The 140,346-nt window shown below is 54.8% G+C and overlaps 4 protein-coding genes across 17 annotated transcripts in view; 3 read left to right on the top strand and 1 right to left on the bottom strand.

Moving 5' to 3' along the window:
• Positions 1-48,980: 48,980 nt before the first annotated feature.
• Positions 48,981-60,250, top strand: HS3ST2 (heparan sulfate-glucosamine 3-sulfotransferase 2). The gene is made up of 2 exons (XM_088064113.1): positions 48,981-49,417; positions 58,984-60,250. Exons 1-2 carry the CDS (start codon positions 48,981-48,983, stop codon positions 59,600-59,602), a joined length of 1,056 nt encoding a protein of 351 aa, XP_087920239.1. The 3' UTR covers positions 59,603-60,250.
• On the bottom strand, positions 60,059-105,037 carry USP31 (ubiquitin specific peptidase 31). 6 transcript variants are annotated; one of them, XR_001331473.2, is made up of 18 exons: positions 104,828-105,025; positions 94,364-94,501; positions 93,797-93,885; positions 92,812-92,904; positions 91,533-91,668; positions 90,869-91,013; positions 89,936-90,119; positions 89,323-89,434; positions 88,996-89,090; positions 88,398-88,475; positions 88,078-88,207; positions 86,723-86,842; positions 86,342-86,567; positions 85,796-85,954; positions 84,970-85,122; positions 81,901-83,961; positions 76,398-76,468; positions 75,119-76,001 (listed from the first exon to the last, which is right to left on the bottom strand). XR_001331473.2 is itself a non-coding variant. In XM_014252594.2 (17 exons), exons 1-16 carry the CDS (start codon positions 105,020-105,022, stop codon positions 82,421-82,423), a joined length of 3,594 nt encoding a protein of 1,197 aa, XP_014108069.2. In that variant the 5' UTR covers positions 105,023-105,025; the 3' UTR covers positions 60,059-60,141; positions 82,406-82,420. The 6 variants fall into 6 exon arrangements, 2 of the variants coding, with proteins under 2 accessions (XP_014108069.2, XP_005523168.2); XR_001331474.2 differs by having other exon boundaries at positions 82,406-83,961; XR_015774093.1 differs by having other exon boundaries at positions 75,119-75,998; positions 82,406-83,961.
• Positions 105,038-105,954: 917 nt separating this feature from the next.
• SCNN1G (sodium channel epithelial 1 subunit gamma) lies at positions 105,955-117,211 on the top strand. The gene is made up of 13 exons (XM_005523230.3): positions 105,955-106,018; positions 106,204-106,528; positions 107,273-107,567; positions 108,014-108,207; positions 108,599-108,702; positions 109,189-109,352; positions 112,071-112,169; positions 113,337-113,454; positions 114,175-114,253; positions 114,332-114,389; positions 114,730-114,791; positions 114,987-115,062; positions 115,464-117,211. The coding sequence occupies exons 1-13, from the start codon at positions 105,988-105,990 to the stop codon at positions 115,851-115,853; spliced, it is 1,995 nt and encodes a 664-aa protein (XP_005523287.2). The 5' UTR covers positions 105,955-105,987; the 3' UTR covers positions 115,854-117,211.
• Positions 117,212-126,482: 9,271 nt separating this feature from the next.
• SCNN1B (sodium channel epithelial 1 subunit beta) overlaps positions 126,483-140,346 on the top strand; it is a 15,903-nt gene continuing 2,039 nt past the window's right edge. Inside the window, exons 1-13 of one of the 9 annotated variants that reach the window (XM_088064340.1) lie at positions 126,483-126,533; positions 129,589-129,794; positions 130,497-130,587; positions 131,782-131,872; positions 131,988-132,100; positions 133,170-133,545; positions 135,303-135,496; positions 136,262-136,365; positions 136,789-136,952; positions 137,395-137,502; positions 139,167-139,284; positions 139,806-139,881; positions 140,068-140,125. In XM_088064340.1, coding sequence (XP_087920466.1) covers positions 132,057-132,100; positions 133,170-133,545; positions 135,303-135,496; positions 136,262-136,365; positions 136,789-136,952; positions 137,395-137,502; positions 139,167-139,284; positions 139,806-139,881; positions 140,068-140,125 — 1,242 coding nt within the window. In that variant the 5' untranslated portion in view covers positions 126,483-126,533; positions 129,589-129,794; positions 130,497-130,587; positions 131,782-131,872; positions 131,988-132,056. The other 8 variants (XM_088064333.1, XM_088064335.1, XM_088064337.1 and 5 more) reach the window with 8 other exon arrangements.

The raw sequence follows: 140,346 nt of genomic DNA, 5'->3' as shown, positions 1-140,346 counted from the left end.
GGAGAGGGAGGATGGAGCGGAGCGGAGCGGGAGGATGGAGCGGAGCGGGAGGACGGAGCGGGAGGAGCCGCTCTCGGTGGCCATCCTCTCGCCTCTGCTGGAGCCCCAGCTCGGGTTATATGAAAGAGCTCCCCCCGGCTGACAGGGACCGGTTCCGGCCACCCTGGAGCCACTCCCGCTCCTGAGGGAATTGCAGGTTTGCCGGTTTACTAACCAGGACTGAATGCAGTCCCGGGAGTGCGGCTGAGGGGCCGGGAGGGCACAGCGGATGCACCTTGGGCTCAGCCCCTGGACCCCTCTCTCCTGTGCGGCTCTGCAGGGAGGCTCCCGGCCAGGAAAGGTGAAGCACTGGCTCTGGACCAGCACGTGAAAAGAGCTCGAGTGTCCCGGGGGTTTATTGGCACCGTGGGGAATTGAGGGGGCAGGAGCAGAGTACCAGCACCGCAGAGCAGGTGCTGAGCAGAGCTGGGGCTGGACACTCCTCAGCGAGCAGGGCTGCCTGCCCACACGCTCATAAATATTCTCGATGCAGGCAAGACTGGCTGGGTTTTGATGGTGGTTTTGCTAGAGAGCTTTTGCAGGGATCTTTATCATTCAGTGTCTGTGTAAAACACTTTCCAGAGTCTAAATTCTGCTATAGAAAAACTATATATCAAATGCCCCCCTCTGCTGATACACTGGGCAGGAGTTGCCAGCCCGCACTGACAGCCAGCTCCAGGCAATATGATAGATATGTGGCTAATAATCAATCGATACTTTTGTTTAGGCCTCTGTCTATCAGTCTGGCATTGTGTGAACTAATTAGATGATAAAATGTGATGAATGTGTATTAAAGTCAGCTTCCTCCTGTTAGCACTCCAGGGACCCTTTCCATTTTCTAGCTGACCTTTTAGATCTCAGCTTTATTGTACGTGAACGCAATTAAATCAATTTGTCAGATATTTGCATTGCTCCTGCTAGTTCAGAATTCAATTAGTCAGTGTCACTTTACCGTCCTTGTCAGCCTCTGCACCAGCTCGGGGGAAAGAAACAAAAGCCCCACCCTAAAAAGCCTGTTCAAACCAAACCAAATCATACCAAAACTTGGCTCCTCTCTCTCTCTGGCTCATTCCTCCACAGCTCATGCAATTTCCTGCTGCTGCCCCGTTCGCAGCTGGTGTGTGGGGCTGTGACACCTGAGGCTCCCCTGCACCAGGGTGGAGGGGACCTAGCTGGAGCAGGCAGACTACTTGGGGTTGCTGGGGCAATTAGCAGGCACCCCTTGTTACCACTGCTCTGTGCCCAGCGAAATCTTGTCTGCCAAAATTATTCCCAGAAGCAGAATGAACCTGCAGCAGCCATCGCCACGCTACAAGGGTTTTAACAATATTCAAATGAGAGCCAACCTTGGCAATTATTTTTCTTCCTGCTGCTCTGAAGTGATGGCTCCTTTATCCATATTTTATCAGCCAGCAAGGAGCTCTGATAGTTAAGATTCTGCTGCTTGCTTAGATCCATGAGAGCACATCCTGCAAGTCTGTTTGAAATTAGCACACAGGAATGGGGCTGTGAGCCGGGGCTCGGTCTGTGCCCTCCCCACTGGAATATGGAGTTACTCCTAATAGTAGGGCTGGCAGGGGTGAGGGCTGGACCAGTGGCCCCCAGGCAGCATCCCTGGAGCTTGGCTCCTTGGCACTGTCTCCAGCCCCTTCCCCCAGCGCTGCCTCCACCCTCACCCACAGCTGGTGTGCGGCAAGACGGCCACAGCCTTCCTCTGGCTCCTCAGAGCTAAAAACTCACCATGGGGAGTGGCAGCTCCAGGCACTGCCAGAGCACTGTGTAATGCTCCTGCTCTGAGCTGGGCTCAGCCTCATCCGTGCCCAAGGTCTGACCCAGACTTCCTGCTGCAGAACAGGCTGTTCAAAACCACCCTGGATGGGCTCTGGAAGACACTTGCAAAGGGCTCTGCAGATATTTCCAGTGAGAAGCTATTGCTGGGGCCTCACAAAGTGGAGAAGTGGCATTAGGGAGAGCCCTGGTGAGGGGCTGGAACAGGGGATGGGATCTGCTGCCCTCCTGCTTTGAGCAACACCCAAGGGAGGGGAGATAAGGCTCGAGGGATCAATATTTGGATGAGAGAAGCTTTGCTTGCACAAGCTCACCTTCTTCCTCTGAGTTCTGGCTGGGATATGAATATCTGCACCATGGCAGGTATAATTAACAGATGGAACTGGCTAATTATGTCCTTTGCATGTGCACAGAAAATGCAACTGTTAATTGCTGTTTGCACATTTATTATTCTGAGCACCAAGGCCGCTGGCATTTACTGTGACATGTGGCCTGTTCAAAAACAAACACACCGTGCTCCCTCTGCTCTCTGGTAGGATTTAAGGCCTAATGAATCTCAGCTGCCCTGCTGCCCTGTGCTTTGTGAGGGTGCTGGGAGGGGGTGGCAGCCCCAGACCCAGCAGTGATGGAGCTGGGGCCTGGCTGCACAGTGGGGACAGCACTCCAGGCTGTGCAGGGGAATAGGTTCACTGGGAACCAGCCATTGTCCCACTGCCAGCATCACAGAGCTCTGCACTGAGCTCCAGAGGCCATGGAAATTCACATGGTTCCTCTGTGGATGGCTCAGGAGCCAGCACAGAAACCCTGGACATTTATGGGACTATCCTAAGGTGCCACTCAGTGTCTGCCAGCTGGAAGAGCTGAGACCAACTGCAGGTCACAAGTGGCTTCCAAAATCCCCACCATGAGTTGGAGCATCCACCATACCAAAACCTTTTCACTTCTGAGCAGGTCCCAGCCCCCGCCTCATCCCCAGCTCTGCTCCAAAATCAGCAGCAGGAGCAAAACTTCTCATCAGGGGCAGGCTCCTCTGGACCCTCTCAGCTTCGGGCAAGGGAAGGGCTGGCCTCCAGTGAGACCCCACATGCTGGCACTGCATTGGGGGCCACAGGGCCTGAGCAGGGGTCTGTCAGCACAGCCAGGGTCCTGCCTGGGCACAGAATGAGCCCTGCTGGAGCACAACCCACTAGGTATGGGCCAGAAAAGCCACCATGCCTCTCTCTGCCTCTCTAAAATATAACCAGGAAAATAACAACTATGATTTCAAAAGTAATGGTTAAATCTCAAGTCTTGAATAAATATTTGTTTGAGATCAGTGCTTGGAGCTCAGCAGCTTGTTATATAAAACATTGGAGAGGAATAGCAGAGGAATTTCTACATTTTCTGTTAAAGAGTTGAGATGTATTTCAACGGGCACACTTGCACCAAGGGGTCTGAGCTAACAATCTGCAGGTGAATGTGTTCCTTTATGAATACAGAAAGCTGTCCCTGGCATTCCCAGAGATGCAGGACATGCTGCACAAACCTCTGCTCCTCGACTTGCCAGAGGTGAGACCGATCCCCCAGCAGCACAAAGGGTCAGAAACAAGCCCAGGAGAAAGGAGGGAGCCCGAGCTCACACCCCTGGTGTCTGGGAGTGCAGGGCTTCGTGGCTCCCTGGTCAGGGCAGGCAGTCACTGCTTTCCCATGGGACTGCAGATTGTTGCCATCCACGTCCCCTCCTTCAGTGTGTGCTGCTGACATGGGAACGCTTGTGCTGAGCACCAAAATTCCTGGGAGGGTCAGAGGTCAGACCTGCCCGGATGAGACACGGTTGCCTCCTGTGGGTAGCTGGTGAGCACGTTCTGTGCTGAGCACTGATGAGTGCTGTGGTTTGGGTGTCAAGCATTAGTGCACCACACACTTAGGAAATGCCCTGCAGGAACCACGGGGACACCAGGTATGAAAAGCAATCTCTTTAACCTGACCCCACCAGCAAAATTATGGATTAGAATGTTCAAATTCTTGGAAATGCAGAAGTCAAGCTTCTAATGCTGATGTTAACTCAGGACAGATTGAATTTAACTTGTCTATTTTACATAATATGTCTTGATACACACTTTGTCATAGAACTCAAAATAGGAAGTATTTACTTGTTACAAAGATGATGAATTTGTGTTCCTGTTACAAATACATATTTTACACGCCTTTGACTGATGACTTTCAGAGCCCAGTGTAGTGTTGTGATGCGGGTTTACATTTTCAGAGCACAGAAAGGGAGGGACAACATGAGCAAGAAGGAATAAAACCCACAAATGAGCAGTGAACTCCCTCAGAGCCTGTATTCCTGCCTGTCTGCTGCATGTCCCTGTGCGTGGGTTGGCAGATCAGCAAAGCCCCTGGCCCAGGGCAAGGAAGCTGCTGGGCTGCTTGGACCCCCCTGCAGTGGTTTTGGGGGAGCTGGAGGGAGGTTCCTGGCTTGGGGCTGATCACACCCAAAGCTGGGCTCCTGCAGAAAGGGAGGGGCTGTGGAGTAGGGACCAATGAGTGCCCAGGCCATGAGCTGTGATATTCAGGCAGGAAACATTTAGTCACTTTTCAAGGCATTTAATTAAAATTTCAAGGAGGCAGCAAGTGCTCTAATAGTTTTACTTGTTTTTTTTATTATTTTTTTTGTTTGTTTGTTTCTTCATTTAAACACTCCAGAGTTGGTCCTGGGTACTTATAAGCTGCTCCAGTATCAACCTGGTGATTTGGATAAAATAATTATGGACCAAAGTGGGATCTTCTGCCCTCAGAAGGTCCCAGAGGCACAGGATCTGTGTGGAGGATTTGGGGGGTTGATGGGAATGGCAAAAGGAGAACAAGGTGAACTCCTGCATGGTGGTGCCCTCCCTCCCTCCCTCCCACACCCTGCCCTGCTCTCCATCCCAGGGGGGCACGAGAGCTGCCCGTGGGCTCCAGCCTCACCTCCTGCTCCTGCACAGGGACTGTCCACGGGTTTCATCTCCTGCCTGTCCCGTCTGTGCACAGGGAGCTATTCATTATTCCTGCTGGCCCCCCATGATAAATGTTTTCCAGAAATCAGTTCTAAATGTCCTTTTGCAGAGCCTGCTCCCATCCGTCCCTCCTGCACCACTGGGCAGAGCTCTTCGTCGTGCCAGAAGAATTACAATTCTGCACCACAGAAGGAAGAAACAGAGCTATTCATTTCCTAGCAAGTCTGCAGGGCTCTTCCAGGACGGATGCTGCGTTTAGTGAATGCTGGTGATTTCTGGATGGGAAGGGAGTGCTTGCACCTGTCAGATCCCGAGCACCACCCTACACTGCACCCATGAGGGGCCACACACACTGCACCCAGGCAAGTGAGGGGGACAAGAGGGAGAGCTGAGGCCCAGGGGAGATCCCGGGGGCAGGAGCAGGGATGGGTTACACACCTGGCAGCCAGGAACACCAGGCAGGGGAAGGGCAGAAGGCAGCGTGGGTAGAATTGTCTAAACACCCTAATTCTTATAACTGAAGCAAGCGTGAATCGTTTGAAATGCTGAAATCTTGACAGGATAATGAGTTAAACCCAAGGGTGAATTTAATTATGTCTTGAGGTGCCACTCAGCAGGAGCTGCCCCAGCACATGCCTGGAGCACCAGAGGAGCAGGGGCAGCCACCCACCAGCCCAGGAGCTTCCCACTGCCCTCGGGGGCTGTCCCCATCCGAGCAGGCTGCTGCTGCAGGGGCTGCCATGAGGCTGGTCCCCTCATGCTGTGGACAGGACAAGGCAGAGCTGCAGCTCTGCATGGCCCTGTGCAGCCAGGTGTGGTGGGCAGGGTCCCCTGAAGCCACTCAGCCCCTCACCCTCTCTCACAGGCCCTTGACTGGCCCTTGCTGGGAAGGAGGTGGTGATGGGCTGCTGGAGCCCAGCCTGTACCGGTACCCTGTGCCCATCGCTGCCAGCTGAGGAGGCGTTTCCCTCGCTGGCTGCTGCTGTGGCAGCTGGGCTGGCTGCTCCCACAGCTCCTGCCCTCTACCCTGCTGACAGGCATCCCAGTTCTGCATCCATCTCATTACTGCTGTGTGGTGGGAGCAGGGATGTGCAGGGCATCAGTCCTGCCATCAGTCATTCTGGCAAGAAATACGTTCACAGCTTTCCCTCCAGCACTGCCCCTTTAGCCCACGCACTGGCAGCAGCTCTGTGGTTGCCTTGGAGGGCTGGAATGAGAAGAGCAGGCCACCATCAGGTGTGGGTTAGCTGCAGTAGGCACATGCATCTGCCTCGGGCATCAGTGAGCACCAATGGCACCAGGCAGGGCCCACACAGAGACCTGGCAATGAGCAGCTGCTAGTGCCACCAGGACAGGGCCACACTGGGCTCTGCTGCTGCTCAGAGCCAGGAACAAAATGTGGGTGGCAGGAATGTGGCTCAGCACATTGCAGCTGCACTTCCAGGACAGAGCAGTGGGGCTGACTCTGGGGTGCCCAGTCAGTACCCAGTGAGTCCCTGTCCCTTATCTGCTGGTCCCTTGTCCCAAACCTTTGTGCCCACACAACCACATGAGGCTGTCTGCCAAGCAAGTCAGTACAAATCAATCAATGTTTGTGCCCTCTCAATAACTCTATTACACCCTCAAGGACAGATCTAAACCACCCAAATGGGCCCGAAGCAGCTGCTGTGCTGCCAGCAGAGCAGGCGCGCCAGAGACTGTAAATCACACAGCATTAATATTGTCACTGCCAATGAAAATCTCTGTATTGCCACGTCTGCCCGCCAGCGGTGGCCTTCAGATGTGCTTCATAAGCACCCACACTCCTGCATCCACAGCGGAGGGTAGGTGAGGGACACGGAGCAGGCTGGGCCACAGTGCCTTTGCCAGGCAGCCAAATGCGGGCAGCGCGTCAGGGCTGTGCAGGGTGCGTGTGGGCAGGGTTTAGGGAGCTCACCCTGCACTATCAGAGACCTGGAGGATGAGCAGTGACACTGGCATTATGCAAACAAAACCTTCTCTGACAAACCTGTCAGGGCAGAAGCCTTTATACCCATCACATGTCCTCCAGCCCCAGCTCTGCTCGGGGCTCCCAGCCCTGCCCACAACACAGGGACGGTTTTGTCCAGCCAAAATCCAGAGCAGGGCAGCGCATCCTTAAGATGTCCAGAATGTGCAGAGCAGCAGAGGCAGGAGGAGGAGGAGAGGACACAGTGGCAGCAGAGAACTGACAGGGACTTGCACTCCTGGCTCCAGCGAGGAGAACTGGGCTGATGGCCACAGCGCTGAGGCGTTGCCAGCTGGAGATGGAGCAGAGAGAGTGCAGGAGAGGCCCCAGAGCAGCAGGGCCTCCGCTTTCACATGTTATGTAAAGTGTCAAGCTGGGAGATTGATGGGACATCCGGGGACCTGCTGATGGAGGTGGCTGAGCCTGGGTTTGGAGGATGAAGAGGGAGACAAAGCACTTTGGAGCATGGCAGAGAGGAGGAGCTGACCATCAGAGAGGCTGCCTGGCCTGGAGCTCTCCCTGCCCACCAGTACAGAGAGCCAGCTGCCCTGGCCCACCGTGCCAGCACTGCTGCCTCCAACTGCTCCTCTCAGCCGGAGCAAACACAGCCTCCCGTGGCCACATCAGCCTCGTGCTGCCAGGATTCAGGCCAGGACAGCATCGCTTTTGGCATTCTTTAGATGTACAAAACACTGTTAGAGCTGGAGCTTCAGAGTCAGCCCAGCAGAACAGAAAGGTCAGAAGACATTCTGTCGCTTGTAAATAAATAATAATAAATTACCATGTTTGAGCACACTCAGGAATGCCTCTGCGTGCAGAAACATCAGGCTGGATTAGTGCACAGCAGTGACATGGGGACAGGAGGGTGCTGCCACCGCTGCCTCTCTGCCTAAGGGCATGTCCTGCCACTCGGGCAGCTGTGCTGAGCTGAGGTGTCACTGTCACCTGATGGGCAGCACCACACTGGCCCGCTCCTCCCTAGTGTGTCCAACACAGACAGCACTCAGTCCAGCAACATGCCAGCCCAAGGGAGCAGAGCTGGGCCTTGAGGAGCAGAGGTGGCTGCAGCAAGACCTGCTCACAGGGACAGGGCTGAGGGCAGTGCTCCCAAAAGGCCCCAGGGAAGACGAGAAGCTTCTCCAGCTGCATCTCCCAGGAGATGATCCCTCCACTCCTGCAAGTTACAGAGCAAACTAGAGCTCATTCTCCCCACCAGCCCACAGCTCCTCAGCCCCAGCAGCTGCTGCATCCATTGAGTGCCTGCTTGAGGTCTATATGAGCATTCATATGGAAAAGATCTACTCCTTTGAGTCATTTTTCATTAGTTGCAATACTGGTTTTGTAAATTAAAATGGGTTGCAGTTCAATACAGAATACTTCATTTGCAGCCAAGTTAAATAAGAGAATCGACATAAATATAATACAATTACTTTTGCTACTTTCGTAATGCCTTTATGAGGCAGATAACCATCCCCATGAATACATTATCCCTCAGTATCTCTGCATCATTTCTGGACTTAACTCTTTTGAGTAGTATCAGAAGAATGGATACATTTAATTAAGTATCTTATTTTAGAAGTCAATTTTACAATGATCAGGAAGCAGTATCTTTAATTTTCAGTCATAGAAGAGGCTTTATTTCTGCCTCCAGACTGTTGTAATTTTAAGAATACAGACTTTAACAGAGCCACTACACGTGTGTGTCTTGCAGGAGAAGCTGCAGAGCCTAGGTGTCCCTGTCAGGCAGGGGAGGGCTCCTGGGTCCCCACTGGCCGCTCTGGCCGCTCTGAGGTGACCCCATCCAGCGAGGAGATGGAGCAGCGTGTTCCCGGGAGGGACAATGGATGAAAGCCGGCTGCTGTGCCCGGAGCAGCAGCAGCAGAGCCCTCTGCTGAGCTGGGTGCAACATCCTCCCTTGTCTGGGTGCTCAGTGCCCAGCGCTGGCTCCTGCCGAGCTGAGGGCGCTGGGGTGCACGACAAGGCTGGGGGGCAGCACAGGAGCTGGCCCTCTGCTTTGATGATGCATTACACATAACACACGTTTTTACATTTTTGCTGCCTTTACAATTAATTCTCAGCGCTCCAGCATGACTATTACCTGCTGCACCCCAGTCCACCTTCACCAGATCCCTTCATTAGCTGGGACTTCTAATCAGCACAGAGATAATTGCAGGTTTCCTGGGAGAAAGGCAAGCTTGATAAAGCACATTTCTAAGGGGATCTTTGTATTCATGTTCCTCTCAGCAGACATTTCATGTAGGGACCACGAGAGATGTTACAGGGCAGGGAGGTGGGATGGCAATGTGGGGAGACAAAGGACAGGGAGCAAAAGGACTCAGGAGCCTGGCTCCAGCACAAGGGAAACCATGGAGCTGTTCTGGCTGGGAACAGCATTCCAGGGGCAGGTGTTCAGGGGTGAAAAGAAGTATTTTATTTTTTAAAAAATCGTTGAAAAACATAAATCTTCATTAAATTAGGAACATGTAGGTCTTACTTAAGAGTCCCAAAGGCAGCAAGCCCCAAGAAGGTCCCTGACTACCAAGAGGGACCCACTACAGACAGAGCTGGGGCCGCTCCGGGCTGCCCTGTGGCAGGCTCCGAGAGAGGAGATGCTGTGTGCATGTTAAAACCTGCCCACGTCACCCCATTTCACTTCAGTCTTAAAATACAGAGTGCAAAGAGAGAACCAAATTCCTGAAACTGGACTAAAACTCCTTTGAAATGCGCTTGGTACCAGAGCAGATGGAATCTGTCTCCTCCGGGAGGGGCCTCTGCAGGCACATTCCCTATATTTGCTTTTGCATCACTAGCTATTTTAGACTAGCAGTGCCACTTCTCCATGAGCAGACAGTAAAAATATCCTGTGGAAAGCACTGGTATCTACCTCTGCACTTGGAGCAAAGCTGCTCATCTGGAGTGCAAAGCACCAGCAGCTCTTCGTGGCATCTCCTACAGCCACAGGACAAGCCCCTGGTGCTGAGGACACCCGTGGCACCCCGCAGAAGCTGCCCAGGCACACTGTGTGTGGTCACCCCTCAGCCCCGGGGCACAGGGCTCCAGCCTGTGCACAGTGCACGAACCGGGAGAGAGCCCCGAGGGGATGGACACTGCCCAGGGGATGGACACTGCCCCAGGGGATGGACACTGCCCAGGGGATGGACACTGCCCCAGGGGATGGACACTGCCCAGGGGATGGACACTGCCCAGGAGATGGACACTGCCCAGGGGATGGACACTGTCCGGAGGGGATGGACACTGCCCCAGGGGATGGACACTGCCCAGGGGATGGACACTGCCCCAGGGGATGGACACTGCCCAGGGGATGGACACTGCCCAGGGGATGGACACTGCCCAGGGGGGATGGACACTGCCCAGGGGATGGACACTGCCCCAGGGGATGGACACTGCCCCAGGGGATGGACACTGCCCCAGGGGATGGACACTGTCCGGAGGGGATGGACACTGCCCAGGAGATGGACACTGCCCAGGGGATGGACACTGTCCGGAGGGGATGGACACTGCCCCAGGGGATGGACACTGCCCAGGGGATGGACACTGCCCCAGGGGATGGACACTGCCCAGGGGGGATGGACACTGCCCAGGGGATGGACACTGCCCAGGGGATGGACACTGTCCGGAGGGGATGGACACTGCCCAGGGGGGATGGACACTGCCCAGGGGATGGACACTGCCCAGGGGATGGACACTGTCCGGAGGGGATGGACACTGCCCAGGAGATGGACACTGCCCAGGGGATGGACACTGTCCGGAGGGGATGGACACTGCCCAGGGGGGATGGACACTGCCCAGGAGATGGACACTGCCCAGGGGGGATGGACACTGCCCAGGAGATGGACACTGCCCCAGGGGATGGACACTGCCCCAGGGGATGGACACTGCCCCAGGGGGGATGGACACTGCCCAGGAGATGGACACTGCCCAGGGAATGGACACTGCCCAGGGGATGGACACTGCCGCAGGAGATGGACACTGCCCAGGGGGGATGGACACTGCCCAGGAGATGGACACTGCCCAGGGGATGGACACTGCCCCAGGGGGTGGACATTGCCCCGAGGGGAGGAGCAGCTTTGGGACAGTGAGTCCTGCTGGCTCCGGCTCGGGAGCACTGGGGGACACGGTCCCGCACGGATCGGAAGAGAAGCGGGCTGCAGACGGGTGTGGGTCAGGCTGAGGGGGCGGGGGCGGGGGCGGGGGCGGGGGATGGGGCTGGGGATAGGGATGGGGATGGGGATGGGGATGGGGCTGGGGATGGGGATGGGATGGGGATGGGGATGGGATGGGGATGGGGATGGGGATGGGGCTGGGGATGGGGATGGGATGGGGATGGGGATGGGGCTGGGGATGGGGATGGGATGGGGATGGGGATGGGGATGGGGCTGGGGATGGGGATGGGGATGGGATGGGGATGGGGATGGGGATGGGGATGGGATGGGGCTGGGATGGGGATGGGGATGGGGATGGGGATGGGATGGGGATGGGGATGGGGATGGGGATGGGGATGGGGAGGGGGCTGGGGATGGGGATGGGGTTGGGGATGGGGATGGGGATGGGGATGGGGATGGGGATGGGGATGGGGATGGGGCTGGGGATGGGGATGGGATGGGGATGGGGATGGGGATGGGGATGGGATGGGATGGGATGGGGATGGGATGGGGATGGGGATGGGGATGGGGCTGGGGATGGGGATGGGATGGGGATGGGGATGGGGCTGGGGATGGGGATGGGATGGGGATGGGGATGGGGATGGGGCTGGGGATGGGGATGGGGATGGGATGGGGATGGGGATGGGGATGGGGATGGGATGGGGCTGGGATGGGGATGGGGATGGGGATGGGGATGGGATGGGGATGGGGATGGGGATGGGGATGGGGATGGGGATGGGGCTGGGGATGGGGATGGGGATGGGGATGGGGATGGGGATGGGGATGGGGATGGGGATGGGGATGGGGCTGGGGATGGGGATGGGATGGGGATGGGGATGGGGATGGGATGGGGATGGGGATGGGGATGGGGCTGGGGATGGGGATGGGATGGGGATGGGGCTGGGGATAGGGATGGGGATGGGGATGGGGCTGGGGCTGGGGATGGGGATGGGGATGGGGATGGGGATGGGGATGGGGATGGGGATGGGGATGGGGATGGGGATGGGGATGGGGATGGGGCTGGCTCAGCCCAGCAGCACCAGACAGCCCCGTGCCCATCTCCTGCAGTGGGAGTCGGCAGGCGCTCGCCACCTGCAGCTGCCCTCCGTGCCATTTGAATGACACAGCTTTTCATCTCCAGGCTGAGTAGCTACATTTTTAAACATGGAATATTAGGGGTTTATGACAAAATCAAACAACACTTGCTGGAGAATTGATTCTGCCTCTTGTTTCCTTCCTAGCTGCTGCCATGGTATTGCTCCTCGGCGAGCGATATATAAGCAGCACAGGGCTGGTTTTCAGGACACTCTTATGGCTGGCTTTTCAGCATGAGGAATAGCAGCCCAGCTGCAGATGGGAGGATAAAAAGCCCCTCTAAAATTCTTCCAGCAGATCCATACTCCATTTCTGGTGGTACAAAAACAACTACACAATTGATTGGCTCTTAAGCCCAAATTTGTGAGTTGCAGAAAGTTGCTGGCTCCAAAGTCACTTAAATTCCCAGCATGTCCCAGAGGGGCTGTTAGTTCTCAAGTAGCTGAAATCGTTGTGCTGACCCCCTCTCCTGCACCTCCACCAGCCTGGAAATCGCCTGACCCTCACAGAGCTCATGCAATCCGGCTGCTAGGAACGGGTCTTGCTCCACATGTGACAGCTCCTGTGTTTCGTTATGCAGGATGAGATGAAGAATCCCAATCTTCCCCTTAGTTATTCCTTCCCTACTTTCTTCCTGATTGCTCAATACAAAAGCTTCAAGCCATCTTTAAACCAAATTGCTTCACAAATGACAAATAACAAGAAAATAGGCTTCATAACCAGGAATAATGAAAGAAATCATTCACTTTGATATCAGGAGCTGGTTGGTGCTAAAGGAGCCCTTCAGCCTGAATAGCAGAAAAGCACATTGCAATTTTCATGTACTTACTGGGATAAAACATGTGACTCCATGGATGCTGCAGCTGTCATCTCGCACTGGTCTTCGCACTTTGATGCTGAATTGCACAGGTTATCTTGACACTTGCTGATAAATTTTAAATGACTTCTTTTGCTGTATGAGAGAAGGGGCAGGGAAAGCACATCTGAATACAAATGTTAATGATATTTTTTAGATCTTGCCAGAGAGTGGGAATAGTGGTGGGGATGGTTTTCAGGGCCATGTCCCCAGCTCTGGACCCTTCTGCCACCACAGAGCTCCAGAGTCCAGCTGCCAGCCCCTGCTCTGCCAGCTCTGCCCAGCTCTGCCTAGGAGGGGGCCCTGCTGCCCTCCCCACCCCCAGCTCCTCACCTAGGCACTGCTGACCAACACAATACTCTTGGTGCAATTAGGCAAATTCCTGAGCAAAACCAACCAATTTTTCCAAAGCTTTTGGAAATCTTGGCAGCTATAATAATGGCTGTAAGAAGATAATGGCTACAAATATGTGTGCCCACACCAACTGGCAATTAGAAAATCGTAACTTTGATTCCAACCTAGTTTTGTCCTCAGAGAGCTCTGCTGGGAGTTAGATTACATGGCAAACTTACTATTCAAAATATGTATAACAAGTGAGGACACTCAGAAAAACACCAGAAGCAGCCCCTGCAGAGCTCCCTGGTCAGATGTGGCACAGTGGAAGGAGGCTGATGCTGCTGGTGTCCAGCTTGGCGTTTGGGAATGTGGGGCACAGAGCTGGCAGCCAGCTGGGGGGTTCACAGCATCCCTAGGAAGCACCTAGCTTTCCAAAACCCCTTCCCCATTTTGATCTGACTGGAGCAGCCACAGGATCAGGACTTTTTTTCCACCTCCACAATGCCTTTGCCCTTCTCCCCTTTCTTCCCCAGCTAAGACAGAACACTCAGGGTTCAGAGAGGAATTTGCCCCAAGGATGTTCAAGCGTTAGGAGAATCTCCAGTGCAAATAGATTAATTAATCTAATCAGACACGTCTCTCTAGAGGAATTGGATTAGTCTTTTTGGATAAGGATTGCATTAAGCTGATAAGATAAGTAACACATGCAATGAGATGTTGATTTATTGCAAAGGGAGGATTTGAAAATTCTCACAGGTTCCTGATCTCATCCTGGGGCACCAGGTTGCTCCTGAGCAAATAAAACAGCCACATGCTCCAGAATTCCCTTTGACACTGTGGAAGCCACTGAGCCCTGCACGGCCAGGGAGTCACTTCTGCCCTGGCACTTGCTGGCAACCACTGGCACAGAGCCACTGGCCTGGTCACCTCCATCCCCAGTGCTGCTGGGAACCAGCCCTTTGGGATGCACACCCAGCACCTCCAGGCTCGGGCTGAGTGAGCATTTGGCACACTGTACCCTGCAGGCTCTGCTGGGGTGGGGACACCCTTGGGGAGGCCAACGAGGTGCTTGGAGGGGGCTGTGAAACATTTAACTATTCCATGACGTCAAATGCTCTTTCTTCCCAGTTGCAGCTCTGTTCCATGGGGGCAAGGGTTGATGCAGCAGGAAGGACAGCCAAGATTTGATTTTTTAAAGTTTTTTTGCCAGAACATGAGCATATTCAGGGGAAGATTTTATCTGAAGATAGAGAACTCTGCTCCTTGCCTAGCTCACACTTGAAGTGCCAGAACAGACTTCTCTGCTCTCATCTTGTGTGAATACAAAGCACCATCTGTTTCCTCTTGTCCCACAAGTCTTGGCATGTAAAGAGTTACCAGGTGCTGCTCTGTCTGTCTTCACTGGGACGGAAAAGTCCCCAAGACAATCAGGGCAGCACATCTTTTACAGTCTGTCCATTTAATGACTGTCCACAAGACACCAGACATCCATCCCCATTTAATCAGGTGTCAGTGGTAGTTCTACCCGCATTCAGCACGTTTAAATGCACAAGTGCAGCTCTGTGCTCCAGGGATCCCCTGCCATTCCAGTGGCTCCCCTCTACGCCAGCTGATGGCACCAGGACATGCTCTGGCATTTTGGGGATGGATGGGAATGTTTCCAAGGCTCTTGTTCCTCAGGCAGGGTAGAGCATGGGTGCACTGTGGCTGAAGGAGCTGGCTTCACAGCGTACTTGGGGCACAGCATGGTCCCAGCTGTTCCAGGGAGGAGCAGTGCATCCATGGAGATGTAGGGAAGGCACCAGGCCAAGAAGGTCAGCTTGGCAAGTAGGGCATGGAGTGGGCAAGAGCCCATCAGCAGGGCCAGGTGCCAAGCCTAGTGCCAGCTCTCGTTGGGTGCTCAGAAAGCTGTGCCACAGCAGCTTTGTCACAGCTGTTTTCCCCGCCTCCGGATTTCCCTACATAGCTATTGTTTTCCTTGCTGCAGTTTCCTCAACATCACCTCAGAAACCTGAGTGTCTCTACACAGCTACACTCGTCCTCTGCTTGCGTTTGTGCTGCCAGCACAGCAGAAATTCAGGGGAACTGCAGAGAGCAGCAGCTGCCTGGGGCCATGCTGTCGGTCACAGTCACAGGTGCTTAACAGAGTGGAATGAAGCGGCAGGCGTTGCTTTTGGAGTCCCATCTATAGCAAGGAGGGCAGGTGAATGCTGGTCCTCCTGCCCTGTTCCCTTCTGTGCTGTGGGCTGCAGCTCTCTGGGTCAGTGCACACACCCGGCTCCCCACGGGCTCAGGAAGGTGCTCTAACCTGCTGAACAGGCCCCATGGCACCCACTCCCCACCTGTCCTCTACTTCTCCGGTCACCTGGACAAAACCAGGCACCAGGGACGGCTGGCTGGACACATCTCCTCCTGATCCTGGTCTGGTCTTGTTCGTGCCACACAGAGGCAGCCTGGCTATCCCACAGGGAATGTAACAAATCCTCCCTTTCCAAGCCCCCCGGGTTCCCTCCATTCCCAGGGTGACTGTGCAGTCTGATACAAGTCTGAGGAGCCTCCAGCACCATTAAGAGCAGAGTGGATCCCTAAAACCGCTGCACTGCCAACTTGTGTGTGACAGATGTGGGCTGCCTGAGCATCGCTGGAGTTTGCAGAGTAATTCAGCTGGGAAAGCTCTTCATGAGCAGGCAGCAAACACAGCTGCTCACCACCACCCACCTCACCTGCAGCAGCTTCTCCTGCCCCAGGAAAACAGAATAAAAAGTTCACAGAGTGAATTTCTCAGCTGGAAGAAATGCAGAAACAAACACAACTTACTTGAACCCTCACAGCAGGTGCAGTGTTGCCTGCTGCTCGGGTATCAAGCAGGCAAGTGGCTGATCCGAAACACAGGCAGCTGCTCCCTAGCAGCCAGCTGGGGCATCCAGGAGAGGGGGAGCTGCCTCTGGCCCAGCACCGGCCTTTGCTTCTACCCCTTGGGCACCAGACAGGACAGGAGCATCCCACAGCCCCAGCAGACAGAAAGTTCAGACAGCCCTCAAGGTAGTCGGGCTCTTGGACAGAAGCCTTGCCAAGGCAAAGCCTCTCCTGAACAAGCAGTTCCAGCTGCGGTGCTCCTGCTGCTGCCCAGAACAGCCACGGTGGGAAAGGGAAGCTCAGCAGAGCTGGGGTCTTCAGCCGCACAGCAGCTCCCTCCCGTTGTGAGACATTGCTGCCACCCTGCCTGGGCTTTTACAGCACCTTCCCCTTGGCAGTACAGTGCCACACAAAATTAAAGAGCCTAGAACAGAGAGTTGCCTTTCTTTATGTTCCTTCGGGCAGAAGAGGTAAAAGGAGAAATGATTGCAACCCAGCCCTGCTCCAGCGGAGCTCGTTGTGCCCATGTACCAGGAGGCTGCACCTGCTCACACCTGGCCTCAGCTGGTCCCAGCAAGTGTTTGCACGTTCAGGGGAGTCAGGCTCCTCTCACAGGTAACAAGCAATAGGACAAGGAGAAGGGCTGAGCGCTTAGGCGGGATTTGAGGGAATCCTCCCAGGGCGGGCCAGGCCCGCTCCCGCCTGAGGCAGAGCAGCTCAGCCCGGGGACACGGCGCCCTCTGCTGGGGCACCGCGGGACGGCAGCTCCGGCCGGGACCGCCGCAACGCGCCCCGTGGCTATCCCCGTTGTTATCCCCGTCACTATCCCCATTGTTATCCTCGTTATCCCCGTTGTTATCCCCGTTGTTATCCCCGTTGTTATCCCCGTTGTTATCCCCGTTGTTATCCCCGTTGCTGTCCCCGCCGCTGTCCCCGCCGCTGTCCCCGTTCCCCTGCGCTCCGGGCCCGCCAGGGGTCGCTGCCGGCCGCGAGCCGTGAGGCGCCGGCAGCGCCGCCACCCCCGCAGACAAAATGGCGGCGCGGACGGGCGGGACAGGGCGGGCAGAAAGGCTTCGGGAGGCGCCGCAAATTTCAGGATAATTCGCACATCACTCTCTTATTTTCTGTGTAATAAACAAGGCCGAGAGCAGAGGTTGGAGGAGCTGGAAGGGTTGTCCGTGGTGTTTAGTGGAGAAGCAGGATGGTCGGACACTTCCCCAACAACAACTGATCCCGAGGAACAACGGCAGCCGCACTGCAACTGAGCCCGGCTGCAGCTTCCCCGGCGCTGCTACACGGTCACAGGGAGTTTTAAAACACATCCCTGAAGGTGCAGACACAAACGCCCCAGTGCCATCCGAGTCCCAGAATCCCAGAATCACTTCGTTTGGAAAAGACCCCCAAGACTATTGAGTCCAACCTTTGGCTGATCATGGCTTTGTCACCCAGACCAGGGCACTGAGTTCCACGTGCAGTCGTTCCTTGGACACCTCGAGGGATGGAAACGGGTCCCTGGGCAGCCCCTTCAGTGCCTGACCATCCTTTCCATGAAGTTCCTGCTGATGTCCAGCCAGAGCCTCCCCTGGCACAGCTCGAGGCCATTGCCACTCATGGTGTCCCTGCTTGCAGGGCCCGACCCCAGAGGCTGCTGCAGCCTCCTCTGGGGAGCTCCAGCTCATCCCTGTCCTGCGGCTGGGGCTCCCGAGGCACTGAGCCGGGCCAGCAGCACGCTTGCCTCCCTGCACCATGGCCCTGGCTTCACTCGCCACACTGTCCCACGATTTACCCCGAGCTGCTACCGAGGAGAGTGGGAGAAGCTACAAAGACAAATGGTTTTCCTCCTGCATTTCCCTCTTATGCTAAAGGCCCCGGCGCAGTGATCTCAGCGGCATTGTTTAGCCAATTACTAATTTACTAGGAATTTAGTTTAATGCATTAATAAATGTTGTAATTTTCATTACAAATTATCATAATAACGCATTTTAATGGGCTGCAAGAGTTGGAAGAATAGTGGGAAATAAATATATTTTAGCATTACTTATTCACTACACTTGTACCTAATTATATTTGCAGAATAATTACAGTGGCACTGCTTCCCCACACTGAGTTTGTGTTGGCAGCACGGGGTGATAAATCCCTGGCAGCGGTGGCAGCCCCCTGCCCTGGCAATCACAGCCCTCCATTGTGGCAGGGCAGCCCCCAGGTGACACTGTCCAGCCAGGCCCACAGCCAGCTGCTGATTTACCTGCCTCTGCTCAGAGGAACTTGTCTGGGAGATGGATTGCTGGAAGGACCCTCTCTGCTGGGCATGAATCACTCTTTAATCACAGCCTTCCTGGGCTAAAGAGCACAGAGCTGAGGCTGCACCAGGCGAGGAGCCTGGGTGGTTTCGGTGCTGCCGTGGTGAGTTGGAGGGAGCTCTGCATCCCGCCATGGTCCCCTGGCAGCCCCCGAGCGTCCCCCTGAACCTCGGGGGTCCTGCAGCTACGAGGAGATGGTGGGACAGGGTGACAGGGCCAGGTGTGCAGGCAGCTCTGGCAGTGCCTGGCCCGTGGCACCCACTGCCGCCCAAGGGATGGCTGATGGGCTCCCATCTGCTGTGCGAAGGGTGTGGAGCAGAGACTGTCTGGGCCTGGCCAGTGTGAGAGCTGCTGCTCGTGAGTGTGTCACCTTGTGTGTCACCCCATAGGGCAGGGACAGCGTGGAACAGACCAGCAGGGCTGTGGGTAGGGCACTGGCAGGGAGAACCCAGGACCACTGCTGCAGTGACAGAGATTTCAAAGAGGACAGGAGAACAGCAGGACAGACAGCAGGACATGAGGACAGCCCTCCACGTATTCACATAAAGGTCAGCACTTGGGCTGGTGGTGGCACTGCTCCATCCTGCCAATTTGTCTGGGCTCTGAAGGGTCCTGGGCAGCAGCAATGACCCACAATTATGCAAGACCTTTTGATCATAACAGATTTATTCAAAACTCATGCATAAATATTAATGTCCCTGAAGATTTTGAACAACTATTTGGCATAAGCAGAGCAAATATTTAAATGAAGCCTGACTGCTGTGCATTGCAAACAGACAGGGCAGCTCTGCACACGATGGCACCTCTGGCAAAGCCTGTCTGTGCCCTGGCATTTCTGGGAGCCCCACGGGCTGCTGTGGCATGCACGGCACGTGAAGCTGCCCTGCTGTGCCCTGCTGTCAGGGGCTTGGTTCAGCGTGGGGGTGGCACCTGGGTGGAGGGGAGTCCCAGCCTGGACCTGGGCTGTGTGTTGGGGCTGCGCCCACCCTGTGATCACCCTCCCACAGCTGGCAGCACGGTCCAGCAGCCGCTGGTGCTCGGGGGTCAGCAGGGACTGGCCACAAGTTGCAGCTCCTTTGCCCCATTTTGCCCTCCCTGAGGGCAGCACGCCGGGCACGCGTGCCTGCTGGTCCTACAGTAATGAACACAGATGTATGTGCTGTCATCAGGCAGTGAAAGGTTTTGATATTATACTCGGCTCCTTTTACCACTGATGAAGCGTGTCCACTTTGGGCAAATTGCCATTTTCTCGTTTAAAAGGATTTCAGCTGCTCTCCAGGGAGCTGCCCAGGGGCCCATGTGGGGCTGTCCCCACACCACTGCCAGCTGGAGCTCCTGCCCCACGGGACTCGGTACAAGCCTGAGGCTGATCTAAACCCTCTCTGCTCCTGCTTCTTTTCCTGCTGGGGCTCACAGGGCAGATCTACAGACCCCGATGCAAGGACAGCGTTCATCTCCCCTGCTCTGCCCTCATGGACAGGGGAAATTCCTGGTTGTGGAAATGCAGGGGTGTGGCAGGTGCAGCTCACTCCCTGATCTGGCTGTTCCCCAATGACCTGGCCCATGTGCATTGACTGTTCAAGGCCATAATTCCAGGACACTGCTGGGGAAGGGCCAGCCTCAGAGACCCAGGGTCTTGGCAGCCACAGTGGGAAGCAGAGGTAACACGATGAAGGGACCATTTGGGCTTCGTGCTGCTGCACCCGTGGCTTCTGGCTGAGTGGGGCCTCGCTCCCTCCTGGCCAGGGCTGTGCAGAGGAGCAGGAGTCATTTGGGAGATCAATTAAAGAGGAACTTCTGCTTTGAAGTACGTAGAGATTCTCTGCTCCAACAGCTCGGGGTTTGTCTCCTCGCCTCAGATACACGAGGTGGGTCAGGCTCTAGTGCAGACCTCCGGGATGGCTTTGGGCAGTTGGCAACCCCAGGGCCTGCCTCGAGCTGAGCCCAGCGCTGTGCACACAGGGCAGGACTGGCACTGCCTCTGCCCCCTCCCCAGGCACAGCCCTGCTCCCTCTTGCCCTCCTGCTCCTCCACTGCCGTCAGTCAGCAAGTGCAGGAGTAGCAAATACCTTGGGCGTGCCTGGAGCTTGTGCAGATCTGGAGCAAGATAGAAATGCCCCGAGAGGTGCTTGAGGTGTGTGATTTCACAGAATCATAGAATTCCTTGTGAGGTTTAGAGAACAGCCCCAGTTCTGTCCCTTTGAACAACAACAAACATCCTCTTATATGGGGGAAACTGGCAAATTGCAGCAATTTTCTGTGAAATGGGCTCTTTTGAGGCTACAGATGTTAGCACCAGTCTGTCTAAAATAAAAATAATTGCAGACAATTACAATAAAGTAATCTTTTCATATGAGAAACAATTATGTTTTTCAAAGCAAGTGCACGTCTTTACACCTCGTAATTATCAATTACAGAGATACCTGCTCTGTTATCTCAACAGCATCTCCAGTTGGCTTCTCAGGGCTAATTGCAGGGGATTTAATTCAGAACTCAAACACTAATGATTTTGACCTTTATCCCTGTTCCTGAGGTGTGATAACACTTTAAAGGCTGTGCAAAACTGATCTGCCTGTAGTTTGCGTTGTGCTTGCCCACCTTTTAGCATGGAGAAGCTCTCTCTGCCCTGTCTGGCCTTCCTGATATCCCTGGCCTCTGTGGGGGCTGGACAGGAGGGAACACCCCAGCCACAGTCACAGCTCTGGACCCAGACCCCAGGAATGCTCCTCACAGGGCTCCAGAGCAGTATCAGACAGGCAGAGCCCAGTGAGGAGCAAATTCAGGCACAGAGTAACTGCAAAGCAGCCAAATGTCAGGGGAAACTGTGCCACAAGTCTCAGCAGTGGATGGGCTTCCATCACACTCCTAACAGTGTCATCAACATTGAATGTTTTCTGTAGAAATGAGCTTGGAAAGTCTGGTCTCCAACACAAATTGTCCTTTTTGCTTGCAGAAGGTGGGAACCTGATCCCACAGGGCCTTTGGGGCTGGCACAGGCCCCCTTCCCTCTCCTGCTCTGTGTTACATTTGTGAGTTTTAATATTTAATTGATGTTTTTTGCTATTTTGGTCTCCTGGCACTTTGCCGCAGTTGAGAGCTGGAGGTCAGCAGTGAGAGGAGGCTGTGTATTAGTTCATCAGGCTGTTATGATTTATTTGTTATGGATGTCTCACCAGGCCTTTCCCAGAACTCTTGTCTTCTTCCCTCACCTGTTATTTATAGGATTGTCTTTCCCTCCCATTATCCCCTGTGTTTTGGCAGGCTCACTGGTGGAACCCACCTCAGGGGGCTGGGACCCCACAAACCTCCCAGACAGATGCTGAGGCAAGGAGAGGGGAGACACAGAGGGAGATGGAGGCTGGGAATGTGGGGAAAGACCTGGGAGAAAGAGTGATGCAGCACTTTAAGAACCTCCAGGTGACAACTTAGTGCCCAGGGGGATGCATCCCTGCAGCTGGAGGCATCCTGGTCTCAGCCAGCAGCCCCTGGGTAGTGGGATCATGGTGTGGCCAGGAGCAGGGTGGGGATCATGGTGTGGCCAGGGGCAGGGTGGGGATCATGGTGTGGCCAGGAGCAGAGTGGGGATCATGGTGTGGCCAGGAGCAGAGTGGGGATCATGGTGTGGCCAGGGATCAGAGTGGGATCATGGTGTGGCCAGGGGCAGGGTGGGGATCATGGTGTGGCCAGGAGCAGAGTGGGGATCATGGTGTGGCCAGGGATCAGAGTGGGATCATGGTGTGGCCAGGGGCAGGGTGGGGATCATGGTGTGGCCAGGAGCAGGGTGGGGATCATGGTGTGGCCAGGGGCAGGGTGGGGATCATGGTGTGGCCAGGGGCAGGGTGGGGATCATGGTGTGGCCAGGGGCAGGGTGGGGATCATGGTGTGGCCAGGGGCAGGGTGGGGATCATGGTGTGGCCAGGAGTTTAGCAAGGCAATGAGGGAGATGCAGGGTCCATGGACAGTGATTCACCTCACTCTTTCCTCAGCTCGAGTCTGCTCCGGAGCTGAGTTCCTTGCGCCAGCTGGCATTGTGCCTCTGTTGTCTAGGCAAAGGTTTCCATGACACTAAATAAAGTGAAATATGATTTTGCACAGCTGGATTCTGTCTTAGATGCAGGTTAGGGACAAGAAATGCACGACCAGCAGAGAGGTGTGGGTAGCAAATTATAAGGGCTGTGATCCGTGATGCCAACAAGCAGAAAAATACCAGTTTTCAGGAGTTATTCAGCTGACTCCCAAGCAGATGTTTACTTCCAAAGCTGTGTCTTGTTTGTTGGTATTGCATAATCAGCTCATGGCATGAGGACAGAAAGTGTTCAAGCCATGTCATAGAATAAATGAGTAGCTGGAGGGGATGTTTATCTGGGCCTGGGCTCCCACCCAGGGAGCTCACATCACACCTGGGATCAGCCGTGAGCCTTGGCCGTGTGCTGAGCCCCTGGACCAGTTTGGTACCAGTGGCACCTGCAGCTCCTGCTGCTGGGCAGGTGCATCTCCCCACAGAGGGCTTCGACACTGCAGCTGGTGCCGGGGTTTATTTAAATACCTTTGAGGTGCAGCATTTGATGGGATCATCTCTGTGAAGAGAGAAGCTTTACATGTCTTATTTTGGGAAATTTAATGGAATGTTATGTGATGTCAAGTATACTATGTTAATTGGTGTTAATTGGGAAGTTGTCTGAGTTCTGGAGACTCAATTAGAAGGAATTAAAATCCATTCTCGTTTATTCCTGCATACAAAATACATACTGCTTTCCACCCCTCTCTTCCCATGAGGAGCTGACAGCAGAGCCAGGCCCAGGGTGCACCCAGCTTTCTGGGGAGAAATATGTGAGCAATGCCAGACTGGGAAGGGAAACCAGAATAAAGATGCATTACAGCCTTAGGGAGGCACCTGGAAAAGAACCTTCTGCGGTCACAGCTCAACTGATTTACAACAGAACAGGAATTAAGAGCAGCTCCGGGTGCCTCCATTGCCAGGCAGGGATGGGCTGATGCAGAGGTGAGGGGAGGAAGAGAAGGCTGTGTGGGATAGCTGGCAGGGGACAGGCAGGGCTGTGGCCATGGGGTGGGAGGAACAGGAGGCTTGGCTGTCTGGGAGCAGGTGAGCAGGGCCCTTAACCTCCCCTTCCCACATATTGTGTAGACAAACATCAGAGCTTGTGGAACAATAATGTAAAAGTGAAGAAATAAATGTATATTGGGAGGAGGTAAGGAGTGGGAATGCCTGGCCAAGCAACTGCTGGCCCCTGCCTGCCCAACACTCACAGTGGCTCTACAAATTAGCCAGGAAATCGGGACATGATGGGAGCTTTGAAATAGGGAGTTCAGGGAGAGTTTGTATAGCTTTTAAAAGGCAGAAGCAACACAAAGCCTCGATTTTAATTATTGCAGTTTTAATTGGTGGAATGGTTTTTTATGCCCTGAATGGTGATATAATTGGAAATGAGAATGGAGTTTGCTTGTGGTGTAAATTACAAAGTCAGGAGAGGAGCATCCCAGTTCAAAGAGGCTCTGGGCTCTGGGAGGGAAGGGGGTGCAGGAGAGAGGAGAAGGCTGGGGGTGCAGTGGGGGCAGTACATTGGTGCTGGCCACTTGCTGGGGTGGCATGTGGGCATTGGGCCCCTGTGAGAAATGAACTTGTAAAAATTCGTAAAAATCTAAATAAATGTATATAACAATAACGAAATAAAATATAAAGTACAGTATGACACACAAGCCCTTCCCAGATCTAGCCACGAATTCCCACTCAAAGGATAACGATCCTAGCCGGCGCCCATCAACAAAAGAATAGACAGGACGCGGCCCATCAAGCTGACAGGAAAAAAAAAAAAAAAAAAACTCCTCAAACTGACAAGGACAGGCTCGGTGACCATCAACGGGGAAGAATAGGCAGGACACGAAACATCAAGCCAAAACGGAGAGGCACCGACGAGATATTCATCACCGGACCCGAACACCTCGCCTTGCGGGCTACCGTTGGGGGAAGCCATCAAGTAAACAAAAGGAAAAATCCAGCCGAAATATCCATCGGCTCCAACCCGGATCCAGCCATCCCATCCGGATGGCCTGAACCACAAGAGCCACTCAGAATTTCTTTACATATGAGGAAACTCGGTCCGGACGTCCATTCGACTCTATTCTCCAATGCCAGGAAATCAATTCATACGACAATCAAGGACTGTTGATGAATGGTGCCTGCCTGGAATTTGGCCTCAAGGCTAAAAATCCCTATAAAAACCCCGGACAGTCTACCCTCCTGCGTGGATTTGGGAACACCTATACCTTTGAGTATAGACCCCTGTCCACCCAGCGCTGCGCTGTTTGTTTTATTGTGGTTTTCCCTCATTGTTTATTTTTTTATAGAAATTGTTTTATAATAAATTGTTTTTATTTAACCCAAATCTGCCTTTGCATTTATAACAGCCCCCACCTCCTTTCTGGGGAGGTCTGCCAGCCCTGCCACTTGGCATGGGCAGCTCTGCCTGCAGCTGTTGGAGGCTGGTGGCACGTGCCACTCCTGTGGGTGCTGGCAGGGCTGCGGGGCCATGCCTCACTGCAGGAGCAGTGCGATGGGCACAATGCACTGCAGGCCACAGTTATCCCTGGGCTGCCACGTGGGTGCCCTGGCTGGACAAGGGTGAGGCACATTCCCCCAGCTCTGGTGGACTGTGTGCCCCTGGGGCAGGAAGATCCCATCCCTTCTGGGACAGGTGGGTTGCATCCCCCTGAAGCAGGTGGATCACGTCCCTCTGGGGTAGAATCTCTGCCCTCCCCAGGCAGTGCTGAGCCGTCCCACAGGCTCCCAGCTGGGAGTGGCTGTGCCCGGAGCCAGGGTGCAGTCACAGGGGTGACAGTGAGCTCTGGCTGCGGCAGGGGAGAGCAGCCTGCTGGGATGAGTAATATGGAAGTCATTTGATAGCAAGGAAGGGATATTCCTGCTCTCAGTCATGTTTAGGTAATTGGAAGTAAATAACTCCTTTCATCCTAAAAGCGGGTGACTTCATACACGAGGTAAATGGAAGAAACAAAATCCCGATTTTCGTTCGTGTTCTACGCACGTAGTAAAAATGAACCTTCGTCTGCAGCAATTCTGAGCTAATGAAAAACGAATGAGGTTTTAAATCAAGCCCAAACGCAGAGCTCTGCTGCCAGAGCCACGCGGGGCTGCTGTAGGACAGCCTCCATTTCCAAGGCTTCTCACAGAATCCTGAATAATTTTATTAGATTTTGAGCAAGGCTGTTGCCAAAACATTCATTATTGCACCCAGCAAACAGCAGGAGACCAGGAGATGCAGGGGTGTCTGTAGGGCTGATGCCATAGGCAGTCCTGGCTTTCTCTTCTCTCCCTGAATTTCCAGAGGGCTGAGGTTCATTTAGTGGTGTCTGTACATCACTCAGATGATGCAGAGTGACCAGCCCTGCCTGATCACTTCTTCTGGAAGGGTCCCTCCTGCGCAGCCTTAAATCATGTCTAAACACGTTATAATTCTCCCATGTGCCTGGTGACTTCTGTGTATTTGATCAGTTCAGATTCCATAAAAATGTAAATAATCAAAGCCCTTCTGCTGTTATTTATAATGCCTCACTCAGGGCTGTAATTTATGAATTAATTTCAGCTGCAAGTTTCTGGAGGGAGGGGAAAAAAATGAATAATCGGATGTGTGGCTGCCAGTAAAAGACACCAGCCAGGACCGCCAGTGTCTCCTCCACCGTACATCCCCCAAACCCTGCAGACCTGACTGCAGCTCCCAGGGAAGCAGGGTGGGTCCCTGCCCTGGCATCTGCCTTTGGGGTGGCACAGTGGGTCCCCACAGGTGCTGGGAGGGTCCAGGGCATGCCAGCTGGGATGTCCCGCTCGCCGTGTGGGTTCTCCTGTGCTGTGAGCCCGAGGGAGCAGGCAGGAGCCTCCAGGGCACCAGCACAGCACAGAGCAGCATGGCTTTGTGGCAGAGAATCCATTCCTTGGCATTCATCTCTGCTGTGTCACACAACCTGCCAGCTTGGAGATCAACACTCGTGATGGTCTTCAGAGCCAAAGATGCAGCCAGGAGAGGTTGGCAGAGGCAGGGCCACAAGCCCCAGGAACCAGCACAGCCCTGCCCAGCTCCAGCCAGCAGGGAGCTGCAGGCTGGCCTGGCCACGCTGGCCGTGCCCTGTCGCCCACTATTAGCTCTCTGTTAAGCATCCTATCTGATCCAGACACAGCATTATATGCATTTCTCTGTGAATAAGCTCTGCTTGACACAGTCTGTGATTGCTTTTTTAAAACCATGTGGGGAGGATCAGGTCTTTCATCCACTGATAAGGTATCAGGTGACAGAGGGATCAGCATCCACCACATAAATCTGCAACTAATCCTTTGGAATCAATATTTTTCATTAAGAACCTGTGAGAGTTGGGCCATTATAGGGAAAAATCTGTTTAGGTTGACACCTTGATGAAGTTATTCAGTTCAGGGGCTTAAGTCATTGGAAGGTAATAAAGAGCAAAGAGCACAGAAAGATTGAGGTGCCGGTTATGAGAGTTCGCGACGGGAATAGGGGCTTTATTGCAGAGAGAAATTATCATACTGATTTATTGGGGAATTATGGGAACTCTAAAAGGCTGGCAGCACTGCCCCGATGTCACTGCCGGCTGGGGACACCGCGCTGGTGTTCCTTCTTGTGCCGTGGGGTCACTTTGTCCTCCCGCAGCGCTGCGTGCCAGCTGAGAGCATCTGTGGTGCCCAAACTGCTGCTGGCAGTGCTGGGGCTGGAGGAGCTGGGCACAGGAGCTCCTGGGCATGCAGGAGCTCTGGGGGATCCCCAGGGACACCAGTGTCACAGAAAGCTGGAGGCCAAGAGCAAAGCTTTTCTTCCACCACCCTGGGCATCTCCCTTACTGTGCCCTGTGTCCTTGACGTGTGCCCAGCCCTTCAGCTGTCCACACCCTGTATCTTCAATGTTCCTTTTATCCTGGATGTTTCTCTTTTGTCTGTGCCCTGTGCTGCTGCTGTTCTCCAGGAGAGGAGGCCTCAGTGCCTTCCCACACTGCTGCTTCCCCCATGAAGCTCTTCCAGCCACAGCAGCCTTGCCTGCTGGGGCTCCCAGATGGATTTATCCCCAGCCAGCTCCCTCCCTGTCCCCAACAGGGTCAGCAGCCCCGTGACTGCAGGAGGGATGTGGGTGCCACAGGGAGTTGCAGGGTCATGGGGAGCCATGGAGCTGGGGCCCTATGGGGAGCAGCAAGGGGCTGGGCAGGAGAGCAAAGGCTTCATCCCTGAATAAACTGTAAGAGAAGGAGAGTACAAGTGTACAAGCTCATACACGCTGGGGCTGCTTCAAATGTGCAGGATGCTGCTGGCTCCTCTGTGCAGAGTGAGCAGGGCACTGCGCCTGCTGCCATTCTGCAAACCCAGCTTTAATAACTGAAGAAGTCAAACTTATCCTGAAGTTTTCTTTATAGGTTAACCGAGGTTAATTGTGCGAGCCACAAACGAAAATATCTTGCTCATAAATCCCCAAACCTCATTAAAGAGGATTAAATGATATGACTACTTTCTAAATCCTAAAATTTCATACGTACCTCTCATAAACAAACACAAGGCCCCTGACGTGCTGAGTCTTGTCTGGAGCAGGTGCTTGTTCCAGGAGCAGGAGAAACCAAGTGGTTTCTCCACCTTCGAGGGTGGGCACTGCTGGCAGGGGTGGCAGCGGGGGCCCGTGGCAGCATGCCCAGTGCTGTGTGGCCAGTGGCCACATCCTCAGCCAGGACCCACAGCACAGCACCCACAGCACCCACAGCACCCACAGCACCCACAGCACAGCACCCATGGCACCCACAGCACAGCATCCTCAGCACCCACAGCACAGCATCCTCAGCACCCACAGCACAGCACCCATGGCACCCACAGCACAGCATCCTCAGCACCCACAGCACAGCACCCACAGCACCCACAGCACAGCATCCACGGCACCCACAGCTCCCACAGCACAGCACCCACAGCACCCACAGCACCCACAGCACAGCACCCACAGCACAGCACCCATGGCACCCACAGCACCCACAGCACCCACAGCACAGCACCCACAGCACCCACAGCACCCACAGCACAGCATCCTCAGCACCCACAGCACAGCACCCACAGCACAGCACCCACAGCACCCACAGCACAGCATCCTCAGCACAGCACCCACAGCACCCACAGCACCCACAGCACCCACAGCACAGCACCCACAGCACCCACAGCACAGCACCCACAGCACAGCACCCATGGCACCCACAGCACCCACAGCACCCATGGCACCCACAGCTCCCACAGCACCCACAGCACAACACCCACGGCACCCACAGCACAGCACCCACAGCACCCACAGCACAGCACCCACAGCACAGCACCCACAGCACCCACAGCACAGCACCCACAGCACCCACAGCACCCACAGCACCCACAGCACAGCACCCATGGCACCCACAGCACAGCACCCACAGCACCCACAGCACAGCACCCACAGCACCCACAGCACCCACAGCACCCACAGCACAGCACCCACAGCACCCACAGCACAGCACCCACAGCACCCACAGCACCCACAGCACAGCACCCACAGCACCCACAGCACAGCAACCACGGCACCCACAGCTCCCACAGCACAGCACCCCCAGCACAGCACCCACAGCACCCACAGCACAGCACCCATGGCGCACAGCACCCACAGCACAGCACCCACAGCACCCACAGCACAGCACCCACAGCACCCACAGCACCCACAGCACAGCACCCACAGCACCCACAGCACCCACAGCACCCACAGCACCCACAGCACAGCATCCTCAGCACAGCAGCCACGGCACAGCGCCCAGGGAGCCCGGGGTGCGCGGTCAGGGCAGTGTGAGAGCACAGCCAGAGGGTCCTGCAGGGCACACAGCTCTGCCAGCTCCCAGCATGGGCATCCTGCTCCACCTGAGCCAGTAAACACAGGCAAATCATAATCCCTTGGATCCAGGTAATGCCAGGGAAATTCTGCAATAACCACCTTGGCTCTGAGCCATCACTGATGTTTTTTCTTCCAGAAAGATTTTGTTGTACAGTTCCTACAGGAATAATTTTTTCCCATGCTCACTGCCTATCCCCAAGCACTAAATACAGCGGGGAGGGGGAGGTACAGAACAGCTCCAGAACCAGGAGCAGCTCCCAGACAGGAGCACAGCACCCGAGGCACTGCCAGCAGCCGTGCAGCTCCCAGGAGGAATGGGGCTCACTGAAGTGGAGTTCTGGCCAGCATCATCACGGCCCTGCAGGGATGCTGCTCTTCTGCCACACAGAAAAGCCATAAAACACCCAAATCTTAATGAGCAATTAAAAGCTAATCAAAGGCAAATCTGTCAGATAAGGATTGTTGTGTATGTTTTTATTCAGCTTTGCATCTATTTGTGGAAGAAAACATATTGTCAGCGAGATTTGTAGCGCTGAGATTTGCATTGTGGTTCCTGGATCTAATTCAGCTCTGTATCGATGGATTGGGAAGGATGAGATTCTTCTGCTAACAGCAGCCTTTAGTTTAGATTTAAGCTAACTTCTACGTGCCCTGTAAATACTTGCATGTGCCAGGCACATTTCCTTAATTTATAATGGTGCTGTGAACTGCTGTCACTTCCTCTGCTCTCTCCCAGAATTCTCTTCCATCCAGCCACTGGAGCAGGGATGTCAGTGTCCCCAAGTGTCCCGTGGAACTGCATGGGGCACTGTCCCCCCACCCTCCTGCCGTGCTTCACAGGGACCTGTGCTGCCCCTTCCAGTGGGTCTCACTTTAATATCTCTTGGGGTTTTAGCTTGGATTTTCTTTTAAAAAAATCTCTAAAATTTGTAAAGAAGAAGACCAAAAGGCCTGCATACAGTGTGAGCCAGTGGTGACCCCTTGCCAGGCCCACTGCATTATGTGCAGTGAAAGGCTCGGTGGTTCTGCCCGCTCCCCTGCCCTCCAGTCACCACCAGTAATGGATCTGCCATTCCCAGTTCAGAAGATGTGTACCCACAGTGTTCTGCGGAGCGGATGCTGCTCTCTGATATCCGAACTGGAGCAGACTGTTCCGAGAATCTTCCACGTTCCTGATCTATTGATTAACCCAGGAGTGGGAATCTATCTAGAAACACTCTCCCAGTTCACTCAGTCTACAGCACTTCAGCTTCTTAACTAAATCCCTTCCAAATCCTTGCAAAAATCTAGCGGAGAGCTGGCACTTCTGGGTGGAGGAGCAGCAGCCTTACTCAGCCAGTAAATGGCGTGTGAATATGAGGGAGCCTATTGTTGCCTAACACGGTCCCATCAATAATAGATTCACAAACCTCCGAGGGAGCTAAAAATTTCTCCTTTAGGTATGAATTATGGATGCAGTTTAGTGTAATGTAGACATATCTCAGAGGTTTTTCCCAGTTTATATGCTAGTAAAAGCCAGCAATTTGCTTGTGTTCCATCTATAGGTTTTGTAAAATAAAGAAATCCTCTCTTCTCCAATAAATCCTGCTATTAATGAAGGTGAAGACAAATCTTTAACGTGCATTTTATGCACGGGAGGAGTGTGTCCAGGTGGGAGGTGTGCAGGGCTGCCAGTGGTGGTGTGAAGGCAGCAGTGCTGTGGCAGCACCCAGGCAGTGGCAGTGAGGTGTGCCCAGGGCCACAGCAGCCCCAGCCCCACAGGCCACTGCCCTCCTCCCTGGGGCAGGTGGGCCGAGGGTCTCTGCCCCAAGTAGATTTTGGGTGAGGTGGGGCAGGGGAATGGACACCAAAAGGATTTGGGCACAGCCTGCTCAGGGGGCTGCAGGAGCAGGGTGTCCCACTGCTCCACAGAGGACAAGGGGCTGCCAGCAGGGATGGCCCTCAGCACAGAGGACCAAGAAAGTGGTGCCAGTGCCTACTGCCAGAGCTTCCCACTGGCCAGCACCTGCCCCTGTCCTGATGAACAGCCCCTGGCCCCACAGATCTGTGGGACACACTTGACAAGCCCAGAGCATCTCCAGGGGTCAGAGGGCTAATGCTTTTTTAAATACTCTCTAATAATTAATACTCTATCTCTACAATGAAAAATCGTTATAAAAAGATTGGTTATAACTAAGTAGCTCCTTCTCAAGCACAGAATGAGCAGCAATCCCGAGGGCTCAGCTTCTGTCAAAAAAAAATCCATAGCTGCAGATTCATGTCAGCGTTTTGTGCAGCTCCAACAACCGCGAAGCCAGCGGTGGGAATGAAGCACTGCTGGCAATGTTGGCCCTGGCAGGAGCTGCACAGCAGAATCCCCTGCATGCCTCCTTGGGCACGAGTGAGGTGGTGTGGGGTGCTTCAGGGTGCTGTGGTTGCTGTGGTTGCCGTGCAGGACAAGCAGCAGCGCTCTCTGTCTTGGCTCTCACCTCCATCCCTGGTGGGAACCCCAGCTGGTCCCTTGTGAGCGGCTGAGGGGATTCCTTATGGAGCCAGGGCATTGCAGGACCCACTGTGGTGCCAGGGCCAGTGGCTGGCTGTCCCCACCGTGCTGGCACTGACATGAAACAGGGGACACCAGGAGTTTCGCAGCCTCCCCAGCCCCTCTGGAGTGAGCATCACTAGTCCTGTTGCTTGGGGGTGATCCCAACAGAGCCCTGCCACCTAGGATAGGGTCAGGGCATGGCTGCTCTCCTCTGTGGGAGCAAGTTCAAAGCAACTGCAGTGTTTCCACAATCTGGGGCCAGAACAGTCAGGGAAATTCCCAGTTTTCCAAAGGCATTGGCCTGAAACACAGTTTATACACAAAATCTTTGTCATTTCCCATCAGCCATAAAGAGGGTCTTTAAGCACATCTCTTGCAGACATAATGTTTCAATTTGCAAGTTTAATTTTTTCCATTTTTTCCAGAGAGGCGTTGTGAAATATGTATTTATTTTTTAAAGAAAGAACAAACTTTTATAGACCTTCTGCAAAACCTTGTAAAAATATAATCTCTCCTTGTGCCAGACAACTGGTGCCTGCTGACTCAATTGCTTTTATATATGACAAGGCTTGAAAAAAATGATTGCTACTGCCTAACTCGGAGCAGATTGGAGTGAAGTGCGGGACTCATCCATCAGAGGTGCCATGTTGGGTACGTGGAATGCAGAGCCCTGGGGCTGGGAGCATCACGATGGTTTTCTCCTAAATCTTCCCTTCAGCCCTCGCAGGGCTGAGTGCTCCTGGCTGCTGCTGGGCGGCCAGAGCAGCATCATCACAGGGTAACACCCGAGTGCGTGAGTCACACGCTGCTTCCAGCTGCTGGCAGCTGCTTGTCTGGCAGAGGAATTGCAGGCATAAACTCTCTTCAATTTAATAAATATGCAAAACAGTGTTTAACAGCCCTGAAACAAACTGTTGAGCGATGTGGCCCGTAGAGCTAATGTCATCCTCACCCCCAGCGCTGCAGCAGGGTGCGTGCATGTTTGAGGGTGTCACACGTGCTGCACCCACTGATGCATCCCTGCTCCCCAGTCCTGCACCACTGCAGGACCCCAGGCTCAGTTCAGTGGTCAGTGGGTTCCTGCCCCTGGGCTGGGACAAGGCTGGGCTCGAGGGCAGCATCCTGCTCAGACAGGAGACAGGGGGTCTCTGCTGGAGTGGGAAGAGCCAGGCTGGAGGTAGGTGTGATGGGAGTCTTGTCAGTTAATAAACTGAGGAAGTGACAGCCCAGTGCTGTGTTGAAGTGTCAGGGTGGTATTTCTTGGAAGTTCTGTGGTGCATGTGCTTAGGCAGGACCATGGATCTCAGCCCAGCCGGAGCAGCACAGGAGCCAATCGATAGGTGTGTTATTAACGGGCTGCGCTCGTACCTGCTGATGGCTCATGAATAAGTGGCCTTGGCTTGGGCCGGAGGTCAGACTGCTCTGCCATGATGGATGCCTTTTGAAATTGCTGAATTTGAGTTGTCAGTGTTTCATTCCAGTGGGTCTTGTGGCTTACCTGTCCTTTGCTTCCCACTTTTCCATCTCCCTGGCTTGGAAAATCCAGTGGGCAGAGCCACACTACTGCTGCTGCTTTCATACTCCCCTTCCCTCAGAGCAAAGTTGTGTCCCAGGAAAGTCCCCGCCTGCCCTCCAGTCACCTTTCTGCTGGTGGGGCCCTGGCTCTGACACTGTCACCAGGGGAACCCAGGGCTGAGCAGCTCTGTTGGGTGGGTCAGTGCAGGTCAGTGTGGGTTGGTGTGTCAGCACGGGGACAGAGCCCAGACCCAGGCTGCAGCCTGTCACAGCCACTGTGGCACCTTGCAGGGACTTGGTTTGATGCTGAAGCAGTGGCCCTGCAAGTTGAAATGCAACTGCATTCTTGCACTGAACCCTGGCATCAGCGAGCACTGCAGTGCCACTGGTGCCTGCTCCTCCTGCTCTGGGACCAGAGGCAGGTAAGGGTGGGAGGGGGCAAGTGAGACCACTCAGTCCATCTTTGCCACTCTCTGAGGGGGGAAGAAATTACCCCTAGAAAAGTTTCTCCCTGCTCTTGTTCCCTGTGTCCAACATTCAGTGTTAGGGAGATCTCCCTGTGCTGCAGAGCTGGTGTCAGGGCCACCGTGCCCTGAGGGGTCTGGGCAAGGTGCATCCATCCCATCAGCTGCCCCAGCCTTTGGCTCAAGCCTGCAGCAAGCACGGCACATCCCCTTGCCTGGAGTGCCCATGGGGACCCACAGCATGAGAGGGCTTGAGTTACAGCAGCCAGGCTGAATTGGGGAGTGTTTAACTGACTAATTAAGCACAGACCTTGCATGTGGGGACTTTCTGCGCAGGGAGATGCAAGAGGGATATTTCTGAATGCTCTACAGATGAAAATTAATTCTTTGAGATGTTGTGTGGATTAAAAGGCAGAGCCAGGCTGGAGCTGGTAATTAGCAGCTCTGGGATCAGGCAGTCCCAGCTAACAGAGCTGCTACTCCAGGATGGAGACCTGCCCAGAAAGGAGCTCTGTCCTGGCCAGAGGGCAGCAGGTGTGCTGGGGACACCGAGGACATTGGGGCCAGGTCTCCACCACGGATGTCAGTGCCCACGATAACCAACACACAGGACTGGAGCTGATGAAGCATAACCCCATCCCTGGAGCCGCTCGGCTCGAGCTGTCCCGGTTCGGTTCGAGCTGTCCCGGCTCGGCTCCAGGGCTGTCCCGGTTCGGCTCGAGCTGTCCCGGCTCGGCTCCAGGGCTGTCCCGGCTCGGCTCGAGCTGTCCCGTTCAGCTCGGACTGTCCCGGCTCGGCTCCAGGACTGTCCCGGTTCGGTTCGAGCTGTCCCGGCTCGGCTCGGACTGTCCCGGTTCGGTTCGAGCTGTCCCGGCTCGGCTCGGACTGTCCCGGTTCGGTTCGAGCTGTCCCGGCTCGGCTCGGACTGTCCCGGTTCGGCTCGGCTCGAGCTGTCCCGGTTCGGCTCGGACTGTCCCGGCTCGGCTCCAGGACTGTCCCGGCTCGGCTCCAGGGCTGTCCCGGCTCGGCCCCGCTCGGCCCCGCTCGGCCCCGCTCGGCCCCGCTCGGTCCCGCTCGGCCCCGTCCCGCTCTTGCAGGCGCGGCTGTGGCCCCCAAGGCGCGTCCCCCATGAGCGCGCATCCTTCAGATCAGAAGCTCTCTCCAGCAGGAGCACTTTGAACACCCCGCCTGCTATTTTTAATGGGATTGAAAAGAGAACAAAACCATTTAAGAACTTGAGGAATCAAAGCAAGTGTCCCCGCGTCACGCCCAGCGCTTGCAGCTATATCCTGATTAATGACAAGAAAGAGTGGGGAAACAATATTTAATCACACCCTGTTTATACTAGAGACAAAAATCAAAGCTCTGCATTCCTCTTTCATGAGAAAAACGAGGTGGGCATTTCCCCTTTGGTGATTAAGTTTCCTACTACAAGCACATCAATTTCCTTGATTTGGCACAGGGTCCTCGATCACGCCACAAATGAGGGCTTCCTTAGCAGCAGAATATTGCAAACCCCCAGCCAGATCCATACACAAGACATGGATGTCCATCTATCATTCTGTCTGGATTATCTCAGTACTCATCTCCCCGGGGAGAGGGACACGGGGCGGCTGCAGCGGCTCAGCCCGGGCACGGCGGGGCTGTGCTGGGCACGGCGGGGCTGTGCTGGGCACGGCGGGGCTGTGCTGGGCACGGCGGGGCTGTGCTGGGCACGGCGGGGCTGTGCTGGGCACGGCGGGGCTGTGCTGGGCACGGCGGGGCTCAGCCCAGGCACGGCGGGGCTCAGATGGGCACGGCGGGGCTGTGCTGGGCACGGCGGGGCTCAGCCCAGGCACGGCGGGGCTCAGATGGGCACGGCGGGGCTGTGCTGGGCACGGCGGGGCTCTGCTGGGCACGGCGGGGCTGTGCTGGGCACGGCGGGGCTGTGCTGGGCACGGCGGGGCTCAGCCCAGGCACGGCGGGGCTCAGATGGGCACGGCGGGGCTGTGCTGGGCACGGCGGGGCTGTGCTGGGCACGGCGGGGCTCAGCTGGGCACGGCGGGGCTGTGCTGGGCACGGCGGGGCTGTGCTGGGCACGGCGGGGCTGTGCTGGGCACGGCGGGGCACAGATGGGCACGGCGGGGCTCAGATGGGCACGGCGGGGCTGTGCTGGGCACGGCGGGGCTGTGCTGGGCACGGCGGGGCTGTGCTGGGCACGGCGGGGCTGTGCTGGGCACGGTGAGGAGCACCAACACCTCGGTGGGCTGAGGGCAGGGGCCGCAGCCTGCAGGACCCGATCGGGGCCGATGCTGCAGTTCTGCCCCTGGCCAGAGCCGCCGCAGCGCCCGGAGCCCGGCTCGCTGTGAGTCCGTGCTGAGGAGGCAGCAGAGCGCCCACAGCTCTGGCAGTGCGCAGGGGGTGACACAGGGATGATGTTGGGGCTGCTGTGGAGACCTCAGCTCTGCTCCCAGCCCAGAAAAGTGGGTCAGGGAGCACATCACCTCTGCAACACCCACTCCCTCCACCCCCTCACTCCCCCCCGCCTATATTGATTTGCTCGGGATTCCTTGATTAATTAATGTCAGAGAAATGCAAGGTCTGTTAATTACCTCTGATTAATTAGGGTGAACTTTTAATTGTATCCCTAAGCTGAGATATGCTGTTCAATAGACTCCATAATTAGTGACCCAGCAATCTCTGTTAAACCCATTAGTCCAGTGTAACAAGTGTAAGGAGCTGGGGCTGCCCAGTGGGCAGGGTGCTCCAGCAGCCTCACACAGGGCCCCCAGTGCCATCTGTGCAGGGCTGTCCCCCTCCTGTGTGTCCCACATCCACGGGAAATGCCAGCTGGCCACGGTGGGCTGCCCTCAGGTGCAGAGGTGCCAGGGGCTGAAGTGACCTGCGCTGTCTGGGACTGCCCCATGCTCTCTGCAGGGACCTCAGGGGGTTCCTGGGAAGGCTGTGAGGTAACTGGTTAAAAACAGCCCAGCCTCCATCCAGCGGTCAGCCTGTTACCTGGCTCACACTTCTCCATGATGTCCGTCCTTCCCACCTTCCTTCTATCCTTCCATCCCTCTGCCCGGCCCTTGCTCACTTGAGCAAAAGGCTCTGGCAGGCACAAGAAAACTTTCTTCCCACCGACATATTTAATCATCTGCTCCAGTTCAATATCCAGGTCAGGAAGCAGATGGCGAGTAGCCTGGCTGTCCTGGCAAGCAGGGACGGAAGCGGCTGTTCCCCAGCGTTTGTTTACCTGCTCCAAGAACTGTGCCAGCAGCACCAGCCCTCGCCCACTCCCTCTCCTGCTCTCCCCTCCAGGCTGGGCCACAGGGAGGGACACTGGCAGCACGTGTTGGGTCACAGGCTGCCCCAGGAGCAAAATCCCTCGGGGAAATGGGTGCGGTGCCCACTCCTCCCAGGGCAGCAGAGTCCAGCCCCGACGAGTCTCCAGCTCGAGATCCTCCTGGGCTGGGGGGCCACATCTCAATATCGATAAGCAGGAGCTCCAGTTTAGGGGCTGCACTCTTCCCCAGCTCTGCCAGACTTGCAGTGGCACAGCTCTGTGGCACACAGCCCCCAGCGGGGACCAGGCTGTGGCCTCTGGCTCCACACACTTGTCCCACAGCCTGCAGGTGAATGAATGGTCCCCTGCGCTTGCCTGGTGCCACCGGCAGTGCTGCTGTCACAGGGGACTCCTGTCAGAACCACCCAGGCCCCAGGAAGTCATTAGTAATTAATTTGGTTTCTAATCTTCTAATCCAGCTGCTCCTTGATTTGATAAGCGAAAAATCTGCTTTGGCCACATGGTCGCTGTTCCATGTGCTGTGTCCCCACAGTGACACTGGCAAGGACAGTGCCACCCTGAGCCCGAGGGCCAGACCCTGCACTGCCTTTCCTGTGGCAGAAGATTCTGGATCCTGCCCAGCTGTGCCATGCCATGCTGTGCTGTCCCTGACAGCCCTGAATGAAGGGGCTCAGGGTTCACATGCCCCACCTTGCTCCTTCTGGAGCCGGAGCTGAGACAAGACAGTTTACACTTCTGTTTGAGGCTGGGATGCCCCTCAGGGTTCCAGGAGAGGAGCCTTGCTGTCCCCAGTCCCACAGCCCATGGTCTCACCGTCCCACTGGGTGGGCAGGGTCACTGTCTGTCCGTGCTTCAGAGGCAGTGGCTGTGACCCACCCCTGGCCAGCGGGCTGTGGCTCCATCCTGCAGCGTGCTCGGTGTCCTGGTCCCTGGCTGTCCCCCAGGGCAGCACGCTGATGCAGGGCAGGTGTGCTCGGTGTCCTGGTCCCTGGCTGTCCCCCAGGGCAGCACGCTGATGCAGGGCAGGTGTGCTCGGTGTCCTGGTCCCTGGCTGTCCCCCAGGGCAGCACGCTGATGCAGGGCAGGTGTGCCCGGTTGGGTGCCCCAGTGGCACCGTGCCCACGGGGCCAGCAGCTGAAAGCCGTGTGGCAAAGCCGGGTCCACAGCACACGACAGGATGAGGGAACATCACAGATGAGAGCCCAAATCCTTCATTAAATCCCACATTAATCTCTAAGAACAGCGATGTCAAAAATCTTAGCAGCAAAATTAAATTGTGTAGCTATATTTCAGCTGCACAAAATCAATATTAATTATGGTGGGACAGACATTGCTGAGAGGGGGTCTGACCCAGTATTTACTGCTGCAATCCAACTCCAGCTTGGCAACTTGTTTATATAAAACAACAGCACGTGTTTTTGTGGCAAACAGCCTCAATCCGCTGGGTTTGGGGCTGAATACAGATGTGCAGGGACAGAAACGCCCCTGCAGAGAGGACAGGAGGGACACTCTGGGAAGGCTGTGCACAGCTGAGCAGGAAAGGGGGAAGGTGGCCATGGTCCCTGAAAAGGGGTCTGCGGGTGGGCTCTGGCCTGGCAACACCAGGTCCTGCTGGCATTTCCACCCCTGGCTCTGGCCAGCTCCCCCACTTTCTGCACCGGTGCTGTGTGCCCTCTGCCCTGGGCTCTGCTTCCTGGGGATTTACTCTCAGCTAGAACGAAGCTCATGTCAGAGGGCTAAATCCCATGTTTAAACGTATTTTTCTCTTAGTTACATTAAAACTGAGTCTGAGCAGGCCAAAAGTCCGTGTGGGACCTGTCAAGTTCAGCAGTCCCTGGGAGGACCCTTGCCTTCCTTCAGAAAGCCTGTTTTCCCCTGGTTTACCCACCCTGCTCCAGTGAGCTCTAACCAGAGACAAGTTAAATGTGCTCTGCAGCTGAGCCTGCCTGCCCACCCTGTTTGCCCTGCCTGCAAGGAGGTGGGATGGTTTTAAGGAAAGGAATTTGATTGGAATGGCTCCTATCCAGTGTGGGATTTGGGGGCAGAGGGAAATCGTTGCAACTTAGTCATTGAAATGTGATTTCTTGGTACAGGGGAAGCTGTGCAGGAATACTCCAGGTCAGGCCATTGCAAATTAATGCCTGCCAAAAATCCAGACCTTGGGCTTCCAAGGAATTGGGTTGTGGTCTGAGTGTCCCCATGGGCACAAGTGGACAGCAGTCAGGGGCACAGTAGGACATGCCTTTGGCTGGAGCAGGGCCAGGGGCCCATCTGCTTGGGCTGGGTCACATCTGGCCGGGGCAGAGGCCCTGCTGACCACAGGCAGCCTGGAGGAACAGGGGAGCCAGCGGTGTCCCCCCATGCCCCGAGCCTGGGCTCTGTGCTCGATGGCAACAGAGCTGGCCAGCTGGGCGTGGGGCATCCCTGGTGCCTGTCTCAGGCACTTAGTGTCACATTATGAGATGAACAGGGGCTTTGGGGCAAAGGAATTAAAATGGGAGGGAGAGTTTTAATTAGAGAAAGAAGTCAGAGTCCGTAATCAGCTGGGTGAGTGACTGCCCGCTGTGGGGAATTCTCCATATGTCAAATGGCATCAATCAAAATGCCACTTCTTATACAACAGCCTGCAGGAGGAAGGGCTGCTGGCCCTGTGCTCAGGGCATTGCTCTGCCTCAGGCAGGACATTCCCCCAGTGCAGTCCCTGGGTTCAGGACCAGCCTGTCCCATGCCCAGACTCCTGCACTGGCTTCGGTGGCAGTGTCATGGGGGGTCTGTCTGTGCCCTTCCCCAGCCCCCAAGCCTACTCCAGGCATGAGGAACAGAATGGCTTCTTGGGGGCCATTGCCAGCCCCTGGGCCTCTCTCCAGGCTCATCACAGGTAACATGTGTTGCTGCAATCCTTTGGAATGGTCAGCAGTACAAGGGGAGCAGGTGTGCTGGGGCAGGAGAGGGTGTCCAGTCAGCAGGAGGCTGGTATGTGGATCCCTTTGGTGCTGTGTCCACCCACAGCTCCAGAGACCCCAGGTGATGCCTGCCAGCAGCAGGGCCTGGCTGAGCCCAGCCTGACAGTCAGAGCCCAGGAGTGCCAAGGCACGGGAGATTCCTGACACCAGCAGGGCCCAAGGCTGGCCTTGTCCTTGTCCTTGTCCTTGTCCTTGTCCTTGTCCTTGTCCTTGTCCTTGTCCCGTCCTTCCAGCTGCAGCTCGCACTCCTGGCAGAGTCCCCCATCCGTGCTGGGCTGTGTCCAGTGAACATCTGTGGCTGTTCCTTTAGAAACGTGTTTCACACACCGATAGTTCAACAGTGCAGAGGTGAAAGGGTTCATGCTCTACATTTCTCCAGGAGGAGAGTGGCTTTCCTGAAGATGGAGAGTGGGAGGAGGAGCACTGCCATGCCGGGACTGAGCTGTGCAGGACGTGTGGATGTGACACGGGGCCGGGGCAGCCCCATGGGGAAGGGTCCCCCTGTGGCACAGGACACTTTGGCCACTGAGGTGCCACATCTCCCAGGGTCTCCCCTCCCTGCTGCCCGAGGATGTGCTCCCAATATGTCATGAGGGGCTGCCCCCGGGGCTCCCTGCCCTCTGCCCCCACTCAGGGTGTCTCACTGTGCCAGCAGCTGAGCTCAACACTTTTGACTCTATTTATTACTAAAAAATTATGCAACTGGGTCGCATTCCTGCTATTTTTTATGCATGAGCCAAGCAGCAAATTCCATTATTTTAAAAAAACCTGTTTTAGCTAGTGATGCACTAGACCACGCAAGTAAATGCCCAAAATAATTCCAGCTGACACCTTTATGAAGGCAGAGTGAAGCTTAAAGTCTACACAAGCCTTTCATTTGCAATTTCCCATCCCTCCTAACCGGCACCTGGGAACTGTGCTGCCATCTGGTTCATGGATCCCCTTTTCTGGCTGTGCCTGTGGAGGGTGCAGCCCCCTCATCTCCTGTCCTGAAGGGCAGGAGACTCTGCTGTGACAGCAAACAACATCTGCAAACATCTACAAACAGGGTGTAGGACAAGGGACAGAATAGGAAGATCTTTAAGGGTAGAAATCATGCAAAGAGGTGTGGAGAGTTGAGCTCCCCAGGCAGGGGGATCCCAGAGGAAGCTCCTGGACTTTTCCTGCAGCTCTCTGGGTGCCCTCTCAGCCCTGCAGGGCACACAGGGGACCCTGGGAGCCTCTCCAGGGAGGAGCAGCACCCAGTGAGGGACAGAGACAGGGTAAGAAACACAGCAACTCCCTCTCCTTGCTCTGCCTATTGATGGGTGGTTTTTGGAGTTGCCTCTGCCTGTGGTTGCTGGCTGGTGCTTTGTGCCCTGAAGGCTGGCTGTGCTGGAGGCTCACTCTGAGTGGCAGTGAGGCTGGAGTTAATCACACCAACCTGATTATTTTCAGCTCAATTCCAGCCTTTGGCCTGACCTTGCTGCCTTAATGAAGAGGATGCTGAGGTTTTTCTTACAGTAAAAAATTTTGGTTGACCCCAAAAGTAAAAGACGACAAACAAACTGATATAAATAACCTGGCCTCTGTGGAAAGCATCAAAGGTAACTCACCAATTAGCCCTTCTCTCACTGATAAATCATCACACTGTGGCACCTGACCCTGGCATGGCAGACAATTCTATAACCCATTTGCCACTGTTCATGTATCAAATAGCTTTCAGTCACCCTAAATTTGGAGATTCTAATCTCCTATATTAAGTCAGTGATTCTTAGTAATTCTTAGTGATTTTATTTTTATTGGCTTTGTAAATCAGAGTTATCCATGTCAGTGCCCATGGTCAGGGAGAGAAGCGTTTGTCTGTGAAATTGGGCTGACACAGCCCATTGAGTGTGATGATAAGAGGTGATTTGCAGGGCTGGCTGGACAAGCCATTTACACCCAGCAGATTTTTGTATCACAATATGGAAGTTTTGTTATTGGAAGAGCAGTGTCTGCTCTGGCTGCGAGCCTGGGGCAAGCAGTGACACTGATGCACAGTTCCAGTGACACTGATGCACAGTTCCAGTGACACTGATGCACAGTTCCAGTGGTGCTGATGCACAGTTCCAGTGACACTGATGCACAGTTCAGTTCCAGTGACACTGATGCACAGTTCAGTTCCAGTGGCACTGATGCACAGTTCCAGTGGCACTGATGCACAGTTCCAGTGGCACTGATTCACAGTTCCAGTGGCGCTGATGCACAGTTCCAGTGGTGCTGATGCACAGTTCCAGTGGTGCTGATGCACAGTTCCAGTGACACTGATGCACAGTTCCAGTGACACTGATGCACAGTTCAGTTCCAGTGACACTGATGCACAGTTCAGTTCCAGTGACACTGATGCACAGTTCCAGTGACACTGATGCACAGTTCAGTTCCAGTGGCACTGATGCACAGTTCCAGTGACACTGATGCACAGTTCCAGTGACACTGATGCACAGTTCAGTTCCAGTGACACTGATGCACAGTTCCAGTGACACTGATGCACAGTTCAGTTCCAGTGGCACTGATGCACAGTTCAGTTCCAGTGACACTGATGCACAGTTCCAGTGGCACTGATGCACAGTTCAGTTCCAGTGACACTGATGCACAGTTCAGTTCCAGTGACACTGATGCACAGTTCCAGTGGCACTGATGCACAGTTCCAGTGACACTGATGCACAGTTCCAGTGGCACTGATGCACAGTTCCAGTGACACTGATGCACAGTTCAGTTCCAGTGGCACTGATGCACAGTTCAGTTCCAGTGACACTGATGCACTGTTCCAGTGGCACTGATGCACAGTTCCAGTGGCACTGATGCACAGTTCAGTTCCAGTGACACTGATGCACAGTTCAGTTCCAGTGACACTGATGCACAGTTCCAGTGACACTGATGCACAGTTCCAGTGACACTGATGCACAGTTCAGTTCCAGTGGCACTGATGCACAGTTCCAGTGACACTGATGCACAGTTCCAGTGACACTGATGCACAGTTCCAGTGACACTGATGCACAGTTCCAGTGGCACTGATGCACAGTTCCAGTGACACTGATGCTGCCCAGCAGCGCTGTGCTTCCTGCTGGTGCTGCCCGTAAATCTGGGGCTGAGTGGGAGCCGGAGAGGCGGCAGAGAGCAGAGATTAACAGCGAATGAAGGATGTCAGGAGCCTCGGCCAGCTCTGCTGGGAGCCCTCAGTGAGGCTGTTGAGGCTGAGATTTACACGTGGGGCTGGTGATAACTGCCTCATCTCCTCACGCTTTTGGGATGTGTTCCAGAGGGTGCTCCGTGGATCAGGAGGGATAAGGCCAGGAGCTGGCAGCAACTCAGCTTGGGTTGGGAGCAGCAGCACTGGGATGAGTCTGATGGACCTCGGGGAATCCCAGCTGGGCTGGGCTGTGCAGGGCTGAGGTCCCAAACCAGTCAGTGCTGGGGAATTGAGCCACTGAGCCCCACAGGCAGCTGCAGCCTGGGAGCAGGCAGGAATGGCACGTGGAGGGGGACCCTCAGTGAAGTGAGGAAGAAGAGGGCAGCCCTTCCTCCACCCAGCAATGGTGCCAGAGAGGGCAGCAGTGTTGGGAACAAGAGTGAGCTACCCAGTCCTGTCCCTTCAGTGGGAGCAGGGCAGCTCACTTCTGATTTTCTGCCATCAAGTTTATGTAAGGCAAGGACGGGGTTACAGAGCTGTGGAAGAGCTGGGCTGAACATGAGGTGACACTGAAAACAAGCTTCAAAAAAAAATTGCCAGCTTGTGTTTGAGTACAGATTCCTCATTTGCAGTTAAATATAATTGTGAAGGTCTGTGAGCCAGAGAGATATTTCTAGTTATTGGAGAACTAGCTCCTGCCCCTGTGATCCCCGAGGAATGATAATGAGATTTACCCTAAGCAGGCGCTGTGGAGAGCCTGGGAGAGCTCTGGGAGTGTGGTGATGGTGTATGATGAGAGCAGAGATGGTTACAGGGTCCCTGCAGCACACAGATAAACCCTGCAACTGCGTCCTTTTCAGTGCCGTTCACCCCGTGCCTGGCAGACCCAGAACAGCCGCCCGGAGCCCTCCGGCACCCGGGAGGTGGCACTGGCTCCTTTCGGGGCAGGAGGGATGCTCGTGGGGGAGAGGGGGGATCCAGCCACCCTGGGGAAACAGGACATAGGGAACCCGTGGGTCCCCCTTGACCTGCCTGCACTGCCTCGTCCCAGAGCCCTTCCCTCCTTTTCTTCAGCTTCTGGTGCATTTCCAGCCCAGCACATCCCAGTCCCACGGACAAGATTCGGCCCAAAGTCCCACAGCAGCTGCCTTCCCTGCCCAGGTGGTGATGGCTGGGATGGAGGGTCAGCCTGACCTGACATCCTCCTCGTCAGAAGGCAGCTCCGGGGTCAGTGCCTGCTCCCAGCAGGAGCATCAGAGCTGTAACGTGGCCCTGCTAGGAGGGGCAGGAGCTCGGAGGGGGCCGGCACCCCCCTGCCCACCTCGGTTATGGTCTTTGCAGCGTCAGTGACAGATATGTAAGGATTAAATTGCAGTAATCTCTGTAATCTACTCAGTGAGATTAAAACCTCTCCCCCGCCCTCAGACTTTATCCCTTTCATTCCAGGACTCTTGAGCAGTGATTACAGCCGGGGGAAGCCATTTAGCTTTTAAGCACCACTCCATCCTGCTTAAAAATGCATTTCAGAATCAAATGAGTTTGTGTAGCACAGCCAGGGCTGGCTGCTCCGGCTGGGCAGGAGGCTCTGAATTAGGACCAAAGTAGCTTGAGTCAGAGTCAAAATTAAATTTATTGTTTCTGACCTTATTGAGAATACAGTGCATTTACAACTGATTAATGAGGCTTAACCGGAGTTCAGACCCAATACAAGGCAGTTCCACGGCCTGCACTTCCATCCTGCTGTCTGACAGGTACTTTGAGACTCCACTGCCCTTAGGAGACCCCAAAGTGCAGAGCTGGGAGATGTGCCAGGCAGTGCTGGGTCGGGTGTGAATGAGCCAAGGGGCTGTGCGAGCCAGGATCAGCCCTCAGAAGCAGCTCTGGGGCCAGGGCAGCTGAGGTGCCGTTAGCTGATGGGACTGAGCACCTCTTCCATCCTCTGCAGCACCGAGCCTGTGGCTCTCACCAGGCCAGGATGGTGCCAGGGCTACACCAAGGGGGAGAAAACCACTCCAATGCTGACGGCTGCCACCGTGACCCTGGAGACCTCGGGAGTGAGGATGCAGTCCCAGCGTGCTTGCAGTGCTTGGGAATGGCTGAGTCCTGCTGGCCTGTGCCCCACACAGTGTCCACGGTACCCTGGGGATGTGCAGCAGATCTCTGAGCACCATCAGCTGGGATCCCCATCCTTGGTCCTCCTGGCCCCTCAGTGCTGCCCATGGATCTGGCTCAACTGCATCCCCCTGCTCCTCTGCCCAACTCCCAAATGCCAAAATGTCCTTTGAGCAGCTCCAGGTTTCCTGCCAGGACAAGGAGAAGGGGAGGCATTGAGGACCAGGCCTGGTGTCTGTTTCAGGACCTCAGCAGGGCCGTGAGGCTGGAGCAACTGAGCTCTGACTTCCCTGCAGCACTGAGGACCTCGCTGTGCATGCACACGCACTGCTCAGCCCCTGATTCCCAACACAAGGGTAGGTGCCCGTTTGTCAGCCCAGAACCAAAAGGTTCTTTATGTCATCAATATTAGACACAGAAAACTGGATTAACAGTGGCACTTTGTGCTGAGTACTTTCTTTGGCACTGGAAATAAATTCTAAACTTGTTCTGTTCTGCCTTCAACATGGAGACATAACAGGCAGGACACCACTTTTAGTCTTATTTGCTATTTCTAGTGTGCACTTTATTGCTTCCCTATTCTTTTAGGTTTCATGAGCTCCTGGCACAAACTTTATGTATTTCTGTAATAATCTCCTGATCCCTACACTTGGGCAGCTTTTTTTCTCTGCCTGCCTGGCAGCTGTCTGTGCTTGGGATGAGCCCTGGACCAGGTCCTCCCTGAAAAACACAGAGCCACGAGCTCCCAGCAGTGGTTCCTGCTGCTGCCAGCCTGTGGTACGGTGAGATCAGCTTCTCAGAGGGGAAACAAGGCAGAAGAACTGGCCTGAGGCCTGAAGACAGGCTCCAAACCCCTTCCATGGTGTTTGTGCCATGAGCACTGTTTGGCCACAGCCCCACAGTCCCGTGAGCCAAGTGCTGCTCTGAGCAGGAGAGGCTGCAGGGCCATGCTGGAGAAACCACCCTGGGCAAACCAGCATTGAGGAGCTGCAAGTGGCCTGGGAGGGACAGGATGCTGGGGATCCTTCAGGGTTAATGTCAGACAAGGCAGTGGGGTTTCTTGCTGCTTCGCTAAATCCCAGTACAGCAGGAGATTGGAGAGCAGTGAAGGAGGCAAGATGGGAAAGATCTGCTTGGGAACAGAGCCAGGCACCCAAGAGAGATGGGGAGGAGAGGGAGCACTGGTGGCACCCTGAAAAGTGGTTAAGGGAGGTGGGGAAGAGAAGATAAGGAGAGGATGGTGTAAGACTACAGCACCGGCTCCAAAAAGGAACGGGTGAGGGGGGCAGAAGGAGGCAGGAAGTTTTTCAGAGCTCACAGTTCTTCCTCCAGGCCCCATGCTGCACAGCACTGGCTGAGAGGGAATGTTCTGCAGTGATCCAGTGGGCTCTCTCCTCCTGCAGTGCCAGTGCCTGGCACCCCACACCAGGGATCCCACTGGGGCTGGCTCCTGGGGCTCTGTTAGCACAGGCAGCAGGGCCGGGAGTGTGCTGATGGCACCAAAAAGCTGTTGTTTACGTGGAGTGGGGTGTAAACAGCAAACATGTCATGGGAAAGACATGCCCTGCACAGATACAAAGACGGGAAGCAAAATTGTCAGCTTTACAAAACATTCCTCCCTTGCAAGTACAGAAACCTGGAGGTGTTGAGGCATCCGCAGCAGCTTTATTTATCCAGACGCCTCTAATGTTCATGCTTAGGCAATGTGTCTGCTGCTGGGGCTGGATCACCACATGGAGGTGGTGATCTAAAATGGAAAAAGCAACTTTTCCACAGATTTGGCAGTTTGTCATGGAGAGGAACTAAGTGATGGATACTTTCCACCGTCGAAAGCAGAGCCTGCCAATGCCTGGCCCCTCAGGTACCTCCACCCATGCTGCTGTTGCCCGGGCAGGGCAGTGGCCTCGGAGAGGAGGTTGAAGCCCTGTGGGCTCTGTCAGTGCCAGGGCCCTGCACTGGCTCTGGTGCAGCATTTGAGTGGTGGGAGAAGCAGCCCTGGGTGCACTCACATGGGTCAGGCATCGCCCAGCTCTGTCCTCCGGGCTGGTGTGTGCACGTGGCTCCATCCCCTGCTTTGACCCACACGGAGGGGCTGGGGCTCAGCCCTGCCTGGCACAACCTGCGGCCACACAGAGCCGTGGACACGGTACCCAATGGCCCAAAAGGAAAAACCCGTGGGTCACTGAGGATGACGAGGTTTGTCTCCACAAGGACTCAGCCCATCCTCTAGATCCAGAGCTCTCCTGAGGCAACAGGATACTTCTTGCTGGGAACTCCATTCCTGCTCCCAGGGAGGAGCAGTGTCACTGCTCCCACACCAACCCAGGTGAGAGGCTGCAGGCAGCGCTGCTTTTCATTTTTTCTCCATTGTTTCTTTTGACTGCACCGAGTTCTGGGTGTTGCACAGGAGGAAACCTGGTCCCCGCCCCGGACTGCCGGGAGCCTGCGGCATCCTCGTTTTTGTCGCGCTGGCACTTCTTGCCTGTCTCTCCCTGTCATCATCCTTCTTCCCAAGGAACAAGACAAGTAGTTTTCCGCAGCCGATCAAGCTTCTAGTGCTGAGGAAGCAGGAGCGATGGCTGCTAATGCCTAAGCGGTGCCGCACGCAGCACTTTGGCTCAGCAGGAGCAGCCAAGCGGAAGCCTGGGATGTCGGGGTGCAAGAGGAAACAAAAGGGGAGCCGGGGATGGGGCTGGAGCAGTCCGCATTCAGACTCTGCCACAGCCGGTGGGCTTCCCGGGCCAGCCTGCATGTGGGGCATCAGAGCCGGGACCGGCGGGGCTGAGCAGCCCCAGCCCGACAGTGAAATTTAATTCATGCGTCACTTTAGAGCTTTTCCCTCCTACTTACCGGCGGCACCGCGGCGGCCGATGGCTGCTCCTCCTGCCCTTGCCGAGGACAGAAGCGACTGCTGCCGTGGGGCGGTCCCGCCGCGCTCCCCTCGGGGGGCTGATGGTTCGGGCATCCCGGGGACCGGCCGTGACTCTCGCAGCCCCGAGCCCCGGCTGCCGCTCCCGGGCGAGGGCTGCTCGCACCGTTCTGCTGCTGCTCCCCGCTCCAGGGCGGGGGTTGCGCGGCTGCGGGGGCGCCGCTCCCGGCCCAGCTGCGGGGATGCAGGCGGGTGTCCCCGGCTCCGCACCGCCGCTTCCAGCGGCTCAGGGCTGGATGTGGGCTCGGAGCGGGGCAGGGCCGGGCAGGACAGCGCGCCCGGGGACGGGACGATCGCACCGGGGCCGGGGCCGGGCAGGGCAGGACTCGGCGGGCGGCGGGGCAGCCCCAGCCCCGCGGCCCCCGGTCCCGGGAGGAAGGGCTCTGCTCGGCGGTACCCCCGGCCCGGCCCGGGGGAGGCACCGGCCACGGAGCGGCCGCGGGGGCTCCGGGGGGCGCTGACGTCAGGCGGCCCCTTAAATAGCGACGCAGCCGCCGCTGCCCCCACCCTTTCCCCGGGGGCAGCGCGGAGCCGCCGCCGCCCGATCGCGGGCATGGCCGGGCCGGGGCGGCGGGCGCAGGGGGGCCGGGGTGGGCGCAGCCCCCTCGGGCGGCCCGGCCGCTCCGGCGCGTAGCCGCGGGAGATGCCGGAGCGGCCGCGCCGGGGCCGGGGCGCCGGGCCGGGGCCCGCCGTGCCCGGCGGCGCGGCCCCATGGAGCCATGGCGCGTAGGGCGCCGAGCGGGCGGGCCCCGGCCGTGGCTCCGGCTCCGTCCCGGCGGCTGGCAGGGAGGGTCCTCGTCCTCTTCACGCTGTCGCTGTCCTGCTCGTACCTGTGCTACAGCCTCCTGTGCTGCTGCGGGCGCCCCGCCGCGCCCCGCGCCCGCTGCCCGCCCGCCCGCGCCGCCGCCGCCGCCAAGAAACTTCTGCAGCAGTCGCGGCCGTGCGGGCGGGCGGCCCCAGCCCCGCCGGCCGGCAGCGCCCCGGGGCCCGCCCGCCCGGGCACCAAGCGCCTGCCGCGGGCCATCGTGGTGGGCGTCAAGAAGGGCGGCACCCGCGCCGTGCTGGAGTTCATCCGGGTGCACCCCGAGGTGCGCGCCCTGGGCACCGAGCCCCACTTCTTCGACAGGAACTACCACCGCGGGCTGGAGTGGTACAGGTGAGGGCGGGGGGCTGCGGGACCGGCCCCCGCCCGCCCCGGGCACCCCTTGTCCCCGGCCGTCCCCCATGCCGGAGCGTCCCCGTCCCTACACAGCGGGCGCTCGCCTCTCCCGGCGCTCTCGGTGCGGACTCGGCTCCGCGTTCCTCGGTCAATCGATGGAGCCGGCGGGGCGGCAGCGGCCGGAGCGGTCCCGGCGGGCGGCGGAGGCTGTCCCCCGGCCGCTCTCGGGGAGCTTTCCTTAATCTCCTTTCGCTATAGCCGAGCTCGGTCCTGCCCCTTCTCCGGGGCTCTCGGCAGTATAGCCCCCCGAGCCGGTAGGCACCCAGGAGCCGGGACGATGCCAGGGCATCCATTCCATCCCGTCTGAGGAAACATTTGCCTGGGTGAACGGTTCTCCAAAAAGCGGGAGTGCCTGTGCACGGGACGCACGGCTGTCCCCCCCCGCTCCCCTGCTCCGTGCACCCCAGCACGCTTCTACCGGGCTTGATCGCTGGCTCCGGAGAGGTGCGGGATCATCCCGTCTCTCTGGACCCGAGTAACTGTGGATCTATATGGAATCTTTAACAGTTTGCAAAGGTCAGCGAGTGTGTCTCCAGCAGGAGATGGTGGGATTTTAATTTCCGTAAGGGCTTTTGTGAGGTGCTGTGAGAGCTCTGGGAGAGGCAGCAGGCGCTGCTGTTAAGCAGGTCACAGCGCCCGTGGGCTCACCGGTGCTGCCAGCGCTCCAGCCCCTGCTCCCTGTGCTTCCCACCCAGGGTACCGCGGGTGTTTGCTGTGCTGTTCTGGAGTGCTGGGGCAAGGCCGTGGGGCTTCTGCTGGGCATCAGCCCTGGAAAGCAGAGGGGGGCTTGGCCTGGCCCCGCTGCCTGGAGCTCACAGCAGGGGAAAGGGCTCTGTCATTGCCAGGAGCATCATGGTGGGTGAGAGGCAGCCTGTGGGGCCACACCAAGCTCTCTTGCCCTCCATCAAAGATGTCCCGGTTCCAAAGCAGGTTAGTGCAAGCAGTGGGAAGTCAGTGTGACATAGTGCTCCCAGCTCTGCTCAGGTCCTGGGAGCTCAAGCACTGCATGGAGAGAACAGTCTGCAGTGCTGCTGCCCTGTGTCCTGCTCAGGTCAGAGCAGACCCTGCAGCCAGGAATGTTCGGATCCTTTGGATCCTTTGGTGCCAGTACTGGTGCCAGATGACAGGAAAGCTAAGACAGGCACAGGTGAAGCTCACTGAAGTCGTTTCCCTCTCCTGAGGCTGTCCTGCAGCATGCACTGTTCATCCTGCTCTTCAGAGAGTAGCTACAGCAATATCCTTCACCTGCTTTTGCCTCTCACGCCCAGAGTGGCAGGATGGGTGATAGAGCAGATCATGGGTCCTGGCTGAGCCTCTCGCTCAGAGGGGAGCTGCATGGGCTCAGCACCTAGCTGGGAAGCAACCCCCCCAAATCCTGAGCTGGGATCCTCCCTTGCATCCTCGTGTCTGAAACTGATCCGGGCTGTTTGCTTTCCCTGCGTGCTGTCAGCGTGGGAAATGCGGGGCTGGGAGCCTCATGGGCAGTGCAGGACTGAACCTGACACTACACCTTTACAAGGTTTGGGACACGGAGCCTGCCCTGAATGAAGGGACAGACCCTGCCTGGGGCATGCGGAAGGATGTGTGGACACCAGGAGTGGTGCTGATGCAGGAGGCAGGAGCTCTATCCTCTCCCCTCACACTGTGGCACTGAGGGGCTGCAGCAGTGTGCAGCCTCCCACCCTGATCCATCGCTCAGCCTGGGATCTCCATGTGGAGAGACTCTTGTCCCTGACAGGAGGGATGCAGCCTGTGGCGGTGGCAGGGTGGTTGTGGGGCGAGGTGGGAGCGTGGCCAGGTGAGCAGCACTGCCCTGGGGCCCGGCTCTGTCTGGATCGATAGAGAGATCACACCGGAGCAGCAGAGCCTCCAAATTAGTTCAGCTAAAACAATTAAATGACACTTCCTTGGTTTTATTACTTTCCTTTTTTTTTAAACTGACAAATGTGCCAAAACTTAAGCACAGAGGCTGCTAAAGTATAAAATGTGGAATTGATTTTCCTCCTTGCAGCTGGAGCAATTAAATGTGGAGCAGGTCTAACCCACAGCAGGATAAGCTCCTGTTGCTCTGCCAAGAGCTGGGGAGAAGGGTCCTGCCAGCGGCCAGGAGGGACAGACGGGCTGGGGGCAGCAGATGTGGGGGCTGGGAGGGATTGCAGGGGCTGCCTGCCAGGACCCCAGAGAGGGGGGCTGTGCCTGGCTGGGCTGGGGGAGAGTAGGTGCTGTCGTGCATGCCGTGGTGGAGGGTGGTGTCTGCAGGCTGCTTGGAGCACAGAGCCCTTGGAAAGGCCAAGGTAAAAGCATTCCCTGATGTGAGTAGAGACTTTGCCTGCAGGAGCCTCTGGCTCAGCTGTGTCTTTCCCTCCTGCCCCAGTGGGGACCCAGGTGGAGAGATCAAGGTGGTCTCTGGTGCAGTTGCAAGTAGCATGAGAACCGGAGCCCTTTGGTGCTCCAGAAACGTTGGTTACCATTTTCTCATGTTTTCCCCTGCCCTGGCATTTGTCTGACGCAGGGGTGGCAGAGCTAGCACGAGGGGACACCTCCTGATCTGCCCATCCTTGCCTCTCCAAATGTCATGCTTGTTCCCAGCTGCTCTCGTGGTGCTGCCATGGCCCAGAGCAGCCCCGGCTCCCCTGTGCAGGGGGATGAGCACGGGGCAGAGCCAGAGCCCTGGGCTCCCCCGTGTGGGACCGCTGCCCAGGAGCTGCCCACTCACTGGCTCCAGACCCCGAGCCCCCGTGCTGCTCCAGTTCCCATCAGTGTCTAATCCACCTCATTAGCTACAGATGCACTACAGGAAAGATATTTTTAGCAAGGTCTGTTTTAAGACAGCTGAAACCAAACAGCAGCTACTGGGGAATATCGATTCATTACCAATCCTGCACTAAATGTTCAATATTGAGCTTTTTCCTGCTGCAAGTAGTGTGGGCCAATAACCTTCAATATTTTCCAGAACACGGGGAAGGTGGTGTGATTTAAATTGCTGTTAACTTTGAGTAGCGCCTCTAACTGCAGCATCTCGGGGTGCAGTTTTCCTCCTTGGGATTCCTGAGTGATCCTGTCCGATGCTCCAGGGTTATTTTCACAGAGAGGGGCTTTTCCTTGTGGCTGCAGCAGCAGGCTGAGCCCGGCTGCCACCCGTGCTCTGGCTGCCACAGCCGAGCCCGGAGGCGGCGTTGGCACAGGGCAGAGCCCGTCTGCTTCTGCTGGGAGCCACCTGCCTGGGTCCCCTGGTCCCAGGGCTGGCACTTGGGCCAGGCTTGGCTTCCCCACGTGCTGCTGTGACAGGTCCGTGGCACTGCTGGCCTTCTGCCCCCCGTCCCTGCCCTGCGCTGCTGTTGGGTGGCCCGGGGGCTGCAGCAGCACAGGGAAGGAGCCCGGGCAGCGGGAGCATGGCTGTGTCCCCTCTGTGTCCCCTCTGTGTCCCCAGGGTCCCCTCTGTGTCCCTGCTGTGTCCCTGCTGTGTCCCCACTGTGTCCCCAGGGTCCCCACTGTGTCCCCTCTGTGTCCCCTCTGTGTCCCCTCTGTGTCCCCTCTGTGTCCCCTCTGTGTCCCTGCTGTGTCCCCAGTGTCCCCAGTGTCCGTGCACAGGAAAGGAGCGTGCAGAGCTGCTGCAGACGCTAATTGCTCCCTGCTAATGGCCGGGCTGGCGCACACACAAATGGGAGCCCATTAGGCTTCGCCCTGCGACATGTTTGTGGGCTTTACTGACAGTGCATTTGGGTGAAGTTAATTAGGGAGAAGAGAGGAAGGCGGCAGCTTCAAGGATGCTTTGAAATTTCCTTGACTTCAGAGCGTGCCTTGGCTCTGGGAATGGGCACGGAAGCCGTGGCAGAGTCTGCTGCATGAGGCCATGCCCGTGGACAGCATCCCTGCTGTCCTGCCCCTGGCGTGGGCCAGCTGCTGCCAACACCCTCACTTGGGCCAGCAGAGCTTCCCTCTGAGGAGCTGGGAGACGCTGGGGATGAGCTCGTGTGCCCAGCCTTCGGCGTTAAAGGTGTGTATTCTAGCTGTGTTCCTTCACCTTGTTTGCAAATGCTGCAGTTTGCTCTCACCTTTGCTTTGGAAGCACCAAACTCAGCTGGTGACCTGGCACACCGTGGGCTTGGCTGCCCTGTGAGGCTGGCAAGAAAAGGACACCAGGTCCTGGTGACCCTGGGTGTCCGTGGTGGGGCCAGGCCCTGGCCACAGCGTGAGCCCAGAGATAGCTGGGGCCAGGGAGCAAGGGCCAGAGCTGGCCCACAGGGCCTCTGAGTGACGGGGAGTGTCCAGGACCATGACTGGCTTGGTGGGGTTTGTGCTTGGCTGTAATGTCCATTTGCCATTTGCACTCAGCTGCTGCAGGGAGGTCACCAAGTGGCCACGGTGGCTCTGACACAGGCCACTGACTGGGAACTGCTGCAGCTGCTGGGGCACATGCAGTGGTTTTAAAAATGAGTGTTCTGTTTTGAAGTTTCACCTGTGGAAGGAGCTGCCTTGGAAGTGGGAAAGGGGGAGACTCCAGCCTGTGTCCCTGAGCAGAGAGCAGCAGCCAGCAGGGCTGAGAGCTGGGCTCTGTGCTAGCTGTGCAGGGAGCCCTTGCCTCCTGCTCCTTCCCAGCCCCCCTGGCCTCAGAGCTGACCTTGGCCTTTGCCAGACCCTCCATCAGTGCTGAGTGATTATTAAGGAAGGTGAGAGTCACACACAGGTGTGTGTCTGTGAAGTGTGCCCTTTGGAAAAGAATCTCTTGATTTAAAGGACACTGCAAATCTCTGGAGCATTTAAATGATTAAAAATGAATCAGCAACAAAGTTAATTACTGTGTTCGCTCTGCTTTTATGCATGGAAATGTCCCTCATTAGCTGTCTTCAAGCACTGGTGTAAATTCTTTGAACATAAACATTTATTAAAGGGAGTTGCTCCACCATTAAATCCTGGCTGCTGTAGTGTGGGCTGGAGGCAGCGAGGCCGTGGGGCCCAGGCAGCAGCTGCTGTTTGTGGCTGTGGCCATGGTGCTGTCCCTGGGGCTGGGGCTGTGGCCAGTGTGTCCTGCCCACTGTCCCACGCTGGTGCCAGCCTGCAGTGCTGCCAGCGAGGGGCTCGGAGCTGCTGGGGGTCCCTGGCTGCCCTCAGCCCCTCGCAGCCCTCGGCCAGGGCATCACTGTGTCCTCCGGGACCCGTGGTGTCTCTCAGCCAGAGATTTTTGTTTTCCTCACACCTCGGTTTCTCACAGGTTTAACCAATATTGCTTAAACTTCCCGAAACTACCAGAAGTAGCTTTGCTGCAGCTTTCATCCAGCACTGCTGCCCACTGTCCTGCTGTCCTGCTGTCCTGCTGTCCTGCTGTCCTGCTGTCCTGCTGGGCAGAGGTGCCAGGCAGAGGCTGCTGCTGCTGTCAGCTGTGTGTGCACCTGTGGCACAGCACGGCACAGAGCAGCACAGAACAGAACAGCACAGAGCGGCACAGAATGGCACAGAACAGCACAGAACAGCTCAGCACAGCTCAGAACAGCTCAGAACAGAACAGAACAGCTCAGAACAGAACAGAACAGCTCAGAACAGAACAGAACAGCTCAGAACAGCTCAGAACAGCTCAGAACAGAACAGAACAGCTCAGAACAGCTCAGAACAGAACAGAACAGCTCAGAACAGCTCAGAACAGCTCAGAACAGCTCAGAACAGCTCAGAACAGAACAGAACAGCTCAGAACAGAACAGCTCAGAACAGCTCAGAACAGCTCAGAACAGCTCAGAACAGCTCAGAACAGAACAGAACAGCTCAGAACAGCTCAGAACAGAACAGAACAGCTCAGAACAGCTCAGAACAGCTCAGAACAGCTCAGAACAGAACAGAACAGCTCAGAACAGCTCAGAACAGCTCAGAACAGAACAGAACAGCTCAGAACAGCTCAGAACAGCTCAGAACAGAACAGAACAGCTCAGAACAGCTCAGAACAGAACAGAACAGCTCAGAACAGCCCAGCACAGCTCAGCACAGCTCAGCACAGAACAGAACAGCCCAGCACAGCTCAGCACAGCTCAGCACAGAACAGAACAGCTCAGCACAGAACAGAACAGCCCAGCACAGCTCAGCACAGAACAGAACAGAACAGAACAGAACAGAACAGCTCAGAACAGAACAGAACAGCTCAGAACAGCTCAGAACAGCTCAGAACAGAACAGAACAGCTCAGAACAGAACAGAACAGCTCAGAACAGAACAGAACAGCTCAGAACAGCTCAGAACAGCTCAGAACAGAACAGAACAGCTCAGAACAGCTCAGAACAGCTCAGAACAGCTCAGAACAGCTCAGAACAGCTCAGAACAGAACAGAACAGCTCAGAACAGAACAGAACAGCTCAGAACAGCTCAGAACAGAACAGAACAGCCCAGCACAGCTCAGCACAGCTCAGCACAGAACAGAACAGAACAGAACAGCTCAGAACAGCCCAGCACAGCTCAGCACAGAACAGAACAGAACAGAACAGCTCAGCACAGCACAGAACAGCCCAGCACAGCTCAGTACAGAACAGAACAGCTCGTCACAGCCCTGCTGGCAGCACCGCTGACTCCCGTGCTTCATATCCCAACACATCAAGCTGCAGCTGCAGACACGCTGACAGCCCCACCGTTCTCTGCTGGTGACATCAGCTGGGAGAGGGGCAGCTCAGAGCCCTCACCACAGGAGCTGGCACTTGGGATTTTTTTGCCAAATGAAGCAGTTTGTTTTTATGCCGCTGAGCAGATGGAGCCCAGGATGGCACACGCCAACCTCTGCACACAGCGGCTGCAGCAGGCAGGGGCTGACCCCGAGCTGCTCCGGGGCCGGGGCTGTGATGGGATTATCGGTGGGCACTGCCCTCCCCACTCTTATCTGCAATATCTCAATTGTTTGATGGGGTTTTGTACAAATTCCTCCCTGGGAGAGTGTTTCACGCATGTTCGACATCAAAGCAGCTCAGCCAGTGAGGGAGCACATGTTTCTTTAATGTGGGAGTGTTGTAGGGGCCGCAGGGTGCCCAAAGGCAGATTATAACAAAATTAATAATTCAGGGCTTGGAAAGGTGCTGGTGAGGAGTTAACCCCTTCAGGGCGAGTCGCTGCCTTCATGCTGCCACAGCCAGGTCAGGCTCTGCATTGCTGCTGCCCAGCATCTCTGGGGTGCTGGGCTTGTGGGGGCTGTGCTGGCTCCCAGGGACTGCAGGGCACGGCAGGGCACAGCAGCTCCCCTGGGCTGTACCCACAGTGTCCCCATGTCACTAACATGGGCAAACGCAGCCCTAAACCTGGGCTGAAGGGACTCTTCGTGCCCATACCAATGGCACTAAAGGCCTTTAAGAATCGGGCAGCTCTAGTGCAAGTAATCTCTAATTCAGGAGGAATTCATGCTGTCCCTGCAGCCAGAGCCATCCTCCCCCCGCCAGTGTCACTCGTACATCACTGTCCCCGTGCTGGCAGCAGCTGGCTCAGCAGTGCCAGCAGCCAGTGCCAAGGCCAGCTGGGGACATCACTGCAGCCAGGGGACATGTCCAGAGAGCAGCAGGAGCAGCTCCTGGTGCAGCCCTGGCCACGCAGCTGTGGCACTGGGGGCCAGCACCAAGAACCTTCACACCTACGCATGCAAGCCGGGGCCTTAAAGCCGTGTGACATGCTATTTGTATGCAAATAACCCTGTGAATGCAGAAGTCCAAAAATATTACTTTAAAGTCTGGTGTAATTAAGTTTGCCATGCATTTCCCTGCTCCTGCAGCCCTGGGGATCCTGCTGTTAGCGGGAAAATGAATGCCTGGGTGACATCTCTCCCCCTTGCATGGCTTCACTGGTGATTTATTTATCTGCCCGTGCTGTGTTTTGTTGTCTCAGCAGTCTCTGCTGCTCAGGAGCGGCAAACACTGGGAGTCCATTTAAAAAAACAACTCTTGTCTCATTTCAGTAATTTACTATGCAGAGGTTTTGTGTTTTACATAATGGATTAGAACCTGTAATTTTGTATTTTGAATGCACGGACCTAATAACTCAAGTAATGAAAGTCTAACAGGCTTGAGGATGAGCCATTAATGAAACAGCAGTTTTATGATTCTCCACAATATATTGCAATAGTGGATCACTTACAGAGCTGTCCTGTGCTGATTTATGATGAAACTTGTTTGTGATGTGGAGATAGAGCCATGTGCCTGCACTGAATTAGCGCTTCCTGGCCGTCATTAACCAATGGGAATCGTAATTGGTATTTATGGAGTTTGAAGCTGAGCGCTGGGAAAGGCCAATTAAGCACCATCCATGCTCAGGTACCTCAGTGAACCAGCCCTGCTAATTTATGCTGACTAATTATTAAAAATTAGTTTGTTTTCTCTCAAGTTAGGAAGCTGGTGAAGAGGGTGTATGGGATGGTGCCCTCGGCGTGTGCCACCACTCCCCATCGTGTCCTGGGTTCTTCCACCTCTGTCCTCTTGTCACTCAGGGTGTTGTGGGCTGCTCTTGGATCTCCTCCCAGTTTCATCAGCCCAACACCTCTGGCTGTGGGCTGTGTTTCAGGGGTGCCAGAGGTGCCAGGCCCTGGTCCCTTAACCACCCTCACTCGGTGCCTGCAGTGGGACGGGATGCTGTCAGAAATCCTGCAGCCAGGGATGGTGTTTGCTTTCCCTGGCTGCTGCTGGTCTCAAAGCCACAAAGCCTCTGCCTGGGGATGTGCCTTGTGGGGCCACAGGGAGCTCCACAAGCTGAATTCGGGCTGTGCCTGCTCACACCGCAGCAGCTGCTGGTGCCACAGGGCGCTGCGGGGCAGTGGATGCAGCAGAAGAGTGCTGGCCTCATCCTGGCCACCACAACTCCCTGTCCACTCCAGCCTGGCATTCCCTGCCTGCTCCCCACCTGCTCCCTGCCGGGAGCCAGGGTACCTCCAGTGCCATGAATCTGGCTGCAGTGGATTTGATAGTTTACTCTAGTAACACAAGACCAATTTATAAATCTTTCCATCCCATTAGTTTTTATTTGATTTGGATGTTCAGATGTCAAAGCAAATGATTTAATTAGTGCTAAGCTGGGCTGCAGGGATGCTGCATTTCCCCCAGGCTGGTGCTCCTTGCCTGGCCTGCAGCCCAGCTCCCAGTGCCAGAAGCAGATGGGTGTACCCAGGAGCCCATGTGGAGCTGGTCAGGCCCTGGTGGGGTGGCTGATGCCCTGCTGGGCACAAGCCCCACAGCCCCCTGGGGCCTGTCCATTGCTCCCCAAGGCTCCTTGTGGCGGTGGTGTGGCACAGCCATCACATCCTGCATCCTGGCACTGGACAAACGCTCGCTACTGTGTGTGGGGCTGCCGGTGCCCCCGTCCTCTGCCCAGGCTCCCTGGGACCGGGATGGACCTGGAAGTCGTCCATGGCCAAGGTCCTCCACAGTGCTGCAGGAGGGATCTGTGCCTGCTTTGTCCCACTGGGAGGGGACATGTCCCCAGCCCCGTGGCACAGCCACCACCTCCTGGTGCCTGTCCCGGCTCCTTCCTTACCATCACCTTCTGCTTGGCTTGCAGGAGCCTGATGCCACGAACACTTGACAGCCAGATCACAGTGGAGAAGACCCCCAGCTACTTTGTCACCAAGGAGGCCCCGCGGCGCATCTTCAACATGTCCCGGGACACGAAGCTGATCGTGGTGGTGCGGAACCCGGTCACCCGCGCCATCTCGGACTACACGCAGACGCTGTCCAAGAAGCCGGACATCCCCACCTTCGAGGGGCTGACCTTCCGCAACCGCAGCCTGGGGCTGGTGGACACCTCCTGGAACGCCATCCGCATCGGGATGTACGCCGTGCACCTGCAGAGCTGGCTCCAGTACTTCCCTCTCTCGCAGATTCACTTTGTCAGCGGCGAGAAGCTGATCACGGACCCAGCGGGGGAGATGGCCAAAGTGCAGGACTTCCTGGGCATCAAACGGGTCATCACAGACAAGCACTTCTACTTCAACAAGACAAAAGGCTTCCCGTGCCTGAAGAAGTCGGAGAGCAGCGGCTTGCCTCGCTGCCTTGGCAAGTCCAAGGGCAGGACTCACGTGCAGATAGACCCCGAGGTGATCGAGCAGCTTCGGGACTTTTATAGACCTTATAATATCAAATTCTATGAAACAGTCGGGCAGGACTTCAGGTGGGAGTAAGTGTCCGGGAGCAGAGCTGCAGTGACGTGGAGCTGCAGTCTTCTGTGAGGAGGGCCCGAGGGGCTGGAGCCAGGACCCCCCTCAGCCCATGGAGAATTGTGAGCAGAGGCAGGCAAGGCCTTTCCCCGTGGCTCAGGAGTCTGCAGCGCTCCGGAGAGCACCAAGATCAGGAAGACTCAGTCCTGCTGCAGCCAGCAAGCCGAGGGATGAGTGCCCAGCAGCACTGCCTGTCCCAGCGGGTCAGCAGAGACGTGGTTTCCTCCGTGGGGTCCTGTGTGCCCTTAGCACCACGTGGTCCCCAGGGTCACAGACAGCCCCAGCCTGTGTCCAGGCTGCTGCAAAGCACATCCCTCTGTGTCCCAGAGCAGATGGGTGCTCCTGCACGGTGGGACTGTCCCTGCCAGCCCCGTCCTGGGCGGGCACAGCTGCAGCCACTCCACTCTGCCTTTGTCACTTGCCGCCATGTGTACCCAGGAGGACAGAGAGATGTATCTGCTTGACAAAGAAGTCTATGGAAAATGTTGTACTGATATTTTGTCCTGTGAATAAAGCACAGAATCCTGCTGTTACGGGTACTTTAGTGGCACTAGTTTCCTTGTTCAGCTTGTGATCCCTTCATGTAAATAAAGTGGCTTCCACCAGTCCGTATGCATGGGCTGTTCTTAGGGCAGGGCTGGGCAGCCCCCGGACAGAGCTGGGGGGCCACGGGGAGCCCCCAGAGCCGCAGGCAGGAGAGGGAACGGGCAGGGGCTCGGGCAGGACGGGGGGTCAGCCCGACACAACCGAGGGGACCTGAGGCACAGCCCTGCCTGGGGCTCCCCAGGCTCGTCCTCTGGCCCAGGGCTGGGGATGTCTCAGAACGATGCAGTGGCCGTGTAGGGATGCAACACACCATGGAGCAGTTTGCAAGGTCTTACTGTGAGTGATTAGTAACCAGTGAGCTCTAACAGGAAAAAATTGGAGTTAATTAGTGGACACCTAGGAGACACCCATCTGCATCTCTGCCACTGCCAGCCACAGGGGAAGACACAGCAGCGAGGGGACCCAGAGGCAGTTATGGACAGGTGGAGGGAGAGACGGGAATTAATGGCCATTGACAGGAAAATGGGATATTTGCTTGTATGATTTTTCCTTTAAAGGGGAAAAACATTCACAGCGAGACTCGCAAATCCCAGCCTCGCAGTAGAAAAGCCATTTCCAATCCACTCCAAGGAGGCAGAAGGTGCCAGGTTAGATTGATCCTCCTGACAATACTGTATTAGTGGGAAATTAGAGCTGGAGCCTGAGGAAACTGCTGCGATATCAAACAATTACTTTACATTTGTCCTTACAAATGGAGGGAGCAGAAATGTGCTTAAACCAAGTATTAGCTTTCCAAAGGGTGAGCAAATGAGGGCTCAGACGGGGCAGCACTGAAAATATTCAGTGAGCATATTAGGAGCTCTTAAAAATGGCTTTAAAAGCCCCAAGCAGGCAATCTGCACGCCCTGGAGGCAGGGCAGGGGTTTGATGAGGATGGAAGGGTTTGCTGAGGACGTGGAGTGCTGATGGTTTGGTGACCTGATGCCAGCTAGAGGGGCTGCCAGAGGAAGCCCCCCTGCTCGCCCAGCCTGGGTTCTCCCCACCCAGGGGACAGAGGCTCTGCCCTCAGGGCTCTCACGCTGTTTCCAGCCATGCCTGGAGCAGCTCGGCCCCGGCTGCCCCCTCTGCACGGCCGGCGCCGTTGTGTGCGCCGTGTTTTGATGGGTTCACTCAGGCCTGAACCCCAGAGAGCAGCTGCTTAATATTTATCAGCTCATAAATAGTTAAACGTAATGAATGAGACTGAAGTGGTCCCTGATCCTACTTGTGCTGAAGAGCTCTTGAGACGAGCTGGGCCAAGGGAACCCTTCACTGGCCCGTTCTCATCACTGGCAGTGCCCACGGGGAGCAGAGCCACTGGCACATCCTCGGGAGCTGCAGCAGCGCTCCTGCCCACCAGCAGCCTCTCCAGAACAGCCCCCTCCCACTGGGACTGTCCCAGGACCTCCCAGTCAAGGATGTTATCCTTGCCAGTGTCCCCATTAGCTACCCACCCTGCCTGTCTCCTGATGAGGACACCTTGAGCCCGGTGGGAGCTGCCCTGGGAGCACCACGACTCCAGGGTCCCCCATGTGTGAGCCCGAGCTGCACCGCTGGAGCAGCTCGTAAATTCACTCCTGGTGTTTCCAGGTGCACAAGGAGCATTGTTATCCCTCTGACTGAGGCAGGATCACAGCGCTGTGAGCACCGAGAAAATTTGATTAACTTCGTATTACGTTAATCTGATTCAATTTCACTGCTGGCTCCATGTTTACTGGCAGAGTCCTGGGAGTGGCTGCGGGGGACTCCCAGCCCTGTCCCCTCACTGCAGTGCTCGGCAGCGTGCCCCTAGCACACCTCCTTCCACACACACATAAATACATAAATCCAGGCATTTTCACAGAAAGCTCCAGCCCCTCGGAGATGATGGATGCTCTGGGGCAGCTGGGATTCAGATACATCCACGTAGGTCAAGTTTCCTCCTGTTATTTCATCAGGCTGCAGCAAGGAACAGGGACACGGGGCCGGTGTGCTCGGGGCTCTGTCCCTGTAGAGCCGGGTGGGTACAGCTGGATGTCACCAGCGATGCCAGCACCCGCCTGCCCGGGCAGCACAGACACAGAGGGGCTGTCCCTGGTGCCAGCTGCCCCCGGAGCTGCGGGCTCCCGTGCAGAGCACAGCTCACCAGCAGCTCTGGGGGCTGCTCCCACTGCCAGCCCTCCCCTTCCCCACGGGAACCTGTCCCGGAAAGTCATCCCGGGACCCCCGAGAGCAGCCGGGCTGCCCTTCCCTCCTGCGGTCCGGGGCACGGGACTGGGGCGGGCACAGAGCGGGGAACGCGAGCCCTGCCGAGGAGGAGCTGCCCCGATGCTCTCGGGGCATTAACACATCGCATTTGCTCTCAGAGTTCCCCACGTTCCTCTCCGAGCCCTGCCCAGGGTTCCACGAGAGGACCTGACGGCATCAGTGCTGCGCAAAGTCCAGGCATCGCTGCATAATTCATTACCTGGCAGCTAATTACCGGGCTGATCCAATTAGCGACTCCTGTACAGCCAGGGCTGCGGGGCAGGCAGCAGGGACCGGCACTGACAGCAGGGGGGAGGCTGGGGGCTGGCACCTGCCAGTGGCCACGGGGCTGGCACTTGTCAGTGGCCACGGGGCTGGCACTTGTCAGTGGCCACGGGGCTGGCACTTGCCAGTGGCTGAGGGCTGGCACTTGCCAGTGGACCCAGTGCCAAGAGAGCCAGTGTGTGCTGCACCCCGGGGCGCTGCAGCAGCTCCTGCCAAAGGCTCGTTATCCCTGGCTGGGCTCAGGGAGCTGCAGGAACACTCATCCCGCTGTGGCTGGCCCTGGGATCGCTGCTCCCGGAGGGAACGGGAGGAGCTCACACACGGGATGCTGAGTCCGGGCCAGCCCCGAGCCGCGGCGTGAGGCCAGGTCAGAGAGGGTCCCCTGTTGTGAATGTTTGAAGATTTTAAGGGACCTTACCACGCTCATTGCAGAGATCCCCGCTCCCCGCAGCTGGCTCCTGCAGCCGTGTGAGGACAGCAAACCTCCGGCACGCTCCAGTGGCTGCAGATAAGGACAGCTTAGGGATAAATATTTACCCAGCCACTGAATGGATTCAACTGAGTTCATTCCTATTAGAGAATCTGTTAGTAATTATCTGAAGACTCGTTATTACCTGGGGACCTATAATCTCCCAGAGTAATGAGTTCAAGTGGCTCCTGTGGCATATCAAGCAGGGAAGGGAAGGTGGGAAGGGGCCGCTGCCACTGCAGCAAGGGCAGGGCAGGGCTCAAGGACAATGGCTCGGCTTTGGGCAGCTGCCACTGTAGCACCATGGCCGTGGGGCACAGAGCTACCACTTTGCCTCCCTGCAGCGGCTCAGGGGCAAGCCCTGGGCAGAGCTCAGGTGCAGGCACAGCTCAGAGAGCACAGGGAGGCAAAGGCTGAGGCTTGAATGGAGCTGCTGCATCCCCAGCCAGGCGTGGCTGCCAGGGATGTGCTTCAGGACATGGTCCCTGTGCCAGGCATGGGTGAATCCCAGCTGCAGGGACAGCCCCAGTGCTGGGCTTTGTGTCCCACAGACACAAAGACTGGACTGTGTCTGTGGCTCAGCAGCTTTGTCCCAGTCCTGCCACCCATAGGGACTAATTCTGCAAACCTGAACCCGTTTCGTATGATTCAACTAAAATAAAGTAACTGAAGAGGGGGATGCAAGGCAGGGCAGACATTGACAGGCAGGAAAACCCCTCCTGGGCCACATGTCCAGGGTTGCTGTGTGTTAGCAGAGGATGGTCCCCACTGCTGCTGCCATTCAGGGCACAAACACTGCAGGGCACAGCAGCTCTGTGCCACAAGTGTGTGCATGCCTGGAGCAGCAACACAGGAGGGAGAGTGCCCAGGAGGGACTGAGATGAGTTACTCTGCTGCTAATCCTATGAAGGATCCAAACTGACAGCCAAAACCATCCATCCCTCGTTGTCACACGCCACAGAGCCCTGGCTGGGCATGGTGATGGTGGCAGCCAGGCAGCTGGTGCCCGGGCTCACACCAGGCTCTGTGCTCCCTCTTCTTTGCTCTTTCCCTCTCCACCTTCCCTGAGTGTTGGCAGGTCCTGGTGGATTTGTATGTTTTAAATAAATTTCTTTCTTTGTTTGGAATACACTAATTTTATTTAAAACACCCAAAAAGGCTAATGCTCCCAGCCCCAGCTCTGCCTGCCACAGAGCTGCCATGTGACAGTGCTGTCTTTAGTCACAGCACTATTACGAGACCAATCCATTCATTCAGCTCTAATCTCTAAAACAAAGATAAAATTACGTGATTAAGATCTAATTAAAGTCTAACTACCAGCACCATGAATCACTTCAGCATAACTTTAATGGATGCCTTTCTAAGCCATCATGCATTTGGTTTCCTTCTGTGGCCAGTGATTTCCCTGCAGGGACTGGGTCTGCTCAGGCTGATGTTTGCTCTCACTGGTTCTGATTTGGCTGGGGACCACTAAAAATGTTTACATGTGAGCGAGGAGCTCGAAAATCCATTTCTAACCAGACAGAAAATTTCATTTGACAAGCTCATTCAGATGTGCTGTGTCTCTGCAGAACGGAGTGGAGCGGGGGGGCACCTCACCAGCCCCAGCCAGGGACAATCACCTCAGCACTGGCACGTGCTTGCTGTGGCACACAGGGTGCCCCAGTGGCTCAGGGCCTGGCTGCCTGGTGGCCAGAGCTGCACTAAGTGCCATTAGCTCTCCTTGAAGAGAAAAAGCAAATTAAAGTCTTTCTCACAGCTCTTGGGTTGTCTACCCTGAGGAACAGCCCTATAATAATGTTGATGGAGAATATTGTCATTTCCCTCTTTCCCAGCAAATCACTGCCTGTCGTTGTCCCAGCGCTGTCCCTGCCACATCAGCACAAGCATTTTAATGCCCTTGTTCCTGCGCTTGCAGCTTGTCAAGGCAGAGACTCTGCCAAGGGCTGCCCCCACCAAAGGGCTGCCTCCCTGGAGCCAGCAGCCCTGGCAAGATTGCAAGTCCAAGCTATTAATGCAATAGCAACCCCACAGGCATTTTATCTGGGGGAGCAGCCGAGGGATCCCCTCCTGCAGCCTCACAGCTCCATGGGATCAGCCAAGGGATCCCTCTCCTGCAGCCTCACAGCTCCATGGGATCAGCCAAGGGATCCCCTCCTGCAGCCTCACAGCTCCATGGGATCAGCCAAGGGATCCCCTCCTGCAGCCTCACAGCTCCATGGGATCCCCTCCTGCAGCCTCACAGCTCCAAGGGATCCCCTCCTGCAGCCTCACAGCTCCATGGGATCCCCTCCTGCAGCCTCACAGCTCCATGGGATCCCCTCCTGCAGCCTCGCAGCCCTGCAGAGCAGTGGTTGCATGTGATGCCAGCAGAGCTGCTGGGGTGGTTCTTTCCCTCAGACCAGCTGAGCACCGTGCCAGCTGTCCCCAGGGGCCCTGCAGGGATTGTCACCGTGCAGGGCAGGATGCCACCCCGGCCACAGCACTGCCGGCACTGCACAGCCCCAGCAGCGCCAGCCACTCTGTGGGTTCATCACAGCCACAGCAATGTTTAAGGGGAGGACAGACCAGTATTTCCCTTGGGGAGAGCACATCAAAACAGCTGCTTCCCAAGTGGGAGAGGTGGAAATGGGTGTTGCGGGAAACAAGACAAAGAATACTTACAGCCCCGTTTAGGTTTGTTCTATGTCTTTTTCCTGCAGAAGGATGTGTAGTTTTCCTGACAGTGGCACATTAAGTGCACACGCAGCCTCTGGGGATGGCAGCTCTGCAACAGGTACCTGAGAGGCTCAATGGGAGCGAAGATTATCATCATTAATCACCACTGGGAAACAAGGCACTTTCTCCAAACTGCAGCCCTGTATAATGGTGATTGTATACACATGGAGAAACACGTCAGGGAAATGATCCCTGCATGACTCAGCCAACCAGAGCAGATAGAGGAATTGAAATTCAGGAGTGCTGCTGGTTTATATCTTCAGAGGGATGAGCTTCCTGAAAACACTCATTCCAGCACAGCAGGGCTCAGAACTGGGTCCTTCCTCTCACGAGCCGGACAAGCACACCTGCTTGGCTTTGGGAAATACAGAAGAGCAGCAGGACAAGCCCAGGGGACTTGTCCAGGTGGGCTCAGGGTGCCCAGGGAGCTGCCACGGGGGCTCTTGGCGCCAGTGGCTCCCCTCACCCCTGTGCCAGGCCACAGGGGCTCACTCATGGCCACTAAGAAGCTGTGGCTGCTACAGCAACCTGCTTAAATTACCTTGGGCCAGCCTGCAAACACACAGCTTAGCTCAGAGTCCAGGGTGGCCTTGTCCCATCTGCTCAGGCTCTGCCCTGGCTGCAGAGCTGGGATCCGTGTGTGGCATTGAGCAATGTTGCAGTGACCAGTGCCAATCCTGTGGGTTCCTCTGCCTGCAGGTGACTGGGTAGTTATGGGAAGCACTGCAGGTTTACACCTGGCTAGGCCAGGGGTTGATGAGGGGAAAGGATGGGAAGAATATTGGCATTGGTGGTGTGGGGCAGAGCAGCACCAAACCCCACCCTGCCAGCTCCAACAGACCACGGCTCACCTCCATGCCAGGACAAGGGCTGCCAGGGCAAACTTCAAAAGGGGGAGAAATGCTATTTCTCAGAGTTAACATTCCCTTGTGGATCTTATTCTGCTCATTATTCTGGTCGTTACTTAAGCAGCAGCTGCTCGTCACTCGTGGTTCGGTGGTGAGAAGGGCTGAGTGCAAGAGGCTAATTTATTTTCTTTTAGTGCTTCTCATCCATGGCAGCCCCTGGCTGCTCCTCACCACTGGAAACCGGAGGCATTTCAGATATTTCTAATGTATGACAGCAACTGGGAAACAGAAATTACCCTCTCTGAAGTAATTCCTGAGACAGATTTCTTTTGGCACTTAGCAATGGAGATGCAGAGGAAACACGAGCTGCATGTACTGATTTGCTTTTCCTGGGCAATTTATTAGCCCCACCATCTGGTTGGACCTTGTTCCTGTCCCAGACAAACACACCTGATGGGAGGGATAGCACCTGGAGGCACCTGGGAGCACAGGGGAGACACGAGGGGCTTCCTGCCCTGTGTGTCCTCAGTGCTGCAGCAGCCCCAGCACTGCCACCGCTGGCACTTTCTGCCACCTGGGGCTTTGCTGAGCCAGGCTCTGGCCTTGATGGCGCTCCAGTGACACTGGGGGAGTGTGGTGGCCCCATAGGAAGGGCCAGTGGGTCCTGCCCCGGAGGCCAGCCCTGAGCAGGGCTCAGTCCCCTCCTGCCAGCTGGTCCCTGTTCCATCCCTGAGGAGCTGCGTGGTGTCGTGTGATGGGTCCCTGCCGAGACCCAGAGCAGGAGACAAATGATCTGCTCAGGATGTGCTGCCTCCGCTCCACCTGCTCAGCTCAAATGAAATTAAAATATTGACAGAAACAATTTCCAGAGGGAGATTGGAAGCGTTAGTGGCGGTGCTGGAGCCGAGCGGTTCCTGCTGCCCGTCACCGTCCCCAGCAGTGTGGGACAGCAGCATCCTCCAGCTGGGAGCCCAGGCACAGGGCCCGAGTGCTCTGGCCGTGACACGTGTGCCACCTGCACCCTGGCATCTCCTGCCAGGGCATCAGAGATTGGGGCACGGCTTCTGCTGCTTTCACGACACTCAGAATCATTTTCATGTGATAGTTTGAATAAAGCAAACTTGACATTTTGTGCACACACACGTTTTCCCCAGAGAGCCAGTGCTGTGGGGAGGGGAGTTCTTGCTCCCACGCCATCCAGGTGATTGCCTGCCCTGGAGCAGCAGGAGCAGCACTCGTGTCTCTCCCCCACTCACACTGCCCAAGCACCGGGTGTTCCTGCCCCCAGCAGCGCTGGTCTCACACCTGGGGCGGGACACAGCTCCCCAGGAAAACACTGCCATTGCCACCCAGCTGCAGAACAAGACTTGCCCTCCCAGTTCCTCAGTCCTGCATTCTAATCCATTTTCATCACTTATTCCCCAGGGCATTGTGGCACTGAGGGAAACACAGGCCATTTCTGTGCCTCCACCAAACTCAGAACCTCATCAAAGAAAGAAATCAGGTCGGTTTGACAGGACCTACTTCTGCTCAGCCACTCTGACAGGCATGAATTTATATTCCCAGGCTCTAATTCTCCCATTAATTGAATTTTGCAGTGATTTTTCCACATGTTTGCCCAGGATTAATGTCAGGCTAATTGGATGCAGTTGTCCAAACCATCTCACTCACTCACTTCGCTGTCTCTTCATATATGTTCTCCTCCCACCCAACACGAGGCTCCAGCTCTTCAGGATCAAGAGGGGAGCTCCAAAGGAAGCTGCTTCTGACCCCGGCTGAAACCTCTCTCTTAGGGCCAGGCTGTCCAGGACCCTGCAGGAGCACCCAGCACCCACCCAGCTCATGCCCTCAGCCTGGCACAGCTCAGACCTGGCACAGCTCAGACCTGGCACAGCTCAGACCTGGCACAGCTCAGACCTGGCACTGCCCTCCACCCTCAGCAGCCTGCACAGCGTGGGCAGAGGGCAACGCTGCCAGGGCCAGATGGGGCAGGGAAGGAGGGGACAGCCAGTACCTGTGGCCACACTGATGGAGCAGTCCCTGAAAATCCCCTGTGACCTCAGGATCCTGCAGCACTCACTGGACACGGCTGCCTGCTTGGGGCCACCCCGGACCCGGGGGTGTGGGACAGCCGTGTCCCCACGGCCTCAAGGACAGACCCATGTGGCATAACTGGCACGTGTGGCACAGCCCACCCCACTGCTCTGCACACCACAGTCCTGGAGGGCTTGAAGAGCTGCTGCTTTCCTTGTGCTTTTCTTTCCCACCTGAAACCTTCTTCTCGAGCATTTAGTAGTTAATTTGCATCTTGCAGATGAATTTTTTAAAAACCTTTTTAATGGAGGTGCTTGGCTGTGCACATACCTGCGTGTGCCACCCATCCCAGCCCTCACCATATAAACCACTGCTACTTGTGGAGAAGCTAATTAAAGGTTAGTCCTCATTTACATAAGTTACACAGAGAAATTTCCTAACCTTTGATCCTGGCCATCACAGTCCTTGGGACCTCTCTGCACACTTAGTTCAAAGGCAGGAGCACATCTCGAGCCCTGCACAAGCCAACCCCTGAGCTCTGCTCTCGGCCACAGAAGAGCTGGGGCTGGGCTGGCACGGGGCATGGGCACGGCCAGGGACTGTCCTGCAACACGGGCACATGGGCATCGTGCTGTCAGCACATCCCCCCTGCCCTGAGCATGCCCTGCCTGCCCTGCACCACAGCACATCCTGGAGCACACAGGACCTGACCCTGCCCTGGCACCCCTTGTCCCAGGGGCTGTCACCTCTGTCACCCCTGCCTGACACGAGGCTTTGCCCCTGGCCCCACCCCAACTGTCCAGCAGCGAGAGCAGCACTGCCGGGGAGAGGAAAGACCAAAAAATGCCACTGGGGAACACCAAGTTTCTGTTCCCTGCACATTTCCATCATCTCCAGCACCAGCCTCATCATCCCATCAATAATCTGTGTTGGTGGCTACACTGGGGCTCAGCACAGCAACTGGTGACAGTGGCAGTCACACTGCCAAGGTACCCAAAAACTGCCCTGTGCCAGCACAGCTCCCTCACACCCAGCAGACCTGTGGCCTCTCACGCTCCTGGTACTGCAGCAGTGCAATTAGGACCTGTCACACCATAAAAATATTGGAGCATTAAATGTACTGGATAGAACTCCCTCTGCTATTAAAGTAGCTCACATCCTGGAAATCTGAGCAGTGAGCAGTACAGCTTCACCCAGTGATAGGACTGGATTAAGTTCTTCCCACAAAAGCCTCTTATTGTATGAAAAAGACCATTAGCAGCCATGGAAATCAATAGGGACTGGCCGCGGTGCTGCAGCACCCGGCTGGGCCGGCACTGCCGAGGGCACCGATTAAACCCCGGGCCCGGGGCTCCCGAACGGGCTCTGCGGGAAGGAGCTGGGCTGCAGCCGGCGTTGGAGCCAGCCCTGGCAGCTGCCTGGGAGGAACAAACCACGAGCCCAGGGAAGTGTTCCCAGCAGCCAGCCGGAGCTGCCGGGCGCATGCCGGGGTGATGGAACGCTGTCAGATGGGAGAGAGACTGCGGGGCCCTTCTCATCCTTCTCCCCGCTGTCTCTGGGGCTGTTCAGCTCCTTTCACTGCGAACGGGGCTGGGAGGTTTTTCCCCTCAGCCCCTGCAAGTGGCCACTCCAGAGCCCTCCGCTCCAGGAGCCAGGCTGGGAGATCAGGGGCCGCGGGGCTGGCCTTGAGATGGAATTTCCAGTGATCCTCCCACGGGTAATTCACACCCTACAACAAACAAATGCAACACACAAGTGAGAAGGAAAAGTTCCCTGGGTTTAAAAAAACCACTCAGTAACAGCAAGTGAGGGCAATACATTATTTAAAGGCCTTTCCAAGGAAAGAAAATAATTTCAGCTTAGTTAGCTTTTTAGGACATCCTAGCAGAGAGCAGGGAGCGCAGCAGGGCGGGCACTGGAGCGGGGCGATGCACGGAGCCTGCGGCAGAAGGACGCGTGGAAGCGGCAGCAGCAGCGGTGGCTCGGGCACTGCCCGGGGGTGACACGGGGCCACAGTGCCCGGCTCCCCGCAGGGGGACAGGGACACGCTGCCGGCCGCTCGGCAATGCTGCGGGGATGGAGAGCGGGCACGCTGATGAATTAGGTGTCAGTGTGTTTAATCCAGAGTCATTAGCCATGCTGAACGTTCGCATATCATTTGTTAAACTAATGGATCGCTGGAGGTCATTGGGTAATAAGAAAGGGAGAGGAGGGTTATTAGTTTTTATCAGACATTAATTGGCCAAAATCGATTGCTTGTTTGGTGTCTGCAGGGCTGCAGGGGTGTTTCCCCCAGCAGCCCCAGCCCGGCGGAGCGGCCCCGCTCAGACCCGGCAGAGCCCGGTCCTGCACAGCCCGGCCCGGCAGAACCCGGTCCTGCACAGCCCGGCCCGGCAGAACCCGGTCCTGCACAGCCCGGCCCGGCAGGGCCCGGGCCGGCAGAGCCCGGTCCTGCCCAGCCCGGCCCGGCAGAACCCGGTCCTGCACAGCCCGGCCCGGCAGAACCCGGCCCGGCAGAGCCCGGTCCTGCACAGCCCGGCCCGGCAGAACCCGGTCCTGCACAGCCCGGCCCGGCAGAACCCGGTCCTGCACAGCCCGGCCCGGCAGAACCCGGCCCGGCAGCGACTCCCCCGGCGGGACCTCGGGCCAGAACTTGGGCCAGACTCGGGCCAGAACTCGGGCCAGACTCGGGCCAGACTCGGGCCAGACCCGGGCCAGAACTCGGGCCAGACCCGGGCCAGAACTCGGGCCAGACCCGGGCCAGACCCGGGCCAGAACTCGGGCCAGACCCGGGCCAGAACTCGGGCCAGATCGCAGCCGGACCCGGGACAGACCCGGGCCAGATCCAGACCCGGGCCAGAACTCGGGCCAGATCCAGCCGGACCCGGGACAGATCCAGCCGGAGCCGGGCCAGATCCAGCCGGAGCCGGGCCAGATCCCAGCCGGAGCCGGGCCAGATCCAGCCGGACGCGGGCCAGATCCAGCCGGACCCGGGCCAGATCCAGCCGGAGCCGGGCCAGATCCAGCCGGACCCCGGCCGTTCCTCGGACCCAGCTGTTCCCTTGTGCCCGTCCCGGGCACTGAGCGCTCACGCTGAGCCCGGGGCAGCGGCAGCAGCAGCAGCGCTCCCGCAGCTCCCCGCGCTGTCCCACCCTCCAGGCTCCCCCGGCTGCGGCACCGAGAAGCAGAAATGAGCTGGGAACCACTCAGGTGATGGCACATTTATCTAACAAGTTTCTAAATGAAAACTAGCATTTGGACTTACTGCATTCAGGCTCAAAATTTGATTACATTTTTCTACAGCTGTAAATCTGCTTTCCTTTCTGCAACATTATTATTAAAGCCAGTATTGAATTGGTGGTGTGATACGTAAAATTTCAATCCTGGCTTTGACATTCCAGGAAGTTAAAAACCAATTACAGTGTGTGCTTTGCCTCAGGACAGAATGAATCATTGAACACAGCCACTTCACCGAGAGAAATTAAAGGCTGAAGCAGCAACATAGGGAAGGTATTACGCTAAAAATCAAAGGTCAATTAAAGAAAAACTTAGTCTATTTTATTTTTAATATTTTGCTTACATTTTCATTCCTTTCTGATGAACAAGGAGACAAAATAAACCTGCACTTGCGTTTATTTGCCAGGTAATAAATCCGGGCTGAAGCCGGTTTTAGGAGCCGAGAGGAAACACTGAGGTGATAAAAACTCCCAATAACCAGCATTAATCTCACTGTAAGGAAGCCAGCACAGCACAGCAAGGGGTACCCAGGGGTCAGTGTCCCAGGCACCGCCACCCTGAGCCCGCAGGACCCCTTCTGACCCGAGCTTGGCCGTGCCACACCGGGACGGGCAGCACCAAGCGCAGGAGGTGTGGAAGCGGCTCCAAGGCAGCAGCGTGGTGTGCAGAGCTCCGTGTCACACACCAGCACCTTCTGGGGACTGTGGAGCCCGCCGCGATGGATGCACGGGGCGGGGAAGCACCGCAGGTCGCGGTGGCACGGCCGGCCCTCCAACACAAACCAGGAATCAGTGAAGCACCTGCCCCTCTGAGAGCTGCACAGGCGATGTCCCAGCCCATGAACCCATCCAGCACGTTTCCCCTAAGCAGGCGTGCCAGGAGCCGAGTCCATGGGCAGGTGTTTCCCGATGTCCCCAGAGCACTGCAGGGACAGTGGGGTCCCCAGGCTGTGCCAGGAGCGCTGACCCCTCCTCTAGCACAGCAGCTCGCTTGTACTTGCCTTGCTCGGCAGCAGCCTGGCAGCGCAGATGTCTTCAACATCTCTAACAGATAATCCACACCCTGAAACGCAGTCTATCATCTGCTCGTTACCCTCCATAGATCATTCGCAAAGTACTAAAATGCTTAAAGACCGTCCTAGGGGCTCCAGGAATCGCAATGCGCACTCTTGCCTGCATTGCAAAGGGATTGACGGCGTTATTTACAGTCTGGAGCACAGAGCTGTGGAGCGGCCCCCATCACCACTGCCAGGACAATCCGACCCCAGCTCTGGAAACTCATTAAGGCTGGTAGGAAATGCACCCGTTCTCCAGGGAGCCGCTTCTGCAAGATTAAAACCGGGAGCGTTCTGCCGACTACTCCCATCCATACGGAGTGCGAGCCACAGGGAGACAGCGACCTAAAGTATTCCCAGACAATTTAGACTCATTTCAATAAAACCGCAATTAGACGGCGGCAAATGGCAGGGAGAGCAGCTGTTCCAGCGCAGGGACACCCAACACAACACGGCCCGGCGCTGCAGGCCGGCAGCAGGGGATGCTCAGGGGCTCCTCCCGGGGCTGGAGCTGGGATCTCATTCCCGGGTGCCTCCCAGCGCCAGGGACCTGCTCCCCAAGGACCCCACAGCCCCAAACCTGCAGGAACACACCTGCAGAAACCCACACCAGCCTCAATCCGCAAAGCCACCGGCATCCATCGGCAGAGGAGAGCGCCACAAGGGGCTGGGGCAGCTGCAGCAGGGACACGTGGAAGAGCTGGGGAGGCTGCCCAGCACCAGAGCCCTCCAGCCCCAGCAGTCTCCTGCCACCAGCCCAGCCTGCTGCCCACCAGCTCCTGGCACCCACAGCACTGAGACCAAGCTCCAGGCAGGAGGGGACATGTTATGGACCCGGGTCCTGTGGGGTCAGGGGATCCCAGCCAGACCCTCCACCACCATGGGAAGGGGCACGGGAGACCAGAAAGGGAACCCCCACATCTTCAAAAGCTCCTCAGGCCTTCCCTGCCCACAAGGTGGCCCAGTCCAAGGGGCTTCTAATGGTCCTCTTCCCCCAACAGCCCCTGTGCCCCTGACCTGGGGACCCACTGTAAAATGGTAAATCCACCTTGGAATCAGCCAGAGGCTGATGTCACCATTTCTTATTAAAAGCTGGGTTTTTGCTCTACAATGGACTAGTTTTATATTCCCATAAATTGCCAACAGTTAGCCAGATCCCCAGAGCCAGGATCGATACCTGGCCGAGGGGAAAAAGTGCTGAGGAAGGAAAAGCAATACTCCAATTAGAGCAAAATTTAAGAGTCCAGGGGTAGGGGTGACAGTGCCTAATGTGTTACAATTACTGATAGCCTCCCAAAGCTTGGGTTTTGTTCTGGCTCTCAGAAGCAGGCAGCTGTCAGGCAGCAGCAGGGAGCTGCACATCCACTCTATGCACCCAGTCCCGGTTGCCACAAACAGTAACCAGTCCCATGTGGTCTGGCACCTCCAGCCAAACACAGGATGTTCTTGGCTGCTCTGGTTCATCCATCAGGGAGTTCTGCTGGTGCCCCCTGAGCTGGCAGCAGCCAGCTGGGACAGGTGACAGCAGCCCCAGGCCAGGCTCTGGGGGCACAGGGACCAAGGGAACACCTGGCACTCCCCCATCAGTGCTCCTCAGGGACATACTCCCCTCCCCAGGGTGTCAGAAACCTGTGCACAGCTCTGCAGTAGTCTAATCCCAGTTAAACACAGCATAATCCCAGCCTAGGAGCACCATCTGGGAGCCCCAACCCTGGGCTCCCCTCCCAAACCCCCCTAAGCATTGCCGAGTCCCACCCTGCCCTCCCCATGCACCGAGTGCCTGCCACGGACCCTCAGAAAGTGGGAGGCAATAGAATTGATCACTCGAAGACCAAAGTTCTCAAGTGTTGTCCATGGGCACCTCACCCCCCTCCCAGATAGGCTGGAGGATGGCAGTGGGCTCTCTGTTAAACTCTGTGGCCAGAAAAACCCAGCTGGATTGGAGAAATGTTGGCAAATATAATAAACACAAGTACATTAACTCTAATTCTGCAAAGCCTTTGGCTATATTAATCTCTCTTTAATGTAATCACCTATAAATAAATGATGACCCCATGATTTAATATGACATCTGCCATCCCCATTTCCACACAAATGTGAAGCAGAGCCTCTGGTACACAGTAGGGGTGGGACTCATGTGCGTGACTGGCCAGGGCAGCAAGCAGCTCCTCAGCTCACCATTCCCAACAGGATGGATGGAAACACAGACCAAGGCTCCACAGCAGGGCCTGGCAGGGGCCAGGTGTCCCCCAGGGCCCCAGGATCCGTGTGAGCAAGGGGTGATGCAGCACTGCTGTTGATAAACACACCAACATCACCATTTCTGTAACCACTGCCAGGCAAGGGCAGGTCAGGACAGCCCATCTGGAGATTGGGGAACAAGGGGGATTCACGGACAACTTCCACCTTGGTGAGCACTGAAGGGGCATGGAGCACACACTGATAATGCTGCTCACCTGTGCAACAGTCCCCTCCTGCAAAACTATGCATAGAGGAGAAGAAAAAGAACCCTTGAGAATCAAAAATCGTGTTGAAAGGTGAGTTTGTGCAGCCCAACCCAGCCCCTGATGCACTGATCCGAGGGCTCCCTGGAGCAGGAGGATCTGAGCCTGCAGTGGAAAGGCTCTGTTTGCCCTGGGACTGGGCAGCCCAGCAGGGGCTGGTGCCTGCAGCTGGGGCAGCTGGAGCACAGCAGCTCTCCCAGGCCAGGGTGGCTCATGTGGAAACAATGCACCGAGGACAGAGATTTTCCATTCAGCACCCAGGAGCAGCGGCCTGTCCTCCTCCTGCCTTGCTCCATCCTCATCCTCGCTGGGCTGAGGCAGGTGGCAGCAGGAGCAGCCCATCCACTCTCCCATCTGGCAGCCACTCTCTCCTCCGTGTCTGGAGTCACTGCTGCACACCCTGCTAAAGGAAAAAGTCTTCAGTTAGGACAGAGCTGGAGGAGCTTCAAGCCTGCAGCACCTGGTGATGGCAGGAGCCCCTCAGGCCAGCCCTGCCCTCAATACCTCTGGCCACATCATAGGCAGGGCTGGCCCGAGGATCTCCTGGAGGTGCGGGGATCCAGCTGGGGGGCTCCTGGTCCCAAATGCCATAGGACCTGGCTCCATGTGTCCCTCCTGTCTGGAGCTTGGCCTCACTGCTGTGGGTGGCAGTGGGCATGGATGGGGCTGGGGGGAGCAGGGGACTGCTCTGGTGCTGAGAAGCCCCTTCATGTGGGGGGCTGAGGCCCAACATGAGGCACGGATGGATGCAGGAACCAGATCACATCCCCCTGCCCTGGGGCTCACGGGCCAAACTCACCAGCACATGGCTCTGGTGCAGGTCCCACAGCCACTCCTGGGACTGAGCACTGCAGGACCTGGACTGCTGGGCTGTGGAGAGAGAAGTGTCAGGAACAGCAGCAGGGAAGGAAGGAGGAGCCCGTGTCTCCCCTCCCCAGCACACAGCTCTGCCTTTGGTTTCCCCACAGGAGCCCTGGGGCACACAGGGAAGCTCTCCCAAGCCCATCCAGGGCCTGGAGCAGGCAGGGCAGGAACACGGCAAGGCTGAAGCCAGCAGCCTGGAAAGATGCTCACTCAGGCAGGATGCCTAGTAATAAATTTATTGTATTTTATTACATATTCCCCTTTTTGCACTTAATTCCAATTCCTCATATTCAAACTCTTCTTTCTGAAAGAAAATGATTTTTAACATAAAAATATAAATTCTGCATATTAAAAGTGCATACACCTCGAATAATAAAACATACAAATAAATAATAAAAGGCATTGACACAGTCTCATGCAGTTGTCCTCAAATAATTTAAAATTTATGGTACAATGTTCAACCCCAAGTAGACAGCCTGCTTTCCAATTACTGTACAGGTCAAAAACATTAAAATACAGAGGAGAATATCAAAGGTGTGGGAAAGCCCCACGTCCCTGTACCAGGTACAGTGATGTGACATGCAGTTTGAGAACTGTAGATATTCCAGTGTAAAATCTGACATTGTGTCCAGAAGAGAAACTGCATTTGCAACAGGACTTAAAATTCAATTTTAACCAATGGTGAGGCACAGGTGGTGAGCAAATCAGTACAAATTCATACTTGGAAGGCCACAGGACAATAATGGAGCCACTTGTGGCCTGGATTCCCTTGTGTTACCCTACCCAAGGCAATGTAGCACCTCCAAAGGGGTTATTGCACTCACAAATACCACACGAGCCTGAGGCTGGCCCTGCAGGGCTGAGTGAGCCGGGACTGGTGGTTACACTTAGTTTTAATCTGTGTCTTTTAAAAAACACTATTTGCAGATAAATTGAGTGCTATCACCTTTTAAAAAATAGAGTCCCTAAGCCTTTAGATCTAACACAGACATTGTACAAGTCTTCAGGTGCTTTTCTTTTACAAAATAAAGCTCTTAATAGTAACTGCTTTACAATGCTTTTGTTGAGAAAACCATGTAGGACTTTCATCTCACCACAGATTAAAACTAAATTTCAGTTCCCTCCACAGGTATCATTAGATACTGCCAAATTCTTTTGGATTAGTAGGCAAATAACAAAGATTAAAAAAAAAAAAAACCAAACCAAACTAAAATTAAAAAACAAAACAACACACAAGAGTAAAATCATCTGGAATGTTGTTTCCAAAGCCTCTCCGTGCCAGCTGACCAAGGGGAGGGCACCCAAACTGCAGGGCTGGGGAGCAGGAGGAGTGCTGGGACCTGCAGCAAGCCCTGGCCGCGTGGCACTCACGGGGACCCTGCTGGCCCACAGGACACGGCTCAGAGCCCAGCACCACAGAGGGTTCTGGAGCACACCCAGGCAGCCCAGGGGCTCCCCAGAAAGGCAGGCAAAGCCCCAGGAGCAGTCTGGGCGGCAGGAGGCGGCTGGGAACCGCTCCCCTCACAGCAGCTCCGTGTGCCCAGCTGCCCTCCTCACGTGCAAGGACAGGCTACAAGCCTGAGCAGGCTGCCCTGCCAACAAAAGGAAAAACAACACAAAATACAAGTCAGTTTGTTCTCATTTCCCTGCTCCGATCCCTCTAACCATACATTACGCTCCAGCCTCGTCAGTAACGCAGAATCCTGCAAAGGAAAGAGTCAGAGATGTGCAAAGGAAGCAGGAACCCAGGGACATGCTCCTGTGTGCCAGCAGCAGCAGCAGCAGCTCGGAGCGGTGCCGCGGTGCCGCTGGCCTAGAGGCTTGCATAGTTAGTAGGGACATGCATCGGGGACAGCACGGCCATGCAAGCTGCCTCGCACCGGGGAAAAGGGCTGGGCATGCTCAACTTTCGGCTTCAGAAAGCAAAACCCCCGCAGCAGCGGCGGAGGAGGGCACTTGCAGTGGGAGAAGTGCAGTTAAGCTGCTAGCTTTCTATCCTAAGCATCTTGTTTTTATTAATCCATATTTGATAAGTCTGAAAGGGTTAACAATTTACACACCCAAAGTGAGACACAAGTTACAGAGAACCGCAGGCACCGAATTGTCTATCAAATGTGATTAATACAAATAAAAGGTGCCTCTTCAATACACGTCATTGAAAATGTGCTTATAACTTGACTACTACTAAACACTATCCAAAAGACACAGCCCAAAAAGGGTAAAAAAAAGTCTCTAGGTGACTCCTGTAGGAATTGAGCACTGGAATGAAGGCGCTGCTCTCCTGCGCCCAGAGACCCAAGCCCAGGAGCAAGTGGCAGACTAGGGACGTGGGGTGAAATACAAGTCACACGCTGGCACAGGCCACTCCAACCCCAGACAGATTGGAAACGCTGCCTGAACGGCTGCTTTGCCTCGGAGCTCACCTGCTGGGGCCTCCCCCTTCCCAGGCACTTCCCATCACCGTGAGCCAAACATTTGCTTCCGTGGCAGGAGGGTCCCAGACCCCGCCATCCCCAGACAGGCTGGGCAGGACAGACCTGGCAGCAGCTCCCATCGCACTCAGATGCCCATATGAGATTTCCTACCTACAGTGCCACCACCCAGGGAAGGTGGAGGTCCCTGGGCAGCAGCACCTCGGGGAGAGATGGCAGAGCCCACCTCCCCATCAGCCATAAGTGCTTCAGATGGCAAACAGGAACTTTAAGACATGCCCATGTACATGTAGCTGCTTCAGAACAGCCTCAAGCCACTGCTGCATGAAGGATCCATATGCAAAGCCACAGTGGTGTTGGTATCTAGGACTTGGCATATCCCTCTCTTGAGTGTTCCCTGGTACCATGCCACATCCTGGCAGCTGGACAACACAACACCATGGACAGGAGTTCCTGCCATGAAAGGGACAAGAGATAAGTCTGCTTTAAAGCCAGGAGAGAAGACTGATGATTTTTCCCCAAATCCCTTTAAGCAGGGCCTGTAATAACCTACATTCCATTGCAGAAACATTTATCCTACTGCACTGATGAAGTCATGACTGTAACAGCAACAAGGCTTTGATTAACACTCCCAGTGAACAGTGTTTCCCAGACGCACACCCTTCAACCCTCTCCTGTGCGAGGAAGCTCATTTACTACTGAAGATGTGTGACAGCAACAAGCAGAGCTGTGGAGTGACAGGAGTGGCTGTTCCCAGGGGCCCTGAGGCAGACACGGAGCAGGGACTGAGCTCCCCCTGCACACACACACCTGGACCTTTTGTCCCACGTGAACTCGGGTGCACCCTGGTCGGTCAAACCACTTTGCCTGAGGACACCCCATGCCAAACCCTCCTGAGCAGAAAACCCAGCAGAGGAGCAGCTCACAGGCGAGGGTATGTACTGTCAGTGCAGCCCCTCCTGCCTACTGACACTCCTCTGCAGAGCAAGGAGCCTGTGCACCACCAGAGGGACAAAGAAATCCAGTCTGGCAGCATGAAGAGAGCAGACAGTGCTGGAGCTGGCAGCAATTAGCATCAGGAATTATGGAGAACGTGCAGAAAGAGAGTGAGATTGGCACCTCATGGGATTGCAGAGGTTCAACTACTTTTATCAGCTGCTGGAATTCCAGGATGTCCCATCTCCCTTCTACCCAAATGAGAGCTCCAAGGACCATTTTCTTGCTCCAGATACAAACATTGAACTGGTGTTAAGCAAAAACATGGGTTTGAACATGGCTTCGTATTCCCTTCAGTCAGGCATGCAGCACAGGAGCAAAACCACCTCAAAACCCACACACCAGCTTCAAGTTTAAACTCCTTCAGTGAGTGATGACATGAAAAAAAAATGTCATTTGATAAAAATAACCTTTCACAAATGTCCATGGCAAAATGCACAGAAAGTAGTTCTGTCTATTAAAAGATCCCAAACCGAGTCAGCATAAGCCACCGGAATTACATTCTTGCTAGAAGAGTTGTTACAAGAGAAGAGCCAACACAGTGTAAGACCTTAATACAGATAAAACCTTAAACAAATACTTCAACATCAACATTTCAGGGAGTAATTTAAGTACTGCAATGTGAAGCAAGTCTTATCTGCTCTGCTGGATATAACAGAAAATAATCCAAGAATAATCCAAGTCATACATTTCAGAAGCAAGCAATGCAATCTTTGCAATAAATGAGACTGAAACAATGCCTGGGGGAAGGAATGCGTTGAGGGGACGGTCACGTTCGGTTGGAACAGCCAGGGCATCACACGTGCAGGCTGTGGGCACTGCTGGGGCACGTGGAGGGGACACAGCAGGACATCACCAGGACACTGCAAGGGTGGCCTCATCCCCACATACTGAGCCCAGCTCGATGGCACTCCCAGCTCAGCCCCACACACGCTCCCAGGAGCCAGAACCCACAACCCTTCCCTCCCAAGCTTGCTGCAGGCGTGTGGTGAGCAGAAAACTGATCCTAGAGCAGCAAGGTGCCCAGCAGACCTGGGGACAAGCAGCACCTCAGCAAGGGAGGTGGCACAGGCCAGTTTGTTCTGCTGGGACAGAGCACACACACCCCTGGCCCCAAGCTGTGCCATGGCACTGGGCAGGCACAGACCTTGCTCAGCAGAGAGCATGCCCAGCACATTCCCAGTTTGTCACAACCTACACGACAGGCTGTGGACATAAAGGATATGCAGCACATCAATAAAAACTCATGGAATTTAAAAAAAAATCCACCTTAAGAGGGACCTTACAGAACTTGAGGAATCTCCCCTATAAGAAGGGCATGTAAACAAAGACATCAGTAGATGTAGTGTTTTGACCCTGATGGAGGCTGTCGTCCAAACAAGAAGGGGAACCTTCCACTGAGGGACATGTGGCAGCCAGACCCATGGGGAGAGCACAGGCATGCCAGAGGGAAGAACATACAGCGCTCCAGAGAACAGGAAAACTGCTCTGGGCTTTGGGTACAGCCCCTCCAACCCACACAAAGGGGTCTGTCAAAGCATGCTCAGAGAGGGCAGGGTGACACTTGATCTAAACATCACCCCTAGAGATAATGGAGGTTTAATTACACCACTATGGTAAGGGTCTGAGCACACTAGGAAATGCTTCCCAGGAGTTTGAACAGGGGCATCCTGACAGCATCATGGCCATCCAGGTGTGTGGACATAACTCTCCCATGGCACTGCTTCCACAGGACAAGCTGGCCAGCAGCTGCTGCCCAGGGATTTCTTCTGTTGTTTAGCAGAGCATTTCAGAAGAAAGTAGTTAAACACAACAGGGTAGAGGTTGCCTTAGGTATGGGCAAAGCAAAACTCTTCATAGACACAGCAACAAAAACTGCAGGTCACATTTCAAACTTTCTGCTGCTGGAATGCAAAAATTGAATCTGTGACACAGACACGCACAGAGACACACAGGTACCTTTCTGTCCGTCACTAATGCTAGTCCCTCCTATACTGGCTGAGTATATACCTGAGAAACAACATTAGTGTTGAAATATTGCCCTTTAGAAAGCTTGAAAATGGGGGGGAGCAGGGAGAAAGAGTTGAGAGCAGAAAGAAGCGACAGTCTCTCCAGTTTCCTTCGCATCCTCCACAGCTCAGAACAAGGCCATACACCAGTGTGGACACAGCCCACCCAGAACAAGACCAAAGGAATATCAGTTCACAGCTCTACAAAGCACACCAGTGTCAGTACAACTGGGGGTCACGTCCCAACCCTCAAATCTGAAGAAAGCTGTTGCACTTTCGACAGAGACTCCTGTGCAAGTGCTATGGGACAGCTGCATTCATGTTCAACAATGACTCCAGCTAGGCTACTTGCACCAGTGCTGGCTGCCTGTGGCTATTTGGTTTGATGGCAGAATCAAAGGCGCTTTAACAACTTGCAGTTAACTTCTCCTCAAAACATACATTAGGCACATGAACAAAAAACAAGAGCTCAGAATAAATTAGCTTCTCAGCAGAAGAAAAGACACCTGGATTGCAGCATTTCACTGAGGTTCCAGAGAAGGCCGTACAGACACCTGCATGCTGGAAGGTAACTTTTTCAGCGGCTTGTCAGCAGACTGCTTGCCACTGGAAGGAGGAGACTGGACTCCGGGATCTAGCTGGGAAGACTTGGACTTGCGACTGGATAGCAGAGAATGTTTGTTAGATGTGGCATCTTTTGAGACAAGTTTTTCTTTTGTAGTAATGTTGGCATTGGTTTGAGATGCTGGTGGGACACCACCTTTCTCTGGTTTGTCCTCCAGCACATTTTTACTGCCTGACTTGGAACTGACACTCCCTGTCTTTTTTGAAAGCATTGTTGTCTTCCCCAGGTCTGCCGACCTCCGTGTCTCCTTCTGCCTTAAGGCTGATTTAAAGAAAGACAAACCCTTCTCTTCTGACTTGCTGTCCCTCTTCAGCCCAGAGCGCACCCCGACGTTTGGGGAGCGCAGGTTGGCCATGGAGGAGCTGCGCACGTGCTTGCTGTCCACTGCCCTGCTGTCACTCCTGGAGTGGCTGATCCGTGGGGAGCTCGTCCTGGAGCTGCTGGTAACGCTCGTTTTATCCGACCCCAGGCTGATCTTGGAGCCCTCCCTGCTGAGGCTGCGGTCGGAAGTCCGGCTCTTCCCAGAGGAAGAGCCCTTAGTCAATGAGCCTGATGGGGCTTTCTTGGCAGCTGTGGAGGATGGAGAAGAACCTGACTTCTGCTTCTGTTGAGCTGATGGGACCGATGCCTCCAGGGGTTTCGTGCTGTGGTCCTTCCTAGCCTGAGTGGGAGCAGGAGACCCGTGTCGCCCGCTGACCCTAGAAGAGTCTGTCTTACTTCTAGACCGGGAAGCTTTCTGAGAACTCTTCAGTGGAGGAGAAGAGTGAGAGACTTTGGTCTCTTGGGTAGCTAAGACTGTCCTTCCCTTCCTCAAACTTTTGTCTGGCTCAGAAGCTCCTTTGGAGCTGTGACCCTTCTTAGGGGTGTCATGTGCCTTCTCTGCAGCCAGCCCCGTCCCAGCTGGGGCTTTCACCTCCTTCACTGGGGAGCTGTCCACAGAATCACTCTGGTCAACAAAGGCGATTTGATTGTTGTTATCAAAAGGGTCCAGAGCAGGGTGATTCCTGTCTGGCTGCACAGAGCTTTTACCATACCCATCTGAAAGGTCTGAGCTGGATGTCCTTACAACGGACTCTTCCCTGAACGCCCCTTCCATGACAGCCAAAGGAGCTCTGCGAGCCGTCCTGTGCTCTCGCCGACTGCTGTCGCAGGGCTCCAAGTAGCTGCTAGAGAGATTCCTCAGGCTGCCAAAGCACGAGGTGGAGACTTTATCATCAGCAGCTTCCCCAATCTTCTCGAGAGTGGAAGCAGAGGTATGTACTGGGGAATCTCCAGAGAAGCGTGATGGGGAGTTGGAGCGGAACTGCAGTTTTGCGGAGAGTGACCACGAGGGCCTGACACCATTTTCACTCACTGCCAGTGGGCTGGTGACAGAGGATCTGGAGGACAAGCTCTGACGCTGGACACTTCTTACAAATGGTCGAGTTGAAAATCCTCCTGCAGAGAAAGCAAGTGACAGTCTCAGTGGGAAAGGCAAGGCTGCAGCTGGTTTACCCCACCCATCCACATCTCCCCACGAGAGCCAAGCAGCCCACCCACCCCACACCACGTGTCTCTCCATGCAGGCTGCAGGCACAGCTTCTTGCACAAAAACTGAATGAGGAAACCAACAAGTGTTGTTTGCCAGGGGTCACCCAGGAGTAACTCTCTGAAGCCTCTAACTGATAACCCAGATTCTTCTCTCATCCCTGAGCAGCAGGAGATCAAACACAAGGTTTGCACCATGAAAGTCCTTGAAACTGGTAAAATCACTAGGATTGTGAATCTGTATTAAAGAATATTTCCCAGAGTATTCTGTGAAAGACAAAGTAGGATTTCTACCTCTAGATCAAGTGGTGTAACTGTATTTAGAAAAACAAAATGTAACTATTTTAGAATAGTGTGACTTCCATGACCAGACCTAACAGCTGTCACTGCTGCAGAGACACCTCCACACCAGCTTCCAAATGCTCTGACTGGCCCATGAAGTTCCACATTCTCAGAAGTTACAAGGCAATGCGTGGAGGAACCAGGCAAAGCCAGGAACTGAACAGTAACTTGTGTACATGAGTGAATTTGCACCTCCCTCCCTCCCTCCCTGGGACCATCCTGCAGCACAGTAGCAGGCAATTAGTGCCTATGCTGAATCTGTCAGCACCGTGTCAGCAACCCTAAATAGGTGATGCAGTGAGACCCAGAAGAGAACACAAGCACAAGAAACTCCTGACTGAGAGGTTTTGTTGATGGCATTTGCTGTCTTTGAAAGGCTCCTTAAGGTTCCTGCCCTGTTCTCCTCCAACCTTTCCCATGAGACAGAAGCCCACCTGTGCTCCTACCGAGCCAGCTCTTGCCTCTCACAGCTGCTCCGTACCCGTCCCTTGCAAGCACGGATTTTGCAGCTGTTTTTCAAAAAGGATCTCACAACAGAAGGACAAGGCCCCGCGTGCCCCCCAGCAATGTACACACCGTCATCTTCACTGCGTTCCCCAGCGAGCTCCACGGACTCGGAGAGCGAGGCGAGCGAGGTGCGGCGCGAGGAGGCGGCGGAGGCGACGCTGGGCTGCTTGCTGCCCGGGAGCCGGCTGACCCAGTGCTCGCACAGCGACGAGCTCGTGGAGCCTGCGGGGAGCACACGCGTCAGCAGCGCACACAGAACCCGGCCAGGGAGCCAGGTGCCACTGCTCTGCTCTGCTCTGGCACACACCTGAGCCCAGAGCTGGCCCTCACCGCCCCAGCACCCACACACTGCCGAGGGAACGGGGCTTCACTCTCATGGAGCGTTCATGGTCAGAACAAGAGCACAGAACTGCACTTGTCTCAGTGTGCTGTGAATACCAGAGTGCAGGCAGTGGCAGCATTTCAGCTGCCACACCAATATCACAAAAATCTCTTTTTTCCCAGGGGCAGGTCACCAAGCCTGCACCTGCCCACAGCTCACCCTGGATTCCACCAACACATGCACTACTGGTGCCTCCTCGGGACCGAGAGTGCTGCCACAGGGAAGGAGCAAGTCAGGATTTGATGTTCTGCACAAGGGCAGCTCCGAGCAGTCACATCTGGGGCACAGGGGCTTCCCCTTCTCCACAGCCTCCCTGCCAAAACTGCCTTAGCAGAAGAGCTGGAAAGTTCCCACAGCCTCTGACACAAAGCCACAGACTCAGACAAGCCTCGCTGAGTTCTGGGACACAAGAGTGGGGGTTTAAGCAGAGCTGGGTAGAAAATTCTCCAGAAGGACAAGCTATCCATTAAAGACCACTTGGAGCCACGCCTGGGCAGTGCCAGCAGGGCTTACCTGCCACCGAGCTGTTGGCAGACCATGAGGGGATCGCTGTGCGTCGCTGGTAGAACAAGATGTAAGCTGTCTGCTTGCACACCTCACTTTCAGAAAGTTGCTGAACTTCACTGTCATCGAAGCAATACCACTGGCCATCAACAGAATTCTTGCAATATGCTAAGAAATAATACATATTTACAATACTGTAAGACTCCCTCACTCCCACTGCTCTCAGGTTTGCTGTATGATATTTAATATCACCTTATCTGCTGTGATGGACTTGGAGGACAATGTGAAGAACAGATTTATTCTTGCATCATCTTCCAGTCTGACTGGCAAGATGGAAGCCTGAGGCTGCCAGAACATACTAAACAGCTTACATTTCAGGACTTTCTTTGTCAAACATCAACAGAACAGAACATCATTTGGGGTGGCTCCATTCACTTCACCTTCTGTAAGCTGTGACACTGCTTCCATCAGTGACTGACTTTCTTACTCCATACAGCAATATAACCGGTTTCTTTGTGAAAGGCTCCACCACAGACAGCACAGCAGGACACTTGCCTGTATAGTGTCCCCCTTGCATGGTGCCATGGTGGTTGCAGACAGCATACAGGTCATAGATGTAGTCCTCAGGATCTCTGCCGAGGCCATAAGGTTTCCTCCAAGGTGACCAGTGCGATGGCAGGCTCCAGCTGCTCTGGCTGCGTTTCACAACGTGAGGAGTCATGTCCAAGCCACTCAAGGGAAATTTAACCATGTTCTGAAGTTTCATCCTTCGGTCTCCTTCCTGTGCAGAGAGAAGAGCATGAGCTGCAGAGGCCAAGGCCAACACACCTGCGAAAACCCCAGTGAGGAACACATAGGGAAAAATGTCTGCTTCTAAAGAGGGGAGTCTACTCACATCACTCAGCAGTCCTCCAGCAACACTACAGGCATCCTCACCTGTCTAAACCTTTTGAGATGTATGATGAGAACATCAGGTAAGGTCCAGAGGCTCAGTGTGATGCTACCCTGCTGCAGCTGCTTACAGTGTGGGCATCGCCATGCATCATCTGGGGCAAGCTACAAGGAATAGGCAGAAGCGGGTATTGGTTTTCAAATTCCAAGGCAGCTTGCACCACACCACTGTTCCTCTGCTGCCCCAAGCCCAAAGTGCAGACATTGACCCCTTTGCCTCATCTCCCTCCAGCATTTTTAAGCTCACTGGAAATGCAGGGTTCCCAATGATGCTTTTCAAAGTGACAAGCAGAGATGTGTGCTTCATTCAGGAGGCGCTTCCTGCTGCAAGGCAGAATTCAGCCAGTGCTGCTGTGCAGAGGATCTTTCTGCACCTTATAAATGCCAGTGCCTTGGGAGTGGAGTAGAAGGAAAAGGAAAAACCAAGGCAAAGAGCAGGCAGGCTTGGCAGCCTGAAAATTATTCTCACATGAAAACCAGCAGTAGAAAAAAAGTAGGAAAAGATCAGAACAGAAAAAAGAAAGGTGTACTTGGGATGTCCCCTCTAACACCTCACTGCCCTCTTCCTCTGCAATCCCAACAACATAGAGTTACACACTGAAGATTCTCCCTGTCCCCCAAGCCTCCCTCCACAGCCCAGTGCTCAGAGAAGTCAGCAGCCACAGAGATTTAAGATGTCAAACTCTTCCCCCACCTGTGAAAGAAACAACAAGAGAGGCTCCCAAATTACAGCTCAGTCCTGGGTCCAAAGACTAGCTCCAGACCAGCCCTTTGTACAGCAGATTAGAGACTGCCAAAGGACTTCAGATGGCCCCCATGTGCCAGGAAAGGCACGGTCAGAGCCCTCTCTAGCCTGCCTGTGGCACACCAGTCACTCCTGTCTCTTCAGCCTCACACAACGAGCAGAGCCAGAGCAGAGGAGCAGCCACGTTCCTGCAGAACTGAGCTGTGGTCACTGTGCTGCTGTTTGAGGGGGTCCCACTCAGTGGGGGCTGCCTGAGCCCACCCCAGCCCTGCTCAAGCTTGGGAACACACAATTGCTCCAGAACTCTCCCATGAAGCCACACTGTCCTAACCCTTTATAATATTTATAATGTTTCACAGAAGGGAATTGACAAAGAGAGGATTGAATTCTTGTATCAACATCTGGGCAGCAAAGAATCCAGAAGCAGGACCTCCCATAATCTTCTCACTGCAGAGGAGCTCCGTTAGCAGCACAGATAACCAGTCTTGTGTTACAGATCTGTCACAAGGAATCAATGTCTGCAGAAAAGAGCTGCTCTGGAGTGAGCAAGTTCCTGTGGCATGTGAACAAGCCAGAGTACACAGTCTGTATCTACCTGTTCCTCTTTGGTGTACAGTTGGAAACACTGAGATAAAGTGCAGATCTGAGGTTGATGATGAAGCTCTCTCTGCTGGCGGACGCTTTCAGAGTCTGGAATATATTCCTCTTCTGTATTCACAAACAAGCTGCATCAGGGAGACACCACATTTACCAGCACATCCCCTTGCTCCCCAGGCTGTCCCTGCAGACAGGGGCTGGGCACAGGTGGAGTTTGAGTGGTCTCATGTTTGCTGAAGGATGCACAGTTCACACAAGCAAGCTGCAAGCAGCAGTTGTGAGGTGAACACAGTTTCAAGTTTTTTACTTCATACTTACTAATCTTTAGTTTCTTTGTCCCACTCTACCACTAATTTCACATGAGCGGTTCCCCCCTGTCCACATGACTTCAATGCCCTGCAGAGAGGAGCAGATAAAAGTCAGACCATCTTTCCATCCAAAGTCTACATTATCTTCTACATGCATTTCTCTCCACAAGCCCTTCATCCTTCCTCCACTCCCACAACTCAAGTTGCAAAGGAGTAAAAGGAATTCACAGGGTAAAACACTTGGCAAAGCTGGTAAATGCCTTCACTCAAGTATGTGAGTTTTGTAAGGCAAAGTACACCTGTTACAGAACAGGCATTTACCAACATTTCAAAGGCACAAGAAAATAATTTAAAATAGCAGGAGTAATATTTCCATTCTGTTTTCCATTCCCAGGGAAGACAGACTCCAGATGGCACGACACACAACTGAGGTATTCTCACACAGCTTCCTGAGGATGCTCCCTCATCTCCCTGCTCCTCAGGCCTCTGCAGTCCATTCCACACATCCCCACCAGGACTGTTCATTTCTGCATGGCTGACACTGAGCTCCCAGCTAACACACCTCTCTGCACTCCTGGGAAGCACCCAGCAGCTGAGGGCCAGCTCACCTTTCCACTGTTGGGTGGCACAGGGGTCGCTCCTCCTGAGGTAGCAAGTACGTTATGCCCACAACACTGACCACTCGCAAGCTGAACGGGCAAACCTGCACCAGAGAGAACAGAGACCAGCTCAGGGGCTCCAGCCCAGCCTGCCCACATGCAAACTGCCCTCAGCACTGGCTGACAAAGACTTTACCCTAGAACACATTTGACACGAGAAAGCAAATGTACAAGGTCTCAAATATGCCTGTGCCAATGAGCTGACAGAGGGCTGAGCAATGGGACCTGTGCACCCAACAGCTCCTCTCTGGTGACCAGACAGGACATCTGTCTTACCTGCAAGCAGGCTGCAGGCCGCAGGAAATACTGCATCTTCTCCAGTATTTCCTTCTGCAGAATATCCCAAGCAATTGTTTTTTCCAAGTGCAACACAAAGGGCAGGCCAAACCTATGGGAATGAGAAGCATTTGAGGAACAATTAAAAGATTATCCTGTTCAGAAATTGGAACCCCAGACTACAAGTGAGAACTTCATGTGAAGTTTTGTGAAGCTTCAGAGACTGAGGCAGTTCTCAGGCTCCAGCTGATACAAATGCCTTTGCCATGGTTTTCTCACTTCTCTCCCTCCCCACATTTTCACTCCAATTTAAAATGCCCACCCATAGGAGGGTCTGGTCAAACATGCTGCTCTCAAACCAGACAAAGGTGGTACATCCTCCCAACTGGACTGCATTTGTTCCTTTACAGTAATACAATACTTGAAGTTCACCAAAGTTAGAAATCTTTTTCTGCATCCATTAATGCTTCTCCACCAACATGTTCTTTAGCAGCTGATGTGAGCTAGGGATGCAAGCTACTGCTCCTTCACCTGGAGCCTGGACTACAGGAGAGTAAAATCCAGATTAGGAAGCAGCCAGAAGAGTAACTCCGACCACACTGCTGCCAGTCACCTTTTGCTCTGCTGTCCAGTGCATGCTCTGTTACACACCAGCAAGACAATCTTGTCATTTGCTGCTAGTTTAGGACAGGACTGTTCCAGTTTTCCAGACTTCCCCGTTCCTTGAGAGTAAGCTATTGTTCGGGAGTGCTCAGTGCCACATTTCAAGTTATTCAGGTTATTGTTCACATGTATTCCTGAAAAAATCAGGAGAAAGGAAACATTTCATTATGTCATTTGCATTTAGTGCCCTGATGTCCCCCTCAAGAAGCCCTCCTTGGGCTACAGAGGAGCAGGTCACTATAGAATCAGGAGCATTTTCATCACTTGTACATAGCTTCAAAGAGCAACTACCTTTCACAGTGACTGTTTCTTTAGGGAAGGACATTGCATGCAAGTGCTCCCCATCTGATTTTTCACAGCAGGTTGTACAAGCACTCTCAGCTTTTACTGCCCACAGAAAAACTCAGGTGCCAGGAACCCAACTTGTTACTTTCAATAATAAAATTTGCCTTTGATTACACTCCATCTTCCCAGGACACCATGATTCCCTTTCACTGAGGGCACAAGGAGTTTGAGCTTGGAAAGTGTTTGTTCATTCCTGAGACTGTTTATTCATCACTAGCAATCTGATTTTAAATAACACAATTTCAGTGGCTTCATCTGGTCCCTAGCAGGTCTTTAAATTAAGCCTGACAAGAGATTTCAAATTAAGCCAGCCTGGCCTGCAGCACCAGCCCCGAGAAGAGGCAGAAAGGAGTGTACAACACTGCTTGATAACCTCCCAGCTGACAACACTATTAAATCTTCTGGAATGAGCCTGGACAAAGTCAGAGCTGAAATCAATACACCAGAACATCAACAGCTTGTGGGACTCATTCTTTTCCCACACAAACCTCTCTCACTAGTCACCTGAGGTCGGCACCAAGTGGAGTTATTGACTCACCTCTCTGACTAAGGATGCCCTCAGGCCTGAAGATCTCTGGGGTCTCAAAGGCAAAAATGCAGTCGCTCTCATGGATGGTGTCCAAGTCGTCGGTGTCGCAGAAGGAACGATGGAAGCCATCGTAGTACATCTCTGTCAGCACGATCTGCAGGCAGCAAGCCAGAACCCATCAAACCACCCGTGGGTTCACCTCAGTGACCCTGTGTCTCAGCTGGGATTTTCCTGCTAAGGGATGACACTCCTCAAGAGTGTCATCACTGCCATCAGCCAGGAGCAAGGAACAGGGAAAAGGACAACCATAAACAAGAAGCTGTGGTAAAAGCAACATATGGAGAGGTTTTGTTGGAATTCAACAGCTTTCTTGAAGCTCTTCCTACAGAGGAATTTGCTGTAGGTTCCCAGTGGTTGCCTCACTGCCAGCATGCACAGATCAGCATGGGGTCAGGCAGGTCTGCACACTCCACTGAGGGCTGTTCCAACATCACCAGGATTCAAACAGCCAATGCACAGGGAAAAGCACGATCCACATTTCCACCACTGTCCTGCTCCCCTGTTCAACCACGGGCAGCGCATTTCGATTCCAACAAATCCAACAAGGGACAAAAGCCTCCACTGTCCCTTCCACTGCAGGGAGGGCACACAGGTGAGCAGCCCAGGCCATTACCTGCTCCAGGGGTATCTTGGTTTCTGAGGAGACAGCCTCCCGCAGCCTGGCCACTGTTCCGGAGATGGGCACGGCCACCCCGATGCGCATGCAGTGCGAGCACTTGCCCTGGTACACCACGGTGACGTAGAGCGGCCTGTGGAGAGTGTGGGAGCACTGCTGGGCTGGGCTGAGCACCTCTGGACACTGCCTGGAGCAGCCTCAGCCCAACCTGGGCACATCCAGGCTGCCCACCAGGCACAGGGCCCTCCTGACTGCTCAGATGCACCTCACACTGGAGTTGTGCTCAGCTGCAGCCACACAGGGTGTTTGATTTACAGACTCCTTTCTTACTAATGCCCTAGGGTTACTTGCTTCCACAAGCAGAACATGTCAAAAAAGGCCCACAAAGTTAAAACCAAAATTCTCAATGAGAAAGCAATCAGTTTTCCAACAGGGATCCTGTAAGAAAGCTTGGGCCAGTCAGTATAAGACAGCACCTTGAAGTACTTGGAGAGCTGCTGCTGGGAACAGGCTGCCTCTGAGCCCTCAATCCTGCCTCCAACAGCAGCCAGCAGCACTACTGGGGAGAGAAGAGGGAGGGGAACCTTCCCTGGATAGCCCACTCAGGCTCCATGTGGTGGTGAAGCAGGGATTTCCAGAGCAAATGTGACAGAGCAATGTTTAATCTGCCCTATCATCACTCAGTTCCTTTGCTTCTGGAGCCTACACAAATCTTCTGGATGCAAACATCAGGTGAAGGAGTCTGTTTATACCACAGGTAGTTTTCCTGTGCATCTCTACCTTCACTTTGAACATTTTATCTGGATCTTTTTTCCTCCCCTGAAGCTTTTTCTCTTTATTTGCATCAGCTGTCATTCAAAAAAGCAAAACATTTTGCAGGGAAGATTTTTATTTATTTAAGAATTTTAACCTCAATTTTGGAAATTGGAGTCATCAGTGAGGCTGTTTTTAAAAAACAAAGTGTGTTTCATCCTTTTCCCTTTTTTAATTTTCAAATGATATAAATGAAGTGAAGTGAAAAGCAAAATATTTTGGTTATGTGAAGCAAAGACTTTTTCTCCCCAAATGAATTCTATAGGAAGGATAGACCTTTCTGAAAAAAGTAAAAGGCTCAATTTTTCATTTTACCTGCAAAGCAAAACATTAAATCCCCATACAGTCCTATCTATCTTTTAAATGACTTATCAGAATGTTGCTGATACTGTCTTTCTGCTGTAGCAAAAGGAGCAACATGACATGCAAGGGAGAGAGCCAACGTTAGGCTCAGGTTCCGTACCGAGTGTGGGGCAGAGGGATCGGCAGCGAGATGCAGAGGAAAGGGTCAAAGGTGTTGCTCTGCTTCTGGCAATGAGGGCACGTCAGGGAGGACCTGGGACAAACATGGATAACAGGGCACAGTTACATCTCACTTCACTGGGAATGTAGAAACCATCAAATCCCATATTCACCAACAGCAGATCCAACGGGAAACCCTGGAAGGGTTTTGCCTTCAGAGAGAGAAGACAGGACAGGGACAGAGACAGTCAGCATTGGGGTGCACACAGCTCTTACACAGGAAAAACTCCAGACAAGAGTCTATTCTCCTTCTCTAAAACTCCATTCTCATTCAGAATCGATCTGCACCTTACAATGGCTTTGTGTCTTACACCAGGCTTAAAGTTCCCCCTTTGCAGAGGAGAAGTTGGCAAATACTGGGGAGAAAGCCCAGCAATTATAATTCTTACAGCAGTCCAGGCACAAGCCATCAAGAAACACTGGTGATTCATCTGTTCTCTTCCAATAGCTCTGAAGTTAGAAAGCTCTCTTCCCAGAAAGCAGGGAACCTCAAGGGAAAGCCCTAAAGGGGCAGTGATACTTTCAGTTCAGGATTCCCAAGTGCCAGATAACAAGCACTCTGCACACACTGGGCATCCCTAAGTCCCAGGCACCTCCAGATCCTGCCATGGGCTCTTGCCTCCGAAAGTCAGGGTGAGCCCCATAGCACAAGGCTTTCCTGAGCCTTTGCTCATGAAGCACTGACTCACCTTCACGATGCACAGGAACAGGTGTAGTGGTACATACTGCAGATTTACACAGAATATACCAAATTTGAAGCAGTGACATTCTCTTTCCTCTAGAGCAAGGTCTTAGTTCAGCAGGAATTCAGCGGGAGTTCAGCTTTTAACATAGTGACACCAGTCCCAACTGTACTGGGAGCTAATGTCAGTTTAGAATTATACTGGAGTCACCCATACATTCAACAAATTTACAAAACACCATACCTGTACTGGGCTTGAAAGAGTTCCTGCACAAAAGTGCTACTGATGGGAAAGGCTGGGCCCTCAAGCAGCACATCATCCTCCAGTGGTGGCTAAAAGAGAGGAACAAAGCCTTGAGGCACACCCAGGTGTGGGGGCTGCACCAAGCAAGTGACTCCAGTACACCAGTTAAACTTTAGCTTCCTTAGCCAAAACTACCGGAAAAATGCCACAAACATTTTTAATTACCAGGCACACTCTGCTCCAAGGGGTGGGCATGCAGGAAGGCAAGGTGGGCATGCAGGAAGGCAAGGTGGGCAGGGCAGCTCAGGAAGGGCACGGGGGCTCACACCTGGTAACACCTCCTGGCTATTGCAGAGCCTCTCAAACACATCTGCCTCAGGGAGCACTTGTCAGGGATTAGTGAAACAGCTGGTTACACTCCCAGAGCAGAAACAAACATTACTTTAACCCAAGCTTTTGTTCCATCTGAACTACTGAAGTTAAGAAGCCAATGGGGAGAACTGCTTTAAAAGGAAAGCCTGTGTGCAAAGTTAGACACCCACATTGTCTCCCAGCAGAATCCCTTACCTTGAGGGAAGGCATGCCACCGGAATTCACCACATTGTTCAAATCCTCGTGGACTCTGTCGAGGAGCCACAGCAGGAACTCCTGGGCATCGTGCTGGGCATTCCCACGGTACTGCATCGCGTTCTTGGACACGATGTTCTGCAGAGAGAAGAGACACTGCAATAACAGCTAATGCAGACCCGAGGCCATGCCATCACACCTACCCCTGCCCTCATGAAATCTTCTGTTTGTTCAAGCTGGAGCAAAACAAGAGTTTAGTCTCCTAATGCCCACACACTCTGTCTTGCTCATTGCAGCTTTGGTGAGGTCACACATTTCTCAAAACCTTGATGCAGGTGTTCAGTGCTAATCTAGGTCTCCAATTCCAGGACTCAGCCAGGATCGGGACATCTAAACCACAGATGCTTCTTCAGCCTGATCATTGTCAAGCAGGTAGAGAAAAACTATTTCCCATCAGCATTCTGTCAAGCACAGGAGTAGTACAGGTCAACATGGATTTTTTTTCCACTGGGTAGCAAGAATCCCCTACACATAACTTGCTCATCCTAAACACTGTCTTCTACCACCATCCCAGCCAGGGAGGTGCAGCTTCCCCTGCACACAAGGAGCCACAGTATGGCAGAGCAGCCAATGCAGGAGCAGCAGCAGCCCATGCTGTGCTGCACAGACATGCCTGGCACACCTGCACAGAGAAACCCTGCTCACACGGGACTGACCCACTGAGCACATCCCAAGAGGGACAGGGGCGTGAGCAGAGCCCCGACAGCACCTGCAGGGCAGGAATGGCTGGGAAGGCTGCAAAGCCTGGGCCCAGCAGGCTGCACATGCACCTCATGCCAGAGCTCCTCCACTTCTCTAATCAGACTTCGCAACAGATTTGAGAAATGAGGTTGGGTTGCTCGCTTTATCCCTCTGAAAATGGGGTCACCGGGGAGGGGGGTGGTGATGAAAGAGTCAGGAAAGGACTGACAAACATATACTCTGTCTGCTCTATAATCTGTCCACCTGTCTCAAGGCTGCAAAATAATGGAAAACAGAAATAATCTGCTCTCATTACATATGTGCAGCCCTTCTGACAGCAGATTTACTGCCCTTGCTGTGCAGGGACCAGCACCCTCCCACATAAAATCTGTGCACACAGCTTGAACCATGGGAGCGGACCCCAGCCAACACTCTGTGCCACACTGGTGTGACCCCAGCACCTCTGCTTGGTGTCCAATGTAACCTCAGCTTGGGATGCTGCTGCTAATCTTTTTATGGGGGAGTGAAATTTGAAGCAGTCTATGGGTACTTGAAGATCAATGGAGACCAAAGAGCCTTCTCTACTCCTAGTTCTTGTTAAGCAAAGCAAGATCCACTAGCAGAAATAAAATGATAAAATATTCCATAAAATGTATCCAAAAAAGTCTCTTCAGGTACCAGCCTGATACTTCTCGCCTGCCTTCAGCAGAAAGGTGAGCTGAATGCACCCAGACAATGATGCAGGGAAGACTGTAAGGCATATATGTAGAGACTTGTTTTGCAAACATTAACTTTGTTCAAAGAAACCTACACTGAACATTAAATTCAGCCTTTAAATTACTGCATCAAGTTTCAAACTGAAAATCAATCACTAATACATGAAGCAGAGATTGTAGTCCAGTCTTTAGTGGTTACCTCACTATATCTCTCCAGAAGTGCTACATTCTCCTACAGTAACACACCTGAGTTTTAACAGCTGTACCCATCCTTCCCAGCCACTGTGGCCAGCTCAGTGCCAAGGGATGATGTCCCTTACTCCCCCCAACAGCACTGCAGGTCACAACAAAGCCAAGCTCATTCTTCTTAGTGAGCTGACCACAGAGGACCAAGGGACAGAAGAGCTGAGACACCAGCCATGTCCCCAGCAGTGAGCAGCCCCTCTGTGCCATGACACGAGCAGGTGTGATGGGAGCAGGCCTGCACTGACCCTCTCCCATCAGCCAGAGCCAGTGGCCTTATCTGGTGTCCTCTGTCCCAGCCAGCTCAGCCAACAGGCACTGTCACTGCACTTCAAGGGCCTGTCTAGACACAGCGGACGATAAAAGGCTCTTGACATTGCTGGGAGGAAGCAAATCCAGTATTTCAAGTGAAAAGTGGACATGGAGGGGTTCTGTACAGAAACATAAGGACTTTGGGAATCCAGGCTAGTACTTGTTACTGCCTCTTCCCCAGAGGCACATCACTCCAGTCAGCCCAGAGCCTCCCAGGCTCTTACTGATGTGTGTCCCTGGTGATGCAGTGGCCCACAGAGAGCAGCCAGTCTGTACCAATCCCAGCACAGTGAAGCCATGGATGCACAGCAGCCACGTGCCTTGCTCTGTATCTGTGTCACTGCTCGGCTCAGAAGCACCTCCATAATTGCTCTGGTTCTCTCAACACTCATGCAGCCTGAGTGGACTAAGGATAAAGAGCTGCCTGTGGAGACACACCATAAGATGTTGGAAGTGATTCAGGAAGCACTACAAAATATCAGATGCAACTTCCTCACAAGAGGCCCCGCTAGACAAACACTGCAGCACCGGCAGCATGTTCCTGGTGTCACTCACGCTTCCTGCCAGCGCTGCCACGAGTGAGGCCACAGCTGCTTAAACCCCAGAGGCTGCTGCTCCAGGGAATGCTGTGTGTTCTCCTCCCAGCCCATTCCCCGTTCCAGGGGGCTGCAGCAGCACCCCCAGCCCTGCAGCGTGTGGAAGGGAACAATGGACACACAATCAGAACAGTCAGTGCTGAGGAACATGATTAAATCTGAGACAGAGGTGCTGACTCAAATAAACAATTTAACAATTGAGACAAGTGCCAGGAACTCCTAAAGTGCAGCCCCCCAAGCCTGATGGGTCAGCACCACACACAGCCTGGCACACCTCCCTGGTGGGCTGAGGGCAGCATGGGGAGGTTCTCACAGCCCTTGGCAATAGACAGGGCTGAACAGCAGCTGGGGGTCCCCACAGCCCCGAGCGATGGATGGGAGACTGCAGCCTCTCAGCAGCCAGACTGGCAGCTCCTGAACAGCTCCAGGAACATTTGACAGGCAAAGTAGACAAACAAGCAGTAACCTCATCTCACAGAGCTCTGACCACCCAGCACCTCTCCATATTTACTTTCTAAGTCTGCCCTTCCAGCCCAGGAGAAGGTTTCTTTGCCCTTGCCAGAACCCTAAACTTTCACTCCTCTTTTGCTCATCACTTAAAACACCTCATTCTGCTTGCCCTGCACTAAAGCAACAGCAACTGTAACTGGATTCAGATACAGAGTTAAGAAGCAAAAGCTTTAAAAACACAAAACCACCACATTTACCAACCCCCAAGAGCTGTTAATCCTCTGCCCCTAATCTGGTTCTGTGTGTAGGGTTGGCACATCTGACCAGCTTGCATCCAGCACCACAGGGTATTAAGAATGACTCCAGAACAATTCTGGTGCAGCTGTTTGAGCTATGAGGCACCAGGAGTGGGCATGGACCCTGATGCAGCCTCCCAGCACCTTCCTTGTGAGCCTGGCAGGAGGTGGCTGGATCCTCCTTTCCACCAGATGTGCTTGCAGTGGTGCACAGACAGCCTGAATGAAGTGGCTTCATCCAAAAAGATAAGGGGGAAAATCAAAATTTCCTATCAATCCCACTTACGTACCCCTAATGCAAGCACCCTGCAACTGTATCAGTCCCTGCCTGTCCATAAAGCAGATTTACAGCAAAGACACGTTATCATTTTTACCAGCTACTGAAAGTTCAATAATAATTCATCTACTGCTCCAAAAAGATGCAATAAATAGATTGAAACAGAGCTGAACTACTGGCCTTTTCTTTGCTGCTATTATTGTTCCAGATCACAAAGACAACTAGAGGAAAAAATGCCAGTCTGCTATTTTCCAGTGTGGCCCTGCTAGGAAGTGAGTCTGGAAGGATTTTGCACGTGAACAGATAAAGTCAGCTCATTAGAGATCTGACCCAATGACACACATGCACAGGAGAGAAAGGCTATTCTTTATCTTCTGTTGAACAGTTATACTCAACCATGTTATTTCTTCTTTTTAAGCCCACAACCAGAGTTTTGCGTTTGAGCAGGTTCTACAGCAGACAAACGCGTACCTGAATTACTCTCTGCTCACACACAGACAGCACCTTCCCCTCTCTGGAGATGCTCTTTTCTGGGGAGAGTGGTTCAGGCCTTGGGGATGAGGAAGGGAGCTCCTCCATCCAGGGGCAGAAGAGATTGCTGTGGACTTGGCCTTGGACAAGCACCAGACAGGGACAAGGGAGCTTTGATGACAGGAGGTCTGTCACAGCAGCCAGGACAGGACAAAACACTCCTCCCTTGCCCTGTGGGCATTCAGAGGCACCAGGGCTCTAGAGGCAGCACCCCATGGGACATGGCAGCTCCCATGGGCAGCCACAGTCCTGCTCTGTGCAATGCAGAAGGGAATAAGCACAGCCCTTACGAGAATACTTGAGGAAGCAAAGCCAAGAGGAGCACTACAGGGAGCAGCACAGCAGCACCGGAGGGATTCTGCAGCACATTCAAGCCCAGACAAGAAGCATCACCACACCAGCCCCTGCCTAACACCTCTCATGCCAGCAGCCACTCTCACTCCTCCAGGCTGAAGCCTATTAATCCTCATTAAGCACCCTCCCTCATCGCATAAGGAGAGAGTGGAGTTTGTCCCGATGATGCTGTCCAGGGCTGCTGGGTGTGCACAGACACAGCAGTGGGTTTAGGTGCTGCATTCCCCAGTGGCACGCTCCTCTCCACCCTTCCCAGGACGACAGCTCTTGCTGCCAGAGGGCACCGCCAGGACTCGGTGCTGGCTGCAGGAGAATTCACCCTTTGGAGAGCAGAAATCCCATACTGTTCAGCAAGAACTTGTTTTCCTGCTACACTAGTAGAGCAACTGGTGGGATTCAAAGGAATAAGGGATGGAGGAGCAGGAGAATGGCACAGATGTGAAGCAGTTCAGTAAAGGACTATCAGTAAATGCTGGCACAGAGGACAGATGTGAAGGCTGGGCTCGGCAGCCCAAGGAGCTCCAGCTGCACACCTGCGCCTCTCCTGCTCTCTCCAGGCTTTGCTCCAGGTCCCAAGTTGGACACAGAAACTGAGACAGGGGAATCCCATCATTATTGCTCTGAGAAGCCTCCTCTTGTACTTTAGAACAATCATTCACTTCAGTGACACAACCACATGCAAACAAGTTCATTAAGCAGTGCTTTGCACAAATGGCAGGAAGAAAGGGTTCACTCCAATCAAGTGTGGCCATGCACAAAGCACAGAGCAACACAGATCCAATTAAGCTGCCTGGGAACACGCATCCCCCTCACTGCTTCCACGGGCTGCCAGGCACGACACGGTTCTCATACTTTCACCATGTGTCATTTTGCACAAGCAGCATGGAAATAAGAACCTGGAAGCTCAGAAGACAGAAAACACATTTTGGCAGTGATGTACATCTGCCCTTCCAGCCTCACAGAGGGTGCTGCCAACCTCCAGGGCCACCTGGCACTGGAGCAGCAGAGCTGTTCCACACCGAGGCCTCTTCTCCTGCCTTGCCCAACCCTCTGCTCTGGAGAGGAGCACCCACAGCACACTTCTGCTGCCCCCTCTAGCAGAACCCCCTCAGCAAACCACATCCAACCCCTGAACTCTGCAGCTCAGCCTCGGCTCCCCAGCCTTGTGCTCAAGGATCTCAGATCAAAGCTTGAAGCATAACACAGAAATGCCCAGAAAGCATTTGGATTTCACAGGTAAGGTAGATGCTGCCTTAAGGCAGATGTGCTGCAGGAAACCCCTCCCAGGGGGTTTAGGAGTATGCGTGCAGAAAGTGAGTAAAGCGATTGTAAGGAAAAATAGGAAAATAAGCAAAACAAAACAAACCATACATGCAACAGTGCACTTACATCTTATTGATAATGAACATTAAAAAAAAAAAAGGTGTAAAGTGGCAAGACTGCCAGGCCTTTGTGATCCCAGTGAACCACATTTCCATGATGTCAAGAACCATCACAAAAATGATGTAGAAAATTTGTAACTTGCATTTTGTTTCAAAGTGTGTCTACTCCAATTCCCAAAGCAGCCATAGGGCAAGCCTCCTCAGTATGACGCTACCACTGGAAGGACTTGGACTTCAACATCCCACATTACCTAACCCACTGAAAGCCTCTTTAGACCAACACAGAAACTGAAACACCAGGAACCAAGAGCCAAGGGACAAGGAGGGAAGGGTGAAGGGTCTCACATTTATTCCTTCATGTCCCTTTTTTCCATCCCTCTGTGCAGAGGCAGGACAGTTTGCTCTCTGTGGAAATATTTTAGGAATAGGCAGTTGACCATCTCCAGAATAAAATAACCGATCCTGTGCTAGGCAGAGAGCAAGACAATTAAATACAACCCAGGAGATCACATTTGACACATCACTGGCCCCATTAGCAAGGCACAAGGGCTCTGGTGAGCAGAAGGGCCTGGGGCTGACAGCTCTGAGAGCAGGACCGAAGGCTCCTGACACCCACCCTGCCCCAGCAGCCCCCGCTGAGAACCGCTCACCGCAGCTTCAACAGGGGGCAAAGATCTGACCATGCCAACACTTCCAGGAGCTCCTTCAGAACTCAGGAGCTAGTGATTAATTCCCAACACAGTAGTGAAGTGCCCGACACAGCTGGCAGATTTTGCCCCAAAATGAGATATTTGCACCAAATGAATTCCATAAACACCTTGAAACGAGCTTCAAACAGCTACTTGGAAATCTCACACCAAGATTTAAAAATAAATAAATAAAGAATTAAAAATAAATAAATGAAAAAGGAAGCAGCACTTTTAACATGGCACAATAATCCCTGCCTTACGAATAGGGATTCATTCTGGGTTCAGATTCAATTCTGACAATCCCACCCAACTGAGTTATGGGGACTGTGCTGTATTTGCTGAACATGCCGCAGGTCACAGCCAAGGCCATCTTCTTGTAGGACAAGAAATGCAATCCCAACTCTGGTGTGCAAAGGGTCATGCTAAACATTGGCATGCTTCAGTGTATGACTGCCTTAGAGCCTCAAAGAAAGTCTCAAAACAGAAAGAGCCTCATCATTCACAGAAGACCCACACTCCACAGAAGGCAGATTTCCATAAGAACATGATTTCATAATTAGTTAAAATCAAAATTCTTCTCGCTGATGACCCCCACCATCACCTCTGAGTGCTGCAGACCGATTCCCAATACAATGGGCACTCTGTCCTCCCTGACACTCCCAGGAACTTTGCAGGCAGGACGGACAGCTCCCTGCAAAAAAACAAGCCCAAAGCCAGGCTTATACAATAGATGTTTGTCACCATTGTCACACCATCACAAAGGGGAAAGAGGAAGCACAAGCTGCAATATTGGCCCCTGTTATGAAAGCAGCAGCTTTGTTTGGGCAGGAAAACAAAACCCACCGAGCAATCGGAAGAGAAGGATTGTTAAAGCAAACAGCAAAGGAGCACAGGACCAATGGGACAGTCATCCTCAGCAGAGAAACCCAGCAACTACCAGCTCTGCCATGGTGCTCCCGTTCTGCTCCCCACAAAGGGCTGCCCAGGCTCCCAGCCCAGGATCCAAACGCCTCTGCTTCCACCTCTCAGTCCAGTCCTTATGGACCTTTTCCTACTACCTCAGCCTTCTACAGCCCTGCTTTCCCCTGCTCTGTCAGCACTCCCAACCTCCCCTCTCTGTGCACAAGCTCTCTGCCAGGCTCTCCCCTCAACCTGCAACTACAAGATGAACCATTTATCACAAACCAGTGGTTTGAACTGCATTTTCCTTGGTTTCAGCAGCTACATCATCCAGAGACCCATGGCATGGGCTGTTACCTGAAGACAACTTAAAAAGAGGAAACACTACCAAGGAAAACCAGCTAAGGGTAAAAAGCATTCCAAAAATCATCCCTTAAAAGGTCCCTGTCCACAAGAACTCTAAGACATGCTCCCTTGAAAATAATTTCCTCTCTTCCAAGACAGAAGCCTACAGATATAAGAATGAACAAGAAAATAAATATTAGCCTTTATCCTAAAGTACATTTAGCACCTGCAGAGAAGTATTTAGGAATTAGGAAGCGCCTCTGCCCAGTTACATTTGGTGCCCAAAGAGGAAAAATAGCAAGAAAACAAACACATGGATTTGAAAGCATGATGAAGAAAGAACTTTTTACCTATCAAATAAATATTACTATCAGTGCATAGTCAGTGGCTATCACTGTTGGAGGGAAAGACTGAAATTACTCTGTGAAAACACTTTACACCCTTAAAAACAATGACATTAAGGCAGATCAGGAATGTTTCACCCTCTAAGCAGAACAAGGTGGGGGGATGTTTTCCTTGTTTTGGGGGGAAGCAGCAGTTTCCAGAATGAACATGTCGATCTTTGCCTTTCTCCTATCTAAGGCCATTGTTTACATTTGTAAATGAAGTGTGCAAATCTGCTGCTCAGAAAAAGTTTAATTAAGAACCGAATTTAATAACAGGTTCAGGCGACTTAACTGTCTTTAGAAGCATTAATTTCATATTAGAAGTAATTGACCTCTATAAGGGAACAGCACTTGACACAATGACACAGTCCTGCAGCAGGACCCAGGCTGCTGGCACTGTGCAGCACTGAACTGGATCAACTGGGACCAGATTCCCTCCAGCAAGAGGCTTTTTAAAACCTCCAGGGACCTGGCAGGTAGGAGATGGATGGGCTCCAGCTCCATCCACAAGCAGAACATCACTCGCTTACCGTCAGTGATGTCTGCAAACAGCAAAGTTCTACTATCAACTCCCGCAGAACATGGCCTTAATTTAATCCCTGGCCCTGATGCTCTTCCTCCTGCTGTCACTCGTATCCCAGCCCTGCTCCCACAGCCTGTGTGAACAGCAGAGCCTGGCCTAGAAAGAGAGCTGCTCCTCCTTCTATCAGTTCCACTGTCAGAAGACAATCCTGCTTTCACAACCTTTCTTCCTGCTATTACTCAGGAGAAATCCACTATTCCTTCTCCTGCCACACCACCTCAGGAGCAGTGACAGGTCAGGGTGAGTGCCCCATGGTGCTGCCAAGACCACACTCACTGAGTGATCGGCTTTCCAAGCACTCTGCCATCAAAACCTCTCCTGAAAAGACCAGAGCCACGCCTGGTCCTTGTGGCAGGCATCCGGAGAGAAGGCAGGCACCTTCACTGGAAGACAAACAGCCAGGGTCTCCAGGGAATATCCCAGCACAGCCCTGGGACAGGTGGGCACACCTGCCTCAAAAGGCACAGTAGAAACAAAGGGAAGAGGTCCTGGCCATGCAACCATCCAAATGACTGAGGGTGCAAAAGGCCACTGCCGCCTCAGAGGACCCTCCAGGACATCCCACCATCCAGCAGGCACCAAAGGAGAGCTGACTGTGGGACCCGTTCTCTACCTGCTGTGCACCCCAGCTGAACCACAGGCAGAGAGCCCAAGACTGTATCAATGATGTTCTCACTGTGTTCTCATGCATTTGAACATCTCCTCTGCAAGCCACTCTGCAAGAAAAATTCCCCTATAATTTGCCCTGTCTCTAAGTTCATTGTATGGAAGATACCACGCACCCTCTGATTTTCTCACACAGCCGAAGAGTCCTCCGTGCCAAGAATAATACTTCTCCCTATTCCAAGAGGCAAAGTAGGCCTAAGAGCACTTTTAAAACAATTGTGCCTGATTTCATCTGAAGCCATGCAGGGTGTTTTTAAGCCACAGCACAAGGACCAAGCCCTCTGCTCCAACAGCTCCTGGGGCAGGCATGAGGCTCAGGAAGGGCACGGGCTGTCGGACGGAACCGCAGCACAAGGGCCAAACATGAGCAAGTCCAGGCAAGAGAGTCTAAGCAGCTACTCCTGAAACACACTCCCCAAATCAGCCCAGACTCACAAGTTCTTGGTTAGCAGACTACAGTGCACAGCCTTCAACATCCTCCTTCCATGCATGCTCACAACTCCCAAACAACAGTTAGTTGCAACTTCCCTAATGGCAGCACAGTAGAGGAATGAAACATTAAAATGGGTATTTTTAAGCATAAAAACCATCCAGAGCTATAAGCCAACATCAAACACCGTGAGCAAAGAGTACAGAGGCAGGACCTGTCCCATCCCCAGGGAGCTGCCGTGGGTGTCCAACGCTGTCACTTGACCAGAGTCTGCTGCTCTGGGAGGATGCTGGAAGCAGGCAGAGCACTCCAGATCTACTGGCACGCAGCTGGCAAGGCCAGACGGTTCTTCCCACCGCGTGGGAGCTTGGACCAGCGGCAAGATACCCACCAAAGCTGGCGAGCAGGGCAGCCTGCGGTGCCCGTGTGCTGGTGACACTTTGTGTCACGTTTGGACCTGTGGTGAGCCCCGAGCCCCGCACCGCGGGCACCGGCCCCGCAGAGCTGCTGCCGCCAGCGGCCTTGCGCTCGCTCCTCCCGCCCGGACGGGACGAGGCCCCCGCTCACCTTGAAGTCGCGGCTGTGCTGCGGGGTGTACTCGAGCGTCCAGAGCGCCCGCACCAGCTGCGCCAGCTGCTCCGTGACCTCGCCGGGCGCGGGCGGCGGCCCGTCGGCGGGGGGCGGCCCACCGCGGAACTGCTCCAGCGCCAGGAACTCGGCGAAGAGCTCGGTGTTGCTGAGGCACTGCAGGATGGCGTTCATGAAGCAGGTGTTGCCGTGGTTGCGGAGCCCCGCCACGCCGGGCACGGCCTCGGAGCTGCCGGCGGGGCGCGGCGGGGGCTCGGGGCTGCGCGGCGGGCCCGGCGGGAAGCAGCTGCCCAGGCCGCCCGTGGCCTGCGGCGGGGGCAGGCGCGGGGCGAGCGCGCCGCGGGGCTCAGGCTCGCTGCTGTAGTGCGAGAGCGTGGAGAGGGTCTTCAGCACGCGGCTCATGAACCCGCCGAGCGACCGCCCGGACGGGGCTGCGGCAGGGGTGGCGCTCGGGGCCGAACCCGCGCCGCCGCCCGCCGCGCGCCCGCGGAAGAGCCGCTTGCTGAAGGAGCGCTTCTCCTTGGCGCTGCCGGCCGGCCCGGGGCCGCTCACCCCGCGACATGGCGGCGCGGCGCAGCGCGCATCCCCGCCCGGCGCTCGGCCCGCTCAGCCCGCGCGGCGCTCGGCCCGGAGCTCGGCCCGGAGCTCAGCCCGGCGGCCGCCCCATCCCGCCGGGCCGGGTCGGGCCGCGGCTCCGCCGCCTCACCGCCCCGCCATGCAGCGGGCGGGGCGGGGCGCGCCGCCACGTGACCGCGCCGCCACCTTGGCGACGGGCAGACGCTGCCGCAGCGCCGCCATCTTCGGTGCTGGCCCGGCGAGGGGCGGGCACGGCCGGGCCCCGCCCCGCGGCCCCGCCCCGGGGCCCGGCTCTGCTCCCGCCCCCGGGGCCGCCCCCGCGGGCCCCGCGCGCCGCACCGGGGGCTCTGCTCCCGCCGCCGGGCCCGCCCCGCTCGGGCCCGTTACTCCGCGCTCCCCGCGCAGCCCCCGCCGCCGCCGTGGGGCGGTGCTGCGCGGCCGGGGAGGGGGGCGGGGGGGCCGGGGCGGGGCGGGGGGGGGCGGGGCGGGGCGGTGGCGGGGGTAGGTCCGGGGGCGGCCGCGCCCCACCGCATCGGCAGCGGCGCCGGGACTGGGAGCGGAGCATGGCGCCGCCGGGCCCGGAGGGCGGCCGAGGTGAGGCGCGGCGAGCGCGATCCTCCCCGGGACCGCGGCTCCGGGGATCACACACCGGGAAAGGGGTGGGATGGCGGGTGACGGCTCCGCGGGGCCGGGCGGGACAGGAGCGGGGTGGCGGGGCACCGGGCGGTGGGCGGGCGCCGCTCCCCCAGCCGCCCCCTCAGCGCCCGGTTCGCCCGCAGCGGCCGCCACGGCTCCCGGTAAGAAGATCACGGCGCGGCTGAAGCGGACGCTGCCGGTGCGGGGCCCGCAGGCGCCCACGCTGAGCGAGCTGATGCGCTGGTACTGCCTCAACACCAACACGCACGGCTGCCGCCGCATCGTGGTGTCCCGCGGCCGCCTGCGCCGCCTGCTCTGGATCCTGCTGACCCTCAGCGCCGTGGGGCTCATCCTCTGGCAGTGCGCGGAGCTCCTCATGAACTACTACAGCGCCTCGGTCTCCGTCACCGTCCAGTTCCAGAAGCTGCCGTTCCCCGCCGTCACCATCTGCAACATCAACCCCTACAAGTAAGGCCCGGGGCTGGGAGGTCAGCACGGCACCGGACTCCTTCCCGAGCTCGTCCCGGTGCTGCTTGTCAGCGCTTTCCCAAGTGTGGGTTTACCTGTACGGCACCTGCTGTGCCACATCCCCTTCTGCGCCGTGTGCCTTTCACTCCTCGCTGCTGCCTGCTCACCTCGGCTCGGTTCACGCTGCTTTCTGCTCCAGACAGTCCCTGTCAGCTCTTTGGCTCTTCCAATTCCCTTCTTTTCAGGATTACAAATAGCGTCATCTCCTAAAGAATAGAAAGAGGACATCTGTCACTCCTCTCTTGCTTCTTTCTTTCCTTATGGGGGATTTTTATATGGTCTATCAACAATACTTTTTCTCTTGTCAAATCATGCTTTACATTACTGTCTGTTGTGCTGCCAGATTCCCACCCCGGGTCCCCACGGGGATCCTGCTCTCTGATGACTCTTCACAGATGAAGTCTTATTTCAACATACTCTGTCTCCTCAGGCTTCCTAATATAAGGAGCTTGAGAGTTTTGGGAGAACTTTCTCTGTAGCTCAGTCTGCTCTGCTTCTTGTGGTCCTTGCTCTGAGATCTCCATGGATATAACTGTGTCTGCCCTCACTGGTGTGAGAAACTGCTCTGAGACCTCCATGGGGAATTCTGTCCCCAGCCCTGGCAACCACAGTGCAGCAGGCAGAGCACTGCAGCTGGGCAGTGAGGTGGGATGGGATGTCACTGTCATGTTGTCTTCCACACAGGTACAGTGCCATGAAAGAATATTTATCTGAGTTGGACAAAGAGACAAAAAAGGCTTTGGAAACTTTCTATGGATTTTCTGAGGGCAAGTCCAAGGTGCGCCGGTCAGTGGATGACTGGAACAGCACAGGGAGCGACTTCTTCCAGCAGATCCCTCTGCTGAAGGTCGAGGACTTCTCCAGGACAGCGACTGACCTGCACAGTGGGCAGAAGAGGAAAATAGAGGGAAGTGTCTTTCACAAGGACTCGTCCATCGTGAACTCGGGTGATTCCAATGACATCATTGGCTTTCAGCTGGTGAGTGTCACTGTGCCCTGGCCAGCAGGTTCCCCGTGGGGCAGCAAAGGGCTGTGCTGGGGTCAGTGTCCCTCTGGCAGGTTTTATTGCCTGCTCAGGTGGCTTTGTGGTACACAGTGGTGAAGAGCACCCTGTCTGCTCTTCTGCCTAAGCTGCCGTGGCTGCTGCAGATTCACCTCCTGCTCTCTGAAAGAGAAGTACCTTCCTGAAGTCTTCCCAAATAGAATTAGTGTCATCTGTGACCTTTTTTGGTCCTGAAATATTTGGTCATATCATTTAGCCCTGCATAAAAGGTCTTTGATGCCCACTGTAATTTCATACATGGTTGTTTTTGTGGAAGAGAAACACTATAGGGTGTACCTTGTGCAATCCTTCATTTACACCTCCCTTGTAGAATCCATGATTTCAGTTCATCTGAAATGTTTCTTCACCTTTGTGCTTGTCAGTGTGATGCGAACAACAGCAGTGAGTGTGCCCTGTACACGTTCAGTTCGGGTGTTAACGCTATCCAGGAGTGGTACAAGCTGCATTACATGAACATCATGGCACAAATTCCCCTGGAGACTAAGGAAAAATTGAGTTATTCTGCTGAAGACCTTATACTGACATGTTTCTTTGATGGCCTATCTTGTGACAAAAGGTCAGTGCACAGAAAATTCCTGCCATCTTAACAGTTTATTTCCAAGTCCATAATATATAGGAATGGAATATTTGGTATTTGCTGAATTCCAGCAGGAGCCACTGCTAGTTCTGTGAATTTGCCTCCCCTGTGCCATTAACCCCCATTCCCACATTAAAACTTCCTCGAGTTTCCATCTCCTGATGTATTAAACTAGATCATACTGCCATGTAGTTTCAAATTACTCAGAAAGAGTCCCACATATTTCAGCAAAATAAACTTCTTGAAAAGAAATAATAAACCCCCCATGCAGTTCTGGTCTGTCTCTCTCAAAACCAAAGCCCAAATATGCTGCCTTTCTCCCACAGGCAGAACTACAGGGACTAATGTCACGATATTCGATTTCTTCCAGGCACTTCACTCGTTTCCATCACCCCCTCCACGGCAACTGCTACACCTTCAACAGTGGCGAGAATGGGACCATCCTGAGCACGTCCACGGGTGGCAGCGAGTACGGTGAGTGGGGGCACTTGGCACACAGGGGCTATTCCAGGGCACTTTGCACACGTGTGGTGTTCCAGGGCGGTTTGCAGAGGAACTGTTTGATAACAAGTGGTTCAGCAAACTGGATCCTGCTGGAGCGTGAGCGATGTGTTGGCTGTAGATGTACAGGCTGATTGGGGAAATGCCTGTTTGAACTAGTGCAAGCTCTTGCCTGAGAATACAGATAATATCATTGCATCACTAATGTTTTCCAGCTGAAATTACTGCTGCCCAGTTATATAACTTTTTAAAGTGAGTTCCAGCCACGTTCTACGCAGATGTAATTTGTTTGTTGTACTCGGTACCACCAAAGGATATTTCTGGCTGGGCCAAGGCTGTGTTTGGCTGCTACAGTTCTGCTTAAGGCCAGATAACATGAAATAAACCGTGCTGCCCTCCCTGACCAGAAATGTGGCTCTGGCTCCTGGTGTAACTTCCTGCCTCGTCTCTGTGGTTCAGGATTGCAGGTTGTTCTGTACATCGACGAAGCCGACTACAACCCCTTCCTGGTGACATCCACGGGAGCCAAGATCATCGTCCACGACCAAAACGAGTATCCCTTCATTGAAGACATCGGCACTGAAATTGAAACTGCAGCGGCCACCTCCATAGGGATGCACTTTGTGAGTGGCAACAATCTCCTTTGGGGGCGCCCCTTATGCCTTGGTACTGCTGTAAATAGGAGCTGATGAGGTGATTTCAGAGAGCCAGCAGCTCGAAGGCCTTCAAATACCTCCCACTCAGCAGCTGAAGTGCCCTGAGGGAAATCCTGTGATAGCACTTTTCTGAACAAAAGAGGCCTTGGGAAAATCAGGTCTTTATAAACCAAAGCAGCTTGGGATATTGTTTGTTCTCCCTTTTCTTCCACCCCTTGGCTTTCCAGGGGATTTTTGGTTTTGTTTTCACAGCAAAATCCACAACCACAAGAATGTGTTGCCAAGTGCCTCATTCGGCTTCAGCAATGAGCAGGGAGTTTCATCCCACGAGGGTCCCTGAGCTGGAGCTGTGGGTACCCGCACTGGGGTCAGGTCCTTAGGGATGGTGGCAGCACAACCCCTTGAGCTGTTTTGTGAATGTGAGCCTCATTTTGCTGGTTTTCTTTCTATCCCAGCAGTAAAAACACCCTCGTGGGCAGCGGCTGTGCTTTTGCCAGCTGTGAGCAAAGGCAAGGAGAGCTGCAGCTCCTGCTTTCCCCATTTAGTGTAGTTCAGAGGAGGCATTTGGCCCAAGGGGGTTCAGCACAGCAGCGAAAGCTGTGCCAGGTCCTCTTTCATCTGGATGGGCTGTTAAGTGAGCACTTCAGCTCTGCTTTTCTTTCTGGTGGTTTGGTGGGAGTATCAGCCATCCTCCTTATCTGGGTGTGCCGAATCGTGGTAGGCCCTGCATTAGAAAAGACATTAAAAGAGGGCTGATGGTTTACAAAATGCAAATAGTTAACTGTCTTCCAGTTGTCTGGAAAACTGTGGCATCAACTCCTTGGTCAATCATGATTGAGAGCTTTGGGAACCAGGATGGTGTGAGGACACAAAGTCTCACAAGACTGTTTTCTCTGTCACCATCACACAGTACAGAGACAGCCACGGAAGGCAGAGTCTCAATATTTAATGTAATATGTTCTTAGCACAATAGGTTTGGACTGTAGCTGTAGTATAAGAAACAAGATTGGGCACATCTTAGTGTCTGTATATAAAAGATTTGTCATGAGGAAGGGATCAATTGCATTCTAATGAGGCAACCAAAATAGAAGCTGGACACAATTTCTGGTCTCAGAACAAAAGCTGGGGATCACTGTCCTGCTGGGAAAGGACAGCTCCAGAGAGCCTGCTGAGTGGTGGGGGGTCAGGATTGTCAGGACAGGTCAATCCCTGTGCCCACGTGCAAGGTCACAAAGGAGGACACAGCAGCTGTGTCCCACATCAGCTGCTTGCTGGGCTCTGAACACAGCATCAGGGTCTGGTTATTGCTCATGGGTTTCTGCTGGGTACTAGGGCTGCCCCCCATCTCCAAAAATATTCCAAGATGTTTGGAAAGCAAACAAAGCATTGCTTGGTCAGAGTTACAGTGCTTTAGTTAAATATTTAGTTTGGAAATTATTTCAGTACCTGAAGGTACAAGTAAGCTTTTGTAGGAGCATAAGCCACAACAAAATAATTCTACACAAAGGATCGATCGTCTCTTGGAAGCCCCAGGAGCAGACTGAGGCAGTGTTTTGGCACTATCTTGTAGGTGGAATTTAAAAGCAGGTTTCAGTCAGTTTTCAGAAGTAATGCATCTCTAATACAGAAATCCCATCTTTCCCTCCAAAGAGAGATTTGAGCATCTCTAAAAGCACCGACTTTCACCATGCCAGCCCAGAGCCTTCTCTTGCTGTAGACAAAGTGGTGAGGTATGCTTCTATCGTGTGGCCTCAGGAGCTGCATTCCGTGCCTTAGGGGTGATGAGCCTTTCTCAGGTTCCTGCTAAATTGATCCTTTGTATAGAACTTTTTAATTCTAATTTTAAACTCTGTAGAGAAAGGTGAATAGATTCTTAAATGGATGTTTCTTGTGGTTTCAGGCCACTCTATTGTATTGAATAATTACTGCAGAAAGATAGCAGGGGCTGAGGGAGGTAAGGCAGTCTGCAGGAAGTGGGCCATGGAGCTGCAATCAGATTTTGGGAATTTGAGGGCTCCCAGCCCTGGTTTCACAGAGCTTGCAGGCACAGACTTGGCATATCAGAGCTCTTTGCTCTGGGCAGAGATTGCAGAACAGGAAAAGTCATTAGCATTTGAGAGGAAGGGTCAAAGCAGCACCTGGAAAAAGGTTTGAGGGAGACACAAACATTTGATTTAGAGTGGATTGAGAGAGGTGCTGTTGAGCACTAGTGGAGCCTCAAGTGCTGTTTACCCACGGCACAGGAGCAGCCAGTGCGACAACAGCTCGGGCAGGTGGGGATCCTCACAGAAAATAACCAAAAAACCCCATCCAACAACCTGCTCAGAACACAAACATCCAGAGTAAACATGCACAGCCTCTAAGACTAGGAGAGAACATGCATATGGATTACTCTGCATTGAAAAATCCTCACTGCTGTGATCATACCACCTTGCATTCCTGCAGAAGGTTTCCAGGAAGACAGCAGAGAATCCCGCCAGAGCAGTTTTTTGGGAAACGGATATTAGAAACAAAAAACCCTTGTTTTGACAAGGGATCGACAAATCATTTTAGGTAGCAAAAGGTAAACATTCTATTCAAAGCTGCCTTATCACTTACAGTTTCAGAGTTGGGATAAAGTGTCACTGAATCCTTTTGTTTCTCTGTGAACTCCAAAAAAACAAGTTTTGTTCTTTTGTTTCTCAGACTCAGTCTCGCAAGCTGAGCAAACCCTACAGTGACTGCACAGAGACAGGAGATGACATACCTGTGGAAAATCTCTATAACAAGAGCTACTCACTCCAGGTAAAGCCATTACATTTGGGTTTATCAGTTGCTTGAAAACTACCTGCATAAAAAGCTTTATAACAGTCTGTGGTTCAGGACCTGAGAGTGGGAACAGTCTGAGCACAGGGTTATTGCTTTTACCACTGATGAAAAATGCAATGGCACTTCTTAAAATCCAACTTTTATTCCTAAGTGGTTGCTGTTTGAAGTTCCCTCAGGCACCGTGTTAGATAAAGAGAGAACATGAGCTCATTAGGCAATTTCCAAGCAATGAGACTGGAAAATATTGGCCAAGTAAAGGTTGCAGCTTAGTAACCCTTGAAGCCAGAAATTGTGACCTTTAGGACTCCAAGAATAACAGAAACCATCTAATCAGTATCCAGATAGCAGGATGTTTGTTTACAGAGTAAGTTTCCACTAATTTTGCATGGTTTATGTAATTGGGTCCTCTTGGAGAGTGTCAGTTGTTCTGGCACTCTCCACTTGAAGAATTGTACTTACATTACCTGCTGCCTGATGCAAAGCCCAGGTCTAGGCTGAATTTGTGTTTTATGGGAAATATGAAATCTGCTGTGGTGTAGTGCCAGGTAGAATTACCCAGACATTATCTCAGGTTTTTATTAACAGTACTTCACTGAAACTCAGTGCTCAGGAGGGCTGGGACTGGGACCAAAAGGCTTGACTGGGATTTAAAAGAGAAGTTCTGTTTCTGCATGTCCCAGTGTTTTAGCACAAACCACAGCTCTGCTGCCTTGTTAATCCTTCCAGCTTCACCTCTCCCAGTAGGACCAGCAGGGTTTGGTGGAAGCTGTGAAGTTTGCTGCTGTGAGTCACTTCCCACACCTAGTTAGTGATTCATGGGCCACGTGCCACGGCAGGCCTAAAACCCTCTCCTTGACTCTGTAAAGAGCAACTGCAACACAAGCTTTTGGTGGCTGTAGGGGAAGTGGGGGCATTCACAGAACCCCCATACATGTAATCCTCTGAGAAGATAATCTTATTTTTTGCACTGGAGTCTCAACCCTGCACTGTACTTTCTGTCTGTGTTTATATTCACTCACAGCAGAGCCTGACAGCCCAGGGAAACGCTTCCTCTCCTGCTGCTGTTGTGATAAGCAGGATGCTTTTGGGTGCACAGGAGCTTGGTGCTGCCTCTTAGCCCCCAGCTCTGTTTTTTCTCCCCAGATCTGCCTGCACTCCTGCTTCCAGAAGGCCATGGTGGACTCGTGTGGCTGTGCCCAGTACGCACAGCCCTTACCTGCTGGGGCTGAGTACTGCAACTACAAGAAGAACCCTAACTGGAGTTAGTATTGAAACACCTCTGGCACTGCACATGCCTCAGCTGCCACTCCTGTCCCCTGCAGCACCAACCCATCACACAGCCCCTGCACCCCATGTCCCTGTCACACAGCCCCTGTAGCCTGCACCCCATGTCCCTGTCACACAGCCCCTGCACCCCATGTCCCTGTCACACAGCCCCTGCACCCCAGTGTCCCTGTCACACAGCCCCTGCACCCCAGTGTCCCTGTCACACTGCCCCTGCACCCCAGTGTCCCTGTCACACTGCCCCTGCACCCCAGTGTCCCTGTCACACAGTCCCTGCACCCCAGTGTCCCTGTCACACTGCCCCTGCACCCCATGTCCCTGTCACAGCTGCTGCACACCCAGCATGCTGAGATGAGGCAAATCTGCCTTAACCCACTTAAGCCCCCGCACCCAGAGCCAGAAGTGCCTCCCTTGCTCACCCTGACTGGTTTGTGAAACTTCCCCTGATGGCTTGTCACCTGTGCCCACCACAGAACAGTCGAGTGGAGGGCTTGACCAGGTGTGGCAGTTTTCATGCCTATATCAAGTGACAGCCACTTCTCAAGAGTCTTTTGCAATATTGATAGGGTAAATCTTTTTATCCCCACCATGTAGGCGATGGCCACAAAGGCCACCTAATGCCCCAGATGTCCCACTCCAGCCCAGTTAGCAGGTTTTCTTTCTGGCTTCTCACACACATCCTGCTCCTCCCCTGCAGTGTACTGCTACTACAGACTGCACGAAAAGTTTGTGAAGGAGCAGCTGGGCTGCCAGCAGATCTGCAAAGATGCCTGCAGGTGAGTCCTTGCCACAGCCAGAGGTAAGGTGTGTGTGGGAGTCGGAGCTCACAAGTGACATCCTGCTTCTCTCTGCAGCTTCAAGGAGTGGGCGCTCACCACCAGCATTGCTCAGTGGCCGTCCATCGTGTCAGAGGTCAGTCCCCAGTGACACTCCACCAGAACAGCAGCCTAGCAGAGGCCATTGAGTAACCCCAGAGGCTCAGCAAAAAAGCAGGAGGCCCTGGGGTAGTCAGTAGCTTTCAGTGATGCTGCTCCCAGAGAAGAGTGTGAAGTTTCCAGCTCAGGCCTTCCCCTCCAGCAGTTCACCCTTAAACTGAAATTTGTCCTGGGAGGTCCCCTTGGGCTCAGCTGGCTTGTCACACACTCAGTTCTGTACCCATATGAGCCCAAGGAGGTGTGGAGCATAAGTCCCTTCCCAAGGGTCTCTGCACAAGAACCTGCAGCTAGAGTAGCATTTTCTGTCTGTTCTCCAGGACTGGATGCTCCGAGTTCTCTCTTGGGACAAAGGGCAAAAACTCAACAAGAAGCTGAACAAGTAAGTCCCCCTGTGTGTTCCTGCCTTGCACCTCCAGCTCTGATACGATCTCGGCAGCCCTAATGATGGCAATTGGGGAAAAAGCTCCCTTGGAGCAGCCCAGCCCTACTGGTCCAACTGGTTATTTGCATAGTTTTTCAGTATGTTTCATGTTATTGTTTTACTAAACCCTCTGCCTGCCTCCCACTTCCCCAGGACAGACCTTGCCAACCTCATGGTGTTCTACAAGGACCTGAATGAGAGATTCATTTCGGAGAATCCTGCCAACACGGTGAGTGAGCATGCTGGTCCCTACTCCCAGGAGATGAAGCACTTCCTCCCACGCAGGCTGGAGCTTTCACCTGCCCAGGGGAGCAATCCCACACGGGCAGGGGCAGGAAGCTGATCTCAGATATGCACCTCTGGGCCGGTCCTGCCCTTTCCAGCCCTTATCTCAGGCCAGTCTCTGCCTGTCCAGCCCCGAGCCCTGTGCAGGGGCAGCCTGCAGGCTGCCCACAGCAAGCTCAGCTCCGAGGCCCTTCTGAAGCAGGGCCAGAGGGAGCAACAGCAGAGACGGGCCCGCTGCATTTGGAAGTGCTGAGCAAGCCCCGGCTGGGTCTCCCCGCCTGCTGTAGCGGCGCCGTGGGCCCGTGCCCATTGCAGACCCTAACCTCGTGCTCTCTGCTCTTCCAGCTCGTCATTCTTCTGTCCAACTTCGGGGGCCAGCTGGGGCTGTGGATGAGCTGCTCGGTCGTGTGCGTCATCGAGATCGTGGAGGTGTTCTTCATCGACTCGCTGTCCATCGTCATGCGGCGCCAGTGGCAGAAGGCAAAGAAGTGGTGGAACGGCCGCCAGCGGCGCAGCTCGGGCAAGGCCCCGCAGGCCAGAGACGTGGAGAGGCAGGGCCACGACAACCCCGTGTGCATCGACGAGGACCTGCCCACCTTCACCACCGCCCTGCGCCTGCCGCTGCCCCAGGACAGCCCCCTGCCCAGGACACCCCCCCCCAACTACAGCACTTTGCGGCTGGAGACGGCCTTCGCAGAGCAGCTGCCCGACACGCTGGAGCTCGGCCAGCACTGACACTTGTCACCCAGCCAGCCACGTGCCCGGAGAGGTGGGTGCTGGACCCACGTGTCTGGTGGGAAAGGCACAGATCCAGACAAGCACTGAAGGGCTGTCAGGTCAGACCCTTACTCAGGGATTGAACTGGCAGTCAAAGCTGCCCTGAGCAAAGCTCAGACACAAAAGCCAAGGGCTCAGAGACAGTAGGAGCTTCGAGCAACATCAGTTCTCGAGTTAATGATGGCAGGAGATGGCTGGAGCAGGATGTGGTACTAAGCTGGGATGTCTCACCAGGCAAAGGCACGCATTAGCCACCAGCTGCACACACCCCATTGCATGTGGGCAGGAATTGCTCCACAGCAGCAGATTGATGCCACATTAACACTAATTACTCTGCTGTGTGGCTGGACTTCTGGGAAAAACCCCAGGCTGTCAGGAATCCAGGATGGCATTTGGAGGAAGGGCATGACAGGGGCTTGGGTGAAGCACAAAAGAGCATAACAGGAAAGCTCTCACTTGAATTTTCATTAGAAACTTGATTCCAATGGTGGCCTGAGGAGCTCTTTCTTGTGAGATGAAAAGCCAGGACAACCAGAAATGTGCTTGTAGAGCAAGTTACTACACAGCTGGGGTAGGAAAGCTGGAGTCATCCCCAAAGAATCATCTGAAAGGGCATGAAATCCAATTTGGAGCACAGTAATGAAGTGCATCCTCTGCAAGCTTGTTCCATTCCGCATCACTCAGGCAGCCCTTAAACATAACTTCCAAGGAGCTCATTAAATGACTTCCCAGAAGCCTCACAGGGAGTTAGCTGGCTGCTCTTTTCCTGCTCAACACCAGGCAAGGACTTCCTCCTGCAGCCACCCAGTTCCCCACCTGCCTGCCCTGGAGCTGGCAACGCCTGGAGGATGTCTCGCCCCATCTGTACCTCATCCACCTTGCCTTCACCTGCTCCTGTCCTCAAGAGTGGTGTCAGCACCCACGTTTTAGCTGCTGTGCTGCTGCCCCGTGGGCCAGGGGCCGCTGCCTGTGCCATGAGTGCTCCTGGGGGAGCTGGGGCACGTGGCCACGCTGGCAGCGCCTTCCCCGCGCTCCCCAGCCTGCACCCAGCTCCCTCCTGCCTTCAGCACCCTGGGGAGACGGTGAGCGGAGCCCGCTCCATCCACGCTGGCTGTTGGGGTCTGTAGAGCCAGAGCGATGCAGAGCGTATGAGGGGTGTCTGAGTGGAAGAGCCTCTCCTTTCCTTTCTCTGTGAGCTTATTTTATAGAGGACAGTGAGAATCCAGAAAGGTTCTTTAATGTGCAATAAAACCTATTTTAACTGAATTATTTAAATAGTTGATAAACTGAAAAAATAAAGATATATTTTTGAATAACTGCTTTGCCCTTTTTTGTTTTTAAATTACCACTATATGAGTTTGTTCCCTGCAGGCATCCTGAGAGCTGGGGGGATTTGTCTCTGTCTGCCCAGGGCTGTAGTTCTCAGCAGGGCCAAGCCTCCCAGCCAGGTACCCCAGGCCTCCCAGCAGAGATGGAGCAGGGGGTTCTGTGGGACCCAGCTCAGGAGCAGGCAGGAGGAACATGGGCTGCAAGAAGAAACAGTGAAAAGGCCTTTCAGAAAGCAATGTTAACCAGCAAGGGACCAAAGCCACTGGAACTTCAGGTGTCCCCAGACCTCTCAGCACCTGAGAGGTGTCCTGAGCAAGCCATGGCTCATCCCCATCACCTCTCACAGCTTCAAACACTCATCATGATAATCCTGCCCCATGGGCAGCTGTGGCAGGACAGACCCAGAGCAGAACTGAGCAGCCTAAGGAGCCCCAGCTCCCCTTGGTGTTACAGGCATCAGCTGTCCCCACTACAGCAGGGACAGCAGTAACAGCAAAGTCCAGAGCTAAGGAACACCTCACCACAAATTCCTTCCTTGCCAGCTCGGTGGTGCTGCACAGGAGCTGGTTTGGATCCATGACACCTGAGTGAGGACCTGCCCTCCAATGCAGAGGGGCCAGCTGCCCCCAGCTCCCACAGAGCACAGCCTGCAGGGAACACTGCGGGTCACTTCCCAGGGAAAGCAAGCAAACATCACAAAGTGGGTCATGCCACAGTTCTTCCACCCCACATCTGTACCTGTGTGTGCAGCAGCACCTAAGAGACCACAGCTCTCCACAGGGCTTGCTCACATCTGCTGCAGGCAGTGCTAAGGAGAGACTGCCCAAGCTCAGTTTGACCCTGGTACTGTTCCTTCCCCACTGCTGAGCTGCTCCTGAGCTTTGTCTCTCTCCCCCACAAGGCTGCTCAAATACCCCTGCCTACCCCCAGCAGCCCCCCAGCTCTCGGAGCTGGGTTAAATCAGTGAGTGCTGGTCATGCAATCAGCCCCCTGACAGGAGGCAACCCCCCACACCTGGCTCTAGGGCTGGGGAAGGCACTGGAAGCTGGCACACATTGGGATGGGTCAGAGGTTTGTGGTTCTAAGGCCTCCCCAGAGCAAAACAAAACCTTGGAAAATAAACAGAATGGTGCCAACCCTGCACAAAATCTAGTGTAGGGACTGGTCAGACTATATCAAGAACTGCAGTTCCAAAAAGGGGAATGTCCTTTGATGGAGAACAAGGCTGCTAACCTGCAGTGGTCCAGCAGCAGAAATGTCAGGGCTCACCCTCTGAAAACCCAGGATATGTGTCCTGAGAGGCACTTTTTGGGGAGAACACTTGCTTTAAATTCTTTGGAAGAGCACAGGTGTCCCGCAGGTGCTGTTTGCAGTTACTCTTGGGGCAGGTGCAACACCTTTTCTCCATTTATGAATAATCCTCAGAAGGCAGAGAACCACTGAGCTACAGAAATCGTTTACTTCATTGTGAGTTAAACACTGAACTGTGCTGAACTCCTCAAACACAGGAAACCACTGGGGACGGTCTGAGAATCAGGACTGGCACACGCTAAACATCATAAACCCAAAGTGTCTGAGAAACTCAGCTCGGAGTTTATGGGAACAACAGGCTGTAAAATCCAGGGTTCAGCAACATCCCCGGTCGCACTGCGCTGGCTCCAGGGTGAGGTGGGGAGCCCGGTGAACTGGGACGGTGCTCCCAGGAGGCTCAGCCAGCCCCGGTCAGGGGCTCACTCACAACAGCCCCCACTCGCCTCCCGTCCCTGGGGTCCTGCTCTGGCCACAGGGCCCAGCTCTTGGGCAGGGATGGCAATGACCTCAGCCCCACATCCCACATCCCCACATCCCCACATCCCCACAGCCCCACATCCCACAGCCCCACATCCCCACATCCCCACATCCCCACATCCCCACATCCCCACAGCCCCACAGCCCCACATCCCCACATCCCCACAGCCCCACAGCTCCAGCCCCACATCCCACATCCCCACAGCCCCACATCCCCACAGCCCCACATCCCACATCCCCACAGCCCCACATCCCCACAGCCCCACATCCCACATCCCCACAGCCCCACATCCCCACAGCCCCACATCCCCACAGCCCCACATCCCACATCCCCACAGCCCCACATCCCCACATCCCCACAGTCCCACATCCCCACAGCCCCACATCCCACATCCCCACATCCCCACATCCCCACAGCCCCACATCCCCACATCCCCACATCCCCACATCCCCACATCCCACATCCCCACATCCGCACATCCCCACAGCCCCACAGCCCCACAGCTCCAGCCCCACAGCCCCCACAGCCCCACATCCCCACATCCCACATCCCCACATCCCACATCCCCACAGCCCCACAGCCCCCACAGCCCCAATCCCCACATCCCCACATCCCCACATCCCCACAGCCCCACATCCCCACAGCCCCACATCCCCACATCCCACATCCCCACAGCCCCACATCCCCACAGCCCCACATCCCCACATCCCCACATCCCCACATCCCCACATCCCCACATCCCCACATCCCACATCCCCACAGCCCCACATCCCCACATCCCACATCCCCACATCCCCACATCCCACATCCCCACATCCCCACAGTCCCACAGCCCCACAGTCCCACATCCCCACAGCCCCACATCCCCACATCCCCACAGCCCCACAGCCCCACAGTCCCACAGCCCCACAGTCCCACATCCCCACATCCCCACATCCCACATCCCCACAGCCCCACATCCCCACATCCCCACATCCCCACATCCCCACATCCCCACAGCCCCACATCCCACATCCCCACAGTCCCACATCCCCACATCCCCACAGCCCCACAGCCCCACAGCTCCAGCCCCACACCCCCACAGCCCCACATCCCCACATTCCCCCATCCCCACATCCCCACATCCCCACAGCCCCACAGCCCCACAGCTCCAGCCCCACAGCCCCACAGCCCCAATCCCCACATCCCCACATCCCCACATCCCCACATCCCCACAGCCCCACATCCCCACATCCCACATCCCCACATCCCACATCCCCACAGCCCCACATCCCCACATCCCACATCCCCACAGCCCCACATCCCCACATCCCACATCCCCACATCCCACAGCCCCACATCCCCACATCCCCACATCCCACATCCCCACATCCCCACATCCCACATCCCCACAGCCCCACATCCCCACATCCCCACATCCCCACATCCCCACATCCCCACATCCCACATCCCCACATCCTCACAGCCCCACAGCCCCACATCCCCACATCCCACATCCCCACATCCCCACAGCCCCACATCCCCACATCCCACATCCCCACATCCCCACATCCCACATCCCCACAGCCCCACATCCCCACATCCCACAGCCCCACATCCCCACAGCCCCCCATCCCCACATCCTCACAGCCCCACATCCCCACACATCCCACATCCCCACATCCCCACAGCCCCACAGCCCCACATCCCCACAGCCCCACATCCCCACATCCCACATCCCCCCATTCCCACAACCCCACCACCCCCACATCCCCACAGCCCCACAGCCCCACATCCCCACATCCCACATCCCCACATCCCCACAGCCCCACAGCCCCACATCCCCACATCCCCACAGCCCCACAGCCAGGGCTGCAGGGAGCAGCTGCAGTGCCCGAAAACACAGTGAAGGTGCAGGCAGCATCACAGGCACTGCCTTGGCAAGGGCCAGGCTGGGGAGAGGTGTCGAAACAAAGCTGCGGCAGCAGGTGCTGGTGACTCACGGGAAAGGCTGCCAGCACACCGGGACCGGCCCTTCGAGGAGAGGAGGCACAGCAGGAGAACCTCACTCTGCTCTGCTCTGCTCTGCTCTGCTCTGCTCCTCCACAGCTCCCGCAGCAGCCACTGCCAGAGGGGACAATGCCAGAAGTGATGGAGGAGCTGTGGGGCGAAAGTGGCTGAGGAGGAGGAAAATCCAGCTGCACAGAGATTTTCTGGATGTCAGGAATCTGTGTGTGTGGGGGTGTCAGCCTGCAGGGGTGACCCCTGCCTCCCTAAGGGTGCAAGGAGGGGCAGCTGCCCAAAGCTGCTCCCAGCAGATGTAGCTGGACAGCACCAACAGGGTTAAAAACTGCCCAGGCCCCTTCCAGAGAGGTGAGATCTCGGTGACATCCAATGGTCCACAAACAGGTTTGGGAGTTAAATGCCTCATTAATGTAAATGGGGCTGGGCTGGGGAAAGGCATCTCCAGCACATGCCTATGGAAATGGAAAATCCATCCAGGCCTGAGCTCTTGTGCTCAAGCCCAGCTCTGGGGAGGCCAAACGCGGCTGGACAGTGTGGATGGCTGGGTTTTACCCCTTCACCTTCAGGGCAGGGTGAGCCAGCAGCAGGCAGCCCCGGAGCAGTTCCTCGCTCCAGACCGCTGGCCTGAGCCATCCCCACCAGCCTGGCCTGTGCTCAGAGCTCTGGAAGCGTTTTCCAGCAGCTGGAGCATCCCCAGCCGAGGCCAGGCTGTGGCAGGGGAGCCGTGGCAGCACTGCAGTGGTTCCAGGCAGCGTGAGTCAGAGTTTGACCCACGGGCACTCCACAGTGACTTGCCACGACACGGCCCCGGCTCTAATCCCGATGCCGGCATCTCCCTGCGAGCAGGACGGGCCCACACCCCCGGCTACGTGGCACCGGGCACGGCTCTGGCTGGAACCAGGCTGAGAGCAGTGCCCAAGGCCAGGAGGGGGAACAGAAACCCCGAGCCAGCCTGGGCATTCCCATCCAGGACACTGCGCTGGGCCCGGCTGTGCTCCCATCCCTCTGCACAGCGGCCTGGCCTCGAGGGGCCTGGCCCTGGCCCTGCGGCCTTGCCGGTGGAGACACTGGGGGCAGTGGGGCTGGAGAGCAGGGCTCCTGTCCCTGTCCTTGTCCCTGCGGCCACGCTGCACCAGGGCTCTCCCTTGGGCCCCGTGCAGGGAGCAGCTACGGGCCGGGATGCTGACCTGCAGCCATGCCTGCTCCCTGGCCTGCTTGGAACACAGCCGGAGGTGCAAACAGGGAAACACCCCCGGCCCCAGGGCTGTGGACAGAGTGGTCCTGCCTCTCCGTCCTCTGGAATCTTCACCCAAGCATCAGCACTTTCCTGTAACACTCTTGCACTGCCTTGTCCCTCCCCCCCTGTTTCTGCCTCAGTTTCCCCTCCAGAAGGAGCTGGGTGGGAGCTGTACCCTGCTGGGACCTGAGACCCCTCACTGCTGCACAGTGCACAGACCACGGTGGCACTGTGACCCTGGCAGTGTTCCCAAAGCACTGAGATATCGAGCACAGGAGGGGACACTCTGGGGGAACGGGTGACAAAAACCCAACCCACAAAGCCCCCAGCGACTGAGCCAGCCGGGCTCCATCCAGCACCAGGGATGGGCTATGGGATACAGCACCACATCTCTCTCTTCCACTCATGTGCTCTGTCCAAATGTGTTTCTAGGGATTAAAAACAAGTGTTCCCTATATTTATTCACCTGCACCAGAGCACACCGCAGTCCTGGCAGGATGTGATCACCCAGAACACAGCGGAGGTGGGAGCCGGCTGGAGCCAGGGTGATTCACCCTGTTGTCACAACGCCTCTCACTCCAGTGCTGTCCTTCTGGGTTTTAAGACCTTCTCACCCAAGTTTACATAACTAATCCTGAACGGTACAAGCTGTTCCCCTGGGTACACAGGGGTAATCACTCCTGGTCTTGTTATAAATCAGCTCTGGTCTCGTTATAAAATGTCATCAGTCACAAAATAGTTCACATTTGCCCCAGGACATGGGAGGGGACCATAAAGCACCAGCCCAGGGCACCTTTACATTGCTGCATCCTGCTGGAGCCATGCTGGCATTCCCTGGCCTGTAGCAGGGTGCCCTGGGGGCATCCAGAGGACTGGACTGCACCTGAGCTGCCACATCCCAGGATGCTGGAGTCACAGCAGGAGGGATATTTTTTCCAGCAAACTTCTACAGCAGAAAAGGCAGATGAGTGCAACTAATTCTCTGTCACAATCAGATACAGAGCCGGTCAGGGAAAACCCCACCAGTGACAAATCATCACAGTGCTGCCCTGAGAACCTGCCCAGCGGCATCGGCAGTGAACCGGGACTCAGTGCCCAGTGTCACCCGGCTGAGGCTGAGGAAGATGAGTCCCACTGGAGGTTGCCCCATCCCCTCCCTCCCTCTGCAGCCACAGCGCAGAGCCCGAGCCTGGCAGGAGCGAGCCCCCAGCGCAGCCCCCAGGGCCCACCGAGCTGTGCCAGGCGAGCAGGAGCCGAGCGGGGCCCCTTCCCTCCCCTCTTCTGCCCTTGTAAAACAAAACCAGTCTGGCTTTTACTGCCTGATCTTTGTAACGCAAACACAGGTCAGTTAACAGGTTTTACACAGCGGCTCCCGGCACAGGGTGGTTGTGAGATGCTCACTGTCACCTCACTGGGATTTTACTGGTCACAACTAAATGACTCCATTTCATTTAGTGACAGAGTGTCTCTGGAGGTGCACACCGTGATAAACCCGGCAATTACCGCGCTGGGTCAGCCTGTGCTGACTGCGGATGCCCGGCTGTCTTGGCAGGGACAGGAGCAGGAACAGGAGAAGGAACAGGAGTAAGAGCAGGGACAGGAGCAGGAGCAGGAGCAGGAGCAGGAAAAGGAGCAGGAGCAGGAGCAGGAGCAGGAGAAGGAGCAGGAGTAAGAGCAGGAGCAGGACTAAGAGCAGGAGCAGTCTCCCCATGCAGGGCTACAATGCCTGCACCAGCATCGGGTGGGTGACGGTGACAGGAACCGATTGGGACTGGTGGGAATTGATAGGATCAAGCACCTCTGCTCTTCTTCACCTGTACATCCAGACCTAACATCATCCAGCAAAATTCCAGCTGCCTTTATACCCACTGCAGCCACAGGCACCATCTAAACATTTTCCTTCCATCAGACAAATTTAGGAGCAGTTGGTATTTTTGAAACATGGTGGATCAGGCAGATGGAGTCACTTTCAGGGCTGATTTTCCCCGTGGATCTGGTGTCCCAGCTGTATTTAGCTGCTGTCAGCAGTGCATCATGCCAGCACAACACACCACTGGGAACACAATGCCTGGGATGCAGGGGAGCTTCCTGTGGTGTTTCAGCTGTATTTTCAGCAGGAGGTTTTTGCTTATGAAATAAACTTTCTCATAAACAATTGAGAGATGGTGGAAAGTCAAGCCAGCTCAAGGTCATTTGGCTTTGCTGGCTGTGCAGCTGATGTTCTGAACCCTGGAACAAACTCCATCCACTCCATTTCCAGTGCTAGGGCTGCCAGAGCTGGCAACAGACATTGTTCTCTGGGAAAGCAGTGCCAATAGGAGGCCAATTACTGTGACAGGACAGAGGAACCCAGCAGGTCCTGGTCCATCAAACCTGTTCACTCCAGCTTCCCTTGGAGATACTTCTCAAATACAATCCCACATTCCACTCCTGACATAATGACATGAGGTACACTTGCGCCAGTTAAAAATAAAATTCCCTTTTGTTCCCAAATAACAGAACACGGGGACATTTGGGAAAGTCTGACCAAGTCCTGATTGAACAAGAATCTGCCATTACCTCTCCTAGCAAGAGGCAATCACTCCCATGTACAATGCTCTGCCCTCAGCAGTGATTTATGGTTCCAAGGAGGTTTGTACATGTTCACTGTTGTGTTGTGAGGAGCTGACGTCTCCCACATCGCTCGAGATGCTCAAGATTTTACCTCCAAATGTGTTTGTACAGCGTTGCTGGGCTGAGGGATCCCAGCCCATGGCACACCCCGGGCTAGGAGAATACAGAAAATGTGGTGGGGGCACATCTCTCCAGCCCCCCTGAGGGATTCATTATGAGATCAACAGGAGTCAGTGTGCAAGACACATAATATTGAGATTAAGTCATGAAATCACAAAGCACATGCTAATCACCATGAAAATCGCCCGACAGCTGGGCTGGGAGGGCCCTGGCCCCTTCTGAGCTGCTGCTGCCTCCCAGCCCAGAAGCAAACAAAAACTGCATCTATGTCAAATTAATTCTGTCATTTTATGGAAACAGTGCTCATTTCTCCAGGAAAGAGATGGTCAAGTTCCAGATCAGTCCATTGGTGCCACCGAGGCAGAGCTCTGCCCCTTCTATTTGAATATCCATATCTTGTCTAGTCCACCCTTGACAGGCTTGAGGTGCTCAAACTGCTGCTGGGAGTGTGCCCAGCAGCAGGCAGGGGAGCAAACAGCTGTGATGGGAGGATTTTTATGGAAAAAATAAATTAACATAGAATCAAAGAATCATTCAGGTTGGAAAAGCTCTCTGAGATCATTGAGTCCATTTCCCCAGCACTGCCAAGGCCACCATTAACCCTTGTCCCCAAGTGCCACATCCACATGGCTTTTAAATCCCTCCAGGGTTGATGATTCCACTACTGTCCTAGGCAGCCTTTGCCAAGGTTATAAGATGTTATACTTCTTTTAAAATAGAAAAAAGTTTATAGGATCTTTTAAAAATAGCTTATAAAACTGTTTCAAAACACTAATGAACCTCACTTGCATTTATTTCACCCATGTCAAAAGCCTGGCACCAGGGACAGCTGGCAGCAGGGAAGGTAAAGCAGCGAGGTGATGTCCTGGCTGCTCAAACTGGACTAAGAAACACTGTGACCTGCTGCAGGGCAATGGCCACCAGACCTGAGAGCCCCTTCCAGGGCCTAAAGGGGCTCCAGGAGAGCTGGAGAGGGACTGGGGCAAGGGCAAGGGGGAATGGCTTCCACTGCCAGGGGGCAAGGTTAGGTGGGATATTGGAAAGAAATCCTTCCCTGTGAGGGTGGGCAGGCCCTGGCACAGGGTGCCCAGAGCAGCTGGGGCTGTCCCTGGATCCCTGGCAGTGCCCAAGGCCAGGCTGGACAGGGCTGGGAGCAGCCTGGGACAGTGGGAGATGTCCCTGCCATGGCTGGAGGCTGGAACTGGGTGAGCTTTAAGGGCCCCTCCAACCCAAACCATGCCAGGATTCTGTTTCTAAAGTCCCTTCCAAACCAAATAATTCTGTGTTTCTGTGAGGTTTGTGCCACTGATCCCAGGTTAGGCGATCTTGACCTGACGGGAGCAGGAGCAGCAGAATCAGGTGCCATTCCTCGGGATGTGTTAGGAGAAAATCAAAGTATGATTTAAAGTCAGGCACCGGGAGCAGCCTGGCAGCGGCTCCAGCCGGCAGGAGGGCGGGTTCGGCCGGGCCGGGGCGGGACGGGGCGGGACGGGGCCGGGGCCGGGACCGGGGCCAGCGGGGAGCGCTGCCGGAGCCGTGGGGACAGGTACCGGGACAGGGGACAGGTACCGGGACAGGGGGGACAGGTACCGGGACAGGGGGGACAGGTACCGGGACAGGGGACAGGTTCTGGGACAGGGGGGACAGGTACCGGGACAGGGGACAGGTACCGGGACAGGGGACAGGTACCGGGAGAGGGGACAGGTACCGGGACAGGGGGGACAGGTACCGGGACAGGGGACAGGTACCGGGACAGGGGACAGGTACCGGGAGAGGGGACAGGTACCGGGACAGGTACCGGGACAGGGGGGACAGGTACCGGGAGAGGGGACAGGTACCGGGACAGGTACCGGGACAGGGGGGACAGGTACCGGGACAGGGGACAGGTTCTGGGACAGGGGACAGGTACCGGGAGAGGGGACAGGTACCGGGACAGGGGACAGGTACCGGGACAGGGGACAGGTACCGGGACAGGGGGGACAGGTACCGGGACAGGGGACAGGTACCGGGACAGGGGGGACAGGTACCGGGAGAGGGGACAAGTACCGGGAGAGGGGACAGGTACCGGGACAGGGGGGACAGGTACCGGGAAGGGGGACAGGTACCGGGAGAGGGGGGACAGGTACCGGGACAGGGGGGACAGGTACCGGGAGAGGGGGGACAGGTACCGCGACAGGGGGGACAGGTACCGGGAAGGGGGACAGGTACCGGGACAGGGTGGACAGGTACCGGGAAGGGGGTCAGGTACCGGGACAGAGGGAACAGGTACCGGGAGAGGGGGGAGAGGGACCGGGAAAGGGGGGAGAGGTACCGGGACAGGGGGGACAGGTTCTGGGACAGGGGGGACAGGTACCGGGACAGGGGACAGGTACCGGGACAGGGGACAGGTACCGGGACAGGGGACAGGTACCGGGACAGGGGACAGGTACGGGAGCAGGTACGGGAGCAGGTACGGGGCACAGGTACGGGGGACAGGTACCGGGAGCGGGGCGGAGGGGCCGGGACGGAGTGTGCGGGGTCGGGGCTGGCCGGTCCCTTCGGCCCCGGGACCCTGCCGGGGGATGCCCGCATCTCCCAGCGCCCTCGGGCATCCCTCGGCGGCGTCTCGGGGCCGAAGGGACCGGCTCGACTGGGCTGGCCGTGGTGTCTTTTACACTGCTACACACCTGAAGTCACCCGATCTCTGCCTGGTTTTGCAGCAGCGGGGCAGGTTTTCGTGCTGGGAGGTGTTTGGGATGTATCCAGTGTGAAGCCAGGGATAGTAACTTGGATTTAACCTTTATTTACATATTCAATCTCCCTGATAAAAGAGAATGCGAGCAAACCGCATCTTCATGGAATAGTTTGGGGTTTGATTTGGTGTTGGAAATGTGCCATCTCCCCCAGGATGGTGTCTCCCAGTGAGGCAGGGGATGCTCACAGCATCCCAGGGATTGCTGTGCTGGGGGTTTGCTCCTCTCACTCTCCAGGATTCCTGTCATTCCTTGCCCCAGCAGCAAAGTGAGCTCAGCAATGTGACCTTACTGACACATGAGGAGCACAGCTTGTGGCTGTCCTGTGAGAGAGGGACATCACGGGAACCACGGGATCATGGATTGCTTTGAGTTGGAAGGGACCTCCAAGTTCATCTCATTTCATCCCCTGCCATGGCAGGGACATCTCCCACTGTCCCAGGCTGCTCCCAGCCCTGTCCAGCCTGGCCTTGGGCACTGCCAGGGATCCAGGGACAGCCCCAGCTGCTCTGGGCACCTGTGCCAGGGCCTGCCCACCCTGCCAGGGAAGGATTTGTTCCCAATATCCCATCCAGCCCTGCCCTCTGGCAGTGGAAGCCATTCCCCCTTCCCTGACACTCCGGGCCCTTGTCCCCAGTCCCTCTCCAGCTCTCCTGGAGCCCCTTTAGGCCCTGGAGGGGGCTCTGAGGGGTCCCTGGAGCCTTCCCTTCTCCAGGGGAATGTTCCCAGCTCTCCCAGCCTGGCTGCAGAGCAGAGGGGAACTCAGGGTTAGGCAGGGAAGTAGGAGCAGAGTGCCTAACACACACACAGAGCCAGGTGAGCGCTATCTGAGCTCCCAGACTGTAAATACTCCTGAGTGCTGCACGCCTGCCCCTTGGGGCTGGAGCCGTGGGTGTTGGGGCTGTGTGCCCTGGCCACTGTCCCTGCACACCACCAGCAACACCGGGCATCTGCTGGGAGCTCTGGCCCCACCTTGAGACAGCCTTTCCTTGCTCAGACACGCTGCTGCTCCACTTTTCAAACTGCCAACATGTAAACTTGTGAGGGAATAAAAGAAATTCCTCTAATTTGCAAAAACACCACTAGAGAGTATGTCTCGTTTAGGAAAACTGGGCTCTTCCCCCAGGGTTCAGGGGATGGACCCAGAGGAGCAGCTGGCCATCAAAGAGGAGTGAGTGGTGTGTTCCAGGGGAGAAAGTGCTGAGCAATCACAGTGTCATCGGGCCAGTGGTGTCAGCGTGGTTTTGCAGCCCATGTCCGACCCTGGAGCTTCCAGGAGTGGGCCAAGTTTTGCTCATGACTTTATTTCCTTCAAGTGGCAATTGCCCTAGGAAAACCCCAGAGGAGATTCAACAGAGTCAACACAATCGTTTCGTAATGTGGGAGTCTGATGTCACTGTGAGGTGGAGGAGTTTCACCCAGGGTGATGCTGGGATGAGGCAGGGCTGGACTCAGCTGCTGGAGACAGGGAGGACACGTCCACAGCACTGAGAAACCCCACTGGAACCAGGAGCAGGTTTCTTTTAGGATGAGTTCACAGGGCTGCACGTGCTGCCAGGAGAGGGGCCGTGGCACCCTGTGCACCACAGGGTCTCACATCCCTGGGGTCAGCTCCAGACAGTTCAGATGACCCTGCTGTGACCAGAGCAGCCCAGAGCACGGATGTAAAGCACTGCTGGCTCCCTGGAGCCACCTGCAGAGGGTTCAGGGCTGTGTGTGGCACCTCGTGTGCCCCCAGCCCTGCTCAGCTCCTGCTCCATCACCGCTCCACTTCCTCACTCCGGAGGGGCTGTGGGCAGCGGGCACAGGGGTCTGTGCACAGATGGAGAGTGGCTCTTTACACCTCTCATTTATCACCTCTCTGCTCAGGTACAGCCCGTTGATGGGGCAGAGCAGGACCCACTCCAGGCTGGAACCAAACCTGGCACCAACCCTGTCCCGAGCAGCTCCAGCCCCTGAGCACTGAGCGCTGTGCCAGGCAGCAGCCCCGAAACAGGAGCTTGGGCAGCTCGCCCAGGGCAGCTGCCAGCTGCCAGCAAGGAAGAATCCTGTTTGGAAACACTCTGGAAATCGAGGTAAGGAGAAAACTGAATGAGAAATGAGAATATACGTTGCAAAAAAGTCATCCAGGTATATTGAAATGCAGCTTTTGCTTCATGCCGTTTCTTTTCTCCCATATGAAAAGGAATCATTTCCCCCAGCACTGGCAGGCTGGTGAGTGACCCACAGAGACCAGCACACAAGTGGGGTCTCCCTGTGGCAGGAGCCAGTGTTGGTGAGAGCAGGGGCAGCCGAGGGCACGCAGCCAGGCAGGATCCTCTCCTGCACCGGGCAGGGGTTTGGAGTTGCAATCTAATATAAATCTTTCACTGGATTTCTTAAAAGGCAGAAAATATTTCCTCATCTGCCTCGCTGGGCTCCCCAGATTTTGAGGAGCTCTGAGGATTTGGTTGTGTGAAGCCAAGGCTGAGCTTGCTGTGCCTCGGGCAGGGGCTGAGCTCACGCTGCGGGGCTGGGGCAGCTCGGGGCTCATGTCCTCCCACGGCCATGGGCAGCTCAGCAGAGCCCCAGGTCAGTGCTGCCTCTCTCCTGACATCTGCCCAAAACCCAGCCAGGCTCTGGTGCAAGGTCTGCTCCCTCATGAGCAAACCACCCCCAGGCAACAGCAGGAGGAACCTCAGTGGCACGAGGTCATGAAGGGTGAGACGATGTTGGGAATCCAGGGGGTCCAAGTGCCAGGACACGAGTTCCTTGGAGAACAAAATCTTTTTCTATAGGAGTAGAGCCTGCCCTTGGATCTTAGAGAAAGCAGCTGGGGTTTGTTGTTCCAGATTCCTCTCTGAGGATCAGCTACATCTAACATCACAGGTAATGGCATGCGGTGAAAACCATCGTCTCTCTTTGTGTCATGGGGTGAGACTGCAGAATCTCTGAATACTGCTCTCAGTCTCTCCATGTGCTACTCAGGAGAATCTGAGAATCTGCAGATCTGGCCAGCAGATCAAGGAATCAGTATCACCTTTTTTATTTTCAAAAAGTATGAAGAACCCACCTCCTTTCCCTCCCCAGGGTCTGTGCACACCTTTTCTGCCTTCTTTGCTCACCTGCAAGCAATGCTGTGTCCCTCTCATTCCTGCCCTGCCGAGTGCTGCTCCTTAGTGAACTGTTGCTGCATTATTCCACTCTTCCTCCCAGGATGGGGCCAATTCCCAGCACTAATCTTTAACTCTGCTCTCCTGCAGCTCAAATCTGACAAATGTTCTGAATGGCTGCCTCGGGTTCTTTTTGAAATCCTGCCTCGGGATGTTAAGATTTAGTAACACAGATTCTAACCTTAAAATAGCAGCACAAAATGTTCTGTTTACTCACAAAATGAATGCCAGGTATGCAGCATCCCTCACCAGAGCGGGGGAGTGGGGGGGCCGTACTGATAATATCTGACAGACAAAGGAATTTGGTGGAAAAAACCAATCTGGTGTCCGTCCTCCAGTGGGCAGCAGCCCTGGACAGCATTCCTGGTGCTAGGAAAGGTGCTGCTGCTGCTTCCAGCACCCCTCCTGCTGTCCCTCTGAAAGCTGGATGCACTCTAATACCTCTTACTTTTAAGAAAAATTGTCTCAGGCTCCAAGTGAGGTTGAACCCTGAACGCTGTGAGCTTGGGCTCTACCCAAGCCAGCTCCTGCGTGTCCTGCTTGGTCCATCTAGTGTTGGCTGAGGCTGGGACAGCGTTCCAGCTGTCTCAGTGTGCACACAGCATTCCCACCGGCTGAGCAGCCCCTGGGCAGGCACTGCCACCCCGCAGCCTGTGCTCGGGGCTCACCAGGTCCCTCAGCTCTGCTGGGGCCAGCAAGAACCCAAAATGTGACAAAAGCATTCAGCACCTTTGGAACTGCCGATCCCAAAGCTCTCCTGTGTCCTCCCAGGAGGCTGGGTGACACCTCGCTGCCATGGCATGACCCTGCAGGGCATCTGTGCTGAGTTCTCCCTGGGACAGGGACACCTGCTGTGGCACAGACCCTGCTCCTCCTCAGAGCTGCTTTGATGGTTTTCTCCTGCCCACAGGCAGCAGCATGAACCTGAAGAAGTACCTGGTGCGGGCGCTGCACCGCCTGCAGAAGGGCCCTGGTTACACCTACAAGGAGCTGCTGGTCTGGTACTGCGACAACACCAACACCCACGGCCCCAAGCGCATCATCAAGGAGGGGCCAAAGAAGAAATTAATCTGGTTCTTCCTAACGTTGCTCTTTGCATCCCTGGTGTTCTGGCAGTGGGGGATCCTCATCAACACCTACCTCTCCTACAACGTCACCTCGTCTCTCTCCATTGGCTTTAAGACCATGAAGTTCCCTGCAGTCACCATCTGCAACGCCAACCCTTTCAAGTAAGTTTTTCTTCTCCCAATTTCCCCATGTGTGCCTTAACCCCTCGGAAACATTGCCAGTGTGAGGTACTGAGGGCCCCTTCCTGACTCAGGCATTACGTTAGGAGCATTAATGGAGTCACCAAGTGACCCTAAAAACAAATAAAGAACAGTGTGAAGATGAGTGGCTCAGGGCCAGAGAAGGGTTCATCTGCCTGCAAGTTCTCCTGGGCTTCATAGAACCCCAGAATGGTTTGGGTTGGGAAGGGACCTCCAAGTTCATCTCATTTCACCCCCTGCCAAGGCAGGGACATCTCCCACTGTCCCAGGCTGCTCCCAGCCCTGTCCAGCCTGGCCTTGGGCACTTCCAGGGATCCAGGGGCAGCCCCAGCTGCTCTGGGCACCTGAGCCAGGGCCTGCCCACCCTCCCAGGGAGAAATTCCTTCTGAGCACAGCTTCTGCACCATATCAATCAATCAAATGAAGGTTTTTACCTCCCTGCAAACTTTCCTCAGCTCATAGAAGAACCAAATTCAGCTCACCTTTCCCAGAATCAGTCTTTCCATCTTTCCCCACAATTCTTTTTCTTCCCCTTCCTTGCTGTGAACATTCTTCTCATTGCTCATACTCCAGTCCCTAAGAGCTGGTTCCACAATCCTGTCTGCCAGGAACCACAGAGACAGAACTGAATTGTGATTTAAAAGGAGTCACTGATTTTCATTACAGTTGCTTTAAATTTATAGCTGCTTTAAATTCATATCCATGCAATAGTGGAGCCCAAGGCAAGATGCTCTCAGCCAATGCAAGAAGTGCTTAGGGGTAGCTTTTCCTCCACTTGTTAGAGGTGTTTTGTGTAAACTGTAGTGAATTACTGAACTGGAACCAATGTGGCCCAGCCCTGGTGTGTTCACTCCTGCAGCACTCCCTGTTTATCCTCCCACTGCCCTCCTGCCCAGCAGTGTCCGAGCCGGCCGTGCTCTGCATGGAAGCTCCCGCTGTCCTCCAGGAGGCTCCAGGCAGACTCTGAGGTGCCCAGGAAGGTCCAAGGCAGCAGCAGGACACTGCCTGGCCACAGCTCCCTGTCCCACAGGTACTCAGAGGTGAAGCCCCTGCTGAAGGAGCTGGACAGGCTCATTGAGGCGGCGCTGGAGAGGATCCTGCAGCCAGGGAACGGCAGCGAGAACGTGTCCCCACCGCTCGACCTGGAGCTCTGGAACCAGATCCCCCTGGTCCTCATCGACGAGCACGACAAAGACAATCCTGTCATCCTGGACATCTTTGAGACCAACCAGACTGCTGTGGGCAACAGAACTGCCTTGGACGCCGAAACCAGTGTGAGCAGTGACACTGCTGGGGGCAGCGAAGCCTTGGGCAATGAAACCACTGCGGGGAACCAAACCACTGCTCCACCTGCCCCATCCAACACCACGTCTGAAGAGAAGAAGTACAAGCTGGCAGTGAAGCTGGTGAGAGGCGTCCCACAGTGGCAGCAGGCAGAGATGAGGGATGGGGGCCTCGGCAAGAACGCAGCAGGGAGATGTGTGTCTCCTCCCCTGGCTGCTCTGCCTTGGGGCTCTGGGCTGGCTGTGCCAGCTCTGGGGACTGCTTGTGCCCAGACCCAGTCCCTGCTGCAGGCTGAGCCCAGGACAGAGCCAGGGCAGGGGTGTTCCCTGCAGGCTCCCAGACACCTTCACCCCTTCCTTGGGTCAGGTGACCAAAATGCCAGGGAGAGGCTGTGGCCACTGCCCCATCCCTTTCCTGCTGCAGTTCACAGTGCAGAGGCACGAGCTGGACTCGCTGCTGCCATGGAGGCTGCAAGGACCCTGCCTGGGCAGACCTTGGGAGCTGGGGAAACTCCAGCCTTAAAGAATTGGCCCAAAATTGACATTTTCTGTTAACTTGTGGAGGTCACCCTGGGGCTGATGTATAACCTCCCCAGCTGGGAAATGTCCCTGGGGAGGGACCCTGTAATGCACTGTGACAGTCAGCTCGGTGTGACAGCCAGCTCTGTGTGACAGTGAGCTCTGTGTGACAGCCAGCTCTGTGTGACAGTCAGCTCTGTGTGACAGCCAGCTCTGTGTGACAGGCAGCTCTGTGTGACAGCCAGCTCTGTGTGACAGTGAGCTCTGTGTGACAGTGAGCTCTGTGTGACAGTCAGCTCTGTGTGACAGTGAGCTCTGTGTGACAGTGAGCTCTGTGTGACAGCGAGCTCTGTGTGACAGTCAGCTCGGTGTGACAGCCAGCTCGGTGTGACAGTGAGCTCTGTGTGACAGTCAGCTCTGTGTGACAGTGAGCTCTGTGTGACAGTCAGCTCGGTGTGACAGCCAGCTCGGTGTGACAGTGAGCTCTGTGTGACAGTCAGCTCGGTGTGACAGTCAGCTCGGTGTGACAGTGAGCTCGGTGTGACAGCCAGCTCTGTGTGACAGCCAGCTCTGTGTGACAGTCAGCTCTGTGTGACAGTGAGCTCTGTGTGACAGCCAGCTCTGTGTGACAGCCAGCTCTGTGTGACAGTCAGCTCTGTGTGACAGTGAGCTCTGTGTGACAGCCAGCTCTGTGTGACAGTGAGCTCTGTGTGACAGTCAGCTCTGTGTGACAGTCAGCTCGGTGTGACAGCCAGCTCTGTGTGACAGCCAGCTCGGTGTGACAGTCAGCTCTGTGTGACAGTCAGCTCGGTGTGACAGCCAGCTCGGTGTGACAGCCAGCTCGGTGTGACAGTCAGCTCTGTGTGACAGTCAGCTCGGTGTGACAGCCAGCTCTGTGTGACAGTCAGCTCTGTGTGACAGTGAGCTCTGTGTGACAGCCAGCTCTGTGTGACAGTCAGCTCGGTGTGACAGCCAGCTCTGTGTGACAGTCAGCTCTGTGTGACAGTGAGCTCTGTGTGACAGCCAGCTCTGTGTGACAGCCAGCTCGGTGTGACAGTCAGCTCTGTGTGACAGTGAGCTCTGTGTGACAGTCAGCTCTGTGTGACAGTGAGCTCTGTGTGACAGCCAGCTCTGTGTGACAGCCAGCTCGGTGTGACAGCCAGCTCTGTGTGACAGCCAGCTCGGTGTGACAGCTGCTTGTGGCTCCCTCAGGCTGAGCCTCTCCGTTCCTGGGAGCTGCAGGCAGGGCTGGTGTCCGCACGCCCGTGGGAAGGGGGTGACAGCACAGCCCATGGGGAGGGGGTGACAGCACGGCCCCTGCCATCCCCTGGGGCTCACAGCTGCCTGCTCTGTGTCCCCAGTGCAGCCAGCAGGGCTCTGACAACTGCACCTACAGGAACTTCAGCAGCGCGGCGCAGGCGGTGAGCGAGTGGTACATCCTGCAGTCCACCTCCATCCTCTCCAAGGTGCCGCTGCACCAGAGGATCAGGATGGGCTACCAGGCAGAGGACATGATCCTGGCGTGTCTCTACGGGGCTGAACCCTGCAACTACAAGTAGGTGCACACGAGCTCCCTGCCCCTTTTCATCCCTGTGGGAATGAACAGCACGCGGGTTCTTTTCTCTTTCTAAGGTACATATCAGCTGCTAATGAAATTGCTGCTGATTCTTAGCTCTAAAAACGCTTCTCAGAGTGTCTCTGGATGTGATGCTGGCTGAAATGCGTTCTTTTGGTACAGTGCTGGCTGAGTTAGTGTTTTGGATGGGCTGTTTTGCTCATGACATATCAAGATCAGCAGCACCCAGGGTATCCAGTGATAGCCAGGTGCTGAGTCAGCAGCACAGCCCCCAGGTAAAGCCCCCCTCCCTATGGCACAGGGCTCTGAGAAATGCCAACTTTGTTTCCTATGAATCCCGAGTTCCCCTCTCCAGTGCTGAGAAAGGGAGCACACAGCAGCACCCCAGGCTGTGGGGAGCCCTGTCCCTTCTGCACCAAGGGGGACCAAGGACTGTCATCAAGCCATGAGCTCTAATGCCAGCCCAAACCTGTAACCACAGCTCCCACTGAGCAATTGTTGCTCTCACCTGTGTGACAAATGTTCCCCCAGGGCCACGTCCCAGCAGACACCTGCACCTTGCCGTGCCTTTTTGTTCAGAAACAGATGGAGTGAAGTGCTACCAGCTGTAGTTCAGGTGTTCAGCAAATGAGGCAATGGGAGGTGAACCCCAGCACAGCTGCTGAGCTGGGCCCACCATCTGCTTTATGTCACACCCCTTGAGTCCTCCCGAGAGTCACAGCTTTATGTGTATGATTCTTCCAGGAATTTCACCCAAATCTACCACCCAGACCATGGCAACTGCTACATCTTTAACTGGGGCATGGATGAAGAGGCTCTGAACTCTTCCAACCCTGGGGCTGAATTTGGTAAGGGAGCTCTCTGTGGTGGAGGAGGGGGCTGGAGGGGCAGACGTGAGGGCTCTGTCTCTTGGTGCCCACTTCTGTCACTCAGGACAGATTTATGATTCCTCTGTCACTGGAGCACTGCAACAGGGAACAGAGGCTTTCTGGAAGGGAATGAGCCCCAAAAGGAAAATGTGGCACACAGGAAAAGAGTGACTACGGACACGTAGCAGAAGGGCATCCTCTGGATATTTGAAATATCTGAGGCAACACCTGACTGTTCCCAGCTATTGCCATTCTGGGCATTCACCACCATAAGTGTTCCTGCCATGGCAGCCAGACCCTGGCTCTTCCCAAGAAACAGGGAGAAGAAAATAGACTCCCTTCTTTCCCAAGCCTCACGTTCCAATACAATTCCTGTTGTGAGTGTTTTGTCTGGTGTCCCAGGGCTGAAGCTGATTCTGGACATCAGCCAGCAGGACTACATTCCCTACCTGTCCTCTGCCGCTGGGGCCCGGCTCATGCTGCACCAACAGAAGAGCTTCCCCTTCCTCAAGGATCAGGGCATCTACGCCATGGCTGGGACAGAAACCTCCATTGGAGTGCTGGTGGTATGTGTGGCATTCCTCAGGAGCAGATTGTCTGAGAATAATGTTATCTGATGGGACCAAAACCAAGTTTGCTTTAAGTCTTGGCTGAACTGGCTCAAACCAAAGGAGACAAGGTACACACCTGTCAGGGGCTGGAGTGCTTTATGGAGGATTTTATGTAACTGTCCTGGCAAAGTGCTTTATTGAGGCTGGAATATTGGGCTCAGGTCACGGTTGCCTCCTTCTCCAGCGTGTCAGAAAGGGCTTTGCCATCCCCGAGCACCCTGGCCTGCCTGGATCCACCCAGGGAAGGGGCTGCAGCCTCTTCAGCACTGCCACCTCTGCTCTTTCATTTTTAGCAAAGCCAGTGGGGAGCACAGGAATTACAGAGCCTCTGGAGAACGGGCACAGGGGACCTGTGGAGAAGTGATGAGCACAGTGTGGTGTTTGGGTTCCTTTCCAGGATGAGCTGGAGCGGATGGGTTATCCCTACAGCGACTGCACCATGAACGGCTCCGACGTCCCTGTCAAAAACCTCTACAGCCAGTACAACACCTCCTACTCCATACAGGTGAAACACCCTTTGAAATCTAACAACACTCCTCAGAAAAATCCTCAAAGCAGTTAAATCTTTGCCTATCATGGAGGGTACTAGGGAATCATAAAATCGTGAAATCTTTCAGGGTCATCAGCACAGCACCACCACTGATGAAACATCTCCTCAAGTGCCACATCACATGGGTTTTGAACACTTCCAGTGATGGTGACTTCACCACAGCCCTGGGCATCCTGTTCAAATGCTTTACAACCCTTTCCATGCAAAATTTTTCCTAATATCTGATCTAAGCCCCATATGGTTCTGTGGGAACAGTCACTGAGGCTCTGGGAAGCTTCTGCTGAGACAATGTCAAAGTGACACTTCTCAGGAACTCGTGCTTTGTGTACACGAGTGATATTTACCCCTGAGAGGAGAGGAATACAAAGGACAGATTCTCCCTCTGAACACTTCTGTGATCTTTAACTTTTTTCTCTTTGGGGGAATCAAGTAATTTTTCACCCTGCAAATGCAGCTGGTTTGTACAGGCAGCAAAACAGCCCTTTGCTTCTTCATCAGTCTGAAAATTGGATGAGAAAGTTGAGTGTCTCTAAACCTGGAATCTGTCGAAAATTAGAGTGCAAACACTGAGCACAGGTTAATTTGTAACAGGCTGTACTGGAGAGAGAAGCAGCTCTTGAGGGTGAGATGTGATAATAAGAGAAACGCCCATTTGGGGTGATTCACAGATGCACCCGGAGATCAGGAGGGCTTTGGGCTGGCAGTGGTTTTATATTTCTACCTTTATAAATATAATAACAACTGGACCACTGTACTCAGCTTTTGAAGATGCTTGTATAAGGTCTAAGCAAACACTCGTGAGGATTGCATTATTCCCCAGAAGTGCAAACCATGACGGAGTTCTGTGCCCACGTAACGCCACTTCAGAGCCCTCTCAGCAAAACCAGGCTCTTCCATCACTCCCTGACTGCTCTGCACTCTGTGGACCTTTCCTATCACACAGAAATTCTCTGCCTGTCCTACCCACAACTGTTAAATTTAATTATCTCCTCACAGATTTGCTATTGCTTTGTGCTGCCTGATGCAGAATCCCCCTCCAATCTCAGGTGATGAACTTCATGCCTCACCAAGCTAATGGCATTGCTGCAGCACAATCCTCCCCAGAAGAGCAGCACCCACACAGAGAGGATCATTCATACATCTGCTCTTTATGTTGAAGGATTTGGAAATTCCTGGCCTTAAAGTGTAAAACCAGCCCTTTGTCACTATTGTGTAAAGCCTGGAGAGCACAGCCACGTCTGTGGTGGAACAGAATATTTGTATTCTCTTTTGGAAGCTTGAATATTACTTCTATGAAGCCCTAAAATAAGAGAGAAATGAGCAGTTTCTGGTGGGAGTGGGCGTTGAGCTCTCCATTTCCCACGAGGTCTCACCTCCCATGAGTGGCCTTAAAAACTCCAGTGCAAGGCTGGAAGAGGTTCTGGGCAGGGACAGCTCTGGCAGCTCCCACTTCCCCTGCACCTTCATCCCTCTCTGTCTGCAGCCCCAAAATCACCTGTTCAGTGCAAGAGAGAGGGAATTCCTGGGAGCTGAGGGGCTCTCAGAGCCGCTGCTGTGCCAGCCACACGGAGCTGCCCGAGGGCTCAGCCCAAGCCTGAGCTCCCCTCTTCCCTCCCCAGGCCTGCCTGCGCTCCTGTTTCCAAAACCACATGGTGGAGATCTGTGGATGTGGGCACTATATGTTCCCTTTGCCTGAAGGGGTGAATTACTGCAATAACGAGGACAGCCCAGGCTGGGGTAAGAGCTGATGGGGGAGCGGGGCTGGCTGCTGTCCCTGCTGTCCCTGCACGGCTGGGACATCCCTGTGGGACGTGGCCACCTGGGCCAGTGCTGGGGAGAAGGGGCCAGGTTTGGTCTTGGCTGTGGGCTGGGGGAGCCTTGGGCACCAAGGAGGGAGCACAGGGCATCGCTCCAGGCCCCTGCACATGAAAATTCTGGGTCCCCTGGCAGGGGCAGTGCCCCCCTGGGGTGACACAGCTCTGTGCTGGCAGAGGCCAGGGCTGTGCCAAAAATACCAACCCTGGGCAAGCTGGATCTATAAAACCTGCCTTCAGAAAGTGACAGTTTATTTTTAATTCATTATTAAATTATCAGAGTGTTTTGCCCGAGTTTCTCAAGGAAAGGAACGTTGAAAGGGAAGATGGCTAATCTGTGCGGAAGGGTCATACCTAATATTTATTTTGATAAATGAAACTGATATAGCTCAGTAGCTGGGTCCTTATCTAAACAGATACTTTAATTTTGTTTTCACCAAACAGCATATTGCTATTCCTCACTGAGATCCAGCATAAAACAGCGCCAGATCTGCATTGACTCCTGTAAAGAAACATGCAAGTGAGTACCCGAGCCTGTTCTGGTTGCTGTGGAGGTAGAGGGATCCTCCAGTTTGACTCCTGTCAGTCCTGACTTCCCTAAAAGGGCAGCAAACCCTGCAGGGCTGGTTTGCTGTGTGAGAACTGAAGTTCCAGAGACTTCAGAGGAGGGGAATCTCCATACTAATGCTGTCCCTCTTGGCTCCAGTGACACGCAGTACAAAATGACCATCTCCATGGCAGACTGGCCATCAGAGGCCTCTGAGGTAACCCTGATTCTTTGGTTTGTACAGACATTGATGGTTCTGTTCCCAGCTGTTGTCAGAGCTGCTGTCCAGCTCAAGTCCAGAGCAGCAGCAGCACCAGGGCAGGGGGCAGGAGGAGGGACCCCCGCAGTGGCTCTGTTCGAGTGCTGGTGTCAGCCCAAGGCTGTCCCCCTTCCACACCCCGTGCTCACCCAGCACAGGGGGGCTTCCCACAGGTCAGG

The sequence above is a fragment of the Pseudopodoces humilis genome, chromosome 18 (assembly GCF_049639895.1).
Source record: "Pseudopodoces humilis isolate 2021_Gansu_Grassland_sample_001 chromosome 18, ASM4963989v1, whole genome shotgun sequence".
NCBI classification, from domain to species: domain Eukaryota; kingdom Metazoa; phylum Chordata; class Aves; order Passeriformes; family Paridae; genus Pseudopodoces; species Pseudopodoces humilis.
Note: the sequence above shows the minus strand (reverse complement) of the source record. Positions and strands in the feature narration are given on the sequence as shown.

Bases quoted from the DNA above. Each gene is read 5' to 3' on its own strand.
- HS3ST2 (XM_088064113.1), top strand. From the start codon at position 48,981: ATGGCGCGTAGGGCGCCGAGCGGGCGGGCCCCGGCCGTGGCTCCGGCT. The intron at 49,418-58,983 runs GTGAGGGCGGGG...CTTGGCTTGCAG, and splicing joins CGCGGGCTGGAGTGGTACAG to GAGCCTGATGCCACGAACAC.
- USP31 (XM_005523111.3), bottom strand. From the start codon at position 105,022: ATGAACGCCATCCTGCAGTGCCTCAGCAACACCGAGCTCTTCGCCGAG. The intron at 86,843-88,077 runs GTAGATACAGAC...TATTCCTTGTAG, and splicing joins TGTACACCAAAGAGGAACAG to CTTGCCCCAGATGATGCATG. The intron at 85,123-85,795 runs GTAAGCCCTGCT...TGCTCCCCGCAG, and splicing joins TGCCAACAGCTCGGTGGCAG to GCTCCACGAGCTCGTCGCTG.
- SCNN1G (XM_005523230.3), top strand. From the start codon at position 105,988: ATGGCGCCGCCGGGCCCGGAGGGCGGCCGAG. The intron at 106,529-107,272 runs GTAAGGCCCGGG...TCTTCCACACAG, and splicing joins TGCAACATCAACCCCTACAA to GTACAGTGCCATGAAAGAAT. The intron at 113,455-114,174 runs GTTAGTATTGAA...CCTCCCCTGCAG, and splicing joins CAAGAAGAACCCTAACTGGA to TGTACTGCTACTACAGACTG.